General features: G+C 43.4%; 2 protein-coding genes across 2 annotated transcripts; both read left to right on the top strand.

The window, feature by feature from the left end:
- The first annotated feature begins 33007 nt into the window (after positions 1–33007).
- On the top strand, positions 33008–34561 carry LOC141040877 (uncharacterized). The gene has a single exon (XM_073506992.1). It carries the CDS (start codon positions 33008–33010, stop codon positions 34559–34561), a length of 1554 nt encoding a protein of 517 aa, XP_073363093.1.
- Positions 34562–35037: 476 nt separating this feature from the next.
- LOC141040876 (uncharacterized) lies at positions 35038–36605 on the top strand. Its single transcript, XM_073506991.1, has 2 exons — positions 35038–35802; positions 35973–36605. Exons 1-2 carry the CDS (start codon positions 35038–35040, stop codon positions 36603–36605), a joined length of 1398 nt encoding a protein of 465 aa, XP_073363092.1.
- The last annotated feature ends 107574 nt before the right edge of the window (positions 36606–144179 follow it).

Raw genomic sequence — 144179 nt, 5'->3', positions numbered from 1 at the left:
ACCCGGATTATCAACCCGAGGCGGGTGATCCTCACGACTCCACACTATAGGCTGCTCCGACCACCGCAAATAACGTGGTACCGCCGGCTCGACAGCATTGACTGCCCTCTTACGAAGCTTCTGATCCCGCTTACAAAAACTAGTGGTGAAGACGTGGTACTGTCCACTATTCAACTGCTTCGGGTTGCTCTGAAAACCAGACAGTTGCTGTTGTTGATTCCCCTGATTACTCTGCTGATTGTAACCACCTTGGTTACCGTGGCCTTGAAACCCGGAACTTGAACCGCCGCCTCCGTGACCCGGACCGTGAGAACCGGACCCTGAACCACCGTTTGGGTCGGGGTTGCGTTGGATGGACTCCCGAAAGCTTCTCATTATGCTGCAATCTCTCCACGTATGGGTAGCCGGCTTCTGATCCGTTCCGTGCTTTGGACATGGCTGATTTAACATTGCATCAAGGTCAAACCTGGGCCCTTGAGCCGGCGGCCCCTTACGACGCGGGCCATAATTGCGTGCCCCGGTGTTAGACACAAAGTCATCAGCCTTACGCTTACCGTTGCCGCCCTGATTGGCAGGGTTGTACCGCTGTCCCTTCACACCGCTACTCTTCTTTCCCTTTCCTGATCTTTCATCCTCAGAGTCGGGGTCCTTGGTACCATCAGAGTCGGCGTACTTAACAAGATCCGCCATTAGGATACCCATGTCATCACCATGACGCTTGAGCCGTCGAAGCTTTTGCTTGAGTGGAGTAAAACGGCATTTTTTCTCTAACATCAGAATCGCTGAACCGACGTTTATGTTATCTGAAGAATGTATGATAGTCGAGACCCGGCGTATGATACGTCTCCAACGTATCTATAATTTTTTATTGTTCCATGCTATATTATATTCTGTTTTGGATGTTTAACGGGCTTTATTATACACTTTTATATTATTTTTGGGACTAACCTATTAATCGGAGGCCCAGCCCGAATTGTTATTTTTTTGCCTATTTCAGTGTTTCGCAGAAAAAGAATATCAAACGGAGTCCAAACGGAATGAAACCTTCGGGAACGTGATTTTCAGAACAAACGTGATCCAGAGGACTTGGAGTCTACGCAAAGCAATCAACATGGAGAGCACGAGGCAGGGGGCGCGCCCTCCACCCTCGTGGGGCCCACGTTGCTCCACCGACGTACTTCTTCCTCTTATATATACCTACGTACCCCCAAACTATCACATACGGAGCCAAAAACCTATTTCACCGCCGCAACCTTATGTACCCGTGAGATCCCATCTTGGGGCCTTTTCCGGCGCTCCGCCGGAGGGGGCATTGATCACGGAGGGCTTCTACATCAACACCATAGCCTCTCCGATGATGTGTGAGTAGTTTACCTCAGACCTTTGGGTCCATAGTTATTAGCTAGATGGCTTCTTCTCCCTCTTTGGATCTCAATACAAAGTTCTCGTCGATCTTCTTGGAGATCTATTCGATGTAATCTTCTTTTACGGTGTGTTTGTCGAGATCCGATGAATTGTGGGTTTATGATCAAGATTATCTATGAACAATATTCGAATCTCCTCTGAATTCTTTTATGTATGATTGGTTATCTTTGCAAGTCTCTTTGAATTATCAGTTTGGTTTGGCCTACAAGATTGATCTTTCTTGCAATGGGAGAAGTGCTTAGCTTTGGGTTCAATCTTGCGGTGCTCGATCCCAGTGACAGTAAGGGAAACGACACGTATTGTATTGTTGCCATCGAGGATAAAAAGATGGGGTTTATATCATATTGCATGAGTTTATCCCTCTACATCATGTCATATTACTTAAAGCATTACTCTGTTCTTATGAACCTAATACTCTAGATGCATGCTGGATAGCGGTCGATGTGTGGAGTAATAGTAGTAGATGCAGAATCGTTTCGGTCTACTTGTCGCGGACGTGATGCCTATATACATGATCATACCTAGATATTCTCATAACTATGCTCAAGTCTATCAATTGCTCGACAGTAATTCGTTTACCCACCATAATACTTATGCTATCTTGAGAGAAGCCACTAGTGAAACCTATGGCCCCCGGGTCTATTTTCCATCATATTAATCTTCCAACACTTAGTTATTTCTATTGCCTTTTATTTTACTTTGCATCTTTATTTCTCTTTATCATAAAAATACCAAAAATATTATCTTATCATATCTATCAGATCTCACTCTCGTAAGTGACCGTTGAGGGATTGACAACCCCTTTATCGCGTTGGTTGCGAGGTTCTTATTTGTTTGTGTAGGTGTGAGGGACTCGTGCGTGATCTCCTACTGGATTGATACCTTGGTTCTCAAAAACTGAGGGAAATACTTACGCTACTTTACTGCATCACCCTTTCCTCTTCAAGGGAAAACCAACGCAGTGCTCAAGAGGTAGCAAGAAGGATTTCTGGCACTGTTGCCGAGGAGATTCGTGTCAAGTCAAGTCAAGTCAAGACATACCAAGTACCCATCACAAACTCTTATCCCTCGCATTACATTATTTGTCGTTTGCCTCTCGTTTTCCTCTCCCCCACTTCACCCTTGCCATTTTATTCGCCCTCTCTTTTCTGTTCGCCTCTTTTTCGCTTGCTTCTTGTTTGCTCGTGTGTTGGATTGCTTGCTTGCCACGATGGGTCAAGACAATACTAAATTGTGTGACTTTACCAATACCAACAACAATGATTTTCTTAGCACTCCAATTGCTCCTCTTACCGATGCTGAATCTTGTGAAATTAATGCTGCTTTGCTGAATCTTGTTATGAAAGATCAATTCGCCGGCGTTCCTAGTGAAGATGCCGCTACCCATCTAAATAGCTTTGTTGATTTGTGTGATATGCAAAAGAAGAAAGATGTGGACAATGATATTGTTAAATTGAAGCTATTTCCTTTTTCGTTTAGAGATCGTGCTAAAGTTTGGTTTTCGTCTTTGCCTAAAAATAGTATTGATTCATGGAATAATTACAAAGATGCTTTTATCTCTAAGTATTTTCCTCCCGCTAAAATCATCTCTCTTAGAAACGATATTATGAATTTTAAGCAACTTGATCATGAACATTTTGCACAAGCTTGGGAGAGGATGAAATTAATTATACGTAATTGCCCTGCACATGGTTTGAATCTTTGGATGATTACACAAAAAATTTATGCGGGATTGAACTTTGCTTCTAGAAATCTTTTAGATTCGGCCGCGGGAGGCACTTTTATGGAAATCACTTTAGGAGAAGCTACTAAACTCCTAGATAATATTATGGTTAATTATTCTCAATGGCACACCGAAAGATCTACTAATAAAAAAGTGCATGCGATAGAAGAAATTAATTTTTTGAGTGGAAAGATGGATGAATTTATGAAATTATGTGCTACTAAAAGTGTTTCTTCTGATCCTAATGATATGCCTTTGTCTACTTTTATTGAGAATAATAATGAATCTATGGATGTGAATTTTGTTGGTAGGAATAATTTTGGTAACAACGCGTATAGAGGAAACTTTAATCCTAGGCCGTACCCTAGTAATTCCTCTAATAATTATTGTAATTCCTACAACAATTCTTATGGAAATTTTAAGAAGATGCCCTCTGAATTTGAGACTAGTGTTAAGGAGTTTATGAATTCGCAAAAGAATTTCAATGCTTTGCTTGAAGAAAAATTGCTTAAGGTTGGTGAATTGGCCAGGAACGTTGATAGGATTTCTCTTGATGTTGACTCTTTGAAACTAAGATCTATTCCACCTAAGCATGATATCAATGAGTCTCTCAAAGACATGAGAATTTCCATTGATGAGTGCAAAGAAAGAACCGCTAGGATGCGTGCTAAGAAAGATTGCTTTGTGAAAGCGTGTACTCCTAATTTTTATGAGAATAAAGATGAAGATCTAAAAGTTATTGATGTGTCCCCTATTAAATCTTTGTTTTGCAATATGAATCTTGATAATGATGGGACTGAATATGATCCACCTTTACCTAGAAGGCGTTCCAAAAATTCGGAGTCTTTAGATCTTGATGCAAAAATTGGTAAAAGTGGGATTGAAGAAGTCAAAACTTTAGATATTAATGAACCCACTATTTTGGATTTCAAGGAATTAATTATGATAATTGCTCTTTGATAGATTGTATTTCCTTGTTGCAATCCGTGCTAAATTCTTCTCATGCTTATAGCCAAAATAAAGCTTTTACCAAACATATCGTCGATGCTTTGATGCAATCTTATGAAGAAAAACTTGAGTTGGAAGTTTCTATCCCTAGAAAACTTTATGATGAGTGGGAACCTACTATTAAAATTAAATTAAAGATCATGAATGCTATGCTTTGTGTGATTTGGGTGCTAGTGTTTCCACGATTCCAAAAACTTTGTGTGATTTGCTAGGTTTCCGTGAATTTGATGATTGTTCTTTAAACTTGCACCTTACGGATTCCACTATTAAGAAACATATAGGAAGAATTAATGATGTTCTTATTGTTGCAAATAGGAATTATGTGCCCGTAGATTTCATCGTTCTTGACATAGATTGCAATCCTTCATGTCCTATTATTCTTGGTAGACCTTTCCTTAGAACGATTGGTGCAATTATTGATATGAAGGAAGGGAATATTAGATTCCAATTTCCGTTAAGGAAAGTCATGGAACACTTCCCTAGAAAGAAAGTTAAATTACCATATGAATCTATTATGAGAGCCACTTATGGATTGCCTACCAAAGATGGCAATACCTACATCTATCCTTGTTTTTATGCCTAGCTAGGGGCATTAAACGATAGCGCTTGTTGGGAGGCAACCCAATTTTATTTTAGTTTTTTGCTTTTGCTTCTGGTTAGGAATAAATATTAGATATAGCCTCTGGTTATATTTGTTTTTATGTTTTAATTAGTGTTTGTTCCAAGATAAACCTATAGGATCTTCTTGGGTGATAGTTATTTGATCTTGCTGAAAATTCCAGAAACTTTCTGTTCACGAAAACAATTGTTAAAAATCACTAGAACGTGATAAAATATTGATTCCAATTGCAGCAGATCAATAAATAAATTGTCTAGGTCTTCCTATTTTGGTAGATTTTTTTGAGTTCCAGAAGTTTGCGTTAGTTACAGATTACTACAGACTGTTATGTTTTTGACAGATTCTGTTTTTCGTGTGTTGTTTGCTTATTTTGATGAATCTATGGCTAGTAAAATAGTTTATAAACCATAGAGAAGTTGTAATACAGTACGTTTAACACCAATATAAATAAAGAATGAGTTCACTACAGTACCTTGAAGTGGTTTTTTGTTTTCTTTCGCTAACGGAGCTCACGAGATTTTCTGCTAAGTTTTGTGTTGTGAAGTTTTCAAGTTTTGGGTAAAAGATTTGATGGATTATGGAACAAGGAGTGGCAAGAGCCTAATCTTGGGGATGCCCATGGCACCCCAAGATAATCTAAGGACACAAAAAAGCCAAAGCTTGGGGATGCCCCGGAAGGCATCCCCTCTTTCGTCTTGGTCCATCGGTAACTTTACTTGGAGCTATATTTTTATTCACCACATGATATGTGTTTTGCCTGGAGCGTCTTGTATGATTTGAGTCTTTGCTTTTTAGTTTACCACAATCATCCTTGATGTACACACCTTTTGAGAGAGACACACATGATTCGGAATTTATTAGAATACTCTATGTGCTTCACATATATCTTTTGAGCCATATAGTTTTTGCTCTAGTGCTTCACTTATATTTTTTAGAGCACGGTGGTGGATTTTTTTTATAGAAACTATTTTTCTCTCGTGCTTCACTTGTATTATTTTGAGAGTCCTACAAAACAGCATGGTAATTTGCTTAAATTGAGAAATTAGTCCTAAAGTGATAGGCATCCAAGATTAGTAAATAAATTCTTATGAGTGTGTTGAATACTATGAGAAGTTTGATGCTTGATAATCATTTTGAGATATGAAGATGGTGATATTAGAGTTATGCTATTTGAGTAGTTGTGGATTTAAGGAATACTTGCGTTAAAGTTTGTGATTCCCGTAGCATGCACGTATGGTGAACCGTTATGTGATGAAGTCGGAGCAGGATTTATTTATTGATTGCCTTCCTTATGAGTGGCGGTCAGGGACGAGCGATGGTCTTTTCCTACCAATCTATCCCCCTAGGAGCATGCACGTAATACTTTGCTTTGATAACTTGTAGATTTTTGCAATAAGTATATGAGTTCTTTATGACTAATGTTGAGTCCATAGATTATACGCACTTTTCATCTTTCCACCATTGCTAGCCTCTCTAATACCACGCACTTTTCGCCGGTATCATACACCCACCATATACCTTCCTCAAAACAGCCACCATACCTACCTATCATGGCATTTCCATAGCCATTCCGAGATATATTGCCATGCAACTTACCACCGTTCCGTTTACTATGACACGCTCCATCATTGTCATATTGCTTCGCATGATCATGTAGTTGACATCGTATTTGTGGCAAAGCCACCGTTCATAATTCTTTCATACATGTCACTCTTGATTCATTGCATATCCCGGTACACCGCCGGAGGCATTCACATAGAGTCATATTTTGTTCTAAGTATTGAGTTATAATTCTTGAGTTGTAAGTAAACAAAAGTGTGATGATCATCATTATTAGAGCATTGTCCCAAGTGAGGAAAGGATGATGGAGACTATGATTCCCCCACAAGTCGAGATGAGACTCCGGACAAAAAAGAAAAAATAAAAAAAAGAGAGGCCATAAAAAAAGAGAAAAGGCCCAAATAAAAAAAATAAAAATGAGAGAAAAAGAGAGAAGGGACAATGTTACTATCCTTTTACCACACTTGTGCTTCAAAGTAGCACCATGATCTTCATGATAGAGAGTCTCCTATGATATCTCTTTCATATACTAGTGGGAATATTTCATTATAGAACTTGGCTTGTATATTCCAATGATGGGCTTCCTCAAAATTCCCTGGGTCTTCGTGAGCAAGCGAGTTGGATGCACACCCACTTAGTTTCTTTTGTTGAGCTTTCATATACTTATAGCTCTAGTGCATCCGTTGCATGGCAATCCCTACTCACTCACATTGATATCTATTGATGGGCATCTCCATAGCCCATTGATACGCCTAGTTGATGTGAGACTATCTTCTTCTTTTTCTCTTCTCCACAACCACCATTCTATTCCACATATAGTGCTATATCCATGGCTCACGCTCAAGTCTTGCGTGAAGATTGAAAAATTTTGAGAACACCAAAAGTATGAAACAATTGCTTGGCTTGCCATCGGGGTTGTGCATGATTTAAATACTTTGTGTGGTGAAGATAGAGCATAGCCAGACTATATGATTTTGTAGGGATAACTTGCTTTGGCCATGTTATTTTGAGAAGACATAATTGCTTAGTTAGTATGCTTGAAGTATTATTTTTTTTATGTCAATATTAAACTTTTATCCTGAATCTTTCGAATCTGAATATTCATACCACAAATAAGAGAATTACATTGAAAATTATGCTAAGTAGCATTCCACATCTAATATTCTGTTATTATCATTTACCTACTCAAGGACGAGCAGGAATTAAGCTTGGGGATGCTTGATACGTCTCCAACGTATCTATAATTTTTTATTGTTCCATGCTATATTATATTCTGTTTTGGATGTTTAACGGGCTTTATTATACACTTCTATATTATTTTTGGGACTAACCTATTAACCGGAGGCCCAACCCGAATTGCTGTTTTTTTGCCTATTTCAGTGTTTCGCAGAAAAAGAATATCAAACGGAGTCCAAACGGAATGAAACCTTCGGGAACGTGATTTTTGGAACAAACGTGATCCAGAGGACTTGGAGTCTACGCAAAGCAATCAACATGGAGAGCACGAGGCAGGGGGGTGCGCCTACCCCCCCCCCCCCAGGCGCGCCCTCCACCCTCATGGGGCCCATGTTGCTCCACCGACGTACTTCTTCCTCCTATATATACATATGTACCCCCAAACTATCAGATACGGAGCCAAAAACCTATTTCCACTGCTGCAACCTTCTGTACCCGTGAGATCCCATCTTGGGGCCTTTTCCGGCGCTCCGCCGGAGGGGGCATTGATCACGGAGGGCTTCTACATCAACACCATAGAGTCTCCGATGATGTGTGAGTAGTTTACCTCAGACCTTTGGGTCCATAGTTATTAGCTAGATGGCTTCTTCTCTCTCTTTGGATCTCAATACAAATTTCTCCTCGATCTTCTTGGAGATCTATTCGATGTAATCTTCTTTTGCGACGTGTTTGTCGAGATCCGATGAATTGTGGGTTTATGGTCAAGATTATATATGAACAATATTTGAATCTCCTCTGAATTCTTTTATGTATGATTGGTTATCTTTGCAAGTCTCTTCGAATTATCAGTTTGGTTTGGCCTACTAGATTGATCTTTCTTGTAATGGGAGAAGTGCTTAGCTTTGGGTTCAATCTTGCGGTGCTCGATCCCAGTGACAGTAAGGGAAACGACACATATTGTATTTTTGCCATCGAGGATAAAAAGATGGGGTTTATATCATATTCCATGAGTTTATCCCTCGACATCATGTCATCTTACTTAAAGCATTACTCTGTTCTTATGAACTTAATACTCTAGATGCATGCTGAATAGCGGTCAATGTGTGGAGTAATAGTAGTAGATGCAGAATCGTTTCGGTCTACTTGTCACGGACGTGATGCCTATATACATGATCATACCTAGATATTCTCATAACTATGCTCAAGTCTATCAATTGCTCGACAGTAATTCGTTTACCCACCGTAATACTTATGCTATCTTGAGAGAAGCCACTAGTGAAACCTATGGCCCCCGGGTCTATTTTCCATCATATTAATCTTCCAACACTTAGTTATTTCTATTGCCTTTTATTTTACTTTGCATCTTTATTTCTCTTTATCATAAAAATACCAAAAATATTGCCTTATCATATCTATCAGATCTCACTCTCGTAAGTGACCGTTGAGGGATTGACAACCCCTTTATCGCGTTGGTTGCGAGGTTCTTATTTTTTTGTGTAGGTGTGAGGGACTCGTGCGTGATCTCCTACTTGATTGATACCTTGGTTCTCAAAAACTGAGGGAAATACTTACGCTACTTTACTGCATCACCCTTTCCTCTTCAAGGGAAAACCAATGCAGTGCTCAAGAGGTAGCAGCGTACCCAGCTAGTTGTTGACTTGCCCTCTGCTTGAACACAAGAAACCAAATCAACAATCGACATGGGCTGCTTGCATATATCTTTAAAATTCTGGATGAACCGGGCCTTGAACTCCGCCCATGACCCGATGGAATTAGCCGGCAGCCCCTTCAACCAGGTACGAGCCGTCCCTTCCAGCATCATGGTGAAGTACTTGGCGTACGCAGCCTCACTAATGTCCAACATCTCCATAGCCATCTCATAACTCTCAACCCAGGCCTCAGGGGGTTGATCCGCTGTGTAATTGGGCACCTTGCGAGGGCCTTTGAAGTTCTTTGGAAGCGCTCGTTCCGTATAGCCGAAGTTAGACACGGCACACCGAAAGCTCTAGACGTTATACCCGCTTCAACTGAAGCCGTCGGGTAAGCCGGCGCGTGCTGATGAGCCGCCAGTTGAGCTGCCATCTCGGCCTCCCGGCGCGAAGGGTCATGACCATGAGGTTGGTTACGACGCCGTTCTGTGCTCGAAACTGCTGGCGAGTCAATGTGCCTAATGTAGCTCCGGCTTGGACGAGGGGTCGCACGAATCTGGTCACAACTATAGGAATAAGCCTGCTGCTGCACCAAAGCCGTTTGAAGAAGTTCCCTAGCCCTCCGGGTTTCAACCGCCACGGGAGTTGCGCCCTCGACTGGCAGAGCTGCCAATCGCGTAGCTGCAGCAATCATGTTATCTAGAGGGGTAGAGTAATGACCCGGCGGTGTCACTATGTGGTGAGGCGGGGTATTATTCATATGCGGAGAACCTGCTATGCGCGGCTGACCTGATGCTCCACCCCCTGGCATCCCAACCATCGGGTTTATCACTGGTGGGTTACTGGCCCCCGCTCCGGGTGTGTTGAAAAGGTCCCTTGACTCATAAACCGGGGGCAGACGACTCTGGTGCTTTCTCCTCAAGACTTCGTTTCAAGCGTTCTGATCCACCATGAGCCGGTACGAATCTGCTTGAATCCGCTGTGCCTGGGCGTTTAAGACGGCCCGCTCTGTAGCCATTCGAGTGTTTTCCGCTGCCAGTTCTGCCTTAGCCTGTGCTATCTCATCACGCAACTTAGCCACATCCACTTTATGTCGTTCCTGGTTGTCTGCGGTTACTTCCACCCCCATTAGAGTCGCTAGATCGTCTAACAGATCTGTTAGAACTTGAGCCGGTGGGCAAACTGACCCACCAACACCAGCCGCTGTCGTCGCTGCCACACTGGAGGTCATGGCCGTGGCGGCTGTTGAACCGAGAATCGGCTGGGTGCCAGCCATGAAAATCGCCACTCTATTCGGCGGATCAAAGGGGTCTGGAATACTGTCGCCATCGGAATAGCCCCCAAGCTGTCCGTCTTGCAACTGATACATTGAGTTGGTTTCGCCTGTGGATGATTCACCATCAGAGTAGATGGCCGTCTCACCGCCAGACACGGAGCCTTCCAACTCGGCCCCATGGATACATCCAACAAAGGCATGCTTCATGGCAGGTTTAACCTGGGTGGGTCGCGCACGCTGAGCCGTCTCGATGATGTCGGTGCAGATGTCCGGCTCAGGGCCCGGTTCGCCGATCTTGCCGATGAAGACGTGGATTCCGCCAAAGGGGACCCGGTACCCGTACTCAATTGAGCCGGCCTCGGGGCCCCAGCCTGCGTCGTCGATGTAGATCTTGCCGCGACGACTCTTGGTCATCCCGCCCATGGCGTATCCCTTGATCCCTTCAAAGCTGCCCTTTAAGAACTCAAAACCACCGTGCGCTCGCCCCATGGTGGGCGCCAACTGTCGTGGAAGTGTCACGGCAGATGTCCTCATGGAAGAACTTAGTTGTGGAACCATTGCGACGAGGTTAGCTTAAAGGGGTTAAAACGGGACAAAAGACATGAGGGGTTTATACTGGTTCAGCCCCTTGCGGTGAAGGTAAAATGCCTACTCCAGTTGAGGTGGTATTGCTGGGGTTTCGATGACCAAGGAGCGAATACGCTTTGCCTGGCTCTCGATCTGTTCTTTCTTGCCCTAAACCGCTGCCGGGTCGCCCCCTTATATACACGGGTTGATGCCCTGTGGCCTGCAGAGTCCCGGACGGCTCATATAACATGTCCGACTCGGTGACTTATCTTACATGCCTTAAAATACAAGCTTACATATACATGGCGGTTTATACTTGTAGCCGCCTTCGGGTTTGGGCCCTCTAACAAGCCTGTCTATGAACCTCCATCTTAACATACTCTTGGGCTTCATTAAGATGAACCGCCATAGGGATGACCCGGCCCCTCCTGGGCGGGTCATATCTAATAGTTATATCCCCAACAGGCTCCATGGCATCAATCGCACCATACTCGACAAGCATCTCGCCATCCGCGTCCGCCATATCTTTGGAATAGGCCGCCACGAGCTGGGCGTGGGCGGCCGCGATCTGGGCTTTGGCGGGCTCCGTCGTGGCAAGGTATGCCGCACAGGAACGGCGACTGCTCGATGATAGTAGCAATGATGCGGACTTGGTCCGTGATCTAAGGATTATCCTCATTGTTGCACAGAAGAATTATGTCCTTGATGCATCGCTAGGTGACAGACCTATTACAGGACCAGATGCAAATGTTATGAACATTTGACAAAGCTCGGTATGATGACTACTTGATAGTTTAGTGCACCATGCTTTACGGCTTAGAACCGGGACTTCAAAAATGTTTTGAATACCACAGAGCATACAAGATGTTCCAAGAGTTGAAATTGGTATTTCAGACTCATGCCCGTGTTAAGAGGTATCAGACCTCTGACAAATACTTTGCCTACAAGATGGAGGAGAATAGCTCAGCTAGTGAGCATGTGATCAGAATATCTGAGTACTACAATCACTTGAGTCAAGTGGGAGTTAATATTCTAGATAAGATAGTGATTGACAGAGTTCTCTAGTCACTGTCACCAAGTTACTAGAACTTCGTGATGAACTATAATATGCAAAGGATAACGGAAACGATTCCCAAGCTCTTTGCGATGCTAAATCGGCGAAGGTAGAAATCAAGAAAAAGCATCAAGTGTTGATGGTTGACAAGACCACTAGTTTCAAGTAAAAGGGCAAGGGAAAGAAAGGGAACTTCAAGAAGAATGACAAGCAAGTTGCCACTCCCATGAAGAAGCCCAAAGCTATACCCAAGCCTGAAAGTGAGTGCTTCTACTGCAAAGGAAATGGTCACTGGAAGCGGAACTGTCCCAAATACTTGGCGGATAAGAAGGATGGCAAAGTGAACAAAATTATAGATGATATACATGTTATTGATGTGTACTTCAAGAAGGATGGCAAAGTGAACAAAATTATAGATGATATACATGTTATTGATGTGTACTTTACTAGTATTCATAGTAGCCCCTGGGTATTTGATACTGGTTCAGTTGCTATGATTAGTAACTTGAAACAGGAGTTACAAAATAAACAGAGACTAGTTGAGGGCAAGGTGACGATGTGTGTTGGAAGTGATTTGAAGGTTGATAAGATCACCATCGCACACTCCCTTTACCTTCGAGATTAGTGTTGAACCTAAAATAAATGTTATTTGGTGTTTGCGTTGAGCATAATATGATTGGATCATGTTTATTGCAATACGGTTATTCATTTAAGTCAAAGAATACTTGTTATTCTGTTTACATGAATAAAACCTTCTATGGTCATACACCCAAGGTGAATGGTTTATTGAATCTCGATCGTAGTGATACACATATTCATAAAATTAATGCCAAAAGATGCAAAATTGATAATAATAGTGCAACATATTTGTGGCACTGCCGTTTAGGTCATATTGGTGTAAAGCGCATGAAGAAACTCCATGCTGATGGGCTTTTGGAATCACTTGATGCTCGCGAACCATGCCTCATGGGCAAGATGACTAAGACTCCGTTCTCCGGAACAATGGAGCAAGCAACTGGCTTATTGGAAATAATACATACCGATGTATGTGGTCCGATGAGTGTTGAGGCTCGTGGCGGGTATCATTATTTTCTGACCTTCACAGATGATTGAGCAGATATGGGTATATCTACTTAATGAAACATAAGTCTGAAACATTTGAAAAAGTTCAAAGAATTTCAGAGTGAAGTAGAAAATCATCATCACAAGAAAATAAAGTTTCTACGATCTGATCGCAGAGGCGAATATTTGAGTTACGAGTTTGGTCTTTATTTAAAACAATGTGGAATAGTTTCACAACTCACGCCACCTGGAACACCATAGCGTAATGGTGTGTCCGAATGTCGTGGCCGTGCTTTATTAGATATAGTGCGATCTATGATGTATCTTACCGATTTACCGCTATCGTTTTGGGAGTTATGCATTAGAGACAGCTGCATTCACGTTAAATAGGGCACCATCTAAATCCGTTGAGACGACACCGTATGAACTATGGTTTGGCAAGAAACCAAAGTTGTCATTTCTTAAAGTTTGGGGTTGCGATGCTTATGTGAAAAAGTTTCTAACTGATAAGCTCGAACCCAAATCGGAGAAGTGCATCTTCATAGGATACCCAAAAGAAACTGTTGGGTACACCTTCTATCACAGATCCGAAGGCAACATATTTGTTGCTAAGAATGGATCCTTTCTAGAGAAGGAGTTTCTCTCGAAAGAAGTGAGTGGGAGGAAAGTAGAACTTGATGAGGTAATTGTACCTTCTCCCGAATTGGAAAGTAGTACATCGCAAACATCAATTCGAGTGATTCCTACACCAATCAGTGAGGAAGCTAATGATGATGATTATGAAACTTCCGATCAAGTTACTACCGAACCTCGTAGGTCAACCAGAGCACGTTCCACACCAGAGTGGTACAGTAATCCTGTTCTGGAAGATATGTTACTAGACCGCAACGAACCTGCGAACTATGAGAAAGCGATGATGAGCCCAGATTCCACAAAATGGCTTGAGGCCATGAAATCTGAGATGGATCCATGTATGAAGAACAAAGTGTGGACTTTTGTTGACTTGCCCGATGATCGGCAAGCCATTGAGAATAAATGGATTTTCAAGAGGAAGACAGACGCTGATAGTAGTGTTACTATCTACAAAGCTCGAATTGTCGCAAAAGGTTTTCGACAAGTTCAAGGTGTTGACTACGATGAGATTTTCTCACTCGTAGCGATGCTTAAATCTGTCCGAATCATGTTAGCAATTGCCACATTTTATGAAATCTGGCAAATGGATGTCAAAACTGCATTCCTTAATGCATTTATTAAAGAAGACTTGTATATGATACAACAAGAAGGTTTTGTCAATCCTAAAGGTGCTAAACAAAGTGTGCAAGCTCCAGCGATCCATCTGTGGACTGGTGCAAGCATCTCGGAGTTGGAATATACACTTTGATGAGTTGATCAAAGCATATAGTTTTATACAGACTTGTGGTGAAGCCTGTATTTACAAGAAAGTGAGTGGGAGCACTACAACCTTTCTGATAAGTATATGTGAATGACATATTATTGATCGGAAATGATGTAGAATTTTTTGGAAAGCATAAAGGAGTATTTGCAAGGAGTTTTTCAATGAAAGACCTCAGTGAAGCTGCTTATATATTGGGCATCAAGATCTATAGAGATAGATCAAGACGCTTAATTGGACTTTCACAAAGCACATACCTTGATAAGATTTTGAAGGAGTTCAAAATGGATCAGTCAAAGGAGTTCTTGCCTGAGTTGTAAGGTGTGAAGTTGAGTAAAGACTCAAAACCCGACCACAGCAGAAAATAGAAAGAGAATGAAAAGTCATTCCCTATGCCTCAGTCATAGGTTCTATAAAGTATGCTATGCTGTGTACCAGACATATTGTGTACCTCACCATGAGTTTGGCAAGAGGGTAAAATAGTGATCTAGGAGTAGATCACTGGACAACGGTCAAAATTACCCTTAGAGGACTAAGGAAATATTTCTCAGTTATGGAGGTGATAAAGAGTTCGTCGTAAAGAGTTATGCGATGCAAACTTTGACACCGATCTGGATAACTCTGAGTCTCGATCTAGATACATATTGAAAGTGGGAGCAATTAGCTAGAGTAGCTCCATGCAGAGCATTGTAGACATAGAAAAATTGCAAAATACATACGGCTCTGAATGTGGAAGACCCGTTGACTAAATTTCTCTCACAAGCAAAACATGATCACACCTTATTACTCTTCGGTGTTAATCATATAGTGATGTGAACTAGATTATTGACTCTAGTAAACCCTTTGAGTGTTGGTCACATGGCGATGTGAACTATGGGTATTAATCACATAAAGATGTGAACAATTGGTGTTAAATCACATGGCGATGTGAACTAGATTATTGACTCTAGTGCAAGTGGGAGACTGAAGGAAATATGCCCGAGTGGCAATAATAAAGTTGTTATTTATATTTCCTTATATCATGATAAATGTTTATTATTCATGCTAGAATTGTATTAACCAGAAACTTAGTACATGTGTGAATACATAGACAAATAGAGTGTCCCTAGTATGCCTCTACTTGACTAGCTCGTTAATCAAAGATGGTTAAGTTTCCTAACCATAGAAATGTGTTGTCATTTGATGAATGGGATCACATCATTAGAGAATGATGTGATGGACAAGACACATCCGTTAGCTTAGCATAATGATCGTTAAGTTTTATTGCTATTGCTTTCTTCATGACTTATACATATTCCTCTGACTATGAGATTATGCGATCTTGATAACCCACAAGTATAGGGGATCGCAATAGTTTTGAAGGGTAGAGTATTCAACCCAAATTTATAGATTCAACACAAGGGGAGCCAAAGAATATTCGAAGGTATTAGCAGCTAAGTTGTCAATTCAACCACACCTGGAGATTAATTATCTACAGCAGGTAATCAGTAGCACAGTAATATGATAGTTTTGATAGTAGTAACAGTAGCAACGGTAATAGTAACAGTGATAGCAGTAATTTTGTAGCAAGTGTAACAGTGATGACAACATTAGTAACTTAGCAAAAAAAATATAGGATTCGTAGGCATTGGATCGGTGACTCGTTGGATGATATCATCATGTGACAGTTATAACCTAGGGCGATACTACACTAGCTCGAGTTCATCGATATAATGTAGGCATGTATTCCGTAAATAGTCATACGTGCTTTATTAAAAGAACTTGCATGACATATTTTGTCCTACCCTCCCGTGGAAGTGGGGTCCATATTGGAAACTAAGGGATATTAAGGCCTCCTTTTAATAGAGAACCGGAACAAAGCATTAACACATAGTGAATACATGAACTCCTCAAACTACGGTCATCAACGAGAGTGGGCCCGGTTGTTGTCACTCCGGGGTTGTCGGATCATAACCGTAGTAGGTGAATATAACTTGCAAGATCGGATCTAAAACATGGATATAATGATGAATTCATAAATGGTTCAGATCTGAGATCATGGCACCCGGGCCCAAAGTGACAAGCATTAAGCGTACCAAAGTCATAGCAACATCAATCTAAGAACATGGTGTATACTAGGGATCAGGCCGTAACAAAACTAACTCGATTACATGATGAATCTCATGCAACTCCTCACCGACCAGCGAGCCTACGAAGGAATTACTCACTCCCGGTGGGGAGCATCATGGAATTGGCGATGGAGATGGGTTGTTGATGACGGAGAACGAAGACCCCCCTCTCCGGAGCCCCAAACGGACTCCAGATCTGCCCTCCCGAGGAAGAAGAGGGCTTGGCGATGCTACCTCTTGAGCACTGCATTGGTTTTGCCCTTAAAGAGGAAAGGGTGATGCAACAAAGTAGCGTAAGTATTTTCCCTTAGTTTTTGAGAACCAAGGTATCAATCCAGTAGGAGACTACACGCAAGTCGCCTCGTACCTACACAAACAAATAAGAACCTTGCAACCAACGCGATAAAGGGGTTTTCAATCCCTTCACGGCCACTTGCAAAAGTGAGATCTAATAGAGATAGTAAGATAAATATTTTTGGTAATTTTATAATAAAGATTGAAAGTAAAGATTGCAAAGTAAAATAGATTGGAAACTTATATGATGGAAAATAGACCCCGGGGCCATAGGTTTCACTAGTGGCTTCTCTCAAGATAGCATAAGTATTATGGTGGGTGAACAAATTACTGTCGAGCAATTGATAGAAAAGTGTATAGTTATGAGAATATCTAGGCATGATCATGTATATAGGCATCACGTCCGCGACAAGTAGACCGAAACGATTCTGCATCTACTACTATTACTCCACACATCGACCGCTATCCATCATGCATCTAGAGTATTAAGTTCATAAGAACAGAGTAACGCATTAGGCAAGATGACATGATATAGAGGGATAAACTCAAACAATATGATATAAACCCCATCTTTTTATCCTCGATGGCAACAATACAATACGTGTTGTTTCCCTTTCTGTCACTGGGATTGAGCAACGCAAGATTGAACCCAAAGCTAAGCACTTCTCCCATTGCAAGAAAGATCAATCTAGTAGGCCAAACCAAACTGATAATTCGAAGAGACTTGCAAAGATAACAAATCATACATAAAAGAATTCAGAGGAGATTCAAATATTGTTCATAGATAATCTTGATCATAAACCCACAATTCATCGGATCTCGACAAACACACCGCAAAAAGAATTACATCGAATAGATCTCCAAGAAGATCAAGGAGAACTTTGTATTGAGATCCAAAGAGAGAGAAGAAGCCATCTAGCTAATTACTATGGACCCGAAGGTCTGTGATAAATTACTCACACATCATCGGAGAGGCTATGGTGTTGATGTAGAAGCCCTCCGTGATCGATTCCCTCTCCGGCGGAGCGCCAGAAAAGGCCCCAAGATGGGATCTCACGGGTACAAAAGGTTGCGGCGGTGAAAATAGGGTTTCGTGGTGCTCTCGGATGTTTTCAGGGCATATGAGTATATATAGGTGAAAGAAGTCAGTCAGAGGAGCCACGAGGTGGGCCCACGAGGGTGGGGGGGCGCGCCTACCCCCTGGGCGTGCCCTCCTGCCTCGTGGCCTCCTCGTTTTCTTTCTTGACGTCCACGCCAAGTCTCCTGGATTGCGTTTGTTCCAAAAATCACTCTTCCGAAGGTTTCATTCCGTTTGGATTCTGTTTGATATTCCTTTTTTGCAAAACACTTAAATAGGCAAAAAAACAACAATTTGCACTAGGCCTTTGGTTAGTAGGTTAGTCCCAAAAATAATATGAAAGTGTATAATAAAGCCCATTAAACATCCAAAACAGAAAATATAATAGCATGGAACAATCAAAAATTATAGATACTTTGGAGACGTATCAAGCATCCCCAAGCTTAATTCCTGCTCGTCCTCGAGTAGGTAAATGATAAAAACAAAATTTTTGATGTGGAATGCTACCTAGCATATTTTTCAATGTAATTTTCTTTATTGTGGCATGAATGTTCAGATCCGAAAGATTCAAGATAAAAGTTTAATGTTGATATAAAAATAATAATTCTTCAAGCATACTAACTAAGCAATTATGTCTTCTCAAAATAACATGGCCAAAGAAAGTTTATCCCTACAAAATCATATAGTTTGGTCATGCTCCATTTTCGTCACTCAAGAATGCTCTCATCATGCACAACCCCGATGACAAGCCAAGCAATTGTTTCATACTTTAGTAATCTCAAACTTTTTCAACCTTCACGCAATACATGAGCGTGAGCCATGGATATAGCACTATGGGTGGAATAGAGTATAATGATGGGGGTTATGTGGAGAAGACAAAAAAGGAGAAAGTATCACATTGACGCGGATAATCAACGGGCTAGGGAGATGCCCATCAATTGATGTAAATGCAAGGAGTAGGGATTGCCATGCAACAGATGCACTAGAGCAATAAATGTATGAAAGCTCAACAAAAGAAACTAAGTAGGTGTGCATCCAACTTGCTTGCTCACGAAGACCTAGGGCATTTGAGGAAGCCCATTGTTGGAATATACAAGCCAGGTTCTATAATAAAAAATTCCCACTAGTATATGAAAGTGACAAAACAAGAGACTCTCTATCATAAAGATCATGGTGCTACCTTGAAGCACAAGTGTGGAAAAAAAGGATAGTAGCATTGTCCCTTTTTGTTTCTTTTCTCTTTTTTTCTCTTTTTTTTGGGCCTTTCCTTTTTTTGGCCTTTCTTCTTCTTTTTTTATTTGGGACAATGTTCTATTAATGATGATCATCACACTTCTATTTATTTACAACTCAATGATTACAACTCGATACTAGAACAAAATATGACTCTATATGAATGCCTCTGGCGGTGTACCGGGATGGGCAATGAATCAAGAGTGACATGTATGAAAAATTATGCATGGTGGCTTTGCCACAAATACGATGTCAACTACATGATCATGCAAGGCAATATGACAATGATGAAGCGTGTCATAATAAATGAAATGGTGGAAAGTTGCATGGCAATATATCTCGGAATGGCTATGGAAATGCCATAATAGGTAGGTATGGTGGCTGTTTTGTGGAAGGTATAAGGAGGTTTATGTGTGATAGAGCGTATCATATCACGGGGTTTGGATGCACCGGCGAAGTTTGCACCAACTCTCAAGGTGAGAAAGGGCAATGCACGGTACTGAAGAAGCTAGCAATGATGGAAAGGTGAGAGTGCGTATAATCCATGGACTCAACATTAGTCATAAAGAACTCACATACTTATTGCAAAAATCTACAAGTCATCAAAAACCAAGAATTACGCACATGCTCCTAGGGGGACAGATTGGTAGGAAAAGACCATCGCTCGTCCCCGACCTCCACTCATAAGGACGACAATCAATGAACACCTCATGCTTCAAATTTGTTACACAACGTTTACCATACGTGCATGCTACGGGACTTGCAAACTTCAACACAAGTATTTCTCAAATTCACAACTACTCAACTAGCACAACTCTAATATCACCACCTTCATATCTCAAAACAATCATCAAGTATCAAACTTCTAATAGTATTCAATGCACTCTATATGAAAGTTTTTGTTATATCCATCTTGGATGCCTATCATATTAGGACTAATTTTATAGCCAAAGCAAATTACCATGCTGTTCTAAAGGACTCTCAAAATAATATAAGTGAAGAATGAGAGATCATAATTTCTATAAAATAAAACCACCACAGTGCTCTAGAAAGATATAAGTGAAGCACTAGAGCAAAATTATTTAGCTCAAAAGATATAAGTGAAGCACAAAGAGTATTCTAATAAATTCCGATTCATGTGTGTATCTCCCAAAAGGTGTGTACAGAAAGGATGACTGTGGTAAACTAAAAAGCAAAGACTCAAATCATACAAGACGCTCCAAGCAAAACACATATCATGTGGTGAATAAAAACATAGCATCAAGTTAAGTTACCGACGGACGAAGACGAAAGAGGGGATGCCTTCCGAGGCATCCCCAAGCTTAGGCTATTGGTTGTCCTTGAATTTTACCTTGGGGTGGATTGGGAATCCCCAAGCTTGGGCTCTTGCCACTCCTTATTCCATAATCCATCATCTTTACCCAAAACTTGAAAACTTCACAACACAAAACTCAACAGAAAATCTCATGAGCTCCGTTAGCGAAAGAAAACAAACCACCACTTCAAGGTACTTTAATTAACTCATTATTTGTTTCTATTGGTGTTAAACCTACTTTATTCCAACTTCTCTATGGTTCATACCCCCCGATACTAGCCATAGATTCATCAAAATAAGCAAACAACACACGAAAAACAGAATCTGTCAAAAACAGAATAGTCTGTAGTAATCTGTATCAAACGCAAACTTTCTTTAACTCAAGAATTCTACCAAAATAGGACGACCTAGATAATTTTTTTATTGATCTACTGCAATTGGAATCAGTATTTTAGCACGTCCTGGTGATTTTTAACAATTGTCTTCGTGAGCAGAAAGTTTCTGACTTTTTCAGCAAGATCAAATAACTATCATCCAAGAAGATCCTATAGGTTTCACTTGGCACAAACACTAATTAAAACATAAAACCACATTTAACTAGAGGCTAGATCAATTATTTATTACTAAACAGAAATAAAAAGCAAGAAACAAAATAAAATTGGGTTGCCTCCCAACAAGCGCTATCGTTTAACGCCCCTAGCTAGGCATTGATAATTTCAATGATGCTCACATGAAAGACAAGAATTAAAGCACAAAGAGAGCATCATGAAACACGTGACAAACACATCTAAGTCTAACATACTTTCTATGCATAGGCATATTATAGGCAAAAAAATAATCAAGGCAAGCAAAAACTAGCATACGCAAGGAAGCGGAAAGAAACAATTATACTGATGCATAGACTAGTGGTGGGAAGGCATCAACCCCTCTCCAAACCCACTTTTATCAAAAACTTCATAAGATTGAAAATTCTCCAAATATGTGGGATCTAAAGTTGACACTCTTCCAAACCCACTTTCAATATTATTGCAAAAAATATTATCAATCTCATATTCATGATGGGGCTTAAATATATTTTCAGGACCATAAGAAGAATCACCCCAATCATGATCATTGCAACAAGTAGTAGACATAGCAAAACTAGCATCCCCAAGCTTAGGGTTTTCCATATTATTAGCACAATTGACATTAAGAGAATTTATAATAACATCATTGTGTTCATGCTTTTCATCGAAGGAACTATCAAGTATGGGTGCAATAGCAAAGATCTCATGTTTAACATAAGGAACTACAGAAAATTCGTCTTCATAAATATTGGCATCATGGCCACAAGAATAGCAAGCATCATGTTCATCAAGGGATATTTCAATCAAATCATCGGAATCATAATTATCTATAGATTCATGCATATCATTATTTTCTTCCGAAGCAACGGTCATTCTCTCAATAAATTCTTTGACATAGACATTATGAGCATAGTTTTCATAGCAATATTTGAGTACGTCAAATTTTTCAGATTCGTAGAGAGTAATATCATTCTTTTCAGTCAAAGAAGCAACTTCATAAGCACCCTTAAAAGCAACAAATTCTTCAATTTGTTCGATACCATAGTAACTATAAACACCCTTTGCATAAGAAGATCAGATTTCATTTTCATTAAACTCACATAGGTAGGGAAGGTGTTTCTTAGGGTTCTTAGAGCAACAAGTAAAATCATAAATTTCACAAAGATTCCAAGCATAACACAGCAATCTGTTTATTTGATCCCATAAGAGTCTCCCTTTTTCAGACAAACGGTGACGCACAAAATGAGCATGCTCATCTAAAGATTTCCCATCAACTAGGCTAGTTAGGGTTTCAACACGAGTGCATAAGGATCAAAGATGATCCAAGTAGAACACTTTAAGTGGATCCATATCAATAGATTTTTAGCAAGCGAAGATGCAAGCATATAAAAGGCACATGGTAACACAAGCAAACAATAGATTTGGCGAGAAAAAGGCAAACAAAAAAGAAGGCGAATAAAACGGCAAGGGTGAAGTGGGGGAGAGGAAAATGAGAGGCAAATGGCAAATAATGTAATGCGAGGGATAAGAGTTTGTGATGGGTACTTGGTATGTCTTGACTTGTGTGTAGATCTCCCCGGCAACGGCACCAGAAATCCTTCTTGCTACCTCTTGAGCACTGCGTTGGTTTTTCCCTTGAAGAGGAAAGGGTGATGCAGCAAAGTAGCATAAGTATTTCCCTCAGTTTTTGAGAACCAAGGTATCAATCCAGTAGGAGACTACACGCAAGTCGCCTCGTACCTACACAAAAAATTAGAACCTTGCAACCAACATGATAAAGGGGTTGTCAAACCCTTCACGGCCACTTGCAAAAGTGAGATCAGTAAGATAAATATTTTTGGTAATTTTATAATAAAGATTGCAAAGTAAAATAGATTGGAAACTTATATGATGGAAAATAGACCCAGGGGCCATAGGTTTCACTAGTGGCTTCTCTCAAGATAGCATAAGTATTACGGTGGGTGAACAAATTACCGTCGAGCAATTTATAGAAAAGTGCATAGTTATGAGAATATCTAGGCATGATCATGTATATAGGCATCACATCCGCGACAAGTAGACCGAAGCAATTCTGCATCTACTACTATTACACCACACATCGACCGCTATCCAGCATGCATCTAGAGTATTAAGTTCATAAGAACAGAGTAACGCATTAGGCAAGATGACATGATGTAGAGGGATAAACTCAAACAATATGATATAAACCCCATCTTTTTATCCTCGATGGCAACAATACAATACGTGTCGTTTCCCTTTCTGTCACTGGGATCGAGCAACGCAAGATTGAACCCAAAGCTAAGCACTTCTCCCATTGCAGGAAAGATCAATCTGGTAGGCCAAACCAAACTGATAATTCGAAGAGACTTGCAAAGATAACAAATCATACATAAAAGAATTCAGAGGAGATTCAAAAATTGTTCATAGATAATCTTGATCATAAACGCACAATTCATCGGATCACGACAAACACACCACAAAAAGAATTACATCGAATCGATCTCCAAGAAGATCGAGGAGAACTTTGTATTGAGATCCAAAGAGAGAGAAGAAGCCATCTAGCTAATAACTATGGACCCGAAGGTCTGTGATAAACTACTCACACATCATCGGAGAGGCTATGGTGTTGATGTAGAAGCCCTCCGTGATCGATTCCCCCTCCGGTGGAGCGCCGGAAAAGGCCCCTAGATGGGATCTCGTGGGTACAGAAGGTTGCGGCGGTGGAAATAGGGTTTCATGGTGCTCTCAGATGTTTTCGGGGTATATGAGTATATATAGGCGAAAGAAGTCGGTCAGGGGAGCCACGAGGGTCCCATGAGGGTGGGGGCGCGCCTACCCCCCTGGGCGCGCCCTCCTGCCTCGTGGCCTCCTCGTTCCTTTCTTGACGTCCACAACAAGTCTCGTGGATTGCGTTTGTTCCAAAAATCACTCTCCCGAAGGTTTCATTCAGTTTGGATTCCGTTTGATATTCCTTTTCTGCGAAACACTGAAATAGGCAAAAAACAGCAATTTGCACTGGGCCTTTGGTTAGTAGGTTAGTCCCAAAAAAATATAAAAGTGTATAATAAAGCCCATTAAACATCCAAAACAGATAATATAATAGCATGGAACAATAAAAAATTATAGATACATTGGAGACGTATCAGGCGGCGGCTCCGTCTCGTGCATCACGATAATTCTTTCTCCCCCATTTTTCTGGAAATATGTGATTTTATAGTATCAGGGGGGTCATCAGCGGGGCCACCAGGTGGGTACAACCCACCTGGGCGCGCCAGGAGAGGGGGGCGCGCCTTGGTGGGTTGTGCCCAACTAGGGCCCCTCTCCGGTGGGTCTTGGCTCCAGAAATTCTTATTATTGATATAAAAAATCCTCACAAAGTTTCATTCCATTCCGAGAACTTTCATTTCTGCACAAAAACAACACCATGGTAGTTCTGCTGAAAACAGCGTCAGTCCGAGGTTAGTTTCATTCAAATCATGCAAATTAGAGTCCAGAACAAGAGGAAAAGCGTGAGAAAAAGTAGATACGTTGGAGACGTATCAACTCCCCCAAGCTTAAACCTTTGCTTGTCCTCAAGCAGTTCAGTTGATAAACTGAAAGTAAGAAAGAAAAACTTTTACGAACTCTTTTGCTCTTGTTTGCATAAATAAGCTTAAAAAGCACCCAGGTTTTCAGCCAGCATTATAACTAACCATGTCGACAATAACATTTAAAGATTATATTAACTCATATCAATGACATAATCAGCTAGCGAGCAATAATATGATATCTCAAATAGCAACATGTTGTCAAAACAACCATGATATAATATGACAATAGTGGTATCTCACTAGCCCTTTCTGAGACCGCAAAACATAAATGTAGAGCACCTCCAAAGTTCAAGCAGCGACTAAACATTGTAATTCATGGTAGAAAAGATCTAGTCATGATGCACCCAACATTAGCTATACATAATGCATAAATCATGACAACTGTGCTCCCTCAGTTTCTGGCGCTTGTTTTAGAAGGTGGTGACACAACATAAAAGTAAATAGATAGTCCCCTCGCAGAGGGAAGTAGTGATTTGCAGAGGTGCCAGAGCTCAATTTTTAAAACAGAGATAACTGATTATTTTGGGACATGCACCCTTCTTATTCACTTCATGACTATTAGTTATCAACATCTTCCATGCTAAGCACGCTAGTGGCGGTTCCCAAGCGATAAAAGTAAAGGTTTTGACTCCATTGGGAGTTTTTGTTTGAGTATTTCAGAGATGATTTCTTTTTGATGTTTGCAGTTTGGGACTGGGCATCCTATTACCGCCCATTTACTCGTGCAATGGCGAGTGAATAAACACTTGACCTGAGAATAACCCACTTAGCATGGAAGATATCGACCACCTCCTGTCGTTCCATGAACGATCCAGGCACACAAAAAGGATAATTTTTAGAAGTTTTTAGAGGTGGCACATGCAAATTTACTTAGGACGGCAGGGTAATACCACATATAGGTAGGTATGGTGGACTCATCTGGAATAACTTTGGGTTCAAGGTTTTTGATGTACAAGCAGAATTCCCACTTAGTACGGGCGAAGGCTAGCAATTAGGATTGAGAAGCGGCCAGCTAGAGAGCAACAATGATCATAACCATGCATTATGCATCAGTAACATTGGACACTAGAATGAGTAGGATATGAAAACCATGAACATAAATATCATAGGCTATGCTGGTTTTGATTCAACTACATGTATGAACATGTGCCAAGTCAAGCCACTCGAACATTCAGAGGAGGATACCATATCATCATACTACATCACAATCATTTTAACGCTATGTTGATATCCAAGATAAATCATTATCAACTCCCAGCTACTTATGCATGGCATGGGAAACTATAATCTCTAATTGTCATTGCAAACATGTTTAATCATAACGGGCTGAAGCATGGGTACCAGGTTAAACATATTTACACAAACAGAATAAGTCGAGTTCATACCAGTTTCTCTTTGCCACGGCCAGTTCATCGAATATCATCATTATTGCCTTTCACTTGCACGACCGAACAATATGAAAATAGTAATAGTGCAAGAGTGTCGTGGACTAAGCTGGAATCTGCAAATATTTTATTCAACACAAGAAGACAAGGTAAAATGTGCTCTTATTAGTTCAACAGTTATTCATATGAGAGCCACTCAACATTTTCATCGTGGTCTTCTCCACGGTACAACTCGAATAAAAAAGGAAAAGAAATTCAGAGAAACACACTGAAATATTTTTGGAGTTTTTGGTTTTCTTGAACAGGCAAATAAAAAGCAAAAACGAGAAAAACTATTTACACGGGAAAGCTCCCAACAAGCAAGTGAAGAACAAGTAAATTACTACAACTAATTTTTTTTGGTTTTTCTAAAGTTTTTCAAACACACAAGAAGAAAGAAAGAAAATAAATGAAGGCATGGATGATACAATGAAAAAGTGTGAACACCGACAAATAGAATGATATGTGAACCATGAATGTAATGTCGGTGAGAACACGTACTCCCCCAAGCTTGGGCTTTTGGCCTAAGTTGGTAATCAATCAGTAGCCTGGAGGGTAGTAGTCGGCGTGGTAGCTCACAGAGGCTCTCGGTGCGGATGCATCGGCACGCCGTGCCGCCACCACTATTGTGTTATGAGCTCGGGCTTCGCTCTCAAGAACAAAATATCTTCCCTTGCTGTTATAATCAAAAAGAGCAGGCGCAGGAAAATATGTGTCCACAACAGATGATTGGTTAAACATCAGATTATAAGTGAAGTCATGAATCTTTCCTTTAAGGATTTTATGCTCTTTTAAAGCATCAAAATCTAAATACCGAGTGCGTAAGATAGGATCGAAGGGTAAAGGTGAAACACCCAGCCCTCGTGCTAAACGCGTGGCATAAATTCCACCATAGAACTAGCCACTGTTAGCGTTATGCTGAAGTCTACGTGCAACAATCGCTCCAAGGTTATAATGCCTTTCACCAGTGAGAGCGGTGTGAATGAGGCTCAAGTCTGGCGCACAAAGTATGCTACAGTCATGCTTGCCTACTATGCATTTCCCGTTAAATAATGCAAAGTACTGAATTGCGGGAAAGTGAATGCTCTTTATTCTTCCTTGTCTCACTCCCCTATTTTCACTATAACAAAGGCTAGTCAAGAAAGACTCAAACTCAGCCATTGATGGCTCATCAAGTGAACCCCAAAATGGAAGTTTGCAATGGTAAGCAAAATTCTCTAGTGGAATAGTAAATGGATTATCATAAAGCATAAACGACACCCTAGACTCACGTGGAAAATATTTAAATCCTTTGACAAATGATTCAGTGAGAAGTTGGTGTTGTTCACACTATCTGAAAGGTAGGGACCGAGACCGGCATTGTGAACATATTTCTCAAATTCCTCCTTAATGCCCACCCGCATCATATACTCATCGCAAGGCCATAAGCATGTTTTGGTAGCGGCACATCGTGTGGAAGTTTCACTTGATTCAACATAAGATCGGCGGGCAGAACTATCACTAGAAGATGCCCCCGAGGATCGTCTCCTCGAAGAACTCCTCCCAAATAGGTTCATCATGTCCGCGTAAAATTTTCTGAAAATAAAAAATTTTGGGGTGACAAAAATTTGTCAACAAAACTTTATAAAATTGACAGCAACTACTCATAGAAATACATAGAGGCCATAGCAAGCATTCAAACTACTTAGAACACTAAGAATTCAACATGCAAGCACATCTACAGCAGCACCAAGAGTAGCTAATTATTCAAAGTATAAACCACTAAAACAAAAACTAATTGGACAAATGGTGGAGTCACATACCAAGCAACAATCCCCCAAAATAGTTTCGTAAACGGAGCTTCGAGCAAAGATATCAAAATCCGCAGGTTTGAGCTCAAGAACACGGGAGAGAGAGCAATGGGGATTTTTGTCTGGAGGTAAGTGATGATGTGGGATGAAGAGGCAAGTGAGGGGGCCCACGTGGGGACCACAACCCACCAGGGCGCGCCTGGGGGTCCTGTCGTGCCAGGTGGGTTGTGCCCACCTGGTGCAACTCCCTCTGGTATTATTTGCACCAAAAATTCATAAATATTCAAAAAAAAATCATGTTCAATTTTCAGGGCATTCTAAGAATTTTTATTTTTGGGTCATTTTTTATTGCATGGGAAATTCAGAAAACAGACAAAACATGGCATTTATTTTATTTAACTAATAAAAACAGAAAACAAAAAGTAGGGATAGAAAGTAGTGCTTACTAAATTCATCAACTTCATACCGCTCAAAAATGATTCATTAATAAGGTTGATCAGGTCTTATTAACAACCACTTTCGATTAGCATGAAACCGAAGAACTTTCGTAAATCACTAAGTTACCTCAATGGGGATATGAATGTCCCCAACAATAAGCATTTCATATTTCTTTTTGACAGCAGGTAGAGGTATTTGAAAACTTCCAATAGTGATTGTCGGAGATTTTTCAATAACATTAATACCATTCACTTGGAATTGTTTCTTCGGAAAGTGCACCGTATGCTCATTACCATTGATATGAAAAGTGACCTTGCTTTCATTGTAATCAATAACAGCCCCTGCAGTATTCAAGAAGGGTCTACCAAGGATAATCGACATGTTGTCGTCCTCGGGCATCTCAAGTATAACAAAGTCAGTCAAAATAGTAACATTAGCAACAACAACGAGCACATCCTCATAGATATCGATAGGTATGGCAGTTGATTTGTCAACCATTTGTAAAGATATTTCAGTAGGTGTGTGTTTATTCAAATCAAGTCTTTTGTATAAAGAGAAAGGCATAACACTAACACCAGCTCCTAAATCACACAAAGCAGTTTTCAAATAATTCTTTTTGATAGAGCAAGGTATAGTTGGTATTCCCGGATCTCCAAGTTTTTTAGGCACTCCATCTTTGAAAGTATAATTAGCAAGCATAGTGGAGATTCAGCTTCTGGTATTTTTCTCTTATTTGTGATGATGTCTTTCATATACTTTGCATAAGGAGGCTTTTTCAAGATATCAGTCAAGCGAGTACGCAAAAAGACTGGCCTCAGCATTTTAGCAAAGCGTTCAAATTCTTCATCATCATTCTTTTTAGTTGACTTGGGTGGAAAAGGCATAGGTTTTTGAACCCACGGTTCTCTTTCTTTAACGTGTTTTCTAGGAATGAACTCTCTTTTATCATATCTTTTATTCTTAGGTTGTGGGTTATCAAGATCAACAGGTGGTTTTATTTCAACATTATTGTCTGGTTCTTTATTATTATTTGGTTGAGCATCTTCATGAACATCAACATTATATTTTTCATTATCACTAGGTGAGTGTTCATTACCAGATTGAGTTTCAGCATCGGAGATAGAAGTTTCATTTTCATTATCAGGGTTTTTTTCTATTTCAGGTTCACTAGAAGTGTGCAAAGTCCTATCATTTTTCATCTTCTTTTTCTTTATAGAAGGACTAGGTGCACTAGTGTTATTTCTTTGTGAATCTTTTTCAATCTTTTTGGGTGTCCCTCAGGATAAAGTGGTTCCTGAGTCATTTTACCTCCTCTAGTTGGAACCCGTCGTAGCAGAGATGGCTCCTCCCACCCCCACCCCCTCCCTCTCCCTCTCCCTCTCCACCATCACCACCACCACCAACATCGTCGGAGATCTACCTCTCCCACGGCGATCATGATCTATGGGCTGGCATCATGGATGGTTTACTCCATTGGGATTTTAACCCCGGCCTCAAGGTCGAGGACCAGGTTCGTAGGCGCTTCAAAACTACAGTGCACTTCTCTCCATCCTCTACCTCCAAGGAATTCTTCTTGGTGGCCACCTTTTCCTCAGCTTCCTTCCCCCTCTCATGTGTTTCGGTTGGATTGGCTTTGCAATGTTGTATTGGGGGTCTTGCTTCTGGTTTCAATGTGACCCATATTGGTGCCAAGAACTTTCGTTTCTCGGTGGCCTCGAACAAAGTGGGACATTTTATCTATGCCCTAAGGGATAGAATTTGGCCAGACTTTGTCTGCCATTTTGGGTTATTTAAACAGCCATGGATTGCTCCCTATGATGGGTCTGATAGATGGAGCACGTCACATAAAATCATCGAGCTACGGTCTCGTGATCCTAAAGCCATTCGCTCCAACCTGGGTTTCCTTGAGAAAAGTGCTTCTAAGGATTTTTCTTCTAGCAGGGAATTAGCGAAATTTGGTTTCTCTAAGCAGATTTCTACAGACTTGATGAGCTCTTTTGAAGATGATGTTGGCCACATTTCGGATGATTGCCATGATCCTTGCTCCGATGAACCTCCGGCCAATGCAACGGTGCAGTTTGGTAGTTTGGAAGTTCCTTTCTCCGCGGTGAGCAGTAATTTCCTTTCCAAAAGTTTTATTGGAAAGGAACGCAGAGAGAGTAATTGGAGGGACATTCCTTGTGCTGTTTTGGAGCGTATCTTGGATCTGCGGCAGGCTCATTATGAGGAGACACACATCCAGCAAATCTACTATTTATCTGACTTGCCATCTTCGGAGGTTATCCACATTCTTCTGGGTCGTTGCTCTAGGTGCTGGTCTCTGAACCATAAGGTGGGTCACTGTAATGCCAAGTTCTGTGACTCTTGTCATAATTTTGAGCGAGCGTGTTTCTGCCTGAGATTACCCCACGACCAGCCCACCATGGCCTGCACCATATGCAACAACCCGGCCCACCGTCGGGCATCTTGCCCAGGACTCCTATGCTGCACACGTTGCTCGTTCCTGGGCCATGATCCACTTCACTGCTCAGATCAATTTTGCCTCCGTTTATTTTGGCACAAGAAGAAGCTGGAGCGGCAGCATATCCCCACCACAAATCCTAGGCGCAGGACACGTAAGCGGAATCCACACTTCCCAAAAATTCAACAGATTTGGCGACCGAAAAAGAAACCAGTATCTGGGGCCCTTCCCCCGAATGCCATTGGCTTGACGACTCCGCTACCGACCCCTCGTCACTTCTCTATTCTGCCACCCCAGTTGACCAACGAGGAGCAAGGAAATCTTCTTCCTTGCTCTGCAACAGCGACCGCGGTCGAGCTCTCCACCACCATGGCCAACTTCCCGGTCCGCCCCTTCCAGTTCGTGCCGATGGGTGCCCAGATCGAGCGTGGGCCGGACAATCGCCTAGCGCGCAATATGATCGTTGTTGATGACCCGCCACTCAGCCATGAAAGGTACGCTTTGGTCACTGCTTCCCCTCCGGTTCCTGATCATCAGAAGCAGATGGTGTTGAATGAAGTAGTCCGCATCATGACTGAGGATTTTCACCTAGAGGTGCCTGATGCTTTTGTGTATCCCATTGGGGTTGGCATGGTTGCATTTGCGGATGTAGCGCTCAGGGATCAGTTTATTCAGGAAAGCCCACACCAGTTAGATCCGCTGGATGATGAGATGACATTTTCTTTTGTGCCACATGATGAAGGAGAAAATATGCGGCAGTGCCCCTTTCAGTATGTTGCCTGGGTTCTGTTTCTAGCTTTCCCAATGGACTATCAGACGGATCATTACATTAACAAGGCTGTTTCTTGCTTTGGGAAATTAGATCTTTGGAACAGGCCGGGCAGAATAAGGAGAGGATTCTAGTCCGAGTTCTTATTAGTAACATTGCACAGGTGCCGCATAGTCTGGTTGTCAAGCGTATTGGCACCTTGCCGGGCATGGGCAGATCCTGGTCAGTTCCGGTGTATGTCCTCAATGGTAGACATGTTCTCCCTGAGCTGGTTGGCAATGAGGATGAGGCTCCTCCAATGAATGCACCCCCCATCCATATGAACTGCCTTATCTGACAGCAGAGCAGCAGTGGATGCTTGATCACCAGCAGATGATGCAACAGCAGATCGATGCAGCGTGGGAACAGCAAGCTCCTCTTCAACAGCAAATGCAAAATGACGGCTAGGGGGCTTGGCCTGTGGTACCCACGCCATACAGAGGATTTAGCTTCAGAACCTTGTTTCAATACACTGGCCCCTCGCTTATGGATGGAGTGGAGCAGGACAGTAACATCTCTGATGATCCACAGGATGAATGGTCTGTCTATTCTGAGATTGAGGAAGCTGCAGATGCTCTGATCAATGGCAGACAAGTCCCTGGAGCCCACTTCGTTCGTGCTATGGGCACCTCTCACACGATGAGGGTGAGAACTGAGGATGATCTTTCTTTTCTGCAATTTCTCTGGGTGATTTCTCTGGGCAGATTCACCCGCTGCATTGAGGGGCCCGAAGATTGCTCTGCTTCAACACTGTGCCATGGGTGCCTACCGATAAACCCTCTCACTTTCTGTATTCCTGTAACTCAGGCAGTCAATAGAGGGAGGTGTGCTATGAGCAGTGCCCTTGGCGGCAGCCTGACAGTATGCTTCCACATGCCAGTCATCATCCCGTTGGATATCTGGGCTAGGTATGCGACACAGCTCTCTCCTGTATCTGCTAGCAATGACTTGGTGTCGGTAGCCTCTATTGAAACTCCTGATTCTTTAGTGCCTATGTTATCTGCTGCTAAGCCAACCAATCAGTATCTTCAGAAGATGGTCGCGGCGGAAAAGGGCCCCATTGACACCGCACCTCTGCGCCGCAGCTCTCGCTCCACGAAATATGATGGCTTCAGAATCCCCCAGGTCACTGACATGAAGAGGGGACAGTCCAGGGTCAAGCAGAGGGGCGCACCCTCTGTTGTCTGTTCTTCCAAAGCAACAGCTCCATGCACCAACCTGCTGATCAACGTCTCTTCCGCGACAGATGACCAGGTGCCTCCCCCGACTCCTATCCATCAGCTTCAGTTTGTTGGCACTACTCTTTGTGGGATTCCACCTGAGGATCTAAGCTCCTAGAAGCTCCTAGAGGGCGATCAAGGGGAGGAAGACCAACAGCTGCACTAGTGAGATGTCGCAGAATAAGCAATGGAACATTCTCTGCTGGAACATGCGCGGGATCAACTCTGAAACGAAGCAGTTGGCGATTCGTAATGCTATCGATATTAGTGGGTGTTCAGTGGTTTGTTTACGAGAGACTAAGCGCGCCTCTTTTGATGCTTCGTTTGTTAAGCAGTTCTGTCCAAAAAAATTTGATATGTTCGAATTTGTGCCTTTTGTTGGGAATTCTCGTGGTCTTATTACTGTGTGGATGAGCTCGGTATTCACTGGTGTTCCAATTTTCTCTGAATCCTTTGCGCTCGGCGTCAGGCTCACTTCAACGCAGTCTAACGATTCATGGACGTTAGTTAATATTTATGGACCATGTGTCGATCCTAATAGGATGATTTTTACCACTTGGTTGTTTGACCTTGATATCCCTAACAGTGAAGATTGGCTCATTCTCGGCGATTTTAATTTTATTCGTGCGCCGGACAACCGTAACAGAGGAGGGGGAGACGCAAATGATATGTTACTCTTTAATGAGTTCATCCGTCGGCAATCCCTGGTTGAGTTACCAATCAAGGGGCGTTCGTTCACCTGGAGTAACATGCAATCGGATCCGTTGCTTGAGCAACTCGATTGGCACTTTACCTCTGTTAATTGGGCCGCGAAGTACCCCAACATTGTTGTTATGCCTCTGGGTAAACCCACGTCCGATCACGTCCCTTGTTATGTCAGCATACAATCCAAAATACCCAAGTCCAAAATCTTTCGTTTTGAAGATTACTGGATCAAACAACCTGGGTTTTTTGATGTGGTTCAATGGTCGTGGGCCAAATGCTGCTATGCCCCAAACGCAGCCGCGGTGCTGTGCAAGAAGCTTAAAACCCTGCGCTATGATCTCAAGCAGTGGAGTAGGAAAATCTCCAAGCTTTCGATGCTCATCGATAATTGTAACAAGACCCTCTTAGAGATTGACGGCCTAGAGGAGAGGAGAAGACTGTCTGCCCCTGAGACCAACTTCAGAGTTATCCTGAAACAACATCTTCTTTATCTGTTGGACTGCCAGAAAGCTTATTGGAAGAAGCGCTGCATGGTTAGATACTTCAAATTTGGAGACGGCAACATGAAATTCTTTCACAGAGTGGCCACTGAACGGTACCGTAGAAACAGTATCGCATCTCTCAGACTACCTGACAACTCGATCATTCATGATCACGTGGGTAAGGAGGTTGTGCTCTTTCAGGCGTTTAAGGAAAGACTAGGGTGTTCCAACCAGACCAACATGAAATTTGACTTGCCTCGGATCATCAAAAGGGTAGAAGGACTTCAAGCTCTATCTGCTCCTTCCACCCACGAGGAAATTGACAAGGTGGTCAAAGAGATGCCGGCCGACCGTGCTCCAGGCCCAGATGGTTTTAGTGGTACTTTCATCAAGTCGTGCTGGCAGATCATTAAGGATGATTTCTATCAGCTTTGCTCTGAGTTTCATGCAGGTACTTTGGATCTTGAGAGCCTAAACACGGGATTTATCACTCTTATCCCTAAAATCCAATCGCCAGAAACAGCTAATGATTATTGACCAATTACTCTGTTGAACTATTGCCTCAAGATCCTGACCAAGCTCCTCGCTAACCGTTTACAATGAGTCATCCTCAAGATTATCCATCGAAATCAATATGGGTTTCTGAAAGGCCGATCGATCCAAGACTGTGTTGCTTGGGCGTACGAATTCATTCATCAGTGTCAAGCCTCAGGGCGTGAGATCGCGATCTTGAAGCTGGATTTCGCTAAAGCTTTTGACACGATTGAACATGCCCCGATGATGGAGATTATGAAGTGCATGGGATTTGATGATCGGTGGCTTGGGTGGATCAAATGCTTGTTTTCGATGGCCAAGTCTTCGGTTCTACTCAATGGAACCCCAGGCAGGCAATTCTTCTGCTTGCGTGGCGTGCGGCAAGGAGACCCACTGTCTTCTCTTATTTTTGTGCTCGCAGCCGATCTGTTGCAAGCTGCGATCAACGACGCTTACAGAGCAGGGATCTCCAGCTGCCCATGCCTGCCCGAGAGGGTGATTACCCTGTGATCCAGTACGCCGACGACACAATCCTTGTCATGCCCGCTGATGAGACCCAAGCCGAAACCATCAAATCCATCCTACAAGACTACGCGTCGTCAGTGGGGTTGCGAATTAATTTCCAAAAATCAACTCTTATTACAGTCAACACCGCCGCAGACACCACCTCGCGTCTGGCGCAGGTTTTTGGATGCTCCATCGGGGCCATGCCGTTTACATATCTAGGGTTGCCCATGGGAACGGCCAGGCCGACGGTCGCAGACCTCATGCCGCTGGTATCGTCTGTTGAGCGCAAACTCTCTACGGCAGCCTCTCTGCTTGACCTTGGTTCGAAGCTCACCCTGGTGAACTCGGTGATTACCTCTCTTGCGATCTATGTGATGTGTTCCATCAGACTCCCGCCGAAAATACTGGATCATCTAGATAAACTGCGGCGATATTGTCTCTGGGCAAAGAACACGAATGATGGCTTGAAAGCAGTCTCCCTGGCAGCCTGGGATTTAGTTTGCAGGCCCAAGCACAAAGGCGGACTCGGGGTGCTTGATCTGAAGATCCAAAACCAGGGCCTGCTGCTTAAGCAACTGCACAAATTTTATAACCACAGGGACATTCCGTGGGTTGATCTTGTTTGGAACACATACTATGACGGCTTAGTCCCGCATGCCTCGGGTTCCTGTGGGTCGTTCTGGTGGAAGGATGTCATGAACCTGGCGCCTACCTACAGAGCTGTCACTTCGGTCAAGGTGGGAGATGGGGGCTCAACCTTGTTTTGGAATGATGCCTGGCATGGTGATACACTGGCTGATAGTCACCCCGTCTCTTCTCCTTCGCTAAACATGAAGACATATCTGTCAAAATGCTCCTGACATCGCCTACACTCGGACAAAACTTCTACTTGCCGCTTTCGGTTCAGGCTAGAGATGAGCTTGATGTTCTGCAAACCTCCTTGGCTTCGTTGGAGCTCACGGAGGTGAATGATGCCTGGCATACGGTTTGGGGATCGGACGAGCTCGCCTCCAGTAAGTTCTATCTGCACTATTTTCGGGACATGGAAGCGGATGATGTGTTTAAATGGATCTGGAAAGCAAAATGCACCAACAAATGGAAGGTTTTTGCGTGGCTGCTTCTTGCGGATAGGCCGAACACCCAGGGGCTGCTCAAGAGGAAACACATGAAGCTGAGAGATGATAACTATGCATGCCTGCTATGCCACCACCCACCCGAGGAAACTGTGGAACATCTATTCTTCCATTGTGAATTCAGCAAAGCATGTTGGGGGAAGCTGGGGATCGCATGGCCAATACATGGCAACCGGGTGCAACTTCTGCATGCAGCTAAGAATACGTGGATCGGGCCAATGTTCATGGATGTCTTTATCGTAGCCTCTTGGAGCATATGGAAGGAACGTAACAATATGCTGTTTAGAAGTGTGGCGCCGACCATTGATGGGTGGAGCCAGAGATTCAAAGGGGACTTTGGCATGATGAGACACAGGATCAAAGAGGCCTTAGTGCCCTTTGTTGACCAGATTGTTGCTCTGCTCTAGCTTTACAACCTTATACCTTTGATGTATAGGGATACTCTAACTCCTCCTGTCTCTATGTAATCTATTCCCCATGTAATCTGGTGTCTTGAGATGTAATACAAAGTCAGTGGGGGGTTGCCCTCACTGTCCCAAGCTTTCAAAAAAAAGTCATGCATATTATGATTCATTTCATCAAGCAATTCTCTTTGTGATTTAGCAACTTGTAATAACTGGGTTTGAACCATAGAAGCATGTTTTCCAACACGTCTAACATCATTTGATATTCTAAATAACAAGTCACTCAAGCGAGCACTCATATCAGAATTATATTCCAATTGTTTCATAACATTTGCATTGAAGTGATCTTGCTTTCTAATATAGTTTTCAAACTCATAAAGGCATTGGCTAGGATGCATATTGTGAGGATTGTCATTATCATTGAACTTCATAAGAGAATTTACCTCTACCACCTTAGGCAGTGGTGGTGTATTAAGCCCATGTATTTCTTCAATAGGAGGTAAAATTTTAACATCCTCAGCTTTAATACCTTTTTCCTCCATAGATTTATTTTCCTCTTGCATATCTTCAGGACTGAGATATAATATACCCCTCTTCTTCAGAGTGGGTTTAGCTGGTGGTTCAGGAAGAGTCCAATCATCATAATTTTTCAATATATTATTCAATAATTCTTCAGCTTGTCCAACAGTTCGTTCCCTGAAAACACAACCAGCACAACTATCTAGGAAGTCCCTAGAAGCATCGGTTAGTCCATTATAGAAGATATCAAGTATTTCATTTTTCTTAAGAGGATGGTCAGGCAAAGCATTAAGTAACTGGCAAAGCCTCCCCCAAGCTTGTGGGAGACTCTCTTCTTTAGTTTGCACAAAGTTAAATATTTCCTGCAAGGCAGCTTGTTTCTTATGAGCAGGGAAATATTTTTCAGAGAAGTAATAAATCATATCCTGGGGACTACGCACACAACCAGGAGCAAGAGTATTGTACCAAGCTTTAGCATCACCCTTTAATGAGAAAGGAAATAATTAGAGAATAAAGTAGTAGCGAGTCTTCTCATCATGAGTAAAAAGGGTGGCTATATCATTCAACTTAGTAAGATGTGCCACAACAGTTTTAGTTTCATAACCATGGAAAGGATCAGATTCAACCAAAGTAATTAACTCTGGGTCAACACAGAATTCATAATCCTTATCATCCATAAAGATAGGTGAAGTAGCAAACTTAGGATCACATTTCATTCTAGCATTCAGAGATTTTTCTTTATACTTGCATAGTAATTTCTCTAGATCATCTCTATCCTTACAAGCAAGAATATCTCTAGTTGTCTCCTCATTCATAACATAACCTTCCGGTACCTTAGGCAATTCATATCTAGGAAGGCTAGTTCTAGCAGGTATTTCAAGAGTTGCAGTTTCAAACTCATCATCAGATTCAACAACATCATGTTGTATTACTCTAGCAATTTGTTCATCAAGAAATTCACCAAGTGGCACATCATCATTATCAAGCAAGGTACTAGCATCATCATAAGCATCATTCATAGTAGAAGTAGCATCATCAATAACCTGCGACATGTTAGAATTAATAGCATGTGGTGGTGTTGCAAGTTTACTCAAAACAGAAGGTGAATCTAAAGCAGAACTGGATGGCAGTTCCTTACCTCCCCTCGTCTTTGAGGGAAATATCTTAGTCTTTGGATCCTTCAAATTCTTCATAGTGATAAATTGATAATAATACCAAGTGACTCAACAAATATAGCTATGCTCCCCGGCAACGGCGCCAAAAAAGGTCTTGATAACTCACAAGTATAGGGGATCGCAACAGTTTTGGAGGGTAGAGTATTCAACCCAAATTTATAGATTCGACACAAGGGGAGCCAAAGAATATTTGAAGGTATTAGCAGCTGAGTTGTCAATTCAACCACACCTGGAGATTAATTATCTGCAGCAGGTAATCAGTAGCACAGTAATATGATAGTTTTGATAGTAGTAACAGTAGCAACGGTAACAGTAACAGTGATAGCAGTAATTTTGTAGCAAGTGTAACAGTGATGACAACATTAGTAACTTAGCAGAAACAATATAGGATAAATTCGTAGGCATTGGATCGGTGACTCGTTGGATGATATTCATCATGTGACAGTTATAACCTAGGGCTATACGGCACTAGCTCCAGTTCATCGATATAATGTAGGCATGTACTCCCTCCATTCCTTTATGTAAGGTTTATTATTTCCGGCACGGTGACCAAGGCACATAATTATACACATGTTAGGACGAAATTAACCTTGGCAAAATCATTGATTAACGACAACTAAATCATTGGGCAAGGAAAGTAAGAGACAAACACAATCATGAAAGAGATACTTTCCTTTTTTCTCTTTATAAGAAAAGATGCATGCAATCAGGGGAGAGATACTCTCCTTTTTTTGAAGGGCTAACGATGGAATTACGAGGAATTAGAAGAAATGCACCTTACATTGTGGAATTTTATCAAAAAACAAATACACCTTATATAAAGGAATGGAGGGAGTATTCCGTAAATAGTCATGCGTGCTTTATTAAAAGAGCTTGCATGGCATCTTTTGTCCTACCCTCCCGTGGCAGCGGGGTCCATATTGGAAACTAAGGGATATTAAGGCCTCCTTTTAATAGAGAACCGGAACAAAGCATTAACACATAGTGAATACATGAACTCCTCAAACTACGGTCATCACCGAGAGTGGGCCCGGTTGTTGTCACTCCGGGGTTGTCGGATCATAACCGTAGTAGGTGAATATAACTTGGAAGATCGGATCTAAAACATGGACATAATGATGAATTCATAAACGGTTTAGATCTGAGTTCATGGCACCCAGGCCCAAAGTGACAAGCATTAAGCATAGCAAAGTCATAGCAACATCAATCTAAGAACATAGTGGATACTAGGGATCAGGCCCTAACAAAACTAACACTACTAGGGAAAACCCTAGTAGTAGCGCGGGTTTAATACACACTAGTAGCGCGGGCTGCCGCGCTACTAATAAGGCGCTACAGCTATTACTTAGCAGTAGCACGTGCGACACGCGCTACTGCTAAGGCACATAGCCGCAGCGCTTGTTCTAGCCCGCGCTGCTGCTAATCTAGCTAGTAGCAGCGTGTTTACTATCCATCGCTACTAGTGTTCTTTTTTTCATTTTTTTATTTTTAGTGTATTTATACACCGTTATACAAATTTTGGTACAATACCAATTATGAGGTTTATATCATTATGTCCATAACAGTGTGTCAAATGAAGGTGGATTAGGTTCAAGTGGAGGCAATATGTGGTGCATGTCAAAAGTATACTACTAATCCAAACTTGATCTAGTTTGGACTAGTAGTACTTTCGATGTGCACCACATGTTGCCTCCACTTGAATCTAATCCGCCAGCAGAAGATATTTAATAATCATCATAGTCATTACCACCAACAGTATTTATTTAATCATCATAGTCATAGTGTAGCACATCATCATCTTCAAACTCATTCTAGCTAGCTAATCACCACCAACACTAGCTGCGGTAGCTATCTAATCACCACCAACACTAGCTATTTAATCATCATAGTCATAGTGTAGCACATCATCATCTTCAAACTCATTTATAGCTAGCTAATCACTCCTGCTGCTCTCTCTTAGGTAAAATAACATAAAACATGTGTAGCACTCCTCCTTCATCAAATTGGAGCATGCAGATGAACCTGTCTCCTAATCGTGGGCTGCGCTTCTAATTGCTGCCCCCTAGTACTTGATACGTCCATTTTGCATCATGCTTTTATATTGATATTTATTGCATTATGGGTTGTTATTACACATTATGTCACAATACTTATGCCTATTCTCTCTTATTTTACAAGGTTTACATAAGGAGGGAGAATGCCGACAGCGGGAATTCTGGGCTGGAAAAGTAGCAAATATTAGAGACCTATTCTGACAACTCCAAAAGTCCTAAAACTCCACGAAAGTTGTTTTTGGAAATAATAAAAAATACTGAGCGGAAGAAATACCAGAGGGGGCCCACACCCTGGCCACGAGGGTGGGGGGCGCGCCCTACCCCCCTGGGCGCACCCCCTGCCTCATGGGCCCCCTGTTGGCCCTCTGGTGCCCATCTTCTGCTATATGAAGTCTTTCGTCCGAAGAAAAATCATAAGGAAGCTTTCGGGACGAGACTCCGCCGCCACGAGGCGGAACCTTGGCGGAACCAATCTAGGGCTCCTGTAGAGCTGTCTGCCGGGGACACTTCCCTCCGGGAGGGGGAAATCATCACCATCGTCATCACCAACGCTGCTCTCATCGGTAGAGGGCCAATCTCCATCAACATCTTCACCAGCACCATCTCCTCTCAAACCCTAGTTCATCTCTTGTATCCAATTCTTGTCTCTAAGTCTGGGATTGGTACATGTAGGTTGCTAGTAGTGTTGATTACTCCTTGTAGTTGATGCTAGTTGGTTTATTTGGTGGAAGATCATATGTTCAGATCCTATATGCATATTAATACTCCCCTGATTATGAACATGAATATGCTTTGTGAGTAGTTACGTTTGTTCTCGATGACATGGGAGAAATCTCGCTATTAGTAGTCATGTGAATTTGGTATTCGTTCGATATTTTGATGAGATGTATGTTGTCTCTCCTCTAGTGGTGTTATGTGAACGTCGACTACATGACACTTCACCATTGTTTGGGCCTAGAGGAAGGCATTGGGAAGTAATAAGTAGATGATGGGTTGCTAGAGTGATAGAAGCTTAAACCCTAGTTTATGCGTTGCTTCGTAAGGGGCTGATTTGGATCCATATGTTTCACGCTATGGTTAGGTTTACCTTAATACTTCTTTTGTAGTTGCGGATGCTTGCAATAGGAGTTAATCATAAGTGGGATGCTTGTCCAAGTAAGTACATGTAGCGACCAGACCTCAAATGGTCTGTGCTGCTGTGCACCAGTGTCATCCCTGGATCAGTAATGCTGACACGCACAGTACAAATGGAGGATTTATAACAGAGTAGCAATCACACACTTTTTACATCGAATAACTCCGAAGAGTTTAAGTATGATAAATATGGCTTAAGGCCATCTAATAACGATAACAGCGGAAGACTTGGAAGTTAAGTGAGTCCATCAACTCCAGCGGCATCACTGAGTATAGGACCACGACCTAAGGCACCTTACTCGTCGTCTGAAAAGTCTGCAACATGAAACGTTGCAGCCCGAAAACGGGTCAGCACATAGAATATGCTGGCAATGTAACACATAGAGAATAATGAACAATGAAAATGCTATACTACATGCATATATGGCTGGTGGAAAGCTCTATGGTTACAGTTTTGCGAAAAGCCAATTTTATCCTACTTCAAAGGAATAAATTTTATTTAACTATCATGGTGGTTGTGAAACATTGAGATGGTTGACAGCATCTCAATCCCAATTAAAAAGTCATCAATAACCCAACAAAATTAATTAGAAGTAGCATAGTGTTGAGATTCACATGATAATCCAAGTACTAGATACTCAAGTTGTCCGTAACCGGGGACACGGCTAACCATGATTAGTTTATACACTCTGCAGAGGTTTGTGCACTTTTCCCCACAAGACTTGATCTCCTCCGTTGGATTACTCGCACTACATGGTGTTTGAGTAACGGATGACCAAGACACAGTCTTTCAGAAGTGTTTGCACCTTACGTATGGGTAGACCGTTACACCTACTTTCCCCTACATCTGCTAGTCTACCACTGTAAGAGTTCACACAACTTAGTCAACTATGCTAGAGCCCATAATAGCTTGCGGCTGCACACGGAAGTTTCTAGCATGAATAATCTCATGATCCCTTTGAACCTGGGTGGCGGTCCAAAAGAAAAACAGGCAATCCTGGAATACCCAGGTACCTCATTCCACCCAGATGTGAGTTTAAGTTGCCACCTTAAGTAAACCATTAATTAACAATCTCACATCTGTCATGAATTTCACTCAAACCCAATCCACGTCTACGAGCATAGCATGGCGATAATAAAAGCAACGTAGAAGTAACTCCCAAGGGTTTGATAAAAGAACAGGTAATAGGTTCTACCTCAACTACTTCCCAATACCCACAATTTAATTAGATCCTAATCATGCAAGTGTTTGAGGAAAACAGATCAAATGCAATAAAAACTGGGTATGAACGGGATATGATCAAAGTGTTACTTGCCTTGCTGATGATCCGCAAAACCTAGCGATTCGAAGTAACAAGCGGCACACTCCGGGTACTCTATCGCAAACAAACAAGCATACAATCAGTACTCATCTAATGCATAGGTAAAACTCGAATGAAAGATCCAACCAGAAAGTTCAACTTAAGAACTCCGGTTTGCAAAAAGAATCAACTCGAAAGAAGCAACGAAAGTCAAACGGCGAAAGAAAGAAACTTCGTTTGCTCATCTGGATCTAGGTCAAATTTTACTGTAGCTAAAACTTGTTTGAGTAGGTTAAGCGGAAAGAGAATTTCGAGACGAAACTCTAGGCGCTTGAATCACCTGATTCCGATAAACGAGCGAGATGTTAAACAGAATCGAAGATTCGATCAGAAATCGAATCTGAGAAAATAACGAGAAAATCCGACGAAAAAAAAAACGGACGAACGGTTAAATAACGGACGTTCGTTAACAGGGAAAAACCGACGAACGCGTTCGTTAAAACGAACGGTTCGGTGAACGCTCGTAAAATAATAAAACCGAAAAAAACCGATCTAGGTTTTTTTTAAAACAAAGGGGTTTTTTGTAAACAAAAACCGGCAAAGTCAACGGCGGCGGGCAGTACCTCGTCGGGCTCCGGCGGGGCTCCGGGCTCGGGGCTCGGGCGCGGGGCTCGGGGGGGGGGGGGCGCGAGGGGGCGGCAGCTCCCGGCGGCGGCGGCGGGGCGTGTTGCGGGCGGCGGCGATGAGGGGCTCCGGCGGCGGCGGTGGTGAGAGAAAGAGAGGGGGGGGCTATTTAAGGAGGGGGTGTCCGGCGGCTTGGGGGAGGGGGCAACCCGAGGCGGCGGCGGTCCCGTGTCCGGGACGGACTCCGGCGGCGGCGATCCCGTGCGGGAAGAGGAGAGGAGCGAGGCGGGCCGTCGGCTGGGCCTTTGGCCTAGTCGGCGCGCGGGCGTTTTTTTTTAAAGTTCCGCGGAAAATATTGCGTAGAAAAATAAATAAAAATCAGAAAAATATGAAATAAATTTTCCCCGTCTATTTAGAAAACCTAGAATAGGGTGAACATTTTTATAAATTAAAATAAATATTTTGAAAACATGCAATATTTTTAATGCAATAAAAATTGCAAATAAAATCCAAATAAATTCCAAATAATGATTTTAACATTTTTCCTCCAGTATTTCAATTGTTTTGGAGAAGTCATATTTTCTCCTCTCGTTTATTTTAAATTGGAATATCTTTCCAGAGAGAAAAATAATTAAAACCACAATCCTCGTTTTATTATTTGATGAAAATCAAATATGAAAATTCGAGAAAATCCCCAACTCTCTCCGAGGGTCCTTGAGTTGCTTAAGATTTATCGAGGATTTGACAAAATGCAACAAAACATGATATGCAATGATGATCTATGTATAACATACCAAATTGAAAATTTGGGATGTTACAAACCTACCCCCCTTAAGATGAATCTCGCCCTCGAGATTCGGGTTGGCTAGAAACAGGTGGGAGTGGTCTTTCCGTAGATGTTCCTCTCGCTCCCAGGTGGCCTCATCTTCAGTGTGGTGACTCCACTGAACTTTGCAAAACTTGATAACCTTGTTGCGGGTAACTCGGCTGGCATACTCGAGAATCTTAACTGGTTTCTCCTCATAAGTCAAATCACTTTCCAGCTGAATCGCTTCCAGCGGCACAGTATCTCTCAGTGGTATCTCAGCCATCTCTGCGTGGCACTTCTTCAACTGCGAAACGTGAAATACATCATGAACTCCAGACAATCCTTCGGGCAATTCCAGCTTGTAAGCAACTTCTCCCATACGTTCCAACACTCTGTATGGTCCGATAAAACGGGGCGCTAACTTTCCTTTAACTCCAAAGCGCTTCACCCCTCAAAGTGGTGATACTCGAAGATACACTCGGTCTCCGACTTCGTGAACTGTCTCCTTTCGTTTAGAATCAGCATAACTCTTCTGTCTGGACTGGGCTACCTTGAGCCTATCGCGAATCAACCTCACTTTCTGTTCAGACTCCTTAATCAGATCTGGTCCAAACCACTGACGGTCTCCAACTTCGTCCCATAACAACGGTGTTCTACACCTCCTTCCATACAAGGCTTCAAAAGGGGCCATCTTCAAACTGGTTTGATAACTGTTGTTATAAGAAAATTCCGCATATGGCAAGTTGTCGTCCCAACTAGATCCATAATCTAGTGCACAAGCTCTCAACATGTCCTCCAAAATCTGGTTGACTCTCTCGGTCTGTCCATCTGTCTGCAGGTGAAATGCTGTACTAAATTCCAGCCTAGTTCCCAATGTTTCATGTAACTGCTTCCAAAACTTCGAGGTAAATTGGGTCCCTCTGTCTGATACAATGGTCCTCGGAACTCCATGCAAACATACGATTCTGGTCATGTATATCTTTGCCAACTTAGCACTGGTGTAAGTGGTCTTTACTGGAATGAAATGAGCCACTTTCGTCAAACGGTCGACTACAACCCATATCGAGTCATAGCCTGAACGAGTCCTGGGTAATCCTGTGATAAAATCCATGCCTATTTTATCCCACTTCCATTCGGGTATCGGCAATGGCTGTAGCAATCCTGCTGGCTTCTGATGCTCTGCCTTCACTCTCTGACATACATCACAAACTGCTACAAACTCCGCAATATCCTTCTTCATTCTGGTCCACCAGAAAGTATTCTTCAAATCCAAATACATATTGGTATTCCCTGGGTGAATCGAGTACGGTGAATCATGGGCTTCCTGCAAAATCAACTTCCTGATTTCCGGATCATTTGGCACGTATATGCGGTCCTCGAACCATAAGGTATCGTGCTCATCCTCACGAAATCCCTTGGCTTTTCCTTTGCTCATCTTCTCCCTTATCTCTTCAATCTCCTTGTCTGTCTTCTGAGCTTCTCTGATCCTTTCCATCAAGGTAGACTGAATCTCCAATGTCGCTAAATAGCCTCTTGGGACTATCTCCAAACATAGCTCGCGAAGGTCCTCGGCTAACTCCTGAGGTAACTCTCCTGTCATGATGGTGTTGACATGACTCTTGCGGCTCAACGCGTCTGCTACTACGTTAGCCTTTCCAGGGTGATAATGCAACCTCATATCATAATCTTTGATGAGCTCCAACCATCTCCTCTGTCTGAGATTTAACTCCTTCTGCGTGAAAATATACTTCAAACTCTTGTGATCCGTGTACACCTCACAATGGTTTCTGATGAGAAAATGTCTCCACGTTTACAATGCATGCACCACGGCTGCTAATTCCAAGTCGTGCGTAGCATAATTCTTCTCATGGGGTTTAAGTTGTCGTGAAGCATACGACACAACTTTTCCTTCCTGCATAAGCACTGCTCCAAGTCCTCGACGAGAAGCGTCGCAATAAACTTCATAATCCTTGCGTTGATCTGGCAAAATCAACACTGGTGATGTAACCAATCGTTTCTTCAACTCTTGGAAACTAGCTTCACACTCCTCAGTCCAATTGAACTTGGTGTCCTTCTTTAATAGCTCAGTCATAGGCTTAGCAATCTTTGAGAAATTCTCGATGAATCTCCGGTAGTATCCTGCAAGTCCAAGAAAACTCCGGATTTCTCCAACTGTCGTGGGTGATTCCCAACTTGTCACTGTGTCAACCTTGGCAGGGTCTACTACTATTCCTTCTCCAGAAATAACATGTCCAAGGAATCCAACTTCCTTCAACCAAAACTCACATTTGCTGAACTTGGCATATAACTGATGTTCTCTGAGCTTCTCGAGTACCAATCGTAAATGCTCCTCATGCTCTTCCTCATCCTTGGAAAAGATTAAAATATCATCAATGAACACCACGACGAACTTATCCAAAAACTCCATAAACACTTTGTTCATCAGGTTCATGAAATAATCCATATCTGGTGGTAAATGCCGTCTTAGGTATATCTTGCTCTCGAATCTTTAACTGATGGTATCCTGATCGTAGATCGATCTTGGAAAATACTTTAGCTCCTTGTAAGCGGTCAAACAAATCATTGATCATCGGCAGTGGGTACTTGTTTTTGATGGTCACTTCATTCAATCCTCGGTAATCGACAACCATCCTTAGCGATCCATCTTTCTTCTCCACTAGAGGTACTGGTGATCCCCAAGGTGACGAACTTGGGCGAATATAGCCTTTATCCAGTAACTCCTTAATCTGCTTCTTAATTTCCTCCAAATCCTTAGCGGGCATCCTGTACGGTCTCTTAGATATTGGCCCTGTGCCTGGCAAAAGTTCAATCAAGAACTCAATGTCTCTATCCGGTGGCATGCCTGGCAACTCTTCTGGAAATACATCCGGATAATCTTTCACCACTGGTACTTCCTCCTGTACAACTCCTGATAAGGAATTTACTTGAGTCCTTTTCGGTATATGCCGGGATACATACTTGATCCTTTTTCCTTCCGGGGTGGTAAGCAAAATCGTCTTGCTGGCACAATCGATGTTTCCTCCATACAACGATAGCCAATCCATTCCCAAAATCACGTCCAGACCTTGTGATTCCAAAACAATGAGGTCTGAGGGGAAAACATGCCTACCAATGGCCAAGGGTATCTGAAAACATCCTTGGGTGGCCATATACTCTGCTCCTGGCGAGGTTACTAACATAGGGTTTCTGAGAACTTTTGTGGACATCTTAAACTTATTCACGAATCTCCATTCATACATATCAAGGGGATTCAGTCTCAAGAAACGGGCTAAGTGATCAACAGGTGGTGGTGGCGGTGGGTTGTTGTTGTTGTTGTTGTTGCCTTGGTTCTGCACTAACACTTGCATCAGGGCATTCTGTTGCTGAATCAACTGGGTGATCTCTGGTGGAAAAACAAATCCGGTGTCGCGTCTCGGAGGCATCTGATAGGTTTAGAAAAGATGAGAGTTAAGAATAGAATGAGGTCTAGAGAGAAAAACACTACCCATATTCTCATGAGACAAATTCAATCAATATCACTCAATCAATTCAAACAAGGCAAAGCAATCGATCTAACTAGCGTTACAAAGTGCTTGAACTATACTATTAAATGGGGGAAAACTACTACTGATATGGTGGTCTACTAGAAATTCTGATCCGTTGAAGACTCCATGATGTCTGCTCCAGCTTCATCAATCCATTCGTCTTCACTTGGTTCCGAGTCAGTGTCGTCGATGATGATGTAGTTATCCGGACATGTGCATTCGTCGACTTCTGCTTTTGGCACTGGATTTCCCACGAATGCTCCAACCTTATTCTCCAGGTCGTCAATCTTCAATACTAGTGCGTTGATTTCCTCCAAATAATCTTCGCGGGTAGCCTTGAGTTCTTCTTGGAGTTCCTTGATCTTCGTGAATGCCTTCTTCAGTTCTTCCTTGTCCGTGCACATCTGATTCTCCTGGCGTCGAATATGTTGGTTCTGCTCCTGGATGAAAGCTGCAATTGATCCATCCTTCTTGGTCTTGATCATCTCCCATTGCGCGTCTCGGCATCCACAAATTTGGTAAATTGTATCCTTAAGCTCCTGGTGATAGACTTCTCCAATGCATCCCATGGCGATGTGTGCGGCCATGCTCTTCCCTAGACTCCAAGTTGGTGCTTCGAAAACCAATCTTATGGCACTAAACATCCTTCCTGGAATGATAACTTGAATCTTCCAGCTCTCCTCTTCATGTAATGTGGCGTTGTAGGTTCCGGTGATGCTTGGTATTCCTATGTTCAAGTACTTGGTGACTTCCTTCAAGTGTCGACCAAACGGCGTGTCTTCATCTGGTTGCATGAACTTGTTCCTTGCATTCGCCATTCCTAAAAGAGTAGAAAGTGGAGAGGGGTCAGAAATGAGAAGAGAGAAGCTTTCTAGGGCTTAAGCTTAGTGGTCGTGTCCTAGAGTCAGCGTGTGCTCTGATACCAACTTTGTAGCGACCAGACCTCAAATGGTCTGTGCTGCTGTGCACCAGTGTCATCCCTGGATCAGTAATGCTGACACGCACAGTACAAATGGAGGATTTATAACAGAGTAGCAATCACACACTTTTTACATCGAATAACTCCGAAGAGTTTAAGTATGATAAATATGGCTTAAGGCCATCTAATAACGATAACAGCGGAAGACTTGGAAGTTAAGTGAGTCCATCAACTCCAGCGGCATCACTGAGTATAGGACCACGACCTAAGGCACCTTACTCGTCGTCTGAAAAGTCTGCAACATGAAACGTTGCAGCCCGAAAACGGGTCAGCACATAGAATATGCTGGCAATGTAACACGTAGAGAATAATGAACAATGAAAATGCTATACTACATGCATATATGGCTGGTGGAAAGCTCTATGGTTACAGTTTTGCGAAAAGCCAATTTTATCCTACTTCAAAGGAATAAATTTTATTTAACTATCATGGTGGTTGTGAAACATTGAGATGGTTGACAGCATCTCAATCCCAATTAAAAAGTCATCAATAACCCAACAAAATTAATTAGAAGTAGCATAGTGTTGAGATTCACATGATAATCCAAGTACTAGATACTCAAGTTGTCCGTAACCGGGGACACGGCTAACCATGATTAGTTTATACACTCTGCAGAGGTTTGTGCACTTTTCCCCACAAGACTTGATCTCCTCCGTTGGATTACTCGCACTACATGGTGTTTGAGTAACGGATGACCAAGACACAGTCTTTCAGAAGTGTTTGCACCTTACGTATGGGTAGACCGTTACACCTACTTTCCCCTACATCTGCTAGTCTACCACTGTAAGAGTTCACACAACTTAGTCAACTATGCTAGAGCCCATAATAGCTTGCGGCTGCACACGGAAGTTTCTAGCATGAATAATCTCATGATCCCTTTGAACCTGGGTGGCGGTCCAAAAGAAAAACAGGCAATCCTGGAATACCCAGGTACCTCATTCCACCCAGATGTGAGTTTAAGTTGCCACCTTAAGTAAACCATTAATTAACAATCTCACATCTGTCATGAATTTCACTCAAACCCAATCCACGTCTACGAGCATAGCATGGCGATAATAAAAGCAACGTAGAAGTAACTCCCAAGGGTTTGATAAAAGAACAGGTAATAGGTTCTACCTCAACTACTTCCCAATACCCACAATTTAATTAGATCCTAATCATGCAAGTGTTTGAGGAAAACAGATCAAATGCAATAAAAACTGGGTATGAACGGGATATGATCAAAGTGTTACTTGCCTTGCTGATGATCCGCAAAACCTAGCGATTCGAAGTAACAAGCGGCACACTCCGGGTACTCTATCGCAAACAAACAAGCATACAATCAGTACTCATCTAATGCATAGGTAAAACTCGAATGAAAGATCCAACCAGAAAGTTCAACTTAAGAACTCCGGTTTGCAAAAAGAATCAACTCGAAAGAAGCAACGAAAGTCAAACGGCGAAAGAAAGAAACTTCGTTTGCTCATCTGGATCTAGGTCAAATTTTACTGTAGCAAAAACTTGTTTGAGTAGGTTAAGCGGAAAGAGAATTTCGAGACGAAACTCTAGGCGCTTGAATCACCTGATTCCGATAAACGAGCGAGATGTTAAACAGAATCGAAGATTCGATCAGAAATCGAATCTGAGAAAATAACGAGAAAATCCGACGAAAAAAAAGAAAAAAACGGACGAACGGTTAAATAACGGACGTTCGTTAACAGGGAAAAACCGACGAACGCGTTCGTTAAAACGAACGGTTCGGTGAACGCTCGTAAAATAATAAAACCGAAAAAAACCGATCTAGGTTTTTTTTAAAACAAAGGGGTTTTTTTTTAAACAAAAACCGGCAAAGTCAACGGCGGCGGGCAGTACCTCGTCGGGCTCGGGCGGGGCTCCGGGCTCGGGGCTCGGGCGCGGGGCTCGGGGGGGGCGCGAGGGGGCGGCAGCTCCCGGCGGCGGCGGCGGGGCGTGTTGCGGGCGGCGGCGATGAGGGGCTCCGGCGGCGGCGGTGGTGAGAGAAAGAGAGGGGGGGCTATTTAAGGAGGGGGTGTCCGGCGGCTTGGGGGAGGGGGCAACCCGAGGCGGCGGCGGTCCCGTGTCCAGGACGGACTCTGGCGGCGGCGATCCCGTGCGGGAAGAGGAGAGGAGCGAGGCGGGCCGTCGGCTGGGCCTTTGGCCTAGTCGGCGCGCGGGCGTTTTTTTTTAAAGTTCCGCGGAAAATATTGCGTAGAAAAATAAATAAAAATCAGAAAAATATGAAATAAATTTTCCCCGTCTATTTAGAAAACCTAGAATAGGGTGAACATTTTTATAAATTAAAATAAATATTTTGAAAACATGCAATATTTTTAATGCAATAAAAATTGCAAATAAAATCCAAATAAATTCCAAATAATGATTTTAACATTTTTCCTCCAGTATTTCAATTGTTTTGGAGAAGTCATATTTTCTCCTCTCGTTTATTTTAAATTGGAATATCTTTCCAGAGAGAAAAATAATTAAAACCACAATCCTCGTTTTATTATTTGATGAAAATCAAATATGAAAATTCGAGAAAATCCCCAACTCTCTCCGAGGGTCCTTGAGTTGCTTAAGATTTATCGAGGATTTGACAAAATGCAACAAAACATGATATGCAATGATGATCTATGTATAACATACCAAATTGAAAATTTGGGATGTTACAAACCTACCCCCCTTAAGATGAATCTCGCCCTCGAGATTCGGGTTGGCTAGAAACAGGTGGGAGTGGTCTTTCCGTAGATGTTCCTCTCGCTCCCAGGTGGCCTCATCTTCAGTGTGGTGACTCCACTGAACTTTGCAAAACTTGATAACCTTGCTGCGGGTAACTCGGCTGGCATACTCGAGAATCTTAACTGGTTTCTCCTCATAAGTCAAATCACTTTCCAGCTGAATCGCTTCCAGCGGCACAGTATCTCTCAGTGGTATCTCAGCCATCTCTGCGTGGCACTTCTTCAACTGCGAAACGTGAAATACATCATGAACTCCAGACAATCCTTCGGGCAATTCCAGCTTGTAAGCAACTTCTCCCATACGTTCCAACACTCTGTATGGTCCGATAAAACGGGGCGCTAACTTTCCTTTAACTCCAAAGCGCTTCACCCCTCAAAGTGGTGATACTCGAAGATACACTCGGTCTCCGACTTCGTGAACTGTCTCCTTTCGTTTAGAATCAGCATAACTCTTCTGTCTGGACTGGGCTACCTTGAGCCTATCGCGAATCAACCTCACTTTCTGTTCAGACTCCTTAATCAGATCTGGTCCAAACCACTGACGGTCTCCAACTTCGTCCCATAACAATGGTGTTCTACACCTCCTTCCATACAAGGCTTCAAAAGGGGCCATCTTCAAACTGGTTTGATAACTGTTGTTATAAGAAAATTCCGCATATGGCAAGTTGTCGTCCCAACTAGATCCATAATCTAGTGCACAAGCTCTCAACATGTCCTCCAAAATCTGGTTGACTCTCTCGGTCTGTCCATCTGTCTGCAGGTGAAATGCTGTACTAAATTCCAGCCTAGTTCCCAATGTTTCATGTAACTGCTTCCAAAACTTCGAGGTAAATTGGGTCCCTCTGTCTGATACAATGGTCCTCGGAACTCCATGCAAACATACGATTCTGGTCATGTATATCTTTGCCAACTTAGCACTGGTGTAAGTGGTCTTTACTGGAATGAAATGAGCCACTTTCGTCAAACGGTCGACTACAACCCATATCGAGTCATAGCCTGAACGAGTCCTGGGTAATCCTGTGATAAAATCCATGCCTATTTTATCCCACTTCCATTCGGGTATCGGCAATGGCTGTAGCAATCCTGCTGGCTTCTGATGCTCTGCCTTCACTCTCTGACATACATCACAAACTGCTACAAACTCCGCAATATCCTTCTTCATTCTGGTCCACCAGAAAGTATTCTTCAAATCCAAATACATATTGGTATTCCCTGGGTGAATCGAGTACGGTGAATCATGGGCTTCCTGCAAAATCAACTTCCTGATTTCCGGATCATTTGGCACGTATATGCGGTCCTCGAACCATAAGGTATCGTGCTCATCCTCACGAAATCCCTTGGCTTTTCCTTTGCTCATCTTCTCCCTTATCTCTTCAATCTCCTTGTCTGTCTTCTGAGCTTCTCTGATCCTTTACATCAAGGTAGACTGAATCTCCAATGTCGCTAAATAGCCTCTTGGGACTATCTCCAAACATAGCTCGCGAAGGTCCTCGGCTAACTCCTGAGGTAACTCTCCTGTCATGATGGTGTTGACATGACTCTTGCGGCTCAACGCGTCTGCTACTACGTTAGCCTTTCCAGGGTGATAATGCAACCTCATATCATAATCTTTGATGAGCTCCAACCATCTCCTCTGTCTGAGATTTAACTCCTTCTGCGTGAAAATATACTTCAAACTCTTGTGATCCGTGTACACCTCACAATGGTTTCCGATGAGAAAATGTCTCCACGTTTACAATGCATGCACCACGGCTGCTAATTCCAAGTCGTGCGTAGCATAATTCTTCTCATGGGGTTTAAGTTGTCGTGAAGCATACGACACAACTTTTCCTTCCTGCATAAGCACTGCTCCAAGTCCTCGACGAGAAGCGTCGCAATAAACTTCATAATCCTTGCGTTGATCTGGCAAAATCAACACTGGTGATGTAACCAATCGTTTCTTCAACTCTTGGAAACTAGCTTCACACTCCTCAGTCCAATTGAACTTGGTGTCCTTCTTTAATAGCTCAGTCATAGGCTTAGCAATCTTTGAGAAATTCTCGATGAATCTCCGGTAGTATCCTGCAAGTCCAAGAAAACTCCGGATTTCTCCAACTGTCGTGGGTGATTCCCAACTTGTCACTGTGTCAACCTTGGCAGGGTCTACTACTATTCCTTCTCCAGAAATAACATGTCCAAGGAATCCAACTTCCTTCAACCAAAACTCACATTTGCTGAACTTGGCATATAACTGATGTTCTCTGAGCTTCTCGAGTACCAATCGTAAATGCTCCTCATGCTCTTCCTCATCCTTGGAAAAGATTAAAATATCATCAATGAACACCACGACGAACTTATCCAAAAACTCCATAAACACTTTGTTCATCAGGTTCATGAAATAATCCATATCTGGTGGTAAATGTCGTCTTAGGTATATCTTGCTCTCGAATCTTTAACTGATGGTATCCTGATCGTAGATCGATCTTGGAAAATACTTTAGCTCCTTGTAAGCGGTCAAACAAATCATTGATCATCGGCAGTGGGTACTTGTTTTTGATGGTCACTTCATTCAATCCTCGGTAATCGACAACCATCCTTAGCGATCCATCTTTCTTCTCCACTAGAGGTACTGGTGATCCCCAAGGTGACGAACTTGGGCGAATATAGCCTTTATCCAGTAACTCCTTAATCTGCTTCTTAATTTCCTCCAAATCCTTAGCGGGCATCCTGTACGGTCTCTTAGATATTGGCCCTGTGCCTGGCAAAAGTTCAATCAAGAACTCAATGTCTCTATCCGGTGGCATGCCTGGCAACTCTTCTGGAAATACATCCGGATAATCTTTCACCACTGGTACTTCCTCCTGTACAACTCCTGATAAGGAATTTACTTGAGTCCTTTTCGGTATATGCCGGGATACATACTTGATCCTTTTTCCTTCCGGGGTGGTAAGCAAAATCGTCTTGCTGGCACAATCGATGTTTCCTCCATACAACGATAGCCAATCCATTCCCAAAATCACGTCCAGACCTTGTGATTCCAAAACAATGAGGTCTGAGGGGAAAACATGCCTACCAATGGCCAAGGGTATCTGAAAACATCCTTGGGTGGCCATATACTCTGCTCCTGGCGAGGTTACTAACATAGGGTTTCTGAGAACTTTTGTGGACATCTTAAACTTATTCACGAATCTCCATTCATACATATCAAGGGGATTCAGTCTCAAGAAACGGGCTAAGTGATCAACAGGTGGTGGTGGCGGTGGGTTGTTGTTGTTGTTGCCTTGGTTCTGCACTAACACTTGCATCAGGGCATTCTGTTGCTGAATCAACTGGGTGATCTCTGGTGGAAAAACAAATCCGGTGTCGCGTCTCGGAGGCATCTGATAGGTTTAGAAAAGATGAGAGTTAAGAATAGAATGAGGTCTAGAGAGAAAAACACTACCCATATTCTCATGAGACAAATTCAATCAATATCACTCAATCAATTCAAACAAGGCAAAGCAATCGATCTAACTAGCGTTACAAAGTGCTTGAACTATACTATTAAATGGGGGAAAACTACTACTGATATGGTGGTCTACTAGAAATTCTGATCCGTTGAAGACTCCATGATGTCTGCTCCAGCTTCATCAATCCATTCGTCTTCACTTGGTTCCGAGTCAGTGTCGTCGATGATGATGTAGTTATCCGGACATGTGCATTCGTCGACTTCTGCTTTTGGCACTGGATTTCCCACGAATGCTCCAACCTTATTCTCCAGGTCGTCAATCTTCAATACTAGTGCGTTGATTTCCTCCAAATAATCTTCGCGGGTAGCCTTGAGTTCTTCTTGGAGTTCCTTGATCTTCGTGAATGCCTTCTTCAGTTCTTCCTTGTCCGTGCACATCTGATTCTCCTGGCGTCGAATATGTTGGTTCTGCTCCTGGATGAAAGCTGCAATTGATCCATCCTTCTTGGTCTTGATCATCTCCCATTGCGCGTCTCGGCATCCACAAATTTGGTAAATTGTATCCTTAAGCTCCTGGTGATAGACTTCTCCAATGCATCCCATGGCGATGTGTGCGGCCATGCTCTTCCCTAGACTCCAAGTTGGTGCTTCGAAAACCAATCTTATGGCACTAAACATCCTTCCTGGAATGATAACTTGAATCTTCCAGCTCTCCTCTTCATGTAATGTGGCGTTGTAGGTTCCGGTGATGCTTGGTATTCCTATGTTCAAGTACTTGGTGACTTCCTTCAAGTGTCGACCAAACGGCGTGTCTTCATCTGGTTGCATGAACTTGTTCCTTGCATTCGCCATTCCTAAAAGAGTAGAAAGTGGAGAGGGGTCAGAAATGAGAAGAGAGAAGCTTTCTAGGGCTTAAGCTTAGTGGTCGTGTCCTAGAGTCAGCGTGTGCTCTGATACCAACTTTGTAGCGACCAGACCTCAAATGGTCTGTGCTGCTGTGCACCAGTGTCATCCCTGGATCAGTAATGCTGACACGCACAGTACAAATGGAGGATTTATAATAGAGTAGCAATCACACACTTTTTACATCGAATAACTCCGAAGAGTTTAAGTATGATAAATATGGCTTAAGGCCATCTAATAACGATAACAGCGGAAGACTTGGAAGTTAAGTGAGTCCATCAACTCCAGCGGCATCACTGAGTATAGGACCACGACCTAAGGCACCTTACTCGTCGTCTGAAAAGTCTGCAACATGAAACGTTGCAGCCCGAAAACGGGTCAGCACATAGAATATGCTGGCAATGTAACACGTAGAGAATAATGAACAATGAAAATGCTATACTACATGCATATATGGCTGGTGGAAAGCTCTATGGTTACAGTTTTGCGAAAAGCCAATTTTATCCTACTTCAAAGGAATAAATTTTATTTAACTATCATGGTGGTTGTGAAACATTGAGATGGTTGACAGCATCTCAATCCCAATTAAAAAGTCATCAATAACCCAACAAAATTAATTAGAAGTAGCATAGTGTTGAGATTCACATGATAATCCAAGTACTAGATACTCAAGTTGTCCGTAACCGGGGACACGGCTAACCATGATTAGTTTATACACTCTGCAGAGGTTTGTGCACTTTTCCCCACAAGACTTGATCTCCTCCGTTGGATTACTCGCACTACATGGTGTTTGAGTAACGGATGACCAAGACACAGTCTTTCAGAAGTGTTTGCACCTTACGTATGGGTAGACCGTTACACCTACTTTCCCCTACATCTGCTAGTCTACCACTGTAAGAGTTCACACAACTTAGTCAACTATGCTAGAGCCCATAATAGCTTGCGGCTGCACACGGAAGTTTCTAGCATGAATAATCTCATGATCCCTTTGAACCTGGGTGGCGGTCCAAAAGAAAAACAGGCAATCCTGGAATACCCAGGTACCTCATTCCACCCAGATGTGAGTTTAAGTTGCCACCTTAAGTAAACCATTAATTAACAATCTCACATCTGTCATGAATTTCACTCAAACCCAATCCACGTCTACGAGCATAGCATGGCGATAATAAAAGCAACGTAGAAGTAACTCCCAAGGGTTTGATAAAAGAACAGGTAATAGGTTCTACCTCAACTACTTCCCAATACCCACAATTTAATTAGATCCTAATCATGCAAGTGTTTGAGGAAAACAGATCTAATGCAATAAAAACTGGGTATGAACGGGATATGATCAAAGTGTTACTTGCCTTGCTGATGATCCGCAAAACCTAGCGATTCGAAGTAACAAGCGGCACACTCCGGGTACTCTATCGCAAACAAACAAGCATACAATCAGTACTCATCTAATGCACAGGTAAAACTCGAATGAAAGATCCAACCAGAAAGTTCAACTTAAGAACTCCGGTTTGCAAAAAGAATCAACTCGAAAGAAGCAACGAAAGTCAAACGGCGAAAGAAAGAAACTTCGTTTGCTCATCTGGATCTAGGTCAAATTTTACTGTAGCAAAAACTTGTTTGAGTAGGTTAAGCGGAAAGAGAATTTCGAGACGAAACTCTAGGCGCTTGAATCACCTGATTCCGATAAACGAGCGAGATGTTAAACAGAATCGAAGATTCGATCAGAAATCGAATCTGAGAAAATAACGAGAAAATCCGACGAAAAAAAAGAAAAAAACGGACGAACGGTTAAATAACGGACGTTCGTTAACAGGGAAAAACCGACGAACGCGTTCGTTAAAACGAACGGTTCGGTGAACGCTCGTAAAATAATAAAACCGAAAAAAACCGATCTAGGTTTTTTTTAAAACAAAGGGGTTTTTTTTAAACAAAAACCGGCAAAGTCAACGGCGGCGGGCAGTACCTCGTCGGGCTCCGGCGGGGCTCCGGGCTCGGGGCTCGGGCGCGGGGCTCGGGGGGGGCGCGAGGGGGCGGCAGCTCCCGGCGGCGGCGGCGGGGCGTGTTGCGGGCGGCGGCGATGAGGGGCTCCGGCGGCGGCGGTGGTGAGAGAAAGAGAGGGGGGGCTATTTAAGGAGGGGGTGTCCGGCGGCTTGGGGGAGGGGGCAACCCGAGGCGGCGGCGGTCCCGTGTCCAGGACGGACTCCGGCGGCGGCGATCCCGTGCGGGAAGAGGAGAGGAGCGAGGCGGGCCGTCGGCTGGGCCTTTGGCCTAGTCGGCGCGCGGGCGTTTTTTTTTTAAAGTTCCGCGGAAAATATTGCGTAGAAAAATAAATAAAAATCAGAAAAATATGAAATAAATTTTCCCCGTCTATTTAGAAAACCTAGAATAGGGTGAACATTTTTATAAATTAAAATAAATATTTTGAAAACATGCAATATTTTTAATGCAATAAAAATTGCAAATAAAATCCAAATAAATTCCAAATAATGATTTTAACATTTTTCCTCCAGTATTTCAATTGTTTTGGAGAAGTCATATTTTCTCCTCTCGTTTATTTTAAATTGGAATATCTTTCCAGAGAGAAAAATAATTAAAACCACAATCCTCGTTTTATTATTTGATGAAAATCAAATATGAAAATTCGAGAAAATCCCCAACTCTCTCCGAGGGTCCTTGAGTTGCTTAAGATTTATCGAGGATTTGACAAAATGCAACAAAACATGATATGCAATGATGATCTATGTATAACATACCAAATTGAAAATTTGGGATGTTACAAACCTACCCCCCTTAAGATGAATCTCGCCCTCGAGATTCGGGTTGGCTAGAAACAGGTGGGAGTGGTCTTTCCGTAGATGTTCCTCTCGCTCCCAGGTGGCCTCATCTTCAGTGTGGTGACTCCACTGAACTTTGCAAAACTTGATAACCTTGCTGCGGATAACTCGGCTGGCATACTCGAGAATCTTAACTGGTTTCTCCTCATAAGTCAAATCACTTTCCAGCTGAATCGCTTCCAGCGGCACAGTATCTCTCAGTGGTATCTCAGCCATCTCTGCGTGGCACTTCTTCAACTGCGAAACGTGAAATACATCATGAACTCCAGACAATCCTTCGGGCAATTCCAGCTTGTAAGCAACTTCTCCCATACGTTCCAACACTCTGTATGGTCCGATAAAACGGGGCGCTAACTTTCCTTTAACTCCAAAGCGCTTCACCCCTCAAAGTGGTGATACTCGAAGATACACTCGGTCTCCGACTTCGTGAACTGTCTCCTTTCGTTTAGAATCAGCATAACTCTTCTGTCTGGACTGGGCTACCTTGAGCCTATCGCGAATCAACCTCACTTTCTGTTCAGACTCCTTAATCAGATCTGGTCCAAACCACTGACGGTCTCCAACTTCGTCCCATAACAATGGTGTTCTACACCTCCTTCCATACAAGGCTTCAAAAGGGGCCATCTTCAAACTGGTTTGATAACTGTTGTTATAAGAAAATTCCGCATATGGCAAGTTGTCGTCCCAACTAGATCCATAATCTAGTGCACAAGCTCTCAACATGTCCTCCAAAATCTGGTTGACTCTCTCGGTCTGTCCATCTGTCTGCAGGTGAAATGCTGTACTAAATTCCAGCCTAGTTCCCAATGTTTCATGTAACTGCTTCCAAAACTTCGAGGTAAATTGGGTCCCTCTGTCTGATACAATGGTCCTCGGAACTCCATGCAAACATACGATTCTGGTCATGTATATCTTTGCCAACTTAGCACTGGTGTAAGTGGTCTTTACTGGAATGAAATGAGCCACTTTCGTCAAACGGTCGACTACAACCCATATCGAGTCATAGCCTGAACGAGTCCTGGGTAATCCTGTGATAAAATCCATGCCTATTTTATCCCACTTCCATTCGGGTATCGGCAATGGCTGTAGCAATCCTGCTGGCTTCTGATGCTCTGCCTTCACTCTCTGACATACATCACAAACTGCTACAAACTCCGCAATATCCTTCTTCATTCTGGTCCACCAGAAAGTATTCTTCAAATCCAAATACATATTGGTATTCCCTGGGTGAATCGAGTACGGTGAATCATGGGCTTCCTGCAAAATCAACTTCCTGATTTCCGGATCATTTGGCACGTATATGCGGTCCTCGAACCATAAGGTATCGTGCTCATCCTCACGAAATCCCTTGGCTTTTCCTTTGCTCATCTTCTCCCTTATCTCTTCAATCTCCTTGTCTGTCTTCTGAGCTTCTCTGATCCTTTACATCAAGGTAGACTGAATCTCCAATGTCGCTAAATAGCCTCTTGGGACTATCTCCAAACATAGCTCGCGAAGGTCCTCGGCTAACTCCTGAGGTAACTCTCCTGTCATGATGGTGTTGACATGACTCTTGCGGCTCAACGTGTCTGCTACTACGTTAGCCTTTCCAGGGTGATAATGCAACCTCATATCATAATCTTTGATGAGCTCCAACCATCTCCTCTGTCTGAGATTTAACTCCTTCTGCGTGAAAATATACTTCAAACTCTTGTGATCCGTGTACACCTCACAATGGTTTCCGATGAGAAAATGTCTCCACGTTTACAATGCATGCACCACGGCTGCTAATTCCAAGTCGTGCGTAGCATAATTCTTCTCATGGGGTTTAAGTTGTCGTGAAGCATACGACACAACTTTTCCTTCCTGCATAAGCACTGCTCCAAGTCCTCGACGAGAAGCATCGCAATAAACTTCATAATCCTTGCGTTGATCTGGCAAAATCAACACTGGTGATGTAACCAATCGTTTCTTCAACTCTTGGAAACTAGCTTCACACTCCTCAGTCCAATTGAACTTGGTGTCCTTCTTTAATAGCTCAGTCATAGGCTTAGCAATCTTTGAGAAATTCTCGATGAATCTCCGGTAGTATCCTGCAAGTCCAAGAAAACTCCGGATTTCTCCAACTGTCGTGGGTGATTCCCAACTTGTCACTGTGTCAACCTTGGCAGGGTCTACTACTATTCCTTCTCCAGAAATAACATGTCCAAGGAATCCAACTTCCTTCAACCAAAACTCACATTTGCTGAACTTGGCATATAACTGATGTTCTCTGAGCTTCTCGAGTACCAATCGTAAATGCTCCTCATGCTCTTCCTCATCCTTGGAAAAGATTAAAATATCATCAATGAACACCACGACGAACTTATCCAAAAACTCCATAAACACTTTGTTCATCAGGTTCATGAAATAATCCATATCTGGTGGTAAATGTCGTCTTAGGTATATCTTGCTCTCGAATCTTTAACTGATGGTATCCTGATCGTAGATCGATCTTGGAAAATACTTTAGCTCCTTGTAAGCGGTCAAACAAATCATTGATCATCGGCAGTGGGTACTTGTTTTTGATGGTCACTTCATTCAATCCTCGGTAATCGACAACCATCCTTAGCGATCCATCTTTCTTCTCCACTAGAGGTACTGGTGATCCCCAAGGTGACGAACTTGGGCGAATATAGCCTTTATCCAGTAACTCCTTAATCTGCTTCTTAATTTCCTCCAAATCCTTAGCGGGCATCCTGTACGGTCTCTTAGATATTGGCCCTGTGCCTGGCAAAAGTTCAATCAAGAACTCAATGTCTCTATCCGGTGGCATGCCTGGCAACTCTTCTGGAAATACATCCGGATAATCTTTCACCACTGGTACTTCCTCCTGTACAACTCCTGATAAGGAATTTACTTGAGTCCTTTTCGGTATATGCCGGGATACATACTTGATCCTTTTTCCTTCCGGGGTGGTAAGCAAAATCGTCTTGCTGGCACAATCGATGTTTCCTCCATACAACGATAGCCAATCCATTCCCAAAATCACGTCCAGACCTTGTGATTCCAAAACAATGAGGTCTGAGGGGAAAACATGCCTACCAATGGCCAAGGGTATCTGAAAACATCCTTGGGTGGCCATATACTCTGCTCCTGGCGAGGTTACTAACATAGGGTTTCTGAGAACTTTTGTGGACATCTTAAACTTATTCACGAATCTCCATTCATACATATCAAGGGGATTCAGTCTCAAGAAACGGGCTAAGTGATCAACAGGTGGTGGTGGCGGTGGGTTGTTGTTGTTGTTGTTGTTGCCTTGGTTCTGCACTAACACTTGCATCAGGGCATTCTGTTGCTGAATCAACTGGGTGATCTCTGGTGGAAAAACAAATCCGGTGTCGCGTCTCGGAGGCATCTGATAGGTTTAGAAAAGATGAGAGTTAAGAATAGAATGAGGTCTAGAGAGAAAAACACTACCCATATTCTCATGAGACAAATTCAATCAATATCACTCAATCAATTCAAACAAGGCAAAGCAATCGATCTAACTAGCGTTACAAAGTGCTTGAACTATACTATTAAATGGGGGAAAACTACTACTGATATGGTGGTCTACTAGAAATTCTGATCCGTTGAAGACTCCATGATGTCTGCTCCAGCTTCATCAATCCATTCGTCTTCACTTGGTTCCGAGTCAGTGTCGTCGATGATGATGTAGTTATCCGGACATGTGCATTCGTCGACTTCTGCTTTTGGCACTGGATTTCCCACGAATGCTCCAACCTTATTCTCCAGGTCGTCAATCTTCAATACTAGTGCGTTGATTTCCTCCAAATAATCTTCGCGGGTAGCCTTGAGTTCTTCTTGGAGTTCCTTGATCTTCGTGAATGCCTTCTTCAGTTCTTCCTTGTCCGTGCACATCTGATTCTCCTGGCGTCGAATATGTTGGTTCTGCTCCTGGATGAAAGCTGCAATTGATCCATCCTTCTTGGTCTTGATCATCTCCCATTGCGCGTCTCGGCATCCACAAATTTGGTAAATTGTATCCTTAAGCTCCTGGTGATAGACTTCTCCAATGCATCCCATGGCGATGTGTGCGGCCATGCTCTTCCCTAGACTCCAAGTTGGTGCTTCGAAAACCAATCTTATGGCACTAAACATCCTTCCTGGAATGATAACTTGAATCTTCCAGCTCTCCTCTTCATGTAATGTGGCGTTGTAGGTTCCGGTGATGCTTGGTATTCCTATGTTCAAGTACTTGGTGACTTCCTTCAAGTGTCGACCAAACGGCGTGTCTTCATCTGGTTGCATGAACTTGTTCCTTGCATTCGCCATTCCTAAAAGAGTAGAAAGTGGAGAGGGGTCAGAAATGAGAAGAGAGAAGCTTTCTAGGGCTTAAGCTTAGTGGTCGTGTCCTAGAGTCAGCGTGTGCTCTGATACCAACTTTGTAGCGACCAGACCTCAAATGGTCTGTGCTGCTGTGCACCAGTGTCATCCCTGGATCAGTAATGCTGACACGCACAGTACAAATGGAGGATTTATAACAGAGTAGCAATCACACACTTTTTACATCGAATAACTCCGAAGAGTTTAAGTATGATAAATATGGCTTAAGGCCATCTAATAACGATAACAGCGGAAGACTTGGAAGTTAAGTGAGTCCATCAACTCCAGCGGCATCACTGAGTGTAGGACCACGACCTAAGGCACCTTACTCGTCGTCTGAAAAGTCTGCAACATGAAACGTTGCAGCCCGAAAACGGGTCAGCACATAGAATATGCTGGCAATGTAACACATAGAGAATAATGAACAATGAAAATGCTATACTACATGCATATATGGCTGGTGGAAAGCTCTATGGTTACAGTTTTGCGAAAAGCCAATTTTATCCTACTTCAAAGGAATAAATTTTATTTAACTATCATGGTGGTTGTGAAACATTGAGATGGTTGACAGCATCTCAATCCCAATTAAAAAGTCATCAATAACCCAACAAAATTAATTAGAAGTAGCATAGTGTTGAGATTCACATGATAATCCAAGTACTAGATACTCAAGTTGTCCGTAACCGGGGACACGGCTAACCATGATTAGTTTATACACTCTGCAGAGGTTTGTGCACTTTTCCCCACAAGACTTGATCTCCTCCGTTGGATTACTCGCACTACATGGTGTTTGAGTAACGGATGACCAAGACACAGTCTTTCAGAAGTGTTTGCACCTTACGTATGGGTAGACCGTTACACCTACTTTCCCCTACATCTGCTAGTCTACCACTGTAAGAGTTCACACAACTTAGTCAACTATGCTAGAGCCCATAATAGCTTGCGGCTGCACACGGAAGTTTCTAGCATGAATAATCTCATGATCCCTTTGAACCTGGGTGGCGGTCCAAAAGAAAAACAGGCAATCCTGGAATACCCAGGTACCTCATTCCACCCAGATGTGAGTTTAAGTTGCCACCTTAAGTAAACCATTAATTAACAATCTCACATCTGTCATGAATTTCACTCAAACCCAATCCACGTCTACGAGCATAGCATGGCGATAATAAAAGCAACGTAGAAGTAACTCCCAAGGGTTTGATAAAAGAACAGGTAATAGGTTCTACCTCAACTACTTCCCAATACCCACAATTTAATTAGATCCTAATCATGCAAGTGTTTGAGGAAAACAGATCTAATGCAATAAAAACTGGGTATGAACGGGATATGATCAAAGTGTTACTTGCCTTGCTGATGATCCGCAAAACCTAGCGATTCGAAGTAACAAGCGGCACACTCCGGGTACTCTATCGCAAACAAACAAGCATACAATCAGTACTCATCTAATGCACAGGTAAAACTCGAATGAAAGATCCAACCAGAAAGTTCAACTTAAGAACTCCGGTTTGCAAAAAGAATCAACTCGAAAGAAGCAACGAAAGTCAAACGGCGAAAGAAAGAAACTTCGTTTGCTCATCTGGATCTAGGTCAAATTTTACTGTAGCAAAAACTTGTTTGAGTAGGTTAAACGGAAAGAGAATTTCGAGACGAAACTCTAGGCGCTTGAATCACCTGATTTCGATAAACGAGCGAGAAGTTAAACAGAATCGAAGATTCGATCAGAAATCGAATATGAGAAAATAACGAGAAAATCCGACGAAAAAAAGAAAAAAAAATGGACGTTCGTTAACAGAGAAAAACCGGCGAATGCGTTCGTTAAAACGAACGGTTCGGTGAACGCTCATAAAATAATAAAACCGAAAAAAAAACCGATCTAGGGTTTTTTTTAAAACGAAGGGGTTTTTTTTTTAAAACAAAAACCGGCAAAGTCAACGGCGGCGGGCAGTACCTCGTCGGGCTCCGGCGAGGGGCTCCCGCGGGGCTCCGGGCTCGGGGCTCGGGCGCGGGGCTCGGGGGGGGGGGCGCGAGGGGGCGGCGGCGGCGCTGGCCACGGCGGCGGCGGCGAGGCGTGTTGCGGGCGGCGGCGATGAGGGGCTCCGGCGGCGGCGGTGGTGAGAGAAAGAGAGGGGGGCTATTTAAGGAGAGGGGGGTCCGGCGGCTTGGGGGAGGGGGCAACCCGAGGCGGCGGCGGTCCCGTGTCCGGGACGGACTCCGGCGGCGGCGATCCCGTGCGGGAAGAGGAGAGGCGCGAGGCGGGCCGTCAGCTGGGCCTTTGGCCTAGTCGGCGCGCGAGCGTTTTTTTTTAAGTTTCGCGGAAAATATTGCGTAGAAAAATAAATAAAAATCAGAAAAATGTGAAATAAATTGTCCCCGTCTAGTCAGAAAATCTAGAATAGGGTGAACATTTTTATAAATTAAAATAAATATTTTGAGAACATGCAGTATTTTTAATGCAATAAAAATTGCAAATAAAATCCAAATAAATTCCAAATAATGATTTTAACATTTTTCCTCCAGTATTTCAATTGTTTTGGAGAAGTCATATTTTCTCCTCTCGTTTATTTTAAATTGGAATATCTTTCCGGAGAGAAAAATAATTAAAACCACAATCCTCGTTTTATTATTTGATGAAAATCAAATATGAAAATTCGAGAAAATCCCCAACTCTCTCCGAGGGTCCTTGAGTTGCTTAGGATTTATCGAGGATTTGACAAAATGCAACAAAACATGATATGCAATGATGATCTATGTATAACATATCAAATTGAAAATTTGGGATGTTACAGTACAGCACCCAAGCACCGGTCCACCCACATATCAAATTATCAAAGTACTGAACGCGAATCATATGAACGTGATGAAAACTAGCTTGACGATAATTCCCCTGTGTCCTCGGGAGTGCTTTTCTCTATATAAGAGTTTGTCCAGGCTTGTCCTTTGCTACAAAAAGGATTGGGCCACCTTGCTGCACCTTGTTTACTTTTGTTACTTGTTACCCGTTACAAATTACCTTATCACAAAACTATCTGTTACCTATAATTTCAGTGCTTGCAGAGAATACCTTGCTGAAAACCGCTTATCATTTCCTTCTACTCCTCGTTGGGTTCGACACTCTTACTTATCGAAAGGACTATGATAGATCCCCTATACTTGTGGGTCATCAAGACTCTTTTCTGGCGCCGTTGCCGAGGAGTGAAGCGCCTTTGGTAGGTGGAATTTGGTAAGGAAAAAATTTATATAGTGTGCTGAAATTTACTGTCACTTGTTACTATGGAAAGTAATCCTCTAAGGGGCTTGTTCGGGGTATCTTCACCCCACCAGTAGAGCAAAGAGTTGCTCCTCAATTTACTGAACCTACTGAAAATGAAAATGTCTACTTTGAAATTCCTTCGGGTATGGTAGAAAAACTGCTAGCTAATCCTTTTGCTGGAGATGGAGCATTACATCCTGATAAGCACCTAATCTATGTGGATGAGGTTTGTGGATTATTTAAGCTGGCAAGTATGCCCGATGATGTTATCAAGAAGAAGGTCTTCCCTTTATCTTTGAAGGGAGATGAATTGACATGCTATAGGCTATGTGATGATATGGGATCATGGAACTACAAACGATTGAAATTGGAATTTCATCAGAAGTTTTATCCTATGCATCTCGTTCATCGTGATCGTAATTATATATATAATTTTTGGCCTCGCGAAGGAGAAAGCATCGCTCAAGCTTGGGGGAGGCTTAAATCAATGTTATATTCATGCCCCAATCATGAGCTCTCAAGAGAAATGATTATTCAAAATTTTTATGCTCGGCTTTCTGATAACAATCGCACCATGCTCGATACTTCTTGTGCTGGCTCTTTTATGATGAAGACTATTGAATTCAAATGGGATTTATTCGAAAGAATTAAACGCAACTCTGAAGATTGGGATCTCGATGAAGGTAAGGAGTCAGGTATGACACCTAAGTTTGATTGTGTTAAATCTTTTATGGATATCGATGTTTTCCGTAAATTTAGCACTAAATATGGACTTGACTCAGAGATAGTAGCTTCTTTCTGTGAATCCTTTGCTGCTCATGTTGATCTCCCTAAGGAGAAGTGGTTTAAATATCATCCTCCCATAGAAGTAAAAGTAGCTGCACCTATTAAATTTGAAGAAAAGACCGTTACTTATAATGATCCTATTGTTCCTACTTCCTATGTTGAGAAACCACCTTTCCCTGTTAGAATAAAGGATCATGCTAGAGCTTCAACTGTGGTTCCTAAAAGCAATATTAGAACTTATACACCTCCTGAGCAAGTTAAAGTTGAACCTAATATTGCTATGGTTAAAGATCTCTTGGTGATAATATTGATGGGCACGTTATTTATTTCTGTAATGAGACTGCTAGAATTGCTAAACCTTGTGCTAAAGATAAACATAGACCTGTGATAGGCATGCCTATTATTTCTATTAAAATAGGAGATCATTGTTATCATGGCTTATGTGATATGGGTGCTAGTGCTAGTGCAATACCTATTGCCTTATACAAAGAAATTATGCATGATATTGCACCTGTTGAGTTAGAACATATTGATGTCACTATTAAGATGGCCAATAGAGATACTATTTCACCGATTGGGATTGTTAGAGATGTTGAAATCTTGTGTGGGAAAACTAAATATCCTGCTGATTTTCTTATTCTTGGTTCCCCACAAGATAGCTTTTGTCCCATTATATTTGGTAGACCCTTCTTAAACACTGTTAATGCTAAGATAGACTGCGAAAAGGATGTTGTTACTATTGGTTTAGGTGATATGTCTTATGAGTTTAATTTCTCTAAATTTCGTGGACAACACCGGGAAGAAGAATTGCCTAGTAAAGATGAAATTATTGGTCTTGCTTCTATTGCCGTACCTCCCAGTGATCCTTTAGAACAATATTTGCTAGACCATGAAAATGATATGTTTACGAATGAAAGAAGGGAAATAGATGAAGTGTTCTTTAAAGAGGGTCCTATTCTGAAAAACAACTTGCCTATTGAAATCCTAGGGGATCCTCCTCCACCCAAGGGTGATCCCGTGTTTGAGCTTAAACCATTGCCCGATACTCTTAAATATGCTTATCGTGATGAAAAGAAGATATATCCTATTATTATTAGTGCTAACCTTTCAGAGAAGGAGGAAGAAAAATTATTGAAAACTCTGAAGAAGCACCGTGCTACTATTGGATATACTCTTGACGATCTTAAGGGCATTAGTGTTGGGGAACGTAGTAATTTCAAAAAAATTCCTACGCACACGCAAGATCATGGTGATGCATAGCAACGAGAGGGGAGAGTGTTGTCCACGTACCCTCATAGACCGAAAGCGGAAGCGTTAACACAACGCGGTTGATGTAGCCGTACGTCTTCACGATCCGACCGATCAAGTACCGAATGCACGGCACCTCCGAGTTCAGCACACGTTCAGCTCGATGACGTCCCTCGAACTCCGATCCAGCCGAGTGTTGAGGGAGAGTTTCGTCAGCACGACGGCGTGGTGACAATGATGATGTTCTACCGACGCAGGGCTTCGCCTAAGCACCGCTACGATATTATCGAGGTGTAATATGATGGAGGGGGGCACCGCACACGGCTAAGAGATCAATAGATCAATTTTTGTTTCTATGGGGTGCCCCCTGCCCCCGTATATAAAGGAGCAAGGGGAAGGCGGCCGGCCAAGGAGGAGGGCGCGCCAAGGGGGGAGTCCTACTCCCACCGGGAGTAGGACTCTTCCTTTCCTTGTTGGAATAGGAGAAGGGAAGGGAGAAGGAGAAAGAAGGAAGGAGGCGCCCCCCCCTCCCTAGTCCAATTCGGACTAGTCCATGGGGAGGGGTGCGGCCACCCTTTGGGGCCTTTCTCTCCTTTCCCGTATGGCCCATTAAGGCCCAATACGAATTCCCGTAACTCTCCGGTACTCCGAAAAATACCCGAATCACTCGGAATCTTTCCAAAGTCCGAATATAGTCGTCCAATATATCGATCTTTACGTCTCGGACATTTCGAGACTCCTCGTCATGTCCCCGATCTCATCCGGGACTCTGAACTCTTTCGGTACATCAAAACACATAAACTCATAATATAATCGTCATCGTAACGTTAAGCGTGCGGACCCTACGGGTTCGAGAACTATGTAGACATGACCGAGACACGTCTCCGGTCAATAACCAATAGCGGAACCTGGATGCTCATATTGGCTCCCACATATTCTACGAAGATCTTTATCGGTCAAACCGCATAACAACATACGTTGTTCCCTTTGTCATCGGTATGTTACTTGCCCGAGATTCGATCGTCGGTATCTCAATACCTAGTTCAATCTCGTTACCGGCAAGTCTCTTTACTAGTTCCGTAATACATCATCCCGCAACTAACTCATTAGTTACAATGCTTGCAAGGCTTATAGTGCTGTGCATTACTGAGTGGGCCCAGAGATACCTCTCCGACAATCGGAGTGACAAATCCTAATCGCGAAATACGCCAACCCAACAAGTACCTTCGGAGACACCTATAGAGCACCTTTATAATCACCCAGTTACGTTGTGACGTTTGGTAGCACACAAAGTGTTCCTCCGGTAAACGGGAGTTGAATAATCTCATAGTCATAGGAACATGTATAAGTCATGAAGAAAGCAATAGCAACATACTAAACGATCGAGTGCTAAGCTAACGGAATGGGTCAAGTCAATCACATCATTCTCCTAATGATGTGATCCCGTTAATCAAATGACAACTCATGTCTATGGCTAGGAAACATAACCATCTTTGATCAACGAGCTAGTCAAGTAGAGGCATACTAGTGACACTCTGTTTGTCTATGTATTCACACATGTATCAAGTTTCCAGTTAATACAATTCTAGCATGAATAATAAACATTTATCATGATATAAGGAAATAAATAATAACTTTATTATTGCCTCTAGGGCATATTTCCTTTAGTCTCCCACTTGCACTAGAGTCAATAATCTAGTTCACATCGCCATGTGATTTAACATCAATAGTTCACATCACCATGTGATTAACACCCATAGTTCACATCGTCATGTGACCAACACCCAAACGGTTTACTAGAGTCAGTAATCTAGTTCACATCGCTTATGTGATTAACACCCAAAGAGTACTAAGGTGTGATCATGTTTTGCTTGTGAGATAATTTTAGTCAACGGGTCTGTCACATTCAGATCCGTAAGTATTTTGTAAATTTCTATGTCTACAATGCTCTGCGCGGAGCTACTCTAGCTAATTGCTCCCTCTTTCAATATCTATCTTGACCGAGACTTAGAGTCATCTAGATTAGTGTCAAAACTTGCATCGACGTAACCCTTTACGACGAACCTTTTGTCACTTCCATAATCGAGAAACATATCCTTATTCCAGTAAGGATAATTTTGACCGCTGTCCAGTGATCTACTCCTAGATCACTATTGTACTCCCTTGCCAAAATCAGTGTAGGGTATACAATAGATCCGGTACACAGCATGGCATACTTTATAGAACCTATGGCCGAGGCATAGGGAATGACTTTCATTCTTTTTCTATCTTCTACCGTGGTCGGGCTTTGAGTCTTACTCAATTTCACACCTTGTAACACAGGCAAGAAACTCTTTCTTTGACTGTTCCATTTTGAACTACTTCAAAATCTTTGTTAAGGTATGTACTTATTGAAAAAACTTTATCAAGCGTCTTGATCTATCTCTATAGATCTTGATGCTCAATATGTAAGCAGCTTCACCGAGGTCTTTCTTTGAAAAACTCCTTTCAAACACTCCTTTATGCTTTGCAGAATAATTCTACATTATTTCCGATCAACAATATGTCATTCACATATACTTATCAGAAATCCTGTAGTGCTCCCACTCACTTTCTTGTAAATACAGGCTTCACCGCAAGTCTGTATAAAACTATATGCTTTGATCAACTTATCAAAGCGTATATTCCAACTCCGAGATGCTTGCACCAGTCCATAGATGGATCGCTGGAGTTTGCATATTTTGTTAGCACCTTTAGGATTGACAAAACCTTCTGGTTGCATCATATACAACTCTTCTTTAATGAATCCATTAAGGAATGCAGTTTTGTTTATCCATTTGCCAGATTTCATAAAATGCGCCAATTGCTAACATGATTCGGACAGACTTAAGCATCGCTGCGAGTGAGAAAATCTCATCATATTCAACACTTTGAACTTTGTCAAAAACCTTTTTCCGACAAGTCTAGCTTTGTAGATAGTAACACTACTATCAGCGTCCGTCTTCCTCTTGAAGATCCATTTATTTTTTATGGCTCGCCGATCATTGGGCAAGTCAATCAAAGTCCATACTTTGTTCTCATACATGGATCCCATCTCAGATTTCATGGCCTCAAGCCATTTTGCGGAATCTGGGCTAACCATCACTTCTTCATAGTTCGTAGGTTCGTCATGGTCTAGTAACATAACCTCCAGAACAGGATTACCGTACCACTCTGGTGCGGATCTTAATCTGGTTGACCTACGAGGTTCAGTAATAACTTGATCTGAAGTTTCATGATCATTATCATTAACTTCCTCACTAATTGGTGTAGGTGTCACAGAAACAGGTTTCTGTGATGATCTACTTTCCAATAAGGGAGCAGGTACAGTTACCTCATCAAGTTCTATTTTCCTCCCTCTCACTTCTTTCGAGAGAAACTCCTTCTCTAGAAAGGATCCATTCTTAGCAACGAATGTCTTGCCTTCGGATCTGTGATAGAAGGTGTACCCAACAGTCTCCTTTGGGTATCCTATGAAGACACATTTCTCCGATTTAGGTTCGAGCTTATCAGGTTGAAGTTTCTTCACATAAGCATCGCAACCCCAAACTTTAAGAAACGACAACTTTGGTTTCTTGCCAAACCACAGTTCATAAGATGTCGTCTCAACGGATTTAGATGGTACCCTATTTAACGTGAATGCAGCTGTCTCTAATGCATAACCCCAAAATGATAGTGGTAGATCGGTAAGAGACATCATATATCGCACCATATCTAATAAAGTACGGTTACGATGTTCGGACACACCATTACACCGTGGTGTTCCAGGTGGCGTGAGTAGTGAAACTATTTCACATTGTTTTAACTGAAGGGCAAACTCGTAACTCAAATACTCTTCTCCACGATCAGATCGTAGAAACTTTATTTTCTTGTTACGATGATTTTCCGCTTCACTCTGAAATTGTATGAACTTTTCAAATGTTTCAGACTTCTGTTTCATTAAGTAGATATACCCATATCTGCTCAAATCATGTGTGAAGGTCAGAAAATAATGATACCTGCTACGAGCCTCAATATTCATCGGACCACATACATCTGTATGTATGATTTCCAACAAATCTGTTGCTCTCTCCATAGTTCCGGAGAACGGCGTTTTAGTCATCTTGCCCATGAGGCACGGTTCGCAAGCATCAAGTGATTCATAATCAAGTGATTCATAATCAAGTGATTCCAAAATCCCATCAGTATGGAGTTTCTTCATGCGCTTTACACCAATATGACCTAAACGGCAGTGCCACAAATAAGTTGCACTATCATTATTAACTTTGCATCTTTTGGCTTCATTATTATGAATATGTGTATCACTACGATCGAGATCCAACAAACCATTTTATTGGGTGTATGACCATAGAAGGTTTTATTCATGTAAACAGAACAACAATTATTCTCTAATTTAAATGAATAACTGTATTGCAACAAACATGACCAAATCATATTCATGCTCAACGCAAACACCAAATAACACTTATTTAGTTTCAACACTAATCCCGAAAGTATAGGGAGTGTGCGATGATGATCATATCAATCTTGGAACTACTTCCAACACACATCGTCACCTCGCCTTTTACTAGTCTCTGTTTATTCTTCAACTCCCGTTTCGAGTTACTACTCTTAGCAACTGAACCAGTATCAAATACCGAGGGGTTGCTATAAACACTAGTAAAGTACACATCAATAACATGTATATCCAATATACCTTTGTTCACTTTGCCATCCTTCTTATCCACCAAATAGTTGGGGTAGTTCCGCTTCCAGTGACTAGTCCCTTTGCAGTAGAAGCACTTACTCTCAGGCTTAGGACCAGACTTAGGCTTCTTCACTTGAGCAGCAACTTGCTTGCCGTTCTTCTTGAAGTTCCCCTTCTTCCCTTTGCCCTTTTCTTGAAACTAGTGGTCTCGTCAACCATCAACACTTGATGTTTTTCTTGATTTCTACCTTCGTCGATTTCAGCATCACGAAGAGCTCGGGAATTACTTTCGTCATCCCTTGCATACTATAGTTCATCACGAAGTTCTACTAACTTGGTGATGGTGACTAGAGAATTCTGTGAATCACTATTTTATCTGGAAGATTAACTCCCACTTGATTCAAGCGATTGTAGTACCCAGACAATCTGAGCACATGCTCACTGCTTGAGCTATTCTCCTCCATCTTTTGGCTATAGAACTTGTTGGAGACTTCATATCTCTCAACTCGGGTATTTGCTTGAAATATTAACTTCAACTCCTGGAATATCTCATATGGTCCATGACGTTCAAAACGTCTTTGAAGTCCCGATTCTAAGCCGTTTAAGCATGGTGTACTAAACTATCAACTAATCATCATATTGAGCTAGCCAAACGTTCATAACGTCTGCATCTGCTCCTGCAATAGGTCTGTCACCTAGCGGTGCATCAAGGACATAATTCTTCTGTGCAGCAATGAGGATAATCTTCAGATCACGGATCTAATCCGCATCTTTGCTACTAACATCTTTCAACATAATTTTCTCTAGGAACATATCAAAAATAAAATAGGGGAGCTAAACGCGAGCTATTGATCTACAACATAGATATGCTAATACTACCAGGACTAAGTTCATGATAAATTTAAGTTCAATTAATCATATCACTTAAGAACTCCCACTTAGATAGACATCCCTCTAATCATCTAAGTGATCACGTGATCCAAATCAACTAAACCATAACCGATCATCACGTGAAATGGAGTAGTTTTCAATGGTGAACATCACTATGTTGATCATACCTACTATATTATTCACGCTCGACCTTTCGGTCTCAGTGTTCCGAGGCCATATCTGCATATGCTAGGCTCGTCAAGTTTAACCTGAGTATTCTGCGTGTGCAAAACTGGCTTGCACCCGTTGTAGATGGACGTAGAGCTTATCACACCCGATCATCACGTGGTGTCTGGGCACGACGAACTTTGGCAACGGTGCATACTCAGGGAGAACACTTTTATCTTGAAATTTTAGTGAGAGATCATCTTATAATGCTACCATCAATCAAAGCAGGATAAGATGCATAAAAGATAAACATCACATGCAATCAATATAAGTGATATGGTATGGCCACCATCATCTTGTGCTTGTGATCTCCATCTACGAAGCACCGTCATGATCACCATTGTCACCGGCGCGACACCTTGATCTCCATCGTAGCATCGTTGTCGTCTCGCCAACTATTGCTTCTACAACTATCGCTACCGCTTAGTGATAGAGTAAAACAATTACATGGCGATTGCATTGCATACAATAAAGCGACAACCATATGGCTCCTGCCAGTTGCCGATAACTCGGTTACAAAACATGATCATCTCATACAATAAAATTCAGCATCATGTCTTGACCATATCACATCACAACATGCCTTGCAAAAACAAGTTAGACGTCCTCTACTTTATTCTTGCAAGTTTTACGTGGCTGCTACGGGCTTAGCAAGAACCGTTCTTACCTACGCATCAAAACCACAACGATAGTTTGTCAAGTTGGTGTTGTTTTAACCTTCGTAAGGACCGGGCGTAGCCACACTCGGTTCAACTAAAGTGAGAGAGACAGACACCCGCCAGTCACCTTTAAGCAACAAGTGCTTGCAACGGTGAAACCAGTCTCGCCTAAGCGTACGCGTAATGTCGGTCCGGGCCGCTTCATCTCACAATACTGCTGAACCAAAATATGACATGCTAGTAAGCAGTATAACTTATATCGCCCACAACTCATTTGTGTTCTACTCATGCATATAACATCAACGCATAAAACCAGGCTCGGATGCCACTGTTGGGGAACGTAGTAATTTCAAAAAAATTCCTACGCACACGCAAGATCATGGTGATGCATAGCTACGAGAGGGGAGAGTGTTGTCCACGTACCCTCGTAGACCGAAAGCGGAAGCGTTAACACAACGCGGTTGATGTAGCCGTACGTCTTCACGATCCGACCGATCAAGTACCGAACGCACGGCACCTCCGAGTTCAGCACACGTTCAGCTCGATGACGTCCCTCGAACTCCGATCCAGCCGAGTGTTGAGGGAGAGTTTCGTCAGCACGACGGCGTGGTGACAATGATGATATTCTACCGACGCAGGGCTTCGCCTAAGCACCGCTATGATATTATCGAGGTGTAATATGGTGGAGGGGGCACCGCACACGGCTAAGAGATGAATAGATAAATTGTTGTTTCTATGGGGTGCCCCCCTGCCCCCGTATATAAAGGAGCAAGGGGAAGGCGGCCGGCCAAGGAGGAGGGCGCGCCAAGGGGGGAGTCCTACTCCCACCGGGAGTAGGACTCCTCCTTTCCTTGTTGGAATAGGAGAAGGGAAGGGAGAAGGAGAAAGAAGGAAGGGGGCCCCCCCCCTCCCTAGTCCAATTCGGACTAGTCCATGGGGAGGGGTGCGGCCACCCTTTGGGGCCTTTCTCTCCTTTCCCGTATGGCCCATTAAGGCCCAATACGAATTCCCGTAACTCTCCGGTACTCCGAAAAATACCCAAATCACTCGGAACCTTTCCGAAGTCCGAATATAGTCGTCCAATATATCGATCTTTACGTCTCGGACATTTCGAGACTCCTCGTCATGTCCCCGATCTCATCCGGGACTCCGAACTCCTTCGGTACATCAAAACACATAAACTCATAATATAATCGTCATCGTAACGTTAAGCGTGCGGACCCTACGCGTTCGAGAACTATGTAGACATGACCGAGACACGTCTCCGGTCAATAACCAATAGCGGAACCTGGATGCTCATATTGGCTCCCACATATTCTACGAAGATCTTTATCGGTCAAACCGCATAACAACATACGTTGTTCCCTTTGTCATCGGTATGTTACTTGCCCGAGATTCGATCGTCGGTATCTCAATACCTAGTTCAATCTCGTTATCGACAAGTCTCTTTACTCGTTCCGTAATACATCATCCCGCAACTAACTCATTAGTTACAATGCTTGCAAGGCTTATAGTGATGTGCATTACTGAGTGGGCCCAGAGATACCTCTCCGACAATCGGAGTGACAAATCCTAATCTCGAAATACGCCAACCCAACAAGTACCTTCGGAGACACCTATAGAGCACCTTTATAATCATCCAGTTACGTTGTGACGTTTGGTAGCACACAAAGTGTTCCTCCGGTAAATGGGAGTTGCACAATCTCATAGTCATAGGAACATGTATAAGTCATGAAGAAAGCAATAGCAACATACTAAACGATCGAGTGCTAAGCTAACGGAATGGGTCAAGTCAATCACATCATTCTCCTAATGATGTGATCCCGTTAATCAAATGACAACTCATGTCTATGGCTAGGAAACATAACTATCTTTGATCAACGAGCTAGTCAAGTAGAGGCATACTAGTGACACTCTGTTTGTCTATGTATTCACACATGTATCAATTTTCCAGTTAATACAATTCTAGCATGAATAATAAACATTTATCATGATATAAGGAAATAAATAATAACTTTATTATTGCCTCTAGGGCATATTTCCTTCAATTAGTCCCACTCTATGTCAACACAAAATAAATTTGGAGAAAGATGCCAAACCAGTTATTGATCATCAACGATGGCTGAATCCTAAAATGAAAGAAGTGGTAAGAAAGGAAATACTAAAGCTCCTTGAGGCAGGTATAATTTATCCCGTTGCTGATAGCCAGTGTTCAAGTCCTGTCCATTATGTCCCTAAGAAGGGAGGTATTACTGCCGTTCCTAATGATAAAGATGAATGGATTCCGCAAAGAATTATTACAGGTTATAGGATGGTAATTGATTTCCTCAAATTAAATAAAGATACTAAAAAGGATCATTACCCCTTACCTTTTATTGATCAAATGCTAGAAAGATTATCCAAACATACACATTTTTGCTTTCTAGATGGTTATTCTGGTTTCTCTCAATACCTGTGTCAGCTGATGATCAAGCTAAGACCACTTTTACTTGCCCTTTCGGTACTTTTGCTTATAGACGTATGCCTTTTGGTTTATGCAATGCACCTGCTACCTTTCAAAGATGCATGATGGCTATATTCTCTGACTTTTGTCAAAAGATTTGTGAGGTTTTCATGGACGATTTCTCCGTTTATAGATCCTCTTTTGATGATTGCTTAAGCAACCTTGATCGAGTTTTGCAGAGATGTGAAGAAACTAACCTTGTCTTAAATTGGGAGAAGTGCCACTTTATGGTTAATGAAGGTATTTTCTTGGGGCATAAAATTTCTGAAAGGGGCATTGAAGTTGACAAAGCTAAAGTTGATGCTATTGAAAAGATGCCGTGTCCCAAGGACATCAAAGGCATAAGAAGTTTCCTTGGTCATGCCGGCTTTTATAGGAGTTTCATTAAGGACTTCTCAAAAATTCCTCGGCCTCTGACTAATATATTACAAAAATATATACCTTTCGTTTTTGATGATGATTGTGTAGAAGCATTTGAAATACTTAAGAAAGCATTGATTTCTGCACCTATTATTCAACCACATGATTGGAATTTACCCTTTGAAATTATGTGTGATGCTAGTGATTATGCTGTAGGTGCTGTTCTAGGGCAAAGAGTTGATAAGAAATTAAATGTTATTCAATATGCTAGTAAAACTCTAGACAATGCCCAGAGAAATTATGCTACTACTGAAAAAGAACTCTTAGCAGTTGTATTTGCTTGTGATAAGTTCAGACCTTATATTGTTGATTCTAAAGTAACTATACACACAGATCATGCTGCTATTAAATATCTTATGGAAAAGAAAGATGCTAAACCTAGACTTATTAGATGGGTTCTCTTGCTACAAGAATTTGATTTGCATATTATTGATAGAAAGGGAGCTGAGAACCCCGTTGCAGACAACTTGTCTAGGTTAGAAAATGTTCTTGATGACCCACTACCAATTGATGATAGCTTTCCTGATGAAGAACTAAATGTCATAAATGCTTCTCGTACTGCTCCATGGTATGTTGATTATGCTAATTACATTGTTGCTAAATTTATACCGCCTAGTTGCACATACCAGCAAAAGAAAAAGTTTTTCTATGATTTAAGACAGTACTTCTGGGATGACCCACATCTTTATAAAGAAGGAGTAGATGGTGTTATTAGACATTGTGTACCTGAGCATGAACAGGAACAGATCCTACGCAAGTGTCACTCCGAAGCTTATGGAGGACACCACGCTGGAGATAGAACTGCACATAAGGTATTGCAATCCGGGTTTTATTGGCCTACTCTCTTGAAGGATGCCCGTAAGTTTGTCTTATCTTGTGATGAATGTCAAATAATTGGTAATATTAGTAGACGTCAAGAAATGCCTATGAATTATTCACTTGTTATTAAACCATTTGATGTTTGGGGCTTTGATTATATGGGACCGTTTCCTGCCTCTAATGGATATACACATATTTTAGTTGCTGTTGATTACGTTACTAAGTGGGTAGAAGCTATTCCAACTAGTAGTGCTGATCATAACACTTCTATTAAGATGCTTAAAGAAGTTATTTTTCTGAGGTTTGGAGTCCCTAGATATTTAATGACTGATGGTGGTTCACATTTTATTCATGGTGCCTTCTGTAAAATGCTTGCAAAGTATGATGTTAATCATAGAATTGCATCTCCTTATCATCCACAGTCTAGTGGTCAAGTAGAATTGAGTAATAGAGAACTCAAATTAATTTTGCAAAAGACTGTTAATAGATCTAAAAATAATTGGTCCAAGAAACTTGATGATGCATTATGGGCCTACAGAACTGCATATAAAAATCCTATGGGTATGTCTCCGTATAAAATGGTTTATGGAAAAGCATGTCACTTACCTCTCGAACTAGAACATAAGGCGTATTGGGCTATTAAAGAGCTCAACTATGATTTCAAACTTGCCGGTGAAAAGAGGTTATTTGACATTAGCTCACTTGATGAATGGAGAACCCAAGCCTATGAAAATGCCAAGTTGTTTAAAGAAAAAGTTAAAAGATGGCATGACAAAAGAATACAAAAGCGTGAGTTTAATGTAGGTGATTATGTATTGCTATACAACTCTTGTTTAAGATTTTTTTGCAGGAAAACTTCTCTCTAAATGGGAAGGTCCTTACGTTATCGAGGAGGTCTATCGTTCCGGTGCCATAAAAATCAACAACTTCGAAGGCACAAATCCGAAGGTGGTGAACGGTCAAAGAATCAAACACTATATCTCAGGTAATCCCATAAATGTTGAAACTAATGTTATTGAAACCGTAACACCGGAGGAATACATAAGAGACACTTTCCAGAATGTTTCAGACTCCGAAAAGGAATAGGTATGTGGTACGGTAAGTAAACCGACTCCAAAACAGTTCTAATGGCAATTTTTCTCCGTTTTGGAATATTTAGAAAAATAGAAAAATAAGAAGCAGTCCGGGAAGGACACGAGGGCTCCACGAGGGTGGAGGGCGCGCCCCCTGCCTCGTGGGCACCTCGTGTGCTCTCCGGACTCTGTTTTCTTGCACGTTACATATTTTGGTCGGTGAAAATTCATTATATAGTCTCCCGAAGGTTTTGACTACCGTATCATGCAATTGTCCTCTGTTTTTGTTTCGAGTTGTTTCTGTAGCAGATTAGAGCAAGATGTCTTCTCAGGATTCCAACGGAGAGAGCTATGTCTCACACCTCATTGCTGACCCAAAGACCTATGGGGATCTATCTCCTTGTGGTCGAACTATGGATGAGGAGGAGGATGCTCATTTGATGAGGATCAATGATTCAAGTTCGGAGGAGGAGGATGTCCCTCTACCTCAACTTGGGGATATGCACGTGAAGTTCAAGAAATCTAGTCTCCCTAAGAGGGCTAAACTATCTAACAACCGATCTATTCCTTCTCGTTTTCGACAGAAAAGCAAAGGAGATTTATGTGACAAGATCTTGAAGCTGGAATCGGAGGTCGATGATTTAAAGGAGGAAATTGCTCTTCTCAATTACAGTATGAAGAAGCTAAAGACACAACTCTCATCATCAACAACTCCATCACCACCTCCTCCTAAAAAGGAGATATAATCATATGGGTATGGGCACTCCCCTTGGCAACTGCCAAGCTTGGGGGAGGTGCCCCGGTATCGTATCACCATCACACTCCTATCTTTACCGTTTTTCTTAGTTCGATCCTTTTAGTAGTATTTTAATCTAGTAGAATAAAAGTTTTAGTATGCTCTAGTTTTGAGTTTTGCTTTATGATCCCTCTATGTAATCGAGTCCGTGAGCTATATAATAAAGATTAGTGTTGAGTCAAGGGCTTGATTATTTTGCTATGATCTTGAGTGAATAAAAGAAAAGAGAAAAGAATAAAAAGAAACAAAGAGATCATATTGATCTTATGGAGAGTAATGACTTCACATAGAAAGAGTATGATGATAAAAATTTGTTGAGAGTTGACAAAGATAGCTTTGGTCATCGTTGCAATTAATAGGAAGTAATAAAGAAAGAGAGGTTTCACATATAAATATACTATCTTGGACATCTTTTATTATTGGGAGCACTCATTAAAATATGACATGCTAAAGAGTTGATGTTGGACAAGGAAGACAACGTAATGGGTTATGTTTTCTTATATCTGAGATAAAGTATATTGTCATGGATCATCCAACATGCTGAGCTTGCCTTTCTCCCTCATGCTAGCCAAATTATTTGCGCCAAGTAGAGATACTACTTGTGCTTCCAAATACCCTTAAACCCAGTTTTGCCATAAGAGTCCACCATATCTACCTATGGATTGAGTAAGATCCTTCAAGTAAGTTGTCATCGGTGCAAGCAATAAAAATTGCTCTCTAAATATGTATGATTGATTGGTGTGGAGGAAATAAGCTTTATACGATCTTGTGATGTGGAAGAGATAAAAGCGATGGACTGCATAATAAAGGTCCATATCACAAGTGGCAATATAAAGTGACGTTCTTCCGCATTAAGATTTTGTGCATCTAACCCTGAAAGTGCATGGCAACCTCTGCTTTCCTCTGCGAAGGGCCTATCTTTTATTATTACCTTCTACATTATGCAAGAGTCATGGTGATCTTCACCTTTCCTTTTTTACATTTTATCCTTTGGCAAGCACAGTGTGTTGGAAAGATCCTGATATATATATATATCTAATTGGATGTAAGTTAGCATTATTATTGTTGACATTACCCTTGAGGTGAAAGGTTGGGAGGCGAAACTATAAGCCCCTATCTTTCTCTGTGTCCGATTAAAACTCCGTAACCACAAGTATTGCGTGAGTGTTAGCAATTGTGAAAGACTAAATGATAGTTGAGTATGTGGACTTGCTGAAAAGCTCTGACATAGACTCTTTCTGATGTTATGATAACTTGCAATTGCTTCAATGAATGAGATTATAGTTTGTTGGTTCTCAATAAAGTTTCTGATTCATAGTTTGCATTGTGAATAGATTATTACTTGAGCATAAGAGATCATATGACATTATCCTTATCTGTTGCTGTTATGAGAATAATCATGATGCCCTCATGTTCGTATTTTATTTTATCGACACCTCTACCTCTAAACATGTGGACATATTTATCGTTATCGGCTTCCGCTTGAGGATAAGCGAGGTCTAAGCTTGGGGGAGTTGATACGTCCATTTTGCATCATGATTTTATATCGATATTTATTGCATTATGGGCTGTTATTACACATTATGTCACAATACTTATGCCTATTCTCTCTTATTTTACAAGGTTTCCATAAGGAGGGAGAATGCCGGCAGCGGGAATTCTGGGCTGGAAAAGGAGCAAATATTAGAGACCTATTCTGCACAACTCCAAAAGTCCTAAAACTCCACGAAAGTTGTTTTTGGAAATAATAAAAAATACTGAGCACAAGAAATACCAGAGGGGGCCCACACCCTGGCCACGAGGGTGGGGGCGCGCCCTACCCCCCAGGGCACGCGCCCCATGTTGGCCCTCTGGTGCCCATCTTCTGCTATATGAAGTCTTTCGTCCAAAGAAAAATCATAAGCAAGCTTTCGGGACGAGACTCCGCCGCCACGAGGCGGAACCTTGGCGGAACCAATCTAGGGCTCTGGCAGAGCTGTTATGCTGGGGACACTTCCCTCCGGGAGGGGGAAATCATAGCCATCGTCGTCACCAACGCTCCTCTCATCGGGGAGAGGGCCAATCTCCATCAAGATCTTCACCAGCACCATCTCCTCTCAAACCCTAGTTCATCTCTTGTATCCAATTCTTGTCTCTAAGTCTGGGATTGGTACCTGTAGGTTGCTAGTAGTGTTGATTACTCCTTGTAGTTGATGCTAGTTGGTTTATTTGGTGGAAGATCATATGTTCAGATCCTATATGCATATTAATACTCCTCTGATTATGAACATGAATATGCTTTGTGAGTAGTTATGTTTGTTCCCGAGGACATGGGAGAAGTCTTGCTATTAGTAGTCATGTGAACTTGGTATTCGTTTGATATTTTGATGAGATGTATGTTGTCTCTCCTCTAGTGGTGTTATGTGAACGTCGACTACATGACACTTCACCATTGTTTGGGCCTAGAGGAAGGCATTGGGAAGTACTAAGTAGATGATGGGTTCCTAGAGTGACAGAAGCTTAAACCCTAGTTTATGCGTTGCTTCGTAAGGGGCTGATTTGGATCCATATGTTTCATGCTATGGTTAGGTTTACCTTAATGCTTCTTTTGTAGTTGTGGATGCTTGCAATAGGATTTAATCATAAGTGGGATGCTTGTCCAAGTAAGGACAGCACCCAAGCACCGGTCCACCCACATATCAAATTATCAAAGTACCGAACGCGAATCATATGACTGTGATGAAAACTAGCTTGACGATAATTCCCATGTGTCCTCGGGAGCGCTTTTCTCTATATAAGAGTTTGTCCAGGCTTTTCCTTTGCTACAAAAAGGATTGGGCCACCTTGCTGCATTTTATTTACTTTTGTTACTTGTTGCTCGTTACAAATTATCTTATCACAAAACTATCTGTTACCTATAATTTCAGTGCTTGCAGAGAATACCTTGCTGAAAACCGCTTATCATTTCCTTCTGCTCCTCGTTGGTTTCGACACTCTTACTTATCGAAAGGACTACGATAGATCCCCTATACTTGTGGTTCATCAGTACTTCTCTGCGATTATTCACAATTGTGCTCCATTCTTTCACTATTATGCATTCCTCGCTATTAGAAATCCTGAATGCACTAAAGTGCATTGTAGGATATCTTGGCCGTAAGCTAACAATATTCATGGTACCTTTAGTCTCGATCCAATGAGGCACAACATTCATCGGGAGTCCCTGTTGAAGAACATCGTATAGTAACATACTTAGCAATGAAGTTTAGCTTAAAAAATAATGTATGCAAAAGATGCACTGAGGACAAATAGTAAAAATCTTACCATCTTTCCTAAATAGATGTGACCGTAGTTCAGTAAGAACACTATTGGTCGCATGTTTTGAGTACTAACATTCCTAAGTGCAGGAAGAAAATTTGTCTTGACAGTATGAAGATCCTCGAGCCATGAAACATAATGACTTATCTCCTCGCAGTTTAGTTCAGCCTCGGGACAGTAGTAGGTCCTGTCTACCAAGCGTTGGACATGTTTTCTTGAATGGAAATAATCTGACAATAGAAATTAGTTTTCAACCATTTTTGAATAAACAATATCAAAGACATAAATATGGTTGAGAAACTCACATAATGGTATAACTGGAGGCGTCTGCACATCGACCCAGACGTCGATATTACCTTCAATATCATCTTCCGGACGAATATCAAAGGTGATAACCATATCAGGATCAAATGCATAAGTCTTGCATAGTGCTTGCCAAGTTTTGCATCCAAAATAGGTGTAGTCGTCTGTGTTGTATAATTTTGCGTGGAAAATACAACCATGCTTGGTCTTCAGGTAAACTCTCTTTACCTCCATAGTACGACTGAAACCTATCTTATCCAAGACAAAAACTCTTGCATGGCAGGGGATACGCTAGTAGAATAGTAAAAAATATTATAAGTTGAAGCAAATGAAGCAGATGTCATGCTTAATTACGAAAAAAGACTTGTCATTGTGACTTACTGTATCCACTTCGAAGTTCTCGTCCAGCTTGATGCTGAAGCGCCTATCATCATCTAGGAAGATTCCGTTGCACAGGTCGCGCTCGTCTTCGCAGTATTTGCAAATACCGAAATCCTTTTCGTCGTCAGACATTTCCTATGTTCATAGTTGAAACATTAATTGAAAATCGATCGAAGGCAACTACCAGGATACTCAACACACAAATCCGGGGCACTCGATATTTCCTACATATTCTGGCACAAGTCATGCCAAAATTCACGGAAAAATCTGGCACGATCTTTGCTAAAATAGGACATATCGAGCGCCTGAAATTTGCCGGAACGGAAATGAATCAACACTCCGGCAAAACATAGGCCACTCGGAGGTGTAACCTGCAAACATGACCGGCCACTTGGGCAAGCACATATCCTATTTGAGAAACAGAAGATATACATTTCAAAATATCTTATAGGACTCATATTGACATGAGCATTCAATAAGCAAAACCAAATTGTAAAATAAATAAGTATTCAAATTAGCATGCATTCAATAAGCAAAAGTAAATCATCTCATGCGTCCGTACATCGTCGAATATTATCACTAATACATCCCGAATAATATCATACATATAACATCACTAATACAACTAAAACCCTAGCGCACGACGGGTATCGACGCGGGCGATGGACACCCACAGAGAAGGAACCATCACAGGATCATAGCTCCAGTGAGATCCCTGGAGAACCTGCCAGGTATTGGAGAACCTGTGCTCCAACGCAAACAAGTAGCGACGGACGTGCGCGTCCTCCTCACTGACACGGTGACGCACCACCTCCGCGGGGTCCTCGAGCCTCTGCACCATCACTGGCCCACGCGACCACCACCAAAGAAGGTTCGGGTGAACGACGGGCTGACTCCTCACCAACCTGCGCCCCCCGGTAGGTAGCGCCTCCCAGTACCACCCCGGCGGAGCCCAGTCCCGGACGTGGGCCATCTGGTGATGCAGGTGTCCTCCGCCGACTCGACGACGAGGATGCGGGATAGGCATCGTCGACGTCGATGCGGGAAAAATTGCTTTAACTAAAAAAGTAAGCTAGTTCTATTAATTTTCGTACTAAAAATAAAATAGTTGTATTAACTCAACTAGTTCAATTAAACACTTACTATAAATAAAAATAAACTAGTTTTTACTAAAAATAAACTAGTTCAACTAGTTATATTAATTTTCTTACTAATTCTATTAAACACTTACTAAAAAACAGTAAAAAAAACTAGTTAGATGAAATCTACAATTTAACCCTAACTAATTTGATGAACTCTCAAATGTAAGTAACGCTAACTAATTTGATGAACTCTAAAGTTTAACCCTAACTAATTTGATGAACTCTAAAACTAATTCTATTTAACAACTACTGCCATAATTAGCATCTAATTTGATGAACCCTAACTAAATTAGATGAACTCTGAAATTTAACCCTAAGAACCCTAGCTAGGCAGAGGTAGGGGAGGAGGAGGAGGGCGTGCTTACCTCGGGCGCCGACGGAGTTAGGGAGAGGGGCACGCGGCGTCGAGGTCAGGGACGGGGTCGGGTCGGGGCGGCGGGCGCACGGCGGAGGGCGGCGATGTAGGGGGGCGTCGTGGTCGGGGTCGGGGCGGCGTCGAGGTCGGGGTCAGGGGCAGCGTCGACGGCGTGCGGAGGGCGATGGGAGAGCGCGCGGCGGCCAGGCGATGACGGCGGCGACAGCAGACGCGCGCGTCGGATTTGGGGGAAGTGGGCGTGGGGAAGAAGGACGTGTGGTTAAGTCAAAAGTAGCAGTAGCGCGTTCCAGGGAAAGCGCTACTGCTACGTTAGCTATAGCGTCTGTCCATAAAGCCCGCTGCTGCTACGCATTTCTCCTTTATTTTTCTTTTTTATTTATTTTCATTCACATTTTCTTTTTTTCCTTCCCCTTTTTCTATTTCTTTCATTTTCATTTACTTTTCTATATGTTTTTCATTTTATTTTCCTTTCCTTAGCAGTAGCGCCCTCCCCTAAAAGTGCGCTGCTACTAATTTTTAGCAGTAGCGCGGTTTGTAGAAGGGCGCTACTCCTATACCTACCATGTCGGCAACGGTGTGGCAATTATAGTAGTAGCGCGTTTTATTCCTGTCGCGCTACTGCTAAGTGGATAGCAGTAGCGCCCTTTATGTCAACGCGCTACTGCTAAGTAGCAGTAGCGCCTCATTTTAACATGCGCTACTGGTAAGATTCTGTGTATAAGGTTTTCCCTAGTAGTGTAACTCGATTACATGATGAATCTCATCCAACTCCTCACCGACCAGCGATCCTACGAAGGAATTACTCACTCCCGGTGGGGAGCATCATGGAATTGGCGATTGAGATGGGTTGGTGATGACGAAGAACGAAGATCCCCCTCTTCGGAGCCCCAAACGGACTCCAGATCTGCCCTCCCGAGGAAGAACACGGCTTGGCGGCGGCTCCGTCTCGTGGACCACGATAATTCTTTCTCCCCCATTTTTTTTCTGGAAATATGTGATTTTATAGTATCAGGGGGTCATTAGCGGGGCCACCAGGTGGGTACAACCCACCTGGGCGCGCCAGGAGAGGGGGGCGCGCCCTGGTGGGTTGTGCCCAACCAGGGGCCCCTCTCCGGTGGTTCTTGGCTCCAGAAATTCTTATTATTGATAAAAAATCCTCACAAAGAGTCGTTCCATTCCGAGAACTTTCATTTCTGCACAAAAACAACACCATGGTAGTTCTGCTAAAAACATCGTCAGTCCGGGGTTAGTTTCATTCAAATCATGCAAATTAGAGTCCAAAACAAGAGGAAAAGCGTGAGAAAAAGTAGATACGTTGGATACGTATCACGCAACTCCCGAATACCGGAGGAACACCTTGTGTGCTATCAAATCTCACAACGTAACTAGGTGATTATAGAGATGCTCTACAGGTGTCTCCGAAGGTGTTTGTTGGGTTGGCATAGATCAAGATTATAGGATTTGTCACTCCGTATATCGGAGAGGTATCTGTGGGCCCTCTCGGTAATGCACATCACTATAAGCCTTGCAAGCAATGTGACTAATGAGTTAGTTGCAGGATGATGCATTACGGAACGAGTAAAGAGACTTGCCGGTAACGAGATTGAACTAGGTATGATGGTACCGACGTTCGAATCTCGGGCACGTAACATACCGATGACAAAGGGAATGACGTATGTAGTTATGCGGTTTGACCGATAAAGATCTTTGTAGAATATGTAGGAGCCAATATGAGCATCTAGGTTACCCTATTGGTTATTGACCGGACATGTGTCTCGGTCATGTCTACATAGTTCTCGAACTCGTAGGGTCCGCACGCTTAACGTTCGATGACGATTTGTATTATGAGTTATGTGATTTGATGACAGAAGTTTGTTCGGAGTCCCGGATGAGATCACGAACATGACGAGGAGTCTCGAAATGGTTGAGAGGTAAAGATCAATATATTGGAAGGTTACATTCGGATACCGGAATGGTTCTGAAGTGTTTCGGGTATTTTCTGGAGTACCGGGAGGTTACCGGAACCCCCCGGGAGAGTAAAGGGCCTTAATGGGCTTTAGGGGAAGGAGAGAGGGGCCTCAACGGGTGGCTGCCCCCCCCATGGGCTGGTCCGAATTGGACTAGGAGGGGCGGCGCCCCCCTCCTTCCTTCTCCCCTCTTCCCCCTTCCCTCCTTCTCCTAGTTGGAATAGGAAAGGGGGGCGCGAATCCTACTTGGACCGGGAGTCCAAGTAGGACTCCCCCCTTGGCGCGCACCCTCTAGGGCCGGCCTCCTCTTCCCCCCTCCTTTATATACATGGGAGGGGGCACCCCAAAGGCACACCAAGTCTTCTCTAAGCCGTGTGTGGTGCCGCCCTCCACAGTTACACACCTTGGTCATATCGTCGTAGTGCTTAGGCGAAGCCCTACGCCGGTCACATCATCATCACCGTCGCCATGCCGTCGTGCTAACGAAACTCTCCCGTCCACAACTAGATCAAGAGATCGAGGGTTGTCATCAAGCTGAACGTGTGCTGAACGCGGAGGTGTCGTACATTCGGTGCTTGGATCGGTTGGATCGCGAAGACGTTCGACTACATCAACCGCGTTACTAAACGCTTCCACTTTCAGTCTACGAGGGTACGTGGACACACTCTCCACGCTCGTTGCTATGCTTCTCCTAGATAGATCTTGCGTGATCGTAGGAATTTTTTTTTGAAATACTACGTTCCCCTACATTGAGATACCTGGTTTTTAAATTCTAGTAAATCCAAAACTCGTCTGAAATTCATGAAACTTGGCATGCTATCATGGAGCGGCATCAACATGCCGTAGTAAAATTTGTGTCCCATTTGGGGCAGGTTTGGGTATAAGCTTCTCACAAATCAGAGCTTCTCACAACAAGCGTGATGGTTTCGGTAGGGAACTGACACCTTTGTGGATGAAACGATATCCGTTGCCTCTTATTGCTTTCAAAATTTTCTAGTGTCAACATAGAACAACATGAGTGTTGTGTTTAATTTTGGAATTTTGGGGGTTCGTTTGGACATTTTTATACATTAACTGGGTTTTCTAGGCATTTTATGTGGATAATTCAAATTTGAACTACATGCACATGCTCCAGTGCATATAAAGTGGTTGAAAAAGCAAATATGTGTCCTTGGTTGCATGCTCAGGTCCCATGCAAGAAATGGGAATGAATGTCAAACACCCTGCCACCGTCACTCGGCCGCAAACATTAAGATACCTCGTTTTTAAATTCTAGTAAATCCAAAACACGTCTGAAACACATGAAACTTGGCATGCTATCATGGAGCGGCATCAACATGCCGTGGTAAATTATTTGTCCCATTTGGGGCAGGTTTGGGTATAAGCTTCTCACAAACCAGAGCTTCTCACAACAAGCGTGATGGTTTCGATAGGGAACGTGACACCTTTGGGGACGAAATGATATCCGTTGCCTCTTATTGATTTCAAAAAAATTCTAGTGTCAACATAGAACAACATGAGTGTTGTGTTTAATTTTGGAATTTTTCAGGGTTCGTTTGGACATTTTTATACATTAACTGGGTTTTCTAGGCATTTTATGTGCATAATTCAAATTTGAACTACATGCACATGCTCCAGTGCATATAAATTGGTTGAGAAAACAAATTAGTGTCCTTTGTTGCATGCTTACGTCCCATGCAAGAAATGGGAATGAATTTCAAACACCATGCCACCATCACTCGACCGCAAACATTGAGATACTTGGTTTTTAAATTCTAGTAAATCCAAAACTCGTCTGAAATTCATGAAACTTGGCATGCTATCATGGAGCGGCATAAACATTCCGTGGTAATTTTTTGCCCCATTTGGGGCAGGTTTGGGTATAAGCTTCTCACAAACCAGAGCTTCTCACAACAAGCGTGATGGTTTCGGTAGGGAACGTGCCACCTTTGGGGACGAAATGATATCCGTTGCCTCTTGTTGCTTTCAAAAAATTTCTAGTGTCAACATAGAACAACAAGAGTGTTGTGTTTAATTTGGGAATTTTTTGGGGTCCGTTTGGACATTTTTATACATTAATTGGGCTTTCTAGGCATTTTATGTGCACAATTCAAATTTGAACTACATGCACATGCTCCAGTGCATATAAATTGGTTGAAAAATCAAATCTGTGTCCTTTGGTGCATGCATAGGTCCCATGCAAGAAATGGGAATGAATTTCAAACACCCTGCCACCGTCACTCGGCCACGAACATTGAGATACTTGGTTTTCAAATTCTAGTAAATCCAAAACTCGTGTGAAATTCATGAAACTTGGCATGCTATCATGGAGCGGCATCAACATGCCGTGGTAAAAAAATCCCATTTGGGGCAGGTTTGGGTATAAGCTTCCCACAAACCAGAGCCTCTCACAACAAGTGTGATGGTTTCGGTAGGGAACGTGACACCTTTGGGGACGAAACGATATCCGTTGCCTCTTATTGCTTTCAAAAAATTTCTAGTGTCAACATAGAACAACATGAGTGTTGTGTTTAATTTTGGAATTTTTCGGGGTTCATTTGGACATTTTTATACATTAACTGGGTTTTCTAGGCATTTTATGTGCATAATTCAATATTTGAACAACATGCACATGCTCCAGTGCATATAAATTGGTTGAAAAATCAAATTTGTGTCCTTCGGTCTATGCTTAGGTCCCATGCAAGAAATGGGAATGAATTTCAAACACCAGGGCACTGTTGATTGTCGGCAAAACATTGAGATACTTTGTTTTTAAATTCTAGTAAATCCAAAACTCGTCTGAAATTCATGAAACTTGGCATGCTATAATGGAATGGCACCCGACATGTTGTGGTATTTTTCTTGTCCATTTTGAGAGAAGGCACACTCGAATAACAGCCAACAAAGGCATTTTGAAACAAATAGCTGCCACTGTAACATCTGAAACGTTTTGTATAATTTAAATTGTGTGTGTTCTGTTAACCATTCACGTGACGCCACGCCTCACTCTTTTAATGGCTAGGAGGCGCCATGCGGACAGGTGCTTGAGTGCTTGACTAAACGGGAGGCGTGCGAGCTGTACTCCAATGCGGGGGCTCACCGGGAAGCGTGCGAGCTGTACGCCACACAGGCTCACCGGAAAGCGAGCCCTTGACTTCCATGGACGCCCACCTTCCTCGCATCCTCTCCATTAATGGCGCCCAAGCCGTAGTTTAATACAGTTTTTAAATATAAAACACTCAACGCAAAACGTTTTAGTTAGAACACCTATATGCAAACCGACAACTTCCCCAGGAAGCCAAGGGAAAATGTGCCTAGCAGGATTTGTGCAGCTCTTGATCGCAAACATTTTAGTTAGAACACATGTATGCAAACCGACAGCTTCCCCAGAAAGCCAAGAGAAAATGTGCCGAGCGGGATTTCTGCAGCTCTTGATCGCAAACATTTTAGATAGAACACTCGTATGCAAAGTGAGAGCTATGGTCTTCCCCTTAAGTCAAGGGAAAATTCACAGCGCGGGATTTGTGCATCCCTTCAACGCAAACAGTTGTTTTGGATGACCCGTGTGCAACCACGTGCAAACAATTGGTAAGATTTGCATCTGTCATATTGGTATGTTGCCATTTGTCAAATTGGAAAGATTGACATTTGTTGATCTAGTAACATTGCCATTTGTCAATCCTTGTAACACTGCAATTTGTCAAAATATGCAGCTAAAAATCGCTAGCACTATCTAATTTTTGCAACTAAAATTCAGTAATTAAGCATAGATTTCATTCATAGATTAAGCAGTCATTCTTAATTTATACAAACAGTTTAACTCGACAACTAAACCGACCAAACTTTTCCCCAATTGTTGCCAACCATGTACTGAAATAGCTAGTTCAACTATATATACTAGCTAATTTTAAGTACGTTGTACAGTTCCACCACATCTATAGTCAGATGAACTGAACAAAATAGCCCCTAAATACTACTATGGAGGGGCTTTGTGCTACTTCCGGCAGCCTCTCCTCTGCCGTGCGCGCTCAGTAAGAGGCAGAGGAGGAGGAGGAGCCTACCGACAAGCTGGACAAATGCAATACGGTGCCTGCCGCTGCTGCATGTTCAGCAATTCTTGCCAGCTCGAACGCCCACTGCCGCTCCAGACGATCCCTCTCAAAGCGGCCGGACTGCTCGTAGATCTCCTTATTCCTCGCCTCTGCATCGGCGTGTGCTACGGCCACGGCTGCAGTAAGGCTCTTTGCGTGCTCGACGAGGCGCTCCTCCTCCTCCCACAGGAACTCGATGTAGGGCGCACAGTCGCTGACGCACGTGCGGGCCTCCACCTCTGCCTCCCTCCTTCGGGCGGCGGTGACGGAGCGGGTGATGATCCCGGCGATCGACGGTGGGCGGGCGGCCACGGCGGCCGACGATGGGGTGGCAGCCACGACGACCACCTCCCGCCTTTGGGCCACGATGGCGGAGCGGGTGATGGCCGGCAGTGGGGTGGCAGCCACGACGGCCACCTCCCGCCTTCGGGCCGCGGTGGCGGAGCAGGTGATGGCCGGTAGTGGGGTGGCAGCCACGACGGCCACCTCCCGCCTTCGAGCCGCGGCGGCAGAGCAGGCGACGGCCCTGGCTTTCGACGGTTGTGTGGTGGCAACGGCGGCCGACAACAGCTGCCGACGGGCACCGGCGGCGGAGCGTGTAGTGGGTGCACTACAAAAAAAATACACTTCCGTGATGATACATGTTTGTCACAGTAGGTCGCGTTTTTTGTCACGCATGTACATCGATGACAAATTTATGACAGAATCAAGATAGTCATACCTGTGCTGTCGTAGAAGTGTTCCATGACATTACTAAAATTATCATCACGGAAGTGTCCACTTCCATGACGATAAATCGCGCTTCACAGAAGTGCTTTCGTCAAGGGTGACCGACACGTGGCATCCACCATAACGGAACGCCGTTAAGCTATCGGGTCGGGTTTTGGATCCGATAACCCGTTAATAGCCCCGACCAATGGGGATTTTCCACGTGTAAAATCATCATTGGCTAGAGGAAACACGTGTCGGCTCATCATTGGGACAGATGTCATCCACTCACTCGACAGAAGGCGCCTATGATACGTCGACACGTGGCACGGCCCAACAGTGGCCCATTCCTGTGAAAAGGCCGGCCCGTTTGACTTGGTCAAAAGCTGGCGGGCCGGCCCATGGAAAGCCTGTTAACGGCCTGTTCGCATATAGCCCATTTACAGCCCGCTAACCCAAGGCCCGTTACGCCCTATCCGAATTAGGCCCAGTAGCGTCATCTGGGCCATCCAATATAATTCGAGCCTGTTTTCACTTCTGGCCCATGTATAGCCCATGACGTCTTTTGGCCCATATGAGGCCCTTTGTAACTCTTAGCCCATTAGCGGCCCATGCTGAAACTGGCCCGTAATGAACAGTTTATTACTTTACACCCATTAACGGCCCGTGGTGAAACTGGCCCGTAATGAACAGTGTATCACTTTATACCCATTAACGGCCCGTTATTCCGTTGGGCCGTTTCCAGCCCAAGTTAACTTTCGGCCTTCTGAGGGCCCATTTATTCTTGGGCTCATTTGCAGCATTCGGTTACTTACGGCCCGTTACTGTCATTTTCTGCTTGTGGGCCAAATTCAGCCCGTGGTTACAGTCGGCCCGTCTGTGGACCGTTAGTCTGTTGGGCCATTTTCATAGCATCACCAAATACGGCCTATTAACGATGTCCCGTTATGGTCGGCCCATGAACGGACGATTCCAACTCTAGCCCGTTTATGGCCATAATGCGGTCTGTTTGGCCCATGTTTGGCCAATCGATCATACGGCCCGTATAAGGCCCATTGATGATACGGCCCGTAGAAGGCCCATTGTTTCTATGGACCGTAGAAGGCCCATTGTTTCTACGGCCCGTAGAAGGCCCACTGTTTCTACGGCCAGTAGGAGGCCCAGTGTCACTACAGTAAATATTAGCCCATGGTTATTGTGGCCTAGTTTTAAAAAATAGGTTATTGCAGCGACTAGCTAACCGCGGAAAAAGAACTGCAATGACTACAAGCAAACAAATAAACAAGACAACAAGGAAATAAATAAGCAAGCAACTAACGCTAGGCTATCACGACTATTACACATATTACATCCACTGGGCATCAAAGTTCGCCACCAGTGCAAATATAGGGAACAAAGCAGCATATGATATACACTGGTTGTCAAAGTTGGCGACCAGCGCAAATAAACACCGCAGCAAAACAAATCCAGAACTGAAACCACTTCAGAAGATCTCAAGAAACAATATCCTGGGTACCCATAATGCTGGCAAGATGCTTAGCAAGCTTATTAACTTTCTCTTGTTTGGCGCTTAAATCCTCCAGCGCTTGCTGTTGCACCAGAAAATATGCATCTGAATTCTGCAGGGACTTCCTCAGTCCTTCAGCTTCCTGTCGCAGCACATCTGATCGATGTCTTTCAACTTGAAGTTGAGACTCAAGAAGACGAACTGATTCAGGCAGCGAGTTCGAAGAGCTTGTGCCAGCAGTAGTGGCCAGTAACTCGAACACTACATCAAGACAGGACTTTTGGGTTCCCTCACTGTCGTCAAGATAGTTTTTATCAGCTTTCTTGGAGACCAACAGGGATGTCTCACTATCTTGAACCTTATCTGCATTACTTCCTTTACCATTGGATAACGCGGTACTGTTCTCCAATATTTTGTCCGCATTCTAAAAGAGAAACAAGCAGGCACATCACATGTTTACCATGTTGTATATGAAACTCATTTTGGTAAATGAGTTCTGTAGTAAAGTGGACAGGATAACAGCATGAAACAAACATATATCTATGTACCATGGTCACTTTATGGTCTATATCATTCTAGTTTTTGTTGCCAAATCAAGATAGAGACACAGTTCAAATAATATTTGTTCAAGACAAAGCAGAATAGACAGAATATAAGTGTGGGTAACTATAGAGCAATAACAACACTTGTAATGTGCATGACATGCGAACATAACTGTTTATTCAATTGAAACTGAAATCAACATAGAGCAGGTTACAACAGCAAACCAGTTAAAGAAACAGGTTTAAAACATACCTGTTGCGCCATTGGAGTTTCAATTCCATCCTTCAAATTTGAAAATAGTTGGTATGAGTAAATACAGTAATGCAAGAGCAAAGGAGTATGAACCATAGCTACAGAACCTGACCTGAGAACAAATCTTCTTCTCCTTTAAGCGTTGAGTTGGGATTCGGAGTGGTGGTCCTCCTGCTTTGGGCACTATAGTTCCCTTACTAACTGCTCATGTTTGGGTGCTCTGTGGTGGAGACGGTGCTGTGTCAACTGGAACTGGGTTACTATCTGCCGGGGTTGGGGTTAGAAGGGGTGTAGCTGGTTCTCTGTCCAACTGGGTAGGGGTACAATCTGCGAGAGTCTGGGTTATGTGTGGTGGATCTGGTCCTTGGGCAAGTACAACCGTGGTTCTATCTGCATCAACTGGTAGCACTATCTTTTCTGAAGACCGTGTTGTTACTCCCTTAGATACTGCCATCACGCTCTCCAATTCAAATGGCTGATAAAACAAGAAAAGTAATTGAAAGTATAGACATTGTATGATAGACAGGTGCAATGGATAGTGGGGAATAAAAGAGGGCATGAAATAATTCATATTTATGTTGTCTAACCAAACAGGATAGCATGACACAATTTCACATATATGATGGCTAACTAAACAGGATAGCATGACACAATTTCACATTATGATGGCTAACTAAAAAAGATGGAAAGACATAGTTCAAAATATGAGACTATGTAAACAGGATGACATGACATAACTATAATGTGTTTATTAAATAGGTTGGCATGCCATAATTCACATACATTCGCGGATAGAATGCCATAATTCAAAATATGATGACTGTAAACACTAAACAGGATGAGATGATATAACTATATGATGTCTCTATTAAATGGGTTGCCATGCCATAATTCAGATAGATGATGTGTATGTACTATGTAAACATGATGGCATGATATAATTCAAATATATGATTTATATAGTAAGCAAGTAAGCAGGTGGCAATCCATATATGATGTAAAAACTAAGCAATGCAAGACAACATACATGACATTGGTAATATAACCCTGCCAAGTTTGAGCATAGACCTCAGGGGGGAAATAGGACTGGTCATCAGTCTCTGAATCCTCCTCTGAGGAGCTATCCGTAACCAGCGAGATATGCGCTTCATCAGATAGCATAGTCTGCTCTGAAGACCTTGTTTTCACTCCAGAATTTGCCATCACCGTGTCAAATGGCTGATGCACACGAAGAGCAGTTGAATGTACTAACATTGTTGACAAATGTAATATGTAACGAAAAAAAGGATGGCCTGATATAATTTACATATAATATGACTGGCTAAGCAGGATGGCATTGCAAAATTCACATATATGATGCCTGGCTAAACAAGATGGCGTTGCATAATTCACATAAACGATGAATAAACTAAACATATGGCATTCGCACAAAGGATGTCTAAACTAAGCAGATGACATATTTGATGTATAAAGTAAGCAATGCAAGACACCGTATGCATGATATAACCAACATCAGCATGCCAAGTTAGAGCGAAGACCTCAGGGGGTAAATAGGAGTTGTCTTCTCCTTCTGAATCCCCCTCAGAACAGATATCTTCCTCTCGATTACAATCCGAAATGCATGGAGGGGGGCTGCCTTTGCGCCTACCATGGAGCGACGTCTGCATGAAATTTTATTGCCATGCAAGGCTCGTCTCTTTTGCTCTACATGTTCAGTTCCATTGTTTACAATAACTGTCATGCATAGGAATAAAACATAGTGAGATTATGTAAGGAGTGCATGCAGAAATCCAGAGTGATGGTAGCAACCTGTGGATAGACCCAAAACCAATAATAGCTGGCAGATAATGGCTTCAGTTAAAAAATACAGATAATGGCTTCTTTACTGTTTGTTTCCCACCCAACATGAAACTCATAGTAGATATCGGAGATTAACCAGATAGTAGATAGATACTATTGATAGCGGCCCCGATATGTACCCCACAACCATTGAAAAACTCAAGTTTGACCATTAGTTTGGAGCTGACTCAGAGTCTAATCGGTGAACAGGATGATAAAGTAGCATGTAATATTAAGCGATGCATAACTTAAGCAGACACGAAAGAGTGCGACCTCTCTTGCGGACCCGTGTAGTCCTCGAGGTCATCTGCTCGGTTGATGATGGTAATGCAGTTTTCATGGCTGCCAGCGGCGGGGAAGAAGATCTGAGGCGGCGAAAGACAGTTTGGAGGCCGGATCCCTGCTGTGCTGGACCCTTCTGTCGTTGGAGCAGCTGAGCTGGGGTGGACGAGGGCACAGCAGGAGGTTTTCTTTGACAACTATATATAAGAGAAGTAATTCTATAAGGGCTCGTTTGAATTGGAGGATTCCAACAATGCAGGGATAGGAAATAGACAGGAATAGGATAGGAATGCACGTGCAAAACAGAGAATTTAAAAACACAGGATTTCTGCCAATCTGGGTGTTTGATTCACAACAATTGGAAGATCACAGGATGCAAAGAAGCATGGTGAGATTAAGTCAAACCACAAGAAAATGTACGGTTATAATGCTATTATGCTACTATCTCTTAGTCTTGTGCTTCATGAATAGGAATTTGAAAAGGAGGACAAGTGAAAATTAAAATTCCTAAGTTTTTTCTTTCAAGGAGACACTAAAGGAACAAATCCGTGTGCTCAGTGGACAATATATATATAACATATAGAGTAAAAAAGAGATGCAACAAGTGTACAACCTCTTTGGCGAAGCCATGTTGATCTCAGCGTGATTGGGTTGGCCGGTGAGGATGCTCCGGCTGACTTTGCTGTCGGAGGACGGGAAGAAGATCTTAGGCGTCTGGAGATGGAGCCCGAGGTACTGCTCCGCTGTGATGGAGGGCTTCGTCGTTGGAGCAGCTCCGGTGAGTTGTACGAGGCCGAGGCTGAAGCAGGACAAGAGAGACAACGAACAACGTTAACCTGAGTGGAATTCTAATAGCATCTCCAATACATGACGTAAAATACATAACCACAAAGTGCTAGATGTAAAATACATCAGCCGCTCATCTCTGAACTTAACTGTCGAAACTGAACTTAACTATCGAAACTGAACTTAACTGTCGAAACTGAACATAACTGTCGAAACTGAATTTTGCTGTCAAAACTGAATTTTGCTGTCGAAACTGAACGCACTAGCAAGGTGAGGCTACACGTCGTTCGACTGACTTTTTCATCTCTGGTCAGTCAATTTTGCAGCCGTTGGATACGAAATCAAGGGCCTGCGGTTCATCTTCAACCTCCACCCCCCCTGAGCCGCCAGCCACCACCGGCCAAACAGCAGCCCCCCTCCGCCCGCGGCCGGCGGTGCGCCGCCCCGCCCGCCCCGAAAACACTCCCCACCGTCGGTCCGCCGCCGCCCCGGCCATCCCTCTAGGCCCCCCCCGTGCCGAGCTTTTTCTCCGGCAATCCCCACGCCACCGCCCCGCCAACGCCCCGCCACCGCCGGCGACCACCGCCCCCATCCTGAACCCTAAGATAGATAGTGGGGTACCTCTCCGGCGAGCCCCCCTCCCCGCTGCGGCTGGTTCTTCCTTCACCCCGGCGAGCCCCCCACCCCCTGAAAATCGACTGACCCAAAAGTCGATTCAGTCGACTAAAGTGTAGCTAAATCGGAGCAGCATCGCAAGCAAGAGCAAGAGCGAGAGCAGCAGTGCGAGCAAGAGCAATAGCAAGAGCAGACCAGGCAGGGTACCGAGAGCAAGAGCAGAGCAGCAGCACGAGCGAGAGCTAAAGTAGCAGCAGCTCCTACTGATGTGGACGACGCCGCCGAGGGAGCGACACCGTGGAGGAAGTGGCCGGCGACGCCGCCGTGGATGGAGCCGCGCCGTGTCAGCTCGGGACCGAGCGCCGGCAGCACCGTGAGATCGAATCAAGAAGAAAATGTGGCGATTAGTGTACAACCTCTTTGGTGGCGCCGATTGGGCCGCAGCTTCATCCGAGGAAACGGTGATGATGATGCTCTTCCGGTGGTGCAGGTGAAGACGGCGGTGTGGGAATGGAGGTGGCATGAAAGACGAGGGGAATGTCGGGGCAGCTCCTTGGAGGTGGAGGACGGGGTGGCTGAACCGGCGGGATGATGAGATCGACGACGGATCCTCATCCGGTACGGTGGATGAGGGACGTCGAGGTGTTGTTGTGGACGACGTCGTCGGGGAAGAGGCTCCGGCTGGGTGGCGGACGGAGCAGGGTGTGGGGTTTCGTCGCGGGTTTTCGCGGCCTCGGTGTACGAATGGGTGGGCGGATGGGATGGCAGTGGGGAACCATGGCTTAGAGACGTGCTTGTCCGAAATGTGGGGTAAGTTATGAAAGTACCCCCACCGATTTGAGGCGGTTCTTTCGGTTCAGGGGTACCACGGGCATTTCGCGTGTCGGGATTTCACAGGAGGTGGGAGTTTTCGCGCGCGTTGTAATTTCGGAATAGCAAGGCGCGGGTTGAGATGGAGGGAGTTTTCGGAGCACAACGAGACAAAGATATATCTTAAATATTTTGGGCTAACAAGGCGCGGGTTGAAATTTCTGGACAAGCCTAACGTGTACTATACCAAATCAATGCGCACTACAAATGTCATTCAAAACTTTGAATTCATGTTATACTCAATTAAAATATTTCGCTACGTGTATAATGCATGCAACCTACTACTCAAATGAACGTTTTAGTGCATTCCAAACATATATACTACCACTTCAATATGAACTAAATTTGAATTCGTTTCTCTATTTGAATAAGATCTACAATAATGATTGTTGTGAAGTCAAAGCATTTGAATTCGTTTCTTTGTTTTAATAAGATCTACAATCATCATTATTGTCAAGTTAAACCATCGTTTGTGTATTATCTTCACAGCACACCACATGATTAGTCTCGAGTTACATATGAACTATGTGTACTATATGAACTCGAACTAGATTTTTTGAATCCACTTTATTTTGATTTCAAATCACATTACATTTCTAGCTCTAGCTAGATCTTCATAATCTAAACAATGTCTCATATGTATAATGTGTTTATCACATTATGTATGGTGCCCCGCCCCCTACGCCTACAAGTATTTAGATGTGAGTTGCAAACACCACACATTACCACAAATTCAAATAAAATGTGAGAATATTTGATATATAGTATTGTTTAGATTGTTCGATATTTAGTTGTAAGCTGCAAACGCCACACATTATCACAAATTCAAATAAAATGTGATATTGTTTGATGTATAGGATGGTTTAGATTGTTCGGCATTTAGCTGTGAGGTTCAAACGCCATGCATTATCACATTATGGTATAACATGTGCACAGCACGTGTATCACCGCTATATTCATGCATGCAACATTTAAAACACTATGATCTCCTACTCAAATATATGAATCCGCTTTCATATCAAATTATGATCTTTGTTAGTCTCTTATACCCACAAAATCCTCTAACCTTTGTAGCTACCACTAACTTTCTCTCGTGCATGCACACGCCCTCCTCGCCCTCCCCCTCCCTCGGCATTCTATTGTAGCGACCAGACCTCAGACGGTCAAGTCTCTGTGCATCAGTGTCATCCCTGGATCAGTAATGCTGACACGCACACTACTCGAAGGATTTATAACAGAGTAGCAATCACACACTTATTACATCGGATGTCTCAAAAGAGAACTCAATACAATAAATATGGCTTAAGGCCATCTAAAAACGATAACAGCGGAAGACTTGGAAGATAAGTGAGTCCATCAACTCCAACGACATCACTGAGTATAGAACGACGACCTAAGGCACCTTACTCGTCGTCTGAAAAAGTCTGCAACATGAAACGTTGCAGCCCGAAAATGGGTCAGCACATGGAATATGCTGGCAATGTAACACATAGAGAGTAATGAACAGAATAATGCTATACTACATGCATATTTGGCTGGTGGAAAGCTCTATGGTTACAGTTTTGCGAAAAGCCAATTTTTCCCTACTGCAAAGGAATACATTTTATTCAACTATCATGGTGGTTGTTAAACATTGAGAATGGGTGACACCATCTCAATCCCAATTAAGTTTCAACATTAATCCCAACAAAATTAATTAAAGTAACATGATGAGATTCACATGATAATCCAAGTACTAGACACTCAAGTTGTCCATAACCGGGACACGGCTAACCATGATTAGTTTATACACTCTGCAGAGGTTTGCGCACTTTTCCCCACAAGACTCGATCTCCTCTGTTGGGATTCTCGCACTACATGATGTTTGAGAAACGGATGACCGAGACATAGTCTTTCAGAAGCGTTTGCACCTTACGATCGGGTAGACAGTACCACCTACAACCCCTACATCTGCTAGCCTACCACTGTAAGAGTTCACACAACTTAATCAACTATGCTAGAGCCCATAATAGCTTGTGGCTGCACGCGGAAGTTTCTAGCATGAATAATCTCATGATCCCTTTGAGCCTGGGTGGCGGTCCATAAAAAAAACAGGCAATCGCTGGAATACCCAGGTGCCTCAATCCACCCAGATGTGTATTTAAGTAGCCACCTTAAATTGAACCATTAATTAACAATCTCACATCTGTCATGGATACACTCATCCAATCCACGTCTACTAGCATAGCATAGCAACATAAGCAAACGTAGAAGTAACTCCCAAGGGTTTGGTAATAAACAAGGCAATAGGTTCTACCTCATCAGCTACTTCCCAACCCACAATTTAATCAGATCCTAATCATGCAATTGTTTGAGGATTGATCTAATGCAATAAAACTGGGTATGAAAAGAGGTATGATCAAAGTGTTACTTGCCTTGCTGATGATCCGTGAAACCTAGGGATTCGAAGTAGCAAGCGGCGCACTCCGGGTACTCTATCGCAAACAAACAAGCATACAATAAGTACTCGTCTAATGCACAGGTAAAACTCAAATAAGAGATCTAACCAGAAAGTTCAACTTAAGAACTCCGGTTTGCAAAAAGAATCAAATCAAACAAAGTAAAACGAAAGTCAAACGGCGAAAGAAACAAGCTTCATTTACTAATCTGGACCTAAGTCAAATTTTACAGTATCAAAACCTTGTTTGAGTTGGTTAAACAGAAAGAGGGTTTCGAGACGAAACTCTAGGCGCTTGAATCGCCTGATTCCGACAAACGAGCAAAAAGTTAAACCAAAACAAAAAACATATTGGAAATCGCGGTCAGAAATAATCGCGGAAAATCCGAGAAAAAGAAAAACTGACGAACAGTTTAACGAACAGACGTTCGTTAACTGTAACTAAACGATGAACGCGTTCGTTAAAACGAACGAATGAGCGAACGCTCGCTAAATAAGAAGAGCGAAAAAAAACAAAACAAAACAAATCTAAAAAAACCTAGGGTTTTCTAAAAAACCAAATCGGTTTTCTTCAAAAAACGGGGCGGAGGGCGGCTACCTCGGCTCGGGGCTCCGGCGAAGTCCGGCGGCTCCGGCGGGGCGACGGGAGGCGGCGTGGGGCGGCGGGGCTGTGGGCGTCGGCGGCGGCGGCGACGACGACCTTGGGCGGCGGGGCGGCTCGGCGGTGGTGAGGCTCTGGCGGCGGGGCGGGTTCCGGCGGCGGGGTTGCGGGTTCGGTGGCGGGGTGAGGGGCGGCGGCGGCTATTTAAGGAGGAGGGGCGGCGCGGCTTGGGGAAGGGGTGCCTCTGGAGGCGTGCTCCGCCCGGACTCGGGCGGCGGCGGCGGTCTCCGATCCGGAGACGGCGGCGGGAGGCGGTGGCGGGCCGGCCTGGTTCGGCTGGGCTTCGGCCCAGTCGGGCGCGCGGGAGTTAAAAAAAAACAATTCCGCCAAAACTGAGAAAAATTCTAGAAAATAAAATAAAATTCTAAAAATGCCAAAATAAAATTTTCACCGTCTAAATAAAATATTTAGAACAAGATAAACATTTTTTTGGCCCCAAAAATGCAATTTTGAAAAACGTGCAATTTTCCTAAAATCAAATAAAATAGCAAAACTCCAAATAAAATAAGATTTGATTTTTATTATTATTAAATCCTCAATATTTCTTATTTTTGGGAAAGTCATTTTATTCCCTCTCTCTTATTTTTATAAATGAAATAATTCAAGATAAAATAAATAAAATCAAATGATCCTATTTTCAAAATTTGAGAAAACCCAAATATGAAAATAACGAAATCCCCAACTCTCTCCGCGGGTCCTTGAGTTGCGTAGAATTTCTAGGATCAAACCAAAAATGCAATAAAATATGATATGCAATGATGATCTAATGTATAACATTCCAAATTGAAAATTTGGGATGTTACAAACCTATCCCCCTTAAGATGAATCTTGCCCTCGAGATTCGGGTTGGGTAGAAAATAGGTGAGGGTGGTCCTTCTGTAGATCTTCCTCTCGCTCCCAGGTGGCTTCATCCTCGGTATGGTGGCTCCACTGAACTTTGCAAAAGTTGATAACCTTGCTGCGGGTGACTCGGCTATCATACTCAAGAATCTTGACTAGTTTCTCCTCATAAGTCAAATCACTATCCAACTGAATCGCCTCCAGTGGCACTGTATCTCTCAGCGGTATATCAGCCATCTCTGCGTGGCACTTCTTCAACTGGAAAACGTGGAACACATCGTGAACTCCTGACAATCCTTCGGGTAATTCCAACTTGTAAGCAACTTCTCCCATACGCTCCAAAACTTTGTATGGTCCTACAAAACGTGGCGCTAACTTTCCCTTAACTCCAAAGCGCTTAACTCCCCGAAGTGGAGATACACGAAGATAAACTCTCTCTCCGATTTCGTAAACTGTCTCCTTACGTTTTGAAAAGATTGAGACATGCGGACCATGTCTATTAGTATATATGCATGAAGAAAGTCCATACAGATAGATCATTTGGACTCACTTGATTTTGAATCACTTGAGACATGCAAATCATACCACATGGGCAAGATGACTGAAAGGCCTCGTTTTCAGTAAGATGGAACAAGAGAGCAAATTGTTGGAAGTAATACATTTGATGTGTGCAGTCCAATGAGTGCTGAGGCACGCAGTGGATATCGTTATGTTCTTACTTCACAGATGATTTGAGTAGATGCTGAGAATATTTACTTGATGAAACACAAGTCTGAATTATTGAAAGGTTCAAGTAATTTCAGAGTGAAGTTGAAGATCGTCGTGACAAGAGGATAAAATGTCTGTGATATGATCATAGAGATGAATATCTGAGTTACAAGTTTGGCACACAATTAAGAAATTGTGGAAATTGTTTCACGACTAATACCGCCTGGAACACCATATTGTGATGGTGTGTCCGAACATCATAACTGCACCCTATTGGATATGGTGCATACCATGATATCTCTTATCGAATTACAACTATCGTTTATGGGTTAGGCATTAGAGACAACCGCATTCACTTTAAATAGGGCACCACGCAATTCCGTTGAGACGACACCGTATGAACTATGGTTTAGAGAAACCTAAGCTGTCGTCTCTTAAAAGTTTGGGGCTGCGACGCTTATGTGAAAAAGTTTCAGGCTGATAAGCTCGAACCCAAAGCGGATAAATGCATCTTCATAGAATACCCAAAACAGTTGGGTATACCTCCTATTTCAGATCTGGAAGCAAAAGTGATTGTTTCTAGAAACGGGTCCTTTCTCGAGGAAAAGTTTCTCTCGAAAGAATTGAGTGGGAGGATGGTGGAGACTTGATGAGGTCATTGAACCGTCACTTCAACTAATGTGTAGCAGGGCACAGGAAGTTGTTCCTGTGGCACCTACACCAATTGAAGTGGAAGCTTATGATAGTGATCATGAAACTTCAGATCAAGTCACTACCAAACCTCATAGGACGACAAGGATGCGTACTACTTCAGAGTGGTACGTAATCCTGTCTTGGAAGTCATGTTGCTAGACAACAATGAACCTACGAGCTATGGAGAAGCGATGGTGGGCCCGGATTCCGACGAATGGCTTGAGGCCATAAAATCCGAGAGGATCCATGTATGAAAACAAAGTATAGACTTCAAAAGAACTACTTGATGGCCGTAAGGCTGTTGGGTACAGATGGATTTTAAAAGGAAGACGGACAATGATGGTAAATGTCACCATTAAGAAAGCTTGACTTGTCGTTAAGATGTTTTCCGACAAGTTCAAGGAGTTGACTACGACGAGGCTTTCTCACTCGTAGTGATGCTAAGAGTCTGTTGGAATTATATTAGCAGTTACTGCATTATTTATGAAATCTTGCAGATAGGATGTCAAAACATTGTTTCCTCGATGATTTTCTTGAGGAAAGGTTGTATGTGATACAACCAGAAGGTTTTGTCAATCCTGAAATATGCAAACAAGTATGCAAAGCTCCAGCAATCCTTCTAAGGACTGGAGTAAGCATCTCGGAGTTGGAATGTACGCTTTGATGAGATGATCAAAGATTTTGGGTTTATACAAAGTTTAAGAGAAACTTGTATTTCCAAAGAAGTGAGTGGGAGCACTATAGAATTTTTGATGAGTATATGTTGTTAACATATTGTTGATCAGAAATGATGTAGAATTTCTGGAAAGCATCCAGGGTTATTTGAAAAGTGTTTTTCAATGGAAAACCGGGATTAAGCTACTTGAACATTGAGCATCAAGATCTATAAGGATAGATCAAAAACGCTTAATAGTACTTTCAAATGAATACATACCGTGACAGGATTTTGAAGGAGTTCAAAATAGATCAGCAAAGAAGGAGTTCTTGGCTGTGTTACAAGGTGTGAGTATTGAGTAAGACTCAAGACCTGACCACGGGAGAAGAGAGAGAAAGGACGAAGGTCGTCCCCTATGCTTTAGACGTAGGCTCTACAGTATGCTATGCAGTGTACCACACCTGAAGTGTACCTTGCCATGAGTCAGTCAAGGGGTACAAGAGTGATCCAGGAGTGGATCACATGATAGCGGTCGAACTTATCCTTAGTATCTAGTGGACTAAGGAATTTTCTCGATTATGGAGGTGGTAAAAGAGTTCGTCGTAAGGGGTTACGTCGATGCAAACTTTGATACTAATCCGGATGACTCTGAGTAGTAAACCGGATTCGTATAGTAGAGCAGTTATTTGGAATAGTTCCAAGTGGCGCGTGGTAGCTACATCTACAAGATGACATAGAGATTTGTAAAGCACACACGGATCTGAATGTTGCAGACCCGTTGACTAAAACCTCTCTCGTAAGCCTAACATGATCAAACCCTAGAACTCATTGAGTGTTAATCACATGGTGATGTGGACTAGATTATTGACTCTAGTAAACTCTTGGGTATTAGTCACATGGCGATGTGAACTTTGAGTGTTAATCACATGGTGATGTGAACTAGATTATTGACTCTAGTGCAAGTGGGAGACTGTTGGAAATATGCCCTAGAGGCAATGATAAAATGGTTATTATTGTATTTCCTTGTTCATGATAATTGTCTGTAGTTCATGCTATAATTGTATTAACTGGAAATCGTAATACATGTGTGAATACATAGACCACAACATGTCCCTAGTAAGCCTCTAGTTGACTAGCTCGTTGATCAATAGATGGTTATGGTTTCCTGACCATGGACATTGGATGTCATTGATAACGGGATCACATCATTAGGAGAATGATGTGATGGAAAGACCCAATCCTAAGCATAGCACAAGATCGTGTAGTTAGTTTGCTAGAGCTTTTCTAAGGTCAAGTATCATTTCCTTAGACCATGAGATTGTGCAACTCCCGGATACCATAGGAATGCTTTGGGTGTACCAAACGTCACAACGTAACTGGGTGGCTATAAAGGTGCACTACAGGTATCTCCGAAAGTGTCTGTTGGGTTGGCATGAATTGAGACTGGGATTTGTCACTCCGTATGACGGAGAGGTATCTCTGGGCCCACTCAGTAATGCATCATCATAATGAGCTCAATGTGACCAAGTGTTTGGTCACGGGATCATGCATTACGGTACGAGTAAAGTGACTTGCCGGTAACGAGATTGAACAAGGTATTGGGATACCGACGATCGAATCTCGGGCAAGTAACATACCGATTGACAAAGGGAATTGTATACGGGATTGATTGAATCCTCGACATCGTGGTTCATCCGATGAGATCATCGTGGAACATGTGGGAGCCAACATGGGTATCCAGATCCCGCTGTTGGTTATTGACCGGAGAGTCGTCTCGGTCATGTCTGCATGTCTCCCGAACCCGTAGGGTCTACACACTTAAGGTTCGGTGACGCTAGGGTTGTAGAGATATTAGTATGCGGAAATCCGAAAGTCGTTCGGAGTCCCGGATGAGATCCCGGACGTCACGAGGAGTTCCAGAATGGTCCGGAGGTAAAGATTTATATATGGGAAGTCCTATTTTGGCCACCGGAAAATGTTCGGGATTTTTCGGTATTGTACCGGGAAGGTTCTAGAAGGTTCCGAAGTGGGGCCCACCTGCATGGGGGGACCCACATGAACGTGGGTAGTGGGGGCAAGGCCCCACACCCCTGGTCAAGGCGCACCAAGATCCCACCTTAGAAGGAATAAGATCATATCCCGAAGGGATAAGATCAAGATCCCTAAAAAAGGGGGATAACAATCGGTGGGGAAGGGAAATGATGGGATTTCTTTCCCCCACCTTTGCCAGCGCCCCAATGGACTTGGAGGGCAAGAAACCAGCCCCCTCCACCCCTATATATAGTGGGGAGGCACATGGGAGCAGCACCCCAAGCCCTGGCGCCTCCCTCCCTCCCGTGACACCTCTTCCTCCCTGCTTGCGCTTGGTGAAGCCCTGCCGGGACCCCGCTACTTCCACCACCACGCCGTCGTGCTGCTGGATCTCCATCAACTTCTCCTCCCCCTTGCTGGATCAAGAAGGAGGAGACGTCCCCGCTCCGTACGTGTGTTGAACGCGGAGGTGCCGTCCGTTCGGCGCTAGGATCATCGGTGATTTGGATCACGACGAGTACGACTCCATCAACCCCGTTCTCTTGAATGCTTCCGCTTAGCGATCTTCAAGGGTATGAAGATGCACTCCCTCTCTCTCGTTGCTAGCATCTCCTAGATTGATCTTGGTGACACGTAGGAAACTTTTGAATTATTGCTACGTTCCCCAACAAGGCTGTACTGAATTCTAGCCTGGTACCCAAGCTTTCATGTAACTGATGCCAGAACTTTGAGGTAAACTGGGTTCCTCTATCTGATACAATGCTCCTGGGAACTCCATGCAGACATACGATTCTGGTCATGTATATCTTTGCCAACTTAGCACTGGTGTAAGTGGTCTTCACTGGGATGAAATGAGCTACCTTCGTCAAACGATCGACTACAACCCATATTGAGTCATAGCCTGAACGAGTCCTGGGCAATCCCGTGATAAAATCCATGCCTAGTTTATCCCAGTTCCATTCGGCTATCGGCAATGGCTGTAGCAATCCTACTGGCTTCTGATGCTCTGCCTTCACTCTCTGACATACATCACAAACTGCTACATACTCCGCAATATCCTTCTTCATTCCGGTCCAACAGAAAGTATCCTTCAAAGCCAAATACATCTTGGTATTTCCTAGATGAATCGAATACGGCGAGTCATGAGCCTCCTGCAGAATCAACTTCCTGATCTCCGGGTCATTAGGCACATAAACGCGGTCCTCAAACCATAAGGTATCGTGCTCGTCCTCACGAAATCCCTTGGCTTTTCCTTTGCTCAGCCTTTCCTTTATTCCGGCAATCTCCTTGTCTGTCTTCTGAGGTTCACTGATCTTATCCATCAGAGTAGACTGTATCTCCAATGCTGCAACATAGCCTCTCGGAACTATTTCCAAACATAGCTCGCGAAGATCCTCGGCTAATTCCTTCGGTAACTCTCCGGTCATGAGTGTGTTGACATGGCTCTTGCGGCTCAACGCATCTGCTACTACGTTAGCCTTTCCGGGGTGATAATGCAATCTCATATCATAATCCTTTATGAGCTCCAACCATCTCCTTTGCCTGAGATTCAACTCCTTCTGCGTGAAGATGTATTTCAAACTCTTGTGATCCGTGTACACCTCACAGTGGTTTCCGATGAGAAAATGTCTCCATGTCTTCAACGCATGTACTACGGCTGCTAACTCCAAATCATGCGTAGCGTAATTCATCTCATGGGGTTTAAGCTATCGTGAAGCATATGAAACAACTCTTCCTTCCTGCATAAGCACTGCTCCAAGTCCTCGACGAGAAGCGTCGCAGTATACTTCATAATCCTTGCGCTGATCTGGCAGAATCAACACTGGTGATGTAACCAAACGTTTCTTCAACTCTTGGAAACTAGCTTCACGTTCCTCAGTCCAGTTGAACTTGGTGTCCTTCTTCAACAGCTCCGTCATGGTCCTAGCAATCCTCGAGAAATTCTCAATGAATCTCTGGTAGTATCCTGCAAGTCCAAGAAACTCCGGATCTCTGCAACTGATGTGGGTGATTCCCAGTTTGTCACAGTGTCGAATTTGGTGGGGTCTACTGCTATTCCTTCTCCGGGCATAACATGTCCGAGGAATCCAACTTCCTTCAACCAAAACTCACATTTGTTGAACTTGGCGTATAACTGATGTTCTCTGAGCATCTCAAGTACCAAACGCAAATGTTCCTTATGCTCCTCTTCATTCTTGGAGTAGACCAAAATATCATCAATGAACACCACGACGAACTTATCCAAAAACTCCATAAACACCTTGTTCATCAGGTTCATGAAATAGGCAGGTGCGTTAATCAGACCAAATGACATAACAGTATACTCGTACAGCCCATACCTAGTGGTAAAAGTCGTCTTAGGTATATCCTGCTCTCGAATCTTCAACTGATGGTATCCTAACCGCAGATCAATCTTGGAAAATACCTTAGCTCCTTGTAAGCTGTCAAACAGATCATTGATCATCGGCAGTGGGTACTTGTTTTTGATGGTCACTTCATTCAGTCCTCGATAATCAACAACCATCCTTAACGATCCATCCTTCTTCTCCACTAGAAGCACTGGCGATCCCCAAGGTGAAGAACTTGGGCGAATATAGCCTTTATCCAGCAACTCCTTAATCTGCTTCTTAATCTCCTCCAAATCCTTTGCGGGGATCCTGTACGGTCTCTTAGATATTGGCCCTGTGCCTGGCAAAAGCTCAATCAAAAACTCAATGTCTCTATCCAGTGGCATGCCTGGCAACTCCTCTGGAAATACGTCAGGGAAATCCTCCTGTACAACTCCTGATAAAGAATTCACCTGAGTCCTCTTCGGCACATGCCGGGATACATACTTGATCCTTCTTCCTTCTGGGGTGGTAAGCAAAATCGACTTACTAGCGCATTCAATGTTCCCTTCATACTTTGATAACCAATCCATGCCTAATATCACATCCAGTCCTTGCGATTCCAATACTATTAGGTCCGAGGGAAACACATAGTTACCAATCCTTAATGGTAACCGATCACACCATAGACTAGCCATATACTCTGCTCCTGCCGAGGTTACTAACATGGGTGACCTAAGGGCTTGGGTTGGCAATTTATACTTATCCAAAAATCCCCTTGATATGTATGAATGCGATGCACCAGTATCAAAAAGAACGAGTGCAGTAAATGACTTAACCAAAAACTTACCTATTACTGCATCTGGCTGGGCTTCAACCTCCTCCACGCTAACATGGTTCACATGTCCTTTGTTGAAAGGGTTGGGCTTCTTCCCAGAGCTTCCATTGCCATTTCCATTCTTAGCTTCAGGACACTCATTAGCATAATGTCTAGTCTTCTGGCACTTGTAGCAAGTGACTTGGCTCAGATCTCTCTTAGCTGGGGTCGATGGGTTGGTACGGTTCTGTCCGTTGCTTCCTCCATTCTCATTACCATTCTTGGGTCCACTATGGTTGTGCGAACCTCCTACTCCATGGGTATGCTGAAAAGGTCCTCCCGAATTCGGGGTAAAACGTGGCTTCTGATGAGCTCCAGAATTGTACTTCCCTTGTCCATACTTCCTCTTGCGGCTTTCAATCTGCTGCTGCTTCCCTTCAATCATGAGAGCTCTATCTACCAACTCCTGGTAGTTGTTGAAGGTTGCTACCATCAACTGCATGCTCAGCTCATCATTCAGCCCTTCCAGGAACTTCTCCTGCTTGGCTGCATCTGTAGCAACGTCATCTGGGGCATAACGTGCTAACTTACTAAAGTCCTCCACATACTGGCCTACGGTGCGTCCTCCTTGGCGCAAGTTGTGAAACTCACGCTTCTTCATGGCCATAGCTCCTGCTAAAACATGGGCAGTATGGAAAGCTTGCTGAAACTGGTCCCATGTGATAGTGTCGATGGGGTGAGTGGCTGTGTAATTCTCCCACCATGATGCTGCGGGTCCATCAAGCTGATGTGCGGCAAAACGCACTCTCTCCGCATCTGTGCATCCTACAGTGGTCAACTCCCTTCCAACTTTGTGGAGCCAATCATCTGCAATAATCGGCTCGGTGCTACTGGAATACACTGGCGGATTTAGCCTCAAGAAACGGGTCAGATGATCAACAGGTGGTGGTGGTGGTGGGTTGTTGTTGCCTTGGTTCTATACTAGTGCTTGCATCAAGACATTCTGCTGCTGAATCAACTGAGTGATCTCCGGTGGGAAAACAAATCCGGTGTCTTGTCTTGGAGGCATCTGATGGGTTTAGAAAAGATGAGAATTTAGAATAGAATGAGGTCTAGAGAGAAAACACTACCCATATGCACATGAGACAAACACAATCAATATCACTCAAATCAATTCAAACAAGGCATACAATCGATCTAACTATCGTCACAAAGTGCTCAGACTATACTATATACATGGGGGAATACTACTACTGATATTGGTGGTCTACTAGAAATTTTGATCGGTCGAAGACTCCATGATATCTGCTCCAGCTTCATCAACAAAGTCATCTTCACTGGGGTCCGAGTCGGTGTCGTCGATGATGATGTAGTTATCCGGGCAAGCGCAATCATCGTCTTCTCCTCCTGGTGCTGGGTCTCCCATGAATACTCCGATCTTCTTTTCCAGGTCGTCATTCTTCTCCACTAGTGCGACGATTTCCTCCATATAATCCTTGCGTGTAGCCTTGAGTTCTTCCTCCAGCTCCGTGATCTTGGTCAATGCCTTCTTCAGATCTATCATGCCTGTGCACATTTGGTTCTCCTGGCAACGAATATGCTGGTTTTGCTCTTGGATGAAAGCTGCAATTGATCTATCCTTCTTGGTGCTGATCACCTCCCATTGCTCATCTCTGCGCCCACAAATCTGGTAAATGGTATCCTTAAGCTCCTTGTGGTAAACTTCTCCAATGCGTCCCATGGTGATGTGGGCTGCCATGCTCTTTCCAAGACTCCAGGTTGGTGCATCAAAGGAAAACTCTATGGGCTCGGTGACGGGCATGAATGTCCTTCCTGGAACTTGAACTTGTATCATCCAACACTCCTCTTCTGGTAGTGTGGCGTTGTAGGTTCCGGTGAAGCTTGGTATTCTGATGTTCAGGTATCTGGTGACTTCCTTCAAGTGGCGTCCAAAGGGTGTATCTTCATCTGGTTGCATGAACTTGTTCCTGGCATCCGCCATCCTAAAAGAGTGGAAAATGGAGAGGAGTCAGAAATGAGAACAGAATAGTGATCTAGGGTTTAAGCTTAGTGGTTGTGTCCTACAGTCAGCGTGTGCTCTGATACCAACTTGTAGCGACCAGACCTCAGACGGTCAAGTCTCTGTGCATCAGTGTCATCCCTGGATCAGTAATGCTGACATGCACAGTACTCGAAGGATTTATAACAGAGTAGCAATCACACACTTATTACATCGAATGTCTCAAAAGAGAACTTAATACAATAAATATGGCTTAAGGCCATCTAAAAACGATAACAGCGGAAGACTTGGAAGATAAGCGAGTCCATCAACTCCAGCGGCATCACTGAGTATAGAACCACGACCTAAGGCACCTTCTCGTCGTCTGAAAAGTCTGCAACATGAAACGTTGCAGCCCAAAAACGGGTCAGCACATGGAATATGCTGGCAATGTAACACATAGAGAGTAATGAACAGAATAATGCTATACTACATGCATATTTGGCTGGTGGAAAGCTCTATGGTTACAGTTTTGCGAAAAACCAAATTTTCCCTACTGCAAAGGAATAAATTTTATTCAACTATCATGGTGGTTGTTAAACATTGAGAATTGGTGACACCATCTCAATCCCAATTAAGTTTCAACATTAATCCCAACAAAATTAATTAAAGTAACATGATGAGATTCACATGATAATCCAAGTACTAGATACTCAAGTTGTCCATAACCGGGGACACGGCTAACCATGACTAGTTTATACGCTCTGCAGAGGTTTGCGCACTTTTCCCCACAAGACTCGATCTCCTCCGTTGGGATTCTCGCACTACATGATGTTTGAGAAACGGATGACCGAGACATAGTCTTTCAGAAGCATTTGCACCTTACGATCGGGTAGACAGTACCACCTACAACCCCTACATCTGCTAGTCTACCACTGTAAGAGTTCACACAACTTAATCAACTATGCTAGAGCCCATAATAGCTTGTGGCTGCACACGGAAGTTTCTAGCATGAATAATCTCATGATCCCTTTGAGCTTGGGTGGCGGTCTATAAAAAAACAGGCAATGGCTGGAATACCCAGGTGCCTCAATCCACCCAGATGTGTGTTTAAGTAGCCACCTTAAATTGAACCATTAATTAACAATCTCACATCTATCATGGATACACTATCCCAATCCACGTCTACTAGCATAGCATAGCAATATAAGCAAACGTAGAAGTAACTCCCAAGGGTTTGGTAATAAACAGGGCAATAGGTTCTACCTCATCAGCTACTTCCCAACCCACAATTTAATCAGATCCTAATCATGCAATTGTTTGAGGATTGATCTAATGCAATAAAACTGGGTATGAAAAGAGGTATGATCAAAGTGTTACTTGCCTTGCTGATGATCCGTGAAACCTAGGGATTCGAAGTAGCAAGCGGCGCACTCCGGGTACTCTATCGCAAACAAACAAACATACAATAAGTACTCGTCTAATGCACAGGTAAAACTCAAATAAGAGATATAACCAGAAAGTTCAACTTAAGAACTCCGGTTTGCAAAAAGAATCAAATCAAACGAAGCAACGAAAGTCAAACGGCGAAAGAAACAAGCTTTGTTTACTAATCAGGACCTAAGTCAAATTTTACAGTACCAAAAACTTGTTTGAGTTGGTTAAATAGAAAGAGGGTTTCGAGACGAAACTCTAGGCGCTTGAATCGCCTGATTCCGACAAACGAGCGAAAAGTTAAACCAAAACAAAAAACAGATCGGAAATCGCGATCAGAAATAATCGTGGAAAATCCAAGAAAAAGAAAAACTGACGAACAGTTTAGCGAACAGACGTTCGTTAACTGTAACTAAACGATGAACGCGTTCGTTAAAACGAACGAACGAGCGAACGCTCGCTAAATAAGAAAACCAAAAAAAACAAAACCGATCTAAAAAAACCTAGGGTTTTCTAAAAAAACGAATCGGTTTTCTTCAGAACACCGGGCGGCGGGCGGCTACCTCGGCTCGGGGCTCCGGCGAAGTCCGGCGGCTCCGGCGGGGCGACGGGAGGCGGCGTGGGGCGGCGGGGCTGCAGGCGTCGGCGGCAGCGGCTTTCCCGGCAGCGGCGACGACCTTGGGCGGCGGGGCGGCTCGGCGGTGGTGCGGCTTCGGCGGCGGGGCGGGTTCCGGCGGCGGGGCTGCGGGTTCGGTGGCTGGGTGAGGGGCGGCGGCGGCTATTTAAGGAGGGGGGCGGCGCAGCTTGGGGAAGGGGGCGCCTCGGGAGGCGTGCTCCTCCCGGACTTGGGCGGCGGCGGCGGTCTCCGATCCGGAGACGGCGGCGGGAGGCGGTGGCGCGGGCGGGCCGGCCTGGTTCGGCTGGGCTTCGGCCTAGTCGGGCGCGCGGGAGTTTTTTTTTTTAAAAAACAATTTCGCGAAACTGAGAAAAATTCTAGAAAATAAAATAAAATTCTAAAAATGCCAAAATAAATTTTTCACCGTCTAAATAAAATATTTAGAACAAGATGAACATTTTCTTGGCCCCAAAAATGCAATTTTGAAAAAGTGCAATTTTCCTAAATTCAAATAAAATAAGATTTGAATTTTTTTTATGAAATCCTCAATATTTCTTATTTTTGGGAAAGTCATTTTATTCCCTCTGTCTTATTTTTATAAATGAAATATTTCAAGATAAAATAAATAAAATCAAATGATCCTATTTTCAAAATTTGAGAAAACCCAAATATGAAAATAACGAAATCCCCAACTCTCTCCTTGGGTCCTTGAGTTGCGTAGAATTTCTAGGATCAAACCAAAAATGCAATAAAATATGATATGCAATGATGATCTAATGTATAACATTCCAAATTGAAAATTTGTGATGTTACATCTATCCACCGGGCACATTCATTTTTTCTTTAGGTCGTTCTCCCAGAGTCTCCACAACTCTTTTCCGACACACACCGATTGATAAACCTCTCCAGCGATGCCTGCCTACAACATACACACACACCTTCAATCTCCTCCTTTATGTGTCCTTGCCTCGTGTCTCTCATACGGTCAGACACACGTGTAAACTCTCGCCCCTCTTTTCATCGATCTCACAACCGCACACTCCTCCCCCTATCTAGCTAGTAGTTGGGCCTCTCGCACCACCTCCTAGCTCCATTCTCTCTGTCTATCCGTCTCGCTGGGCCTTATTTGCCTCTAACAAATGGACGTACACCGACCGATCTCTCGCTATACATATAGCTAGCTAGGTCCTTATAACTCGTTTTTACCCACACGTCAATCGATCTACCTCATTAGTTGTGTCTCTCCCTTCCTTCGACAAACAACAATTGATCTACCGATCTAGTTAGGTTTGCTTACCAAACACATGGTTCCCCTTCATCATCCATGGATGCGTCCCGACAGATCTATCACGCACAGGCACACACAGAAACACATCCCCACTCTTATTGATAACATTGCAGTTCCACCCTCAGTTTGTCTAGTAGGCCTCTCCCACCATCTTCGAGAAGCAACTCCATCACCCATCCAGCACTCTACCCCTCTCCCTCCCTCTCTCTCCTCTCTCTCTCTCTGTCCCATCATATTTCCCGTCCTTCAGTAATGTATGGATGTCGACCGATCTCCCTCAAGACATAGCTGGGTCTCTCCTTCTCAACACATATACGAGTCGTTCTACCTCTATAGTTAGGCCTCTGCCTACCCCTCCCCCCACCCCCTCCCCCCACACACACACTGATACATCGAGCGCTCTAGTCATGTCTCCCTGCCACACACAAACTTGACATGTGCCCTCTAACGTTCCGGTAGGCCAGTCGCCCTATATCTTTGACTTGCACACACACAATTTCGATGGCTCTCTTCATCGATCTCGCACCCACCCACTTGATCCTCTCTTCGACTCTATCGATAGCTATGACCCGTCCCTCTCTTCTCGTGGATTGCTCGACCCTCTATGTATGATATGGATAGGCCTCCATTTCACACACATTGCATGCAAAATTTTGTTTGAGATGTCATCGACACATATTCCCACAAATAATTCATGAAATCAACCCCCCACCCCACCCTCACCCCAAAACAAAAAACACTCACGAACGCGGTTTGTATCTCTCACACACACCCACGTAGGTGGGGGACGTGCACGAAGAGAAGAGGTGCATGCACGGCGCACGTACTCCCGTCTCTTTCCCAACCACACCCGCGCGGGTACACGGTGGAGCTCATTTCTATACGAAAAAGGCAGCCCACATGGTAATTTGGCACGTGTACTGGTTGTCCACTTGGTGGAGGGAGGATCGTCTACCACGGGTGAACAAACAAATTGCGACTTGACGTGTTATGTTAAAAAAGAGGCAAACCATGTGGGGCCTACCTTAGAGGCAAGGCTCTATACACTGGAGTACTTTTGATGTGTCCCGTCAACTCGCAGAACGAGGAGAAGCTTGCTTAGTACGCCGTCTCCCCTGCCCACGGGTGCGGTGGCTCGCAGGATGAGGTGAAGCTTGCTCTGCCTTACGCCCGCTCCCTCGCCCATGCGCGCGGTGGCTCGCAGGACGAGGAGAAAATTTTACTACTCCCTCCGTTTACTCCTCGTCCCTACTACCTTGGTTATAGAGATTATATCATATTGTTTGAAATATATATGTCCTTTAGTAGATTTCAATATGAACTACTAGTACATACTCCAAACACTGATGTATATAGACGTATTTTAGAGTGTAGATTCACTCATTTTGCTCCGTATGTAGCACTCTCCCTCGCCCCTCGACCCTCGCCCACGTGGTGGACGTGCAACAATTCATTCGGTCTCATATAGCCAGAACGATATATACTGCACTACCATTATTGCTCGACTTCCCGAAGAGGCGAAGAGCCAATCGCAAGGTTAATATTTTGGAGATGCCAAGCGCAAGGTTATAGGAGAACGAGTAGTAGGTTCCGCGTCATTTATAAATAAAGTTTTTTTCTTCAGTGGCACGTACGCAATATGATAGGTTCATATGGAGAGAAAAGGAAACCGCTCCACTATATACATAGTCAGGACGGGCCAGCCTACACGGTTGCTTGCTGGGGTTGCTCTCTTCACACTCTCTCGCACAAAACGACTGTGGCCACATCTCTAACATCCCGGCGGATCACGTCCGCTTGGGGAAGGGGTGGATGCTTAGTGTAGATGCGGTGGCCGTCGCCGACGGCGAAAACCCACTGTCGGCATGTCCCGATCAGGGGTCCCCGCCGTTCTCTCTCACAAAGCCGGTGAGGTTGCCTTCGTCCCTTGCTCACTGCCGCGATGTGGGCAGTTGCCGCCTCCCGCCGCCCTCCTCAAGGTTGAGCTACGTCCCTCAGGTACAACTCCCTTTACAGCCGGCTTGCACCACTGCTCCAGCTGCCCACATCACTCCCTGTGGATATTTCTCTACTTCTTTGCCCCGCACATACCTCTACTAGCTTCTACGTACTGTATTTGTGATGAGTTTATGTCTCATCAACTAGTCCCAGTAATCTTATTCTAATCACGCTTCTTCAATTTCTTTGCCACAGGGATGCTCATCTCGATTTTGGTGAAACTGCACAAAATGATCCGATGGTCAAAAGGTTGCAAACTTCATTTATTAGGAAGCTCGAACGTTGCCAGCAAATTGAAGCCTGGTCAGGGTTCACGGTTCAAGGGCTTGGGACTGCATGGATCGTTTTTTTCTTTAGCTGCCTCTGTTCCAAAATAAGTGTCAACTTTAGTAGTAGTACAACTTTGTACTAAAGTTTGCACAAAGTTGAGACACTTATTTTGGAACGGAGGGAGTACATATTTGCTATGATCTTTCAATCATTGAGATGCAATAGCATGCATGTTAGTCTCCTTTGTATTTGATGAAATGTTGCAACGGGCAACCTTGGACGCAAGATACATGTAACAGAAGCTGGAAGCTTCATAGCATTGTACAAATTTATCTCGCTGATAAATTACAGTACGTACTATACTAGTACTTCCTCCGTTCCTAAATATAAGTCTTTGTAGAGATTTCACCATGAACCACATGCATATGTATATAGATGCATTTTAAGTGTAGATTCATTCATTTTGTTCCGTATGTAGTGGAATCTCTACAAAGACTTATCTACTAGTAATAGCTAGCCCCCACTACTAGGAATTCTCTATCCTCTCCTTGAGCCACATCATCAAAATTGATGTAGCCGTTAAATGAAGTGAATCAGTCCATAATAGCCGTCTGATCTAGACGTTGAGAGGCTCCGCACTAAGCCACATGCAAGCATGCAGAAATACCATGGCACATGCATGTGAGTGGGTTTTAAATCACATCAACATGTCAGAAATACCGTGGCACATGCATGTGAGTGGGTTTTAAATCACATCAACATGTCTGCATGCAAGCATGCACCGGTAGCATGCATGTAAGTGAGCTTTTAAGTCCCATTAACATGTCAAAAAGAAAAATATAATCCCATTATGCAGTAGGAGTTGGCTGATCTTTTTTCCTTACGTGGGATGATCTAAATGATGATGGGAGTTTATTTAGTTTGGCTACCACATTTGTCATGCGGTTATAGAGTTTTTTTAGTTCTATGAAATCGATAATTTTGCGCAGAGATATATACCGCTATTCCGCGGCAACGCGCGGGGACTCATCTAGTAATATTTAGGAATGGAGGGAGTACTATGTAAAGAGTTAGGTGTCGCACGGTGATAGTGTGAGGTGGGCCATGTAATCACTGAGCCCGTGTTTTCACTGCTCTTGCACACCTCCGCTGTAAGAATGGAGAAAATTGTAATCTAGTAGTAGTACCTCCTTTCGCCGAAAGCGTGGGACATCCAGCAGTCCTACCACCTCAGTAATAAAGACCAATGAGCCGTCAAATCACATAGACCCAGCAGTAAGTTGGACGGACGAAGCAACCATCACTCTTGCGCCAGTGAGAGGTCGTGTCCGCTCTGCCTGGGCATGAATGCGGCACTGATTCTTTGGAGCGGCGCTGACCGTTTCGGGCGGGAAGCGCGCGCGGGTGATGGAGGGGCTTTGGGTGGGCCAGGCTGGTCAGGAGTGGGCGTGGCAGCTGTCCGCATGTCCCTACCGGACACGCCCGGAAACGAGAGGATGCACTGACTCTCGCGGCTAAAATTGTACACTACACAACATCTCTCTGTAGGAGTAGGTCGATCTGCCGCTCTCTCTAACACACACATGATGTTAAACACACACACACACACGCACACGCACACGCACGCACCTTGGTCCCGTTGCACCTTCTAACGTGACTTATTACACCTAGACGGAGGGAGTAGTAAGTATACGAGATACGGTGGCACACTGACTTAAGTCGAATACAAGTGCCCAAAATTTGTGTGCAAGTTATAATAAGGATTCACTTAAAATAGTACATGAGCGAACAGAGGGATCAATTGGACAGTGTTCCCGAGCAGTAGTGAGATGTGTGAGGTAAGATACACCACTGGCGCTTTTAATTTTTCTTTTTAATTTGTTTGTTTCACCCTCTGACTGGTGGGACCCAACGTACTACGTGGAGAGAGGTAAGGTGACTAAGGCTGCATTATTTCTGCACCACTGTGGATAGTCTTACCACCAAAGCCACATGACACGATTATGATTGAAATCCCAATGACTCCCACACACACACACACACAAAACACGGCATGCTTGTCACACGAATGCAGGAATGTATAAAAGGTTATTTCCCTCTCGTTGAACATAACGGGAGGGTTGTGTAGCTGGTTAGCCTGTTCGCTCATCAAACTTGACGTCTCGGGTTCGATAACTACACTTGAGCATAATTTGTGCCAGGAGGATTCTTTGACTGGTCAAAATGTTTTCTAGGGTTTGCACGCTTCACACTCTCTCTCTCTCCAGTATATATATACACGCTGGAGCCTCAGCGCTTGTAGTTGCTCTCTTCACACTCTCTCGCCCTCTCCCGCTGGCGCCTCAGCGCTTGTAGTTGCTCTCTTCACACTCTCTCGCCCTCTCCAGATCTAAACAAGACTTCGTTGGCCTCTCTCTCCCCTCACTGCTGCTCAAAGAGCCGGCAGGATCCGTCCGCTGGGAAGGGAAGGAGGTTTAACGTTGTCGCCGTCGGCGAGGGACTACCGGCGCAGCTGTTCACTTTCCACCCAGCGGCGGCGCGGGAGGGCCTCCGACCCCTTCTTCTTCGCCGCCGTCCCGTCGCCCACCGAACCACGCCCCAAGACCCCTTCTTCTTCGCCGCCGTCCCGTCGCCCACCGAACCATGCCCCAAGAACCTTAAGGTATAATTTACTTACTCCACATGCATTGCTCTAGCTACATGTATACCATGAATCTAGGACGTGGTTCAAAGAGGAAAGGAGTGGGGGAAAGTAGTGGGAAAAGTTGTATATAGCATGAATCTAGGACGTGGTTCAAAGAGGAAATGAAGGGGGAAAGTTGTATAGCATGAGTCTAGGACGTGGTTCAAAGAGGAAAGGAATGGGGGAAAGTTGTGGGGAAAGTTGTATCGCATAAATCTAGGACGTGGTTCAAAGAGGAAAGGAAGGGGCGAAAGTACTAGTTCAAAAAGGAAAGGAAGGGACAAGGCTGTAGAGTTTGAGCAGGACTAGATTTGCTGCGCTCACATAGGGAGAGGTGTCTAAAGATAACAAAATTGGGCCAACACAAATATGCTCCTTGGTTGTTTGTTCTTTGTTGCAACAGACTGTGCATGACCGCAGTACATCGGTAGATGCACATGGTGCTGGTGTGTCCACTGTCCCGTGCAACTCATTAGCTGTTGTTAATTTAAGGCCCTGTTTGGTTAAAAACTCCCTAGTCCCTACCTGCTTGGTTCCAGGGACTAAACATGGACTAGAGGTTATTAAATGACATGCTAAAAGACCATTTTACCCCTAGTAATGAACTAATAGAGACAAGGTGCGATGCATGGCAGGGGCAACTGTTGGAAAAAGTCCCAAAAAGACTCCCTCGGGGTCTTCTTTCTTCAGTCCCAAATGCCCACTTTTAGTCCCTAAAAGTCCCTCCTGTTTGGTTTAGATGGGACTGACACGGAGTTTTCTTAGTCCCTACACCAAAATGTCCCTGTAAACAAACACCTCTAATAATGCCGCTGGAAAATTGATGCAATGCCACAGTTAAAAGAAAATTACATGTTTAACGAATTTTATTGTTAATATAATCTCTATGTTAATATTAATCAATGCCACCGTTTGAGAAATGCTACTGTCTTGCTTTCTTTCCCATTTAGATAAGGTAGATGCTTCTTTTTGTTGGCTTCTGTGTCATCCACCGTTATTGACCACTAATTGTTTCCTTTGCACCTCTGTGTAAACAGGGTTATCTACTTCACCTTGTTGCCATTGTGACCTTTTGTTGCACTGCACAAAACACTTTTGTTTTAAGAGTGTTTTGTGCAGTTCAACCAAAATGTCACACCGACAACGTTGCTTGATTGCTTGATCTTAGTGGAACTGCACAAGAGGAGATCTTACTTCCTATCCGTTAAGGCGAATTTGGTTCAGATCTTCTTCTTGTGAGTTGTTTGAATTCCGCATCATGAGAGGTCAGTACTAGCCTTCTTTCACATGATTTTGCAGTGTGCTTTCATATGTTGTTCTACTTGTACGATAATGTTGCTTGATTTTAGTGAACTGCACAAATGGAGACAAGACTTCCAATCTGTATGTGCACTGTAATATCCCATTGAGGTAAGATAAGGATATTTCACAACTGCTAGCCTGTATTGCCACTTTCATCAAAAAATTAAGTTTAGTACTATACCTGTGCTCCCTAATTGACATGCCAAATCTTACATTGAAGGCGAAGCTTGTCTGTTATTGAACCAAGTGATGAAGGGGAAGAACAAGCGGAAGAAAAACAAAAATCAACTCCCAGTGCTGTAATGAAGCACTGGAACTGTGATGACACAAGTAATGATATAGTTTTGCATCTTAATTTATTGCTATGGCTGGAACGAGCGATTGTTTTGCCACTGATTTGATGCTACTCTTCATGTAATATGTAATTATATCTACTTGTGAAAATAGGGATCTTCTTTGAAGATACCATATATTTTAGTGGAACTGCACAAGAAGATGTTGGAAATATTAAACTAATCGAGGAGTATATAGTAAGCATGGCCACCATCGTACATAGCAACAGATGGTTCCGGAGAAGTGCTTCATCTGTATGCTCTACACAATAAGCCTCCTGACAAAGGTTGGTACTCGCCCACTGATTTCATCCATATTATTGAGCTTTGTCATCTCCATTGGTGTTGCTCTACTGTTTAGATACTGTCATGAAAAGTGGTATTGTCCTTGAGAAGTGCTTCATCTGTGTTGTTTTAAATATTTCCTTTCCTTTTTTCGAGCAAACAAGGATGCTAGCATTTAGTAGTCCTCTTGTCTTTGCACAACAGGATCATCTTCCTCTAAAGAAGAATATGGAGTACGTGAAGTGACTAGTTCCGATTATGCCAGGATGAAGAAGCCCTATCTATCTTCTCATTAGAAGGAGCAGTTGAAGGATGGTTACATTACTCTCCACAAGACCAAACTAACTTCAGCTCAAAAGGACTGACAAATCTCCATTTTTTTGCTGTGATGCGTGAGTACAATGTTGTACTAGGATTCTTTCTAGTGAGTTCCATTTTTCTAAAAGTGTGCTCTACATGGACCATGTATGTGCCTGTTGAAACTATCAATTCATAGTACAGTTTGCTTTATACTAATCACTTTTTTGTATTTGTGCAAACAGGGGTGCTCAGCTTGATTTCAATGGGAACTGCACAAATTTCCACCACAAGAAAGGAGGTGCCGATAAGTTCAAGGCGTTGCAACATATAAGGGCGAAATCATACAAGCTACGCGCGAATTTGGTTGATTTTGGTGGAACTGCACAAAAAGAACAGCTGGTTTATTTAGCACGAGGTGCCATGTCAATGTCTGAACTGATGGCAAACCCTGCCCATTCCACAATCGTAGGCATTTGATATTTTGGAATGGGACAACCTTGTCAAATTTTGCTCATTGATTTTAGCAAGACATGCGTTTGATATTTTCTAATGGGACGCCCTTTGCTGTCAGCAGCGTCGATCAATTTTTTCTTTATTCTTTAGTTGTGAAGTAAATATTGCCTCTGACATGTGAGTCGTTGAGATGCATAATCACCGATTGTTTTGAATGTTCTCTATGAATTGCCAGGACTGTGTGTTTGATTGCAATGTACAGAAACGCTAAAAAGCTGCTCAAACTCTTTGTACTCCTTCTGTTCCTTTTTACTTCGCACATTGTGAAAGTGCATACTTTTTTGTATAAGATTGGTCAAAGTAGAGATACTTTGACTGCAGACAAAACTTGTATGCAGACTAGAAAGGACCGGAGGGAGTACATGTGAAACTGCTGCAAACGAGGTGATCACCCTGGGAATAATGCTAGTACGTATTGTTTTGCATGTTCATCCAATGCTAGTGATACAGGAATTCGAACTAATCGAAATAAATTCATTCATACATGGTCGGATTTCATATAAACATGCCGGATTTCATTACATTTCATACATTCTTCAACTAAAAAGGGGTGCGCTGGAGGTATAATTAATTAACCGAAGCTACCCACCTGTGTCCCGCTAAGCCGAACAGAAGCTTCAGTGACTTAACTGCAGGTGCAGTTGCGTAACTGACATGTGGCCTGTTGGGCGCACGTGTCAGTCAGCCAACTGCACCAGCAGTTAAGTAGAAGCAGCGTTCTTCTCCAGCGCAGCTCTCCCACTCCACGTCGCCGCCAAGAAGCTAACCGGCCGTCAATGGTCAACCCGCCTAGCTTGGCTTCAACCGGAGGGTAGCAGCGGTGGCCTTACTTGGACCCGAGCGGCGGCGACCTACCATGTTCTACTCTTCCTCGTTTTCTGTGTGGCGCGGCCTCGTTGGCAGCGGGGCGGGGCCTCGGCGGAGCCGGCGATGTCCTCTGTCTCGTTGCCGGCGGGCGGCGCCTCAGCGGAGCGGTGGAAATCCTCCCCGACGTTGCCGGCAGGGTGGGGCCTCGGCTGAGCCGGCGATGTCCTCTGCCTCGTTGTTGGCAGGGCGGGGCCTCGGCGGAGCCGGCGGTGTCCTCTGCCTCGTTGTTGGCGCCGCGGGGTCTCGGCGGAGCAGGGCCTCGTCGAGGCCAGCGGAGCGGGGACTCGTCGGAGCCGGCATTGTCCTCTGCCTCGTCCTCGGTCTCGCCAAACAGTGCCTCGCCCGCTTCATCGCCCTCTTTGCTAGCCTCTTTGTAGGCGGCCGCAGCCTCCGCCACCCGCATGCGGTACCGCCAGCGCTCGAGGCGGCCCTTGCGGGCGGAGCGGTACGAGTCGAGCAGCGCCTCCTGCTCCGCCCGCTCCACGGCGATCTGCTCCTCCGCTTGCAGGTGCTCCTGGAGGAGATGGTGGGTGTAGGCGGCGTCGGCCTGCGCCTCCCGGAACAGCTGCTCACGCATCTGCCTCACCATGTCCATATATTGGGCACGGGCCTCGCCGATGGTCATGGTGCAATGCACCGGCGAGGATGGCGCAGAGGAGGGGGTTGGCGCCGGATCGTCGACTACCATGTTCTCCATTGGGACGTCGTCGTCCTCCGGCTGCCTGCCGGCCAGCCGGTCGGCAGCAATGGCTGCCATCTCCTTGTGTTCCGTCGTCCGCCCGTCCCGAAGAGTGCTGGAGCGCGAGGAAGCCATGGTGGGCAGTAGTGGTGTGGACAGGAGAAAGGGAACGGATGTGGATGACTGCGGCTATGGCCAGCGCAGCAGTTTATATAGCAATGGTGGGCGGGCGGAGGGACAGACGTGTGGCACCGGAGTAGATGCCTCGGCAACCGCGTATCATTAATGTGTGCGGAAGATGGATGGACGGATGGCACTTGTGTCGTTTGAAGGCGGAGCAATCGCCTGCACCCGGAAGCGGGGCGGGCGGCGCTGACTGTTTCTGGCGGAAAGCGCGCGCAGGCGAGGAAATGACTTTACTTGGAGAGGATGACAATGGGGACCCACCAGGTCCATATCCTCACGTACGCAAGTGCCTCCTTATTATATATATATATAACTATAATTTATTTTGCTTCCTCCTCGTTTCCTGACATCACTGTCCCACACCATTGTCAACCTATGTAGTAGTCAATAAATGAGAGAACTGCACAAGAAGCGGCCGACAGCTGGGACCAAGCAGCTCGAGCAGTATTTGTGTTTTTGAGGTGTCAGCACTGCAGAGTTTTTTTATGTTTAGCCCAGATATTAATTTTTCTCCTCTGAACAACAACGAAAACATTGCTGCAGGTATTAACCGGGCGGGCTGTGGCCCGTCTAGCCCAGGCCAGATATCCAGCCTAGTTATTAATTTTTTTCAAGCTGAAAATGGCTAGCCCAGCTATACTTTTTTTTAGGAATACCCAGGCAAGGTCAAGTTGTTATTCTCCGCCCCGCTGGGCTGCAAATCTTTCCTAGGAGGGATGCATTAGGCTTAACAAGAAAATGGGCTTTAAGAAATAACAAAAGGGATGTAATTATAAAAACTGGGCAGTAACTATAAAAAAATGCACCAAACACGTGATTACATTATAAAATATTATTTTTGGATATTGAAAATTTTAATTTCATTAATTGTTGCGAGCGCAATGTTTCGTTGGATTTTTACGTAATATAAATTTATATTGAAATTGTATATAATATGACTAGAAATTTTGGGATAAAAATATTTCGGATCCCATCAAAATGATGGAAATTTTATTGAATTCTGTTTTGAACAGTTGGTTCAAATGGGCTGTACTTTTAACAAACTGTAAATGGGCTGTAGTAAATTCCATTAGAATTCAAAAATGGGCTACACATTCTTACAAATCTCAAATGGGCTATAAGTTCTCTGCCACACACTTCTGGCCTTACTAAGTTGACGCGTCCCCTAAAAAACAGAGTTGACGCGTATGCAAGGCTTTGTCAACTTATAGTCAACACACGGTTCTAGCAGCAGTGGCCGTTGGATGTCCATCCAATGGATGCCGTGCTTCTTCTTCAATCTCGGATATTCTAGCTTCACCCGCCCAAAAAATGATTCCTCCCCCCGACATCTGGGGCGCACCGTTTCGGGAGCTGACCTGTGGGCCTACTAAGTTGACATACCAAGGGCTTTGTCAACTTAGTCAATATAAACGATTCTAGCTGCAGTGACCGTACGATGTCCATCCAATGGCCGTCGTGCTTCTTCAACCTCTGGTCTTCTTGCTCCAGCCGCCCAAAGCAGCGCCGGTCGTGCCGCCTGCTCCTGCCTCCCGTGGCCGGGTGTGCTGCCGCGGAGGCCTCACCGCCCCCTAGTACTCCCACCGCTGGCCAGGCCATCCCTCCACTCACCCACACCCCCTGTTATTCTGCGGCGACGGCAGCGCAACCGAACCAGTGAACCCTCGTACTCCGCGTGTGCATCCACTGCCGCGTGTTCCCCGGCTCCGCGTCGTCCCCTTCCTAGGCCTCGCCGTCGTCCACCGCCCTGGTGCTCTCGGCGCGGCGTGATCAATGTGGTCAAGGAACGACTTCCATCGGACGTGGACTATACGTGGAGAGGCTGACAGCTGGGTCCACGGCAGCCAAAAGGAAGTGCCTCCTTATTATGCGGAAAATAATTATTCCTCCACCTGACAGCGGGGACCCACCAGACGGGCCACCAGTATTTTGCGAAAAAAATCGTTTCCCCTGACTGCTGGGACCCACCGGACGGGCCACCGTATTTCATGAAAAATACGTTCCCCCCGCTGTCAGCACGGACCCACCGGAAGTGCCCCCTTATTACGCACAAAAAAATGAATACTCCCCCGGCTAGCTGGGACCCACCTTGGTGGGAGGCTGACTTGTGGGCCTACTAAGTTGACGGGGACGAAGGGCTTTGTCAACTTAGTCAATATGAACGATTCTAGCTCCAGTGACCGTACGATGTCCATCCAACGGCCGTAGTGCTTCTTCAACCTCTGGTCTTCTTGCTCTAGCCGCCCAAAGCAGCGCCGGTCGTGCTGCATGCTCCTGCCTCCCGTGGCCTGCTGTGCTGCCGCAGAGGCCTCACCGCCCCCTACTATTCCCACCGCTGGCCAGGCACTGCGGCGACGTCAGCCTCACACCACAGCTGGACCAGTGAACCCTCGTACTCCTCTCCGCACGGGCTTCCACTGCCGCGTCTTCCCCGGCTCCGTGTCGTCCCCTTCCTAGGCCTCGCCGTCGTCCACCGCCGTGGTGCTCTCCGCACGGCGTGATCAACGTGGTCAAGGAACGACTTCCATCGGAAGAGTACTGTACATGGAGAGGTTGACAGCTGGTTCCACGGCCACAGCCTAGTTTTTTTTGTGATTTGCCAAGTCGCTTTGTCAGGCCTGTTGGGTTGCAAATCTTTCAAGACGAGGAGAGCTTTTATTCGGCTAGCCGAGAAAATGGCCCATCAGTAATGAGAAATGGGCTGTACAGTTTAAAACACATCAAACCGGCAATTAGTTTCAAATATCTTTTTTTTTCATTTCAAGATTTTAAATTACATTAATTTTTATGCGTGGAGAATTTGTTGGATTTTATATTGATATACATTTATTTTCAGTTTGAATGTGAGTCAAAATTTCGGGATTAAAAACAGTTCGGACCGCACCGAAATATGCAAAATTTCATATAATTTTTTAACCGTGACCACAATATGGGCTGTAATGCTAACAAAAAGAATATGGGCTCCAAAAAAACCTTAAGAATTAGCAAATGGGCTGTAAATTATTGAAATAATGGCAGATGGGTTGTATGCTGTTTTCCACAGATTTGAGGCTTTCCTAAAAAAAGGTTGACGCACAAGCACTGACTGTTGGATGTCCATCCAACGGCCGTCGTGCTTCTTCAATCGCTGCTCTTCCTGCTCCAGCCGCTCAAACAAGCGCCGGCGAGACTACCTGCTCCCTCCTCCCTGCGGCCGGCTGTGCTATCGCGCAGGCCTCACCGCCCCACCGTACTCCCATCGCTGGCCTAGCCATCCCTCTACTCCCCTCCGCATGTGAAACAACTGCCGAGTCTTCCCTGCCTCCATGTCGTCCCCTTCCTAGGCCTCGCTGTTGTCCACTGCCGTGGTGCTCTCGGCGCGGCGTGGTCAATGTGGTCAACGACTGACTTCCATCGGAAGAGTACTGTGCGTGGAGACGCTGACAGCTGGGTCCACGGCCGCAGCAAGGAAGTGCCTCCTTACTACGCGCAAAATAATTATTCCTCCACCTGACAGCGAGGACCCACCGGACGGGCCACCATATTTCATGAAAAAAACGTTTCCCCCCTGACTGCTGGGACCCACCAGCTACACCTTCGCACGCAAGGAAGTGCGTCCGGAAAAAAAAACAAAATGATTCGCCCCCCTGACTGCTGGGACCCACCAGCTACATCTTTGCACGCAAGGAAGTGCCTGACAGTCGGGACCCACCTGGTCGAAGCGTACGTAGCGTTGTCATTCTGGTCGCGAACGTGTACATACATATATACTGGTGGATGTAGAGGCGCGCACGTGTCGTAGTAGAGGCGCGCACGTAGCATGTACACGTACGTACAGCGGCCAGGGTGCAAGAAAGAAAATACGGCCATGTATGTGTACATACGGGCGGGGTCTCGAACGCCTACTCGCGCATACGTACGGCGAGGGCTCGTTGACATGGCTGGGTCGGAATGGAGAAACAGCGTCGTCGTCGTGTTCATGGGGAGGCAACGGAATGCATCGTGTTCATGGGGAGGAAACGGAATGCGTCGTGTTCATCGGGAGGCAAGGAACGCGTGGGAGCCAACCGGCTGGGTTGGAACGGAATGCGTGGTCGTGTTCATCGGGAGGGCTTGGACGGAACAGGCGATGGAAACGAGGCCTGGCGTACTGCAAAACGGAGGAAACGGCCTTGTGGTCGACCGGCCACGTTCAAAACGGGATCCTGTTCATCGGGAGGGGTCTGGCGTATCGCAAAACGGACGAAACGTACCTCCTACGATCGAAACGGGGGTCCTGTTGATCGGGAGGGGTGTGGCGTACCGCAAAACGGACGAAACGGACCTCCTACGGTCGAAACGGGGGTCCTGTTGATCGGGAGGGGTGTGGCGTACCGCAAAACGGACGAAACGGACCTCCTACGGTCGAAACGGGGGTCCTGTTCATCGGGAGGGGTGTGGCGTACCGTACTGTTCATCTCCACCGTCGACCTCCTCCAGCCTCCACGGGCTACCGTCGACCTCCTCCAGCCTCCACGGGCTCCTGTTCATCCAGCATCCACCGCGCGCTACTCCACCGGCTACTGTTCAACCACCCCTCCACCATCTACTGTTCATCCAGCCCTCCACACCACGGGGTCCTGTTCAACCACCCCTCCACGGGCACCCCTCCACTGTCTACTGTTCATCCAGCCCTCCACACCACGGGGTCATGTTCATCCAGAGGCAATGCCACCGCTCACTGTTCATCCAACCCCCCCCCCCCCCCCCCCCCGCAACGCTCACTGTTCATCCAATCGATTGGCTTCAGGTAGCAGCAGTAGCGAAGGAATTGCTCGATCGGGTTCAGTTAACAGCCATCGATCGATCGCTCGGGTTCAGTAACGCGTAGCCTGCAGTGCAATCGCTCGAGTTTAGTTAGAGCCCAACACCTCGCTCGGGTTTAGTTCGAGCCAACGCCTCGCACACACACGCGTACGTGTACGAGAGAAACGCGCATCGCTTGGCCCCCGACCTCCCACCGTAACCGGGAACTCCCCGAAATTTTCCTCCCCCTCGCTTCTACCACGGTTTTTTCCGTCATGGACGGCCCAAAGAATGTCATGCAGCTGCGTCTCCGGCCCGCCCAGGACGAAAAGCCCATTTTCTGTCATGATTTTTTGTCATAGAAGTAGGAGCCCACCACATCTATGATGATACCGGGTTTTGTCACAATTATCGTCATAGAAGTGTCATATGTATGACAGAAAAAAATTTCGTTCGGCCCAAAATGTCATGGATGTGTCTTTTTTTGTAGTGGTGTCCCGCGCACACCCAACACGGGACGCCACGCGCACTACACTACGCCGGGGACTGAGCTGCCACCGCGGCGTAGCCTCCCAGTTGGAGTTGTCCTCTGATGACGGCGGAGTGGCTGAGCGATGACGACGGACCGGTGCCATTGGCGATTGTGGGAGAACCAGAAGAGATAGGATACAGGGAGGGAGGGGAAAGTGCGACGCGGAACTCGCCGGCCCTGAGGGTTTATATAGCAGGACGGTAAGCATTGGGATTTTGGGGGATTTCACCGAGTCGAGCGGGAAGCTTGCGCGGGAACCTGCGAGGTTTTGCGGGAATGGGCTCACCGATGATTCATTGGCACCACTTCGAGCCACCGTTTGGCCCAAAAAACGCCCCCGCGTGCTGCGCAAGCTTGCGCTGTAAGCCGTCTGCGGCAGCGGGGTGACAAGACGTGTGAGAGGAGGACGAAAGGACACTTACACATACGGTTGATACAAAAAAATGTTTGCGATTTAATTACCTACTATACCCCCGTCCTGGTTTATAAGTAGGATTTAACTAATAAAATTTGAATGCATGTCGCCAAAGATTATATCGTTGGATTCGTATTTTGAACATAGTTTCCAGTTATACAATTTTTGTAACATACATTAACACTTTTTTTGGTTAAATTTAAGGTTATATACCAACAAGCGTTTGCCCGCAACACACACGGCTTATTCCATCACAAACAGCTCGGATGGATCAACTGTATGCCATGTATCACACACGTAACTCTAATCTGATTCGTGCTTGATGTCTCCGACATCGCTCGCACAGTTCGTCTTATTTGCCATGTATCACTGTGCCGGCCTCTGCTCGCGTCCCTCGGCAAGCTCTGCTCGCCGTTAGGTGCCGCGGCGCGCTCTGCTCGCGTCCGTTGGCATGCTCGGCTTGTGGACAACTTTTCCTTGTGTGTTCAACTGCTATATGCATATATATGGTTGCTCGCCGTTGAGGTGACCGCGGAGCGCTCCGCTCGTGTCCCTCCGCGCGTGCTCTCCCAGCGGTTGGGCGTACACACGATCACGTCGGGGGCCCCATATGCATGCGGTTCCGCCACACGCGTTGCCACGTGATGCAGTTACGTGCGGCACGATGGAGTTACGCGCTGCAAATTAGAACTGCCATCAGGGCCTGCCGATATTCCTGGCCGTCCAGCTTCCCCTTTAATTCCCGCATCCATTAAAACCTTAGTCTCTTCAACCTTTCGATCGCGCCCCACAACACAACAAGCACACCCACGACGACACATAGAGAGGGGATGTCTAGCGGCGCTACAATGGAGTTCGGCGAGCATAGAGTGGAGACCCACGCAAGGGAGACGGATCTCTCGGTGGTGTACTGATACGTCCATTTTGCATCATGTTTTCTTACTGTTATATGATGCTTTTGTCTATAATAATGCTTTTTGGAGTAATTCTAATGCCTTTTCTCTCATAATATGCAAGGTATACACAAAGAGGGAGAATTTCGGCAGCTGGAAATCTGGACCTGGAAAAGCTACGTCAGGCCACCTATTCTGCACAACTCCAAACAAGCTAAAACTTCACAAGGATTTTTTATGGAATATTTGAGAATTATTGGAGCAAATAACTACTAGAGGAGGCCCACCAGGTGGGCACAACCCACCTGGGCGCGGCAGGGAGCCCAGGCGCGCCCTGGTGGGTTGTGCTCACCCAGGCCCACCTCTGGTGCCCATCTTCTTGTAGATAGGTCATTTTGACCTAGAAACAAAATAAGGAGAGGAATTTCAGGACAGAGCACTGCCGCCTCGAGGCGGAACTTGGGCAGGAGCACTTTTACTCTCCGGCGGAGCGATTTGATGTCTACTACACAACGTTCTTCTTGTAGACGTTGTTGGGCCTCCAAGTGCAGAGGTTTGTAGGACAGTAGCAAATTTCCCTCAAGTGGATGACCTAAGGTTTATCAATCCGTGGGAGGCGTAGGATGAAGATGGTCTCTCTCAAGCAACCCTGCAACCAAATAACAAAGAGTCTCTTGTGTCCCCAACACACCCAATACAATGGTAAATTGTATAGGTGCACTAGTTCGGTGAAGAGATGGTGATACAAGTGCAATATGGATGGTAGATATAGGTTTTTGTAATCTGAAAATATAAAAACAGCAAGGTAGCAAGTGATAAAAGTGAGCGTAAATGGTATTGCAATGCTAGGAAACAAGGCCTAAGGTTCATACTTTCACTAGTGCAAGTTCTCTCAACAATAATAACATAATTGGATCATATAACTATCCCTCAACATGCAACAAAGAGTCACTCCAAAGTCACTAATAGCGGAGAACAAACGAAGAGATTATTCTAGGGTACGAAACCACCTCAAAGTTATTCTTTCTGGTCGATCTATTCAAGAGTTCGTACTAGAATAACACCTTAAGACACATATCAACCAAAACCCTAATGTCACCTAGATACTCCAATGTCACCTCAAGTATCCGTGGGTATGATTATACGATATGCATCAAACAATCTCATATTCATCTATTCAACCAACACATAGAACTTCAAAGAGTGCCCCAAAGTTTCTACCGGAGAGTCAAGACGAAAACGTGTGCCAACCCCTATGCATAAGTTTACGAGGTCACGGAACCCGCAAGTTGATCACCAAAACATACATCAAGTGAATCACATGATATCCCATTGTCACCGCAGATAAGCACATGCAAGACAGACATAAAGTGTTCTCAAATCCTTAAAGACTCAATCCGATAAGATAACTTCAAAGAGAAAACTCAATCCATTACAAGAGAGTAGAGGGGGAGAAACATCATAAGATCCAACTATAATAGCAAAGCCAGCGATACATCAAGATCATACCACCTCAAGGACACGAGACAGAGAGAGAGAGAGAGATCAAACACATAGCTACTAGTACATACCCTCAGCCCCGAGGGTGAGCTACTCCCTCCTCGTCATGGAGAGCGTCGGGATGATGAGGATGGCCACCAGTTAGGGATCCCCCCTCCGGCAGGGTGCTGGAACAGGGTCCCGATTGGTTTTTCGTGGCTACAGAGGCTTGCGGCGGCGGAACTCCCGATCTATTCTATTCCCTGAAGTTTTTAGGGTATATGGATATATATAGGCGAAATAAGTTGGTCAGGGGAGCCACGAGGGTGGGGGCGCGCCCAGGGGGCAGGCGCGCCTCCCTGCCTCGTGGCCACCTTGTTGCTTCCCTGACGTACACTCCAAGTCTCCTGGATTGCTTCCGTTCCAAAAATAACTCTCCCGAAGGTTTCATTCTGTTTGGACTCCGTTTGATATTACTTTTCTTCGAAACACTGAAACAAGGGAAAAAACAGGAACTGGCACTGGGCTCTGGGTTAATAGGTTAGTCCCAAAAATAATATAAAAGTGTAAAATAAAGCCCATAAACATCCAAAACAGATAATATAATAGCATGGAACAATCAAAAATTATAGATACGTTGGAGACATATCAGCATCCCCAAGCTTAATTCCTGCTCGTCCTCGAGTAGGTAAATGATAAAAACAGAATTTTTGATGTGGAATGCTACCTAACATAATTCTCAATGTAATTTTCTTTCTGTGGCAAGAATATTCACATCCATAAGATTCAAGATAAAAGTTTAATATTGACATGAAAACAATAATACTTCAAGCATACTAACAAAGCAATCATGTCTTCTCAAAATAACATGGCCAAAGAAAGTTATCCCTAAAAAATCATATAGTCTGGCTATGCTCTATCTTCACCACACAAAATATTTAAATCATGCACAACCCCGATGACAAGGCAAGAAATTGTTTCATACTTTTGATGTTCTCAAACTTTTTCAATCTTCATGTAATATATGAGCGTGAGCCATGGATATAGCACTATAGGTGGAATAGAATGGTGGTTGTGGAGAAGACAAAAAGGAGAAGATAGTCTCACATCAACTAGGCGTATCAACGGGCTATGGAGATGCCCATCAATAGATATCAATGTGAGTGAGTAGGGATTGCCATGCAACGGATGCATTAGAGCTATAAGTGTATGAAAGCTCAAAAATAAACTAAGTGGGTGTGCATCCAACTTGCTTGCTCACGAAGACCTAGGGCATTTTGAGGAAGCCCATCATTGGAATATACAAGCCAAGTTCTATAATGAAAAATTCCCACTAGTATATGAAAGTGACAACATAGGAGACTCTCTATCATGAAGATCATGGTGCTACTTTGAAGCACAAGTGTGGTAAAAGGATAGTAGCATTGTCCCTTCTCTCTTTTTCTCTCATTTTTTTTATTTGGGCCTTTTCTCTTTTTTTATGGCCTATTTTTTTTTAGTCCGGAGTCTCATCCCGACTTGTGGGGGAATCATAGTCTCCATCACCCTTTCCTCACTGGGACAATGCTCTAATGATGATGATCATCACACTTTTATTTACTTACAACTCAAGAATGACAACTCGATACTTAGAACAAAATATGACTCTATATGAATGCCTCCGGTGGTGTACCGGGATGTGCAATGACTCATGAGTGAAATGAATGAAAGAATTATGAACGGTGGCTTTGCCACAAATACAATGTCAACTACATGATCATGCAAAGCAATATGACAATGATGGAGCGTGTCATAATAAACGGAACGGTGGATAGTTGCATGGCAATATATCTCGGAATGGCTATGGAAATGCCATAATAGGTAGGTATGGTGGCTGTTTTGAGGAAGGTATATGGTGGGTGTATGATACCGGCGAAAGATGCGCGGTATAAGAGAGGCTAGCAATGGTGGAAGGGTGAGAGTGTGTATAATCCATGGACTCAACATTAGTCATAAAGAACTCATATACTTATTGCAAAAATGTATTAGTTATCAAGACGAAGTACTACGCGCATGCTCCTAGGGGGATAGATTGGTAGGAAAAGACCATCGCTCGTCCCCGACCGCCACTCATCAGGAAGACAATCAATAAATAAATCATGCTCCGACTTCATCACATAACGGTTCACCATACGTGCATCCTACGGGAATCACAAACTTTAAGACAAGTATCTCTCAAATTCACAGCTACTCCACTAGCATGACTCTAATATTACCATCCTCATATCTCAAAACAATCATAAGGAATCAACTTCTCATAGTATTCAATGCACTTTATATGAAAGTTTTTATTATATCCCTCTTGGATGCCCATCATAATAGGACTAAATTCATAGCCAAAGCAAATTACCATGCTGTTCTAAAAGACTCTCAAAATAATATAAGTAAAGCATGAGAGTTCATCTATTTCTTCAAAATAAAGCCACCGCCATGCTCTAAAAAGATATAAGTGAAGCACTAGAGCAAATGACAAACTACTCCAAAAGATATAAGTGAAGATCAATGAGTAGTTGAATAATTATGTAACTATGTGAAGACTCTCTAACATTTAAGAATTTCAGATCTTGGTATTTTATTCAAACAGCAATCAAAAGAAAAGAAAATAAAATGACGCTCCAAGCAAAACACATATCATGTGGTGAATAAAAATATAGCTCCAAGTAAAGTTACCGATGAACGAAGACAAAAGAGGGGATGCCATCCGGGGCATCCCCAAGCTTAGGCTCTTGGTTGTCCTTGAATATTACCTTGGCATTCCTTGGGCATCCCCAAGCTTAGGCTCTTGCCACTCCTTATTACATAGTCCATCGAATCTTTACCCAAAACTTGAAAACTTCACAACACAAAACTTAACAGAAAACTCGTAAGCTCCGTCAACGAAAGAAAACAAAACACCACTTCAAGGTACTGTAATGAACTCATTATTCATTTTTATTGGTGTTAAATCTACTTTATTCCAACTTCTCTATGGTTTATAAACTATTTTACTAGCCATAGATTCATCAAAATAAGCAAACAACACACGAAAAACAGAATCTGTCAAAAACAGAACAGTCTGTAGTAATCTGTAACTAACGCAAACTTATGGAACTCAGAAACTTCTACCAAAATAGGATGACCTATATAATTTGATTATTGATCTGCTGCAATTGGAATCAGTATTTTATCACGTTCTGGTGATTTTAAACAATTGTTTTCGTGAACAGAAAGTTTCTGGAATTTTCAGCAAGATCAAATAATTATCATCCAAGAAGATCCTATAGGTCTTACTTGGCACAAACACTAATTAAAACATAAAACCACATCTAACCAGAGGCTAGATGATTTATTTATTACTAAACAGGAACAAAAAGCAAGGAACTAAAATAAAGTTGGGTTACCTCCCAACAAGCGCTAACGTTTAATGCCCCTAGCTAGGCATGATGATTTCAATGATGCTCACATAAAAGATAGGAATTGAAACATAAAGAGAGCATCGTGAAGAATATGACTAGAACATTTATGTCTAACCCACTTCCTATGCATAAGGATTTTGTGAGAAAACAACTTATGGGAACAATAATCGATTAGCATATGAAGGCAAAACAAGCATAACTTCAAGATATTGAACACATAGAGAGGGAACTTGATATTATGGAAATTCCTACAAGCATATATTCCTGTGTCATAATATTTTTCAGTAGCATCATGAATGAATTCAACAATATAACCAGCACCTAAAGCATTCTTTTAATGATCTACAAGCATAGAAAATTTACTACTCTCCACATAAGCAAAATTCTTGTCATTCGGAATAGTGGGAGAATCATAAGAAACCCGAATACTATAAATTGTTTCCACATTAAAAGAGTAATGTTCAGAAAAAGGGTAATCATAATCATGATAAGTTTTATAAATATAATCATCACTACTTTCTATAGCATAAGTTTCATCACAATAATCATCATAAGTAGCAACTTTGTTCTCATCATAATCAATGGAAACCTCTTCCAAGATAGTGGAATCATTACTAAATAAAGTCATGACCTCTCCAAATCCACTTTCATAATTATCATAATAAGATTCAACATCCTCCAAAATAATGGGATCATTACTTCCTAAAGCTGACACTCTTCCAAACCTGCTTTCATCAATATAATCATCATAAGTAGGAGGCATGCTATCATCATTATAAATTTGCATATCAAAACTTGGGAGACTAAAAATATCATCTTCATTAAACATAGCATCCCCAAGCTTGGGACAAACATTAATAGCAGCAAATATATTCTCAAAAACATCATCTTCATCAAACATAGCATCCCCAAGCTTGGGCCTTTTCATATCATAAGAATAATCACTCTCCTCATTAATAGTATGGATAGCACCAATAGTATAGCAATTATCATCATCACAATGGGTAATAGGAGCAACATCATTTGGGAGAGATACCTTTCTACCTTTGCTTCTCCGTCTTTTCTTTTTCTTCTTCACATTATGTGTGGGTTCAATCCTCTTTTTGGAGCTCCTTATTAATGAGATTGGTTGAATAGAAGGCTCCTCCTCGTTACCTGATTCATCATAAGAAATAATAGGAGAATATTGAGAAGTCTCTTCCCTTTAATTAGTATTGTCTTCATCCTCTATTTGTTTTCTTTTCTTTATGTAATTGGCAATATAAGTATTTTCAATGCAATTCACCGCACAATACATATAAATTTCTTCTAGATCAATATCGAGGAATTTCTCAAGGTTATATTCTGGAATATGCTTAGTTTGACGTTTCATTTCTTCATAACCCAAAAGCAAACTAGTTCATTATGATGTACAAGGGAAATCAAGTCATCCCAAGTTTTGGACATGATTCGATCATGAAACAATTTGCATTTGATATTTAAATGACAATGTTCATTGCAAAGTTCACAAGTATGGCTAAGATATTTTAAATTTTCAGCACTAACATCTAGCCTCTCTTGCAACCATTTAGTTTCCAAATACTTATGCCTCTTGCAAAATCTATTTTCCCTAATTGGTGTGTACTTGCAAGCTCTATGCACTCCACAGAAATCGACATGCTTATAAGAGACATTTTCATCATGACTAGTGCAATCATCATTAGTACTATGGATATTCAAAGAGTTCATACTAATAACATTGCAATCATGCTCATCATCCAAAGATTTAGTGCCAAACATTTTAATGCATTCTTCTTCTAACACTTTGGCACAATTTTCCTTTCCATCATACTCACAAAAGATATTAAAAAGATGAAGCGTATGAGGCAAACTCAATTCCATTTTTTTGTAGTTTTCTTTTATAAACTAAACTAGTGATAAAACAAGAAACTAAAAGATTCGATTGCAAGATCTAAAGATATACCTTCAAGCACTCACCTCCCCGGCAACGGCGCGAGAAAAGAGCTTGATGTCTACTACACAACGTTCTTCTTGTAGACGTTGTTGGGCCTCCAAGTGCAGAGGTTTGTAGGACAGTAGCAAATTTCCCTCAAGTGGATGACCTAAGGTTTATCAATCCGTGGGAGGCGTAGGATGAAGATGGTCTCTCTCAAGCAACCCTGCAACCAAATAACAAAGAGTCTCTTGTGTCCCCAACACACCCAATACAATGGTAAATTGTATAGCTGCACAAGTTCGGCGAAGAGATGGTGATACATGTGCAATATGGATGGTAGATATAGGTTTTTGTAATCTGAAAATATAAAAACAGCAAGGTAGCAAGTGATAAAAGTGAGCGTAAATGGTATTGCAATGCTAGGAAACAAGGCCTAAGGTTCATACTTTCACTAGTGCAAGTTCTCTCAACAATAATAACATAATTGGATCATATAACTATCCCTCGACATGCAACAAAGAGTCACTCCAAAGTCACTAATAGCGGAGGACAAACGAAGAGATTATTCTAGGGTACGAAACCACCTCAAAGTTATTCTTTCTGGTCGATCTATTCAAGAGTTCGTACTAGAATAACACCTTAAGACACATATCAACCAAAACCCTAATGTCACCTAGATACTCCAATGTCACCTCAAGTATCCGTGGGTATGATTATACGATATGCATCAAACAATCTCATATTCATCTATTCAACCAACACATAGAACTGCAAAGAGTGCCCCAAAGTTTCTACCGGAGAGTCAAGACGAAAACGTGTGCCAACCCCTATGCATAAGTTCACAAGGTCACGGAACCCGCAAGTTGATCACCAAAACATACATCAAGTGAATCATGTGATATCCCATTGTCACCACAGATAAGCACATGCAAGACATACATAAAGTGTTCTCATATCCTTAAAGACTCAATCTGATAAGATAACTTCAAAGGGAAAACTCAATCCATTACAAGAGAGTAGAGGGGGAGAAACATCATAAGATCCAACTATAATAGCAAAGCTCGTGATACATCAAGATCGTACCACCTCAAGGACACAAGAGAGAGAGAGATCAAACACATAGCTACTGGTACATACCCTCAGCCCCCGAGGGTGAACTACTCCCTCCTCGTCATGGAGAGCGCCGGGATGATGAAGATGGCCACCGGTGAGGGATCCCCCCCTCCGGCAGGGTGCCGGAAAAGGGTCCCGATTGGTTTTTCGTGGCTACAGAGGCTTGCGGCGGTGGAACTCCCGATCTATTCTATTCCCCGAAGTTTTTAGGGTATATGGATATATATATAGGCGAAAGAAGTCGGTCAGGGGAGCCACGAGGGGCCCACGAGGGTGGGGGCGCGCCCAGGGGGCAGGCACGCCTCCCTGCCTCGTGGCCACCTCGTTGCTTCCCTGACGTACACTCCAAGTCTCCTGGACTGCTTCCGTTCCAAAAATAATTCTCTCGAAGGTTTCATTCCGTTTGGACTCCGTTTGATATTCCTTTTCTTTGAAACACTGAAACCAGAACTGGCACTGGGCTCTGGGTTAATAGGTTAGTCCCAAAAATAATATAAAAGTGTAAAATAAAGCCCATAAACATCCAAAATAGATAATATAATAGCATGGAACAATCAAAAATTATAGATACGTTGGAGACGTATCACGATTCTGCCGAGGGAACTTCCCTCCCGGAGGGGGAAATCATCGTCATCATCATCACCAACAACTCTCCCATCTTGGGGAGGGCAATCTCCATCAACATCTTCAATAGCACCATCTCATCTCAAACCCTAGTTCATCTCTTGTGTTCAATCTTGTTACCGGAACTATAGATTGGTGCTTGTGGGTGACTAGTAGTGTTGATTACATCTTGTAGTTGATTAATATATGGTTTATTTGGTGGAAGATTATATGTTCAGATCCAATATGCTATTTAGTACTCCTCTGATCATGAGCATGTTTATCATTTGTGAGTAGTTACTTTTGTTCTTGAGGTCACGGGAGAAATCATGTTGCAAGTAATCATCTGAACTTGATATGTGTTCGATATTTTGATAGTATGTATGTTGTGATTCCCTTAGTGGTGTCATAGGAACGTCGACTACATGACACTTCACCATATTTGGGCCTAAGGGAATGCATTGTGGAGTAGAAATTAGATGATGGGTTGCGAGAGTGACAGAAGCTTAAACCCCAGTTTATGCGCTATTCCGTAAGGGACCGATTGGATCCAAAAGTTTAATGCTATGGTTAGAATTTATTCTTAATACTTTTCTCGTAGTTGCGGATGCTTGCGGGAGGGTTAATAATAAGTAGGAGGTTTGTTCAAGTAATAACAGCACCTAAGCACCGGTCCACCCACAAATCAAATTATCAAAGTACCGAACATGAATTAAACCAACATGATGAAAGTGACTAGATGAAATTCCCGTGTACCCTCAAGAACGCTTTGCTTATCATAAGAGATTGTTTTGGCCTGTCCTTTTCCTTAAAAGGATTGGGCTATCCTGCTGCACTTTTGTTACTACTATCGTTACTTGCTCGTTACAAATTATCTTACTATCAAACTACTCTGCTACTTATAATTTCAGCACTTGCAGACATTACCTTGCTGAAAACCACTTGTCATTTCCTTCTGCTCCTCGTTGGTTTTGACAATCTTAGTTATCGAAAAGAGCTACAGTTGATCCCCTATACTTGTGGGTCATCAAGGCTATTTTCTCGCGCCGTTGCCGGGGAGTGAAGCGCCTTTGGTCAGTGGAATTTGGTACGGAAACATTTATATAGTGTGCTGAAATTTATTGTCACTTGTTACTATGGAAATCAATCCTTTGAGGGGTTTGTTCTGGGTATCTTCACCTTGTCCGGAACCACAATTATTTACCCCTCAACCTACTGCACCTACTGAAAATATTGAACATGAAATTCCTTCGGGTATGATAGAACAACTGCTAGCTAATCCTTATGCAGGAGATGGAACCGAACATCCTGATATGCACTTGATATATGTAGAACAAATTTGTGGATTGTTTAAGCTTGCAGGTTTACCCAGGGATGAAGTTATGAAAAAGGTTTTCCCTTTATCTTTGAAGGGAAAAGCATTGGCATGGTATAGGCTATGCGATGATATTGGATCTTAGAATTGGAATAGTTTGAAATTGGAATTCCACCAAAAAAATTATCCTATGCATCTAGTTCATTGTGATCAGAATTATATATATAATTTTTGGCCTCGTAAAGGAGAAAGGATCGCTCTAGCTTGGGGGAGGCTTAAGTCAATGTTATATTCATGCCCCAATCATGAGCTCTTAAGAGAAATTATTATCCAGAATTTTTATGCTCGGCTTTCTCGTAATGATCAAACCATGCTTGATACTTCATGTGCTGGTTCTTTTATGAAAAAGACTATTGAATTCCGGTGGGATGTTTTGGAAAGAATTAAACGCAACTCTGAAGATTGGGAACTAGATGAAGGTAAAGAGTCAGGTATTAAGCTTAAGTATGATTGTGTTAAATCTTTTATGGATACCGATGCTTTTCAAAGGTTTAGCACTAAATATGGACTTGACTCTGAGATAGTAGCCTCATTTTGTGAATCATTTGCTACTCATGTTGAACTCCCTAAAGAGAAGTGGTTTCAATATCACCCACCTATTAAAGAAGAAACTAAAGAACCGGTACCGGTTAAAGAAGAAACTATACTTTATAATGTTGATCCAGTTCTTCCTTCTGCTTATATAGAGAAACCACCTTTCCCTGTTAGGATAAAGGAACATGCTAAAGTTTCAACTGTGGTTAACAAAAGCTATATTAGAACACCTAACCTGATGAACAAATTAAAGTAGAACCTAGTATTGCTATGGTTAAAGATCTCTTGGAAGAAGATATGGATGGGCATGTTATTTACTTTTGTGAAGAAGCTGCTAAAATTGCCAAACCTGATAAAAAGGATAAACATAGACCTGTTGTTGGCATGCCTATCATCTCAGTTAAAATAGGAGATCATTGTTATCATGGTTTATGTGACATAGGTGCTACTGTGGGTGCTATTCCTTACACCTTATATCAAGAAATTATTAATGACATAGCACCCACAGAAATAGAAGACGTAGATGTTACTATTAAACTTGCTAATAGAGACACTATATCACCGATTGGGATTGTTAGAGATGTTGAAGTCTAAAATACCCTATTGATTTTCTTGTTCTTGGTTCCCCACAAGATGACTTTTGTCCCATTATCTTTGGTAAACCTTTCTTGAACACCGTTAATGCTAGAATAGATTGTGAGAAGCAAACTGTCAGTGTTAGTTTTGGTCATGAGTCTCATGAATTTAATTTTTCCAAGTTTAGTAGAAAGCTTCACGAAAAATAATTGCCTAGTAAGGATGAATTAATTGGCCTTGCTTCTATTGTTGTACCACCTACTGATCCTTTAGAACAATATTTGCTAGACCATGAAAATGATTTACATATGCATGAAAGAAATGAAATAGATAAAATAGATAAAATTTTCTTTGAACAACGTCCTCTGCTTAATCACAATTTGCCTATTGAAACTCTAGGAGGTCCTCCTCCACCTAAAGGTGATCCTGTGTTTGAATTAAAACAATTGCCAGACACTTTGAAATATGCTTATCTTGATGAAAAGAAGATATATCCTGTTATTATTAGTGCTAACCTTTCAAAACATGAAGAAGAAAGATTATTGAAAGTTCTAAGGAAGCACCGAGCTGCTATTGGATATACTCTTGATGATTTAAAGGGCATTAGTCCCACTCTATGTCAGCACAAAATTAATATGGAACCTGATGCTAAACCCGTTGTTGATCACCAACGTCGGTTAAACCCGAAGATGAAAGAAGTGGTAAGAACGAAAATATTAAAACTTCTGGAAGCAGGTATAATCTATCCTGTAGATGATAGTAGATGGGTAAGTCATGTTCATTGTGTCCCTAAGAAACAAGGTATTACTGTTGTTCCTAATGATAAGAATGAACTTATTCCACAAAGAATTGTTACAGGCTATAGAATGGTAACTGATTTTAGAAAATTAAACAAAGCAACTAGAAAAGATCATTACCCTCTGCCTTTTATTGATCAAATTTTTGAAATATTATCCAAGCACACACACTTTTGCTTCCTTGATAGATATTCAGGCTTTTCACAAATACCTGTTTCTCAACCTGATCAAGAAAAGACCACTTTTACTTGTCCCTTTGGAACTTATGCTTATAGACGTATGCCTTTTGGTTTATGTAATGCACCTGCTACCTTTCAAAGATGTATGACTGCTATATTCTCTAACTTTTGTGAAAAGATTGTTGAGGTTTTCATGGATGACTTTTCTGTTTATGGGAAGTCTTTTGATAATTGTTTAAGCAATCTTGATCGAGTTTTGCAGAGATGTGAACAAACAAATCTTGTCTTGAATTGGGAGAAGTGTCACTTTATGGTTAATGAAGGCATTGTCTTG

Source organism: Aegilops tauschii, chromosome 2, assembly GCF_002575655.3.
Source record: "Aegilops tauschii subsp. strangulata cultivar AL8/78 chromosome 2, Aet v6.0, whole genome shotgun sequence".
Taxonomy (NCBI): Eukaryota; Viridiplantae; Streptophyta; class Magnoliopsida; order Poales; family Poaceae; genus Aegilops; species Aegilops tauschii.
The sequence above is the reverse complement of the archived record's forward strand: the minus strand, read 5'-3'. Positions and strand labels throughout refer to the sequence as shown.

What these genes read in the sequence shown, in the direction of transcription:
- LOC141040876 (XM_073506991.1), top strand. Translation starts at nt 35,038, where the DNA reads ATGCCTGCCCGAGAGGGTGATTACCCTGTGATCCAGTACGCCGACGAC. An exon ending in GAGCTGTCACTTCGGTCAAG is followed by an intron (nt 35,803 to 35,972) that starts GTGGGAGATGGG and finishes CTTTCGGTTCAG; the next exon opens with GCTAGAGATGAGCTTGATGT.
- LOC141040877 (XM_073506992.1), top strand. Translation starts at nt 33,008, where the DNA reads ATGTCGCAGAATAAGCAATGGAACATTCTCTGCTGGAACATGCGCGGG.